This window comes from Panthera pardus, unplaced genomic scaffold (assembly GCF_024362965.1).
Source record: "Panthera pardus isolate Hobbes unplaced genomic scaffold, ASM2436296v1 HiC_scaffold_25, whole genome shotgun sequence".
NCBI lineage: Eukaryota > Metazoa > Chordata > Mammalia > Carnivora > Felidae > Panthera > Panthera pardus.
The window spans coordinates 49,568,278-49,712,456 of NW_026526821.1; the positions used below are offsets into that span (position 1 = coordinate 49,568,278).

At 45.1% G+C, this 144,179-nt stretch overlaps 3 protein-coding genes, 2 long non-coding RNA genes and 1 other non-coding gene across 9 annotated transcripts; 3 read left to right on the forward strand and 3 right to left on the reverse strand.

Annotated features, from left to right (window-relative positions):
* Window positions 1-2,896: 2,896 nt before the first annotated feature.
* APMAP (adipocyte plasma membrane associated protein) lies at window positions 2,897-38,359 on the reverse strand. The gene is made up of 9 exons (XM_019437186.2): window positions 38,189-38,359; window positions 27,320-27,436; window positions 22,508-22,623; window positions 16,239-16,331; window positions 13,520-13,636; window positions 12,129-12,303; window positions 11,395-11,529; window positions 10,745-10,937; window positions 2,897-5,166 (listed from the first exon to the last, which is right to left on the reverse strand). Exons 1-9 carry the CDS (start codon window positions 38,278-38,280, stop codon window positions 4,957-4,959), a joined length of 1,248 nt encoding a protein of 415 aa, XP_019292731.1. The 5' UTR covers window positions 38,281-38,359; the 3' UTR covers window positions 2,897-4,956.
* On the forward strand, window positions 16,768-16,869 carry LOC128773622 (U6 spliceosomal RNA). Its single transcript, XR_008417974.1, has one exon. It is a non-coding gene; the product is annotated as a U6 spliceosomal RNA (small nuclear RNA).
* Window positions 38,360-38,417: 58 nt separating the features above from the next.
* On the forward strand, window positions 38,418-51,687 carry LOC109259572 (uncharacterized). 2 transcript variants are annotated; one of them, XR_002076698.2, is made up of 4 exons: window positions 38,418-38,485; window positions 41,625-43,182; window positions 47,903-50,296; window positions 50,328-51,687. It is a non-coding gene; the product is annotated as an uncharacterized LOC109259572 (long non-coding RNA). The 2 variants fall into 2 exon arrangements; XR_002076697.2 differs by lacking the exons at window positions 47,903-50,296; window positions 50,328-51,687 and adding an exon at window positions 45,405-45,908.
* A 445-nt stretch (window positions 51,688-52,132) lies between these two features.
* Window positions 52,133-113,081, reverse strand: ACSS1 (acyl-CoA synthetase short chain family member 1). 3 transcript variants are annotated; one of them, XM_019437190.2, is made up of 14 exons: window positions 112,914-113,081; window positions 101,799-101,895; window positions 83,183-83,382; window positions 75,991-76,166; window positions 75,443-75,595; window positions 70,797-70,944; window positions 69,387-69,524; window positions 65,301-65,393; window positions 64,032-64,144; window positions 63,521-63,647; window positions 62,646-62,773; window positions 62,467-62,530; window positions 59,992-60,110; window positions 52,133-52,995 (listed from the first exon to the last, which is right to left on the reverse strand). In XM_019437190.2, exons 1-14 carry the CDS (start codon window positions 113,053-113,055, stop codon window positions 52,816-52,818), a joined length of 1,878 nt encoding a protein of 625 aa, XP_019292735.1. In that variant the 5' UTR covers window positions 113,056-113,081; the 3' UTR covers window positions 52,133-52,815. The 3 variants fall into 3 exon arrangements, with proteins under 3 accessions (XP_019292735.1, XP_019292734.2, XP_019292736.2); XM_019437189.2 differs by lacking the exon at window positions 112,914-113,081 and adding an exon at window positions 112,219-112,815; XM_019437191.2 differs by lacking the exons at window positions 64,032-64,144; window positions 69,387-69,524; window positions 70,797-70,944; window positions 112,914-113,081 and adding an exon at window positions 112,219-112,828.
* LOC128773501 (uncharacterized) lies at window positions 52,978-55,146 on the forward strand. The gene is made up of 2 exons (XR_008417803.1): window positions 52,978-54,266; window positions 54,355-55,146. It is a non-coding gene; the product is annotated as an uncharacterized LOC128773501 (long non-coding RNA).
* Window positions 113,082-135,784: 22,703 nt separating the features above from the next.
* On the reverse strand, window positions 135,785-141,790 carry VSX1 (visual system homeobox 1). The gene is made up of 5 exons (XM_019437210.2): window positions 141,192-141,790; window positions 139,304-139,382; window positions 138,739-138,862; window positions 137,501-137,681; window positions 135,785-136,071 (listed from the first exon to the last, which is right to left on the reverse strand). Exons 1-5 carry the CDS (start codon window positions 141,613-141,615, stop codon window positions 135,785-135,787), a joined length of 1,095 nt encoding a protein of 364 aa, XP_019292755.1. The 5' UTR covers window positions 141,616-141,790.
* Window positions 141,791-144,179: the final 2,389 nt, after the last annotated feature.

Genomic DNA, 144,179 nt, shown 5'->3' on the forward strand with positions numbered 1-144,179 from the left:
TTAGGGATGGAGGTGTTGTGTTGAGTTGGGAGAAGGAGGGGACCACTGTGAGGTGGGAGGCACTAGGGTCCTCGTAAAAGACAGGGATTGAGCTGGCATTAGAAAGTGCAAGGCTGGGCCACAGAGACACCCAGGAGTTTGTAGACAGAGGCTTCACTCAGAGAAGACAGCCCCCCCAGCCACCTTGTGTAACCCTGGGTTCAAATGCAGAGCCCCTCATGTTGGACTTCTTCCTCTCCAGGTCTCTTCAAACTACAGGCAAAGTACACTGTTGCCTTTAAAAAAAATACAACTTGATAATTCATAGGAAACAAAATCTACATTAAATATGTATGACAACTTAGTACACAGTTATAAACTCGATCAGTGTGAACACCATAATGAATTATCCTTTGGCTTCCTTCAGTGAGGACAGAACTACTTTAATAATCCAAATCCTCATTCATTTTTGCTGGCTCACCGCCTTCTGGTCATTTAATTCAGGGACAGTAATGGCAACTATGCCACAAGACATTTAATTTATTCGATGACTCTGAAGGCCATCCTTTCATAAAGATAAATGAGTTCACCCGGCCCTGTTGATCCCATACATACATTAACAAGGTGGCAGGAACACCACCTTGGACACAGACAAGGGGACAAGAAGACACAGCAAATGAAGGGATGACCCCCTGCTAGCTCCCAGTCAGTCCTCATTTACATTTAAAAACGGATCAGAGCACAGAAGGCCAGGCCTCTCCTGAAAATTATTACTAAGCCTCCAGTCCCACTGGCCAACGTGGTATCACCTGGCCTCAAGGTCAAAGACGAGAATGCACACATGTCTGGGGTAGAGCAGCCTCACAGTACCACTGCTCCAAGCTGAGCTGCATTTGAACTCCCCCCGCCTAGCCAAGAGCTAGGGCTGACCTTCCCTCTGGGAACAGAGAAGGAAGCCTCACAGTTTAATCTCAAAACTCTCAGGTTTCAACACCAACCTATCCCCACAATTTTCAAAACATCATTTGAAATCTTGTCCTACAGGGATGCCTGGGTGGCTCAGTAGGTTAAGAGTCACTCTGACTTTGGCTCAGGTCATGATCTCACGGTTTTTGGGTTCGAACCCGGCATTGGGCTCTGTGCTGACAACTCAGAGCCTAAAGCCTGCTTCAGATTCTGTGTCTCCCTCTCTTTCTGCCCCTCCCCTGCTTGCACTCTGTCTCTCTCAAAAATGAATAAATATTAAATTTTTTTTTAAATAAAATCTCTTCTTATAAAGTAAACAAAGAGAAGTCTTAGAACTAAGGCAAACCAGCTACCAAAGATGCCAGTTGGCCGTGGGCCCCCAACCTCAGGCGTCTGCAAATCTTCTCTACTTGGGGAGCCTCAGGGACCAAACTCCAGGTGGAAATGGGACATCTGCTGTTTTATTATTTCCAATCTGCTTTATGTACTACACCTCATAGAAAACAATGCTTTAAATAACTCTTACACCAGCCATGGTCACAACAGAAGAGGCTGGGCCAGTGAGCCAGTGTGAGGCTATTCTGATTTTTGGAAGACAAGAGCTGGAATACCTGTGTCCTCCATAGAGATATATCTACCAATCATACTCTTGCAGACGTTTTTTTGTTCTGGCCGCCCCTGAGCAGGCCCTGAGGGCACACTGTTTGTTCCATCAATGCACTTTGGCCCTATCAAAGATTTCTCTCCAGACTGACCTGGGAAGGGATGCCAGAGAGCCATTTGGTAGGATTCAAACAGATGAAACTAAACACCCACACAGAGATGGTGTAACTTACTGCAGGGAGCAGATGTCAGCCAGTGATGCCCTGAAGTCTCATCTTGCCAACCCAATTTTACCTGCTGTTTTCAACTTAGAGCTTTACTCTGACTAGGAGAGAATGACTGATACAGAGGGAAGCTGTGACACCATCTAATGTTATTGTCACTGAGAAATGTAAAGTTAAGTACCTGGGATTCTAAGACATACCAGAAATAGGACTGAAGAGAAGAAATACTAATTGCTCAAGGTCTTGAAACTGAGCAAAACCAGTCAAAATTCTAACAGTCTTGCCCTGAGTGTTCTAGCGCTTTCCCCAGCCATGCCTCCTCACTAACTATACACAGACTCTAAGGGATTCAGCTCTACTGTCCCTTCTCCAGGGGTGCAGACAGGCCCCAGCCATGACGGGTGCCTCCCCAACTGCCATGGGGGCCACCTGTGAAGCTTGAAACTATGATGATGCCAGGCCACTCTAGAAGACCAGGAACCCCAGAGGACTCTGATGTGCAGCCAAGGTCCAACCCTTGGGCTGGGCAGTGACCACCAAAAGGCCAGGTCCTGGGAGCACCACCTTGCCTCCTCATCTCCCAGCTTCCCCAGCACATTTTATAGTCAGAGCACGGTTTCTGGCCCAGCAGTGTACTGGCCCTGTGTTCCCAGTGACTTTGGGAAAATCACTCCCCCTAGCTTCCATTCCCCTATAAAATGAGGCCACATCTCTTTCCATCAGTAAAAGGTCAGTGTATGTGAAAACCCCTTTTTTTTAAATTTATTTAAAAAGTAAATTAACTGAACACTTTCAGAGAGAGAGAAAGCACTCATTGGGGGAGGGACAGAGAGAGAGGGAGAGAGAGAGAATCCCAAGCAGGCACCATACTGTTAGCATAGCACCCAACACAAGGCTCAACTCCAACTCAGGAACCATGAGATGATGACCTGAGCCGAAATCAAGAGTCAGATGCTTAACTGACTAAGCCACCCAGGAGTCCCTGTGAAAACACTTTCTAAACTACAGACCACTCTGCAAATGCATGTTGATGATAAAAACCTCAAAACAGGGCCTCTGTCATATGAAAGGCAATAAGTGAATCCTGACAGAATTTTTGTAATAGATAATAAAGAAGCACACAATGAATGAATCACTTAATTTAATTTTAAAAGCATGTTAGTAATTCACATTAGTGCAAATCTGCTTCATGTTTACAACAAAAGCACACCACATACTTAAACCTAACAAGGCTATATTTTGTACCTCACCATGGCAAATTACCAGATAAAACACAGCAAATGACACTTTGAGACAGAAAATCAAAATCTGAGTTAAAATCAAGACTCCTTTGCTGAAAACTCTGGAAAGCAATTTACCAGCTTCTCTGCACTGCTAAAAAGTAAGCACTAAAACCAAAGCCCTCTGTTCTCAATCAAGAAGTCAACTTATATAGGCTCCTCACATTTAAATTGTTTTTTATGGCATAATGATCAGGCTTTCCCTTTTCCTGTACAGCTGATGTATGGGATGCACCATTATCTACTAAGAAGTATTTAATAATCACTACTCAACTTTCTTTCCTATAAAGTAATATAAATAACATTAAGTCATTCACCTAATACATTCTGCATTGCATCAACTGGACTGAAGCCAATCTCTGACCCTGTGCTACTGCTGCTGCACATAAAGCCATCCCTGAACAGGTAACACCAGATGAGCCAACCACCAGATCCTGCCTGTTTCGCCTAAAATGAGGCCAGCCCAGCACATGGGAGGGGGGTGGCCGCTGTTGGGAAAGGGAACAAAGGGATTAGTGCCAGCCAGTGCAACACCACATAAATGGTTGAGATTTTACCACAGCTATCAATCCTCTTTGAATTTTAATATCATTACCTATTGAAAATATTTCCTTTATTAAGTTACTTAAAACAATTCTAGAGAGACGATCTCCTATGGATTCTCACAAACAGGACAGAAAGGAACAGATATTAGGCCCATTTTGTAGGCTGGAAACAGGAACACAGTATGACATCAACAAGCCCAAGAATAAAGCACTGCCAGGAGGCAATGGCTGGAGGGGCTGCCCTGTGCCCTGAGCCAGCCAGATGGACTGCTTGTCCCTAAACAAGGTCCTGACCAAAATGATCCTCTTATCAGCCCTCAATGGAATCAAATTCCAGTCCCTGTTAACATAATTATATTAGAGAAAAACTCCCAGGCAACACCATCAAAAAAGATTAATCAGCAGAAAAGTCAATTTAATTATCATTATTACATGGGTTCCCCTGACAAAATTAGGACCAATGTACAGGCATACCTGTCAGGAAATACAGCAACTTCAGGCTTGTGACCCTCTAGCAAATGGCACTAGCATGTGCACTATTCATCTGTGGGCCTAGTGGTGAGGAGCAAAGGTATGTAAACAGGACCTGCCTAAATTCTCCCCTGCAGTACCCAGCTGCTGGATCATTCCATCAATGTAGTAAGTTGTTCACAGAGAAGAGCCCAGGGAGTCCTGAGCTGCTGCTTCTATGCATTTACTCGGGTCCTTGCCTTTAAATGGTTATAGGGACTCAGGAGTCTTGAAAAGCCTCTGGTTCAGAGTGGGACAGGCTGGAGGGTGTGAGCTATGGAAGGGAACACCCAGGATCAAGGTCCCAAGTCCCACACAACTCTACATCTAGAGTTAGAATATCGCTCTAAGGTCTTTACTTACATAGCTCTGCCCACCAGCCTCAACACATGTTTGCACTGAGCTCTCCTTGCCCTTCCCATGACCCTCCCCCAAAGACAGGTATTACCCCATTTTACAGTAAAGACACTGAGGCTGGCAGGACAGCCAGTAGCAAAAACAAGATCCTTAGACAGCTCATCTACACTCTATCCACCAAACCTTGAGGCCTGTTATAAGTGTATGAAGTCTCCTAAGTCCTAGAGAATCACTGTACTTAGAAAGGTTTTTTTTTTAACAGAATATAGTTTAACATGGACTTATCCTCCCTATGGCAAATTATGCTTCCCTCTAAATGCAATGTCAAACCCAGGGGAGAGGTATCCCACAGGGGCCCAGACATCCACAGGGTCTCACTGTCCACTTCCAAGGACTGGCAGGTGCAGGTGGAAAGGGCTGTGTGCATGGTACCTCCTGGAATAGGAGTAGTGCCCAGTGTGAGGACTCCTGGCACAGCCACAGTCAGGCTGGCTAAACAGACTGAAGGTTGAGTCTGCAGAGGAAGGGGGCTCTGAAGGAGCCCAGGTATAGATGCCCATCATGCTCGTGCACTTCACTGATGTAGGAGGCCACCTGCCCGTCGGGATCGTGCAAGCTTCTCCGGAACGCCCCGCTGTCGCTGAGTTCTAGAACAAGGCTGTACCGTGGCACAAACTTCATCACAGTCTCCTGACTAAACAGCTGGGAAGGAAACGGCATGAGGAGAGGTTAGCTTCTGACCAAGGGAGTGGTGTGAGCAGATCCAATTTGCTAAAAACAAGACCAAAGGCCCAAAATGGAATCACTTATGCTCAGTCCCACATCACTAAACCAGATCTAACTTACTTACAGTTTGGGCTCTCCCAGAAATAGAATTTTACATGAGTCAATCAGAAATCTCCTGATCAGCACTAGCAAGGTAATGTGCCTGACAGACCCCTTCCATCCCCTAAAGGAAAACAGCCCAGCAATAATCAACCTGGGTTTTTTTGTTTTTGTTTTCCCAGGGTAACCCCCTTGGTTCCCACCTCTTCCTGCCCGGAAGTCTTTCATTTTGTACAGTTCCTCCAAACTCCTATCTGCTCGACTAGATGCTGCCCGAATCAGGAGTCACTGATCAAAGCCAATAAGATCTTTGACATTTACTCAGTTAAATTTTACTTTTAACAGATGCCACAGCCACTCGCCATCTCATAAGGACCCAGCTCTTCCAGTGACAGGGAAGCCACACAGAATAAACCAGCTCCCTGCCCTTGGCACAGGACCTGCCACCCCACAGGCATCCCCCACCTCTGCCCCCATGCAGATCAGGCCAAGGAGCCTCCTGTCATGTGCACTCAGAGGCAAGGCTAGCCCAGCACAAGGATTACAGCTTTCTAACAGCCCTCTGCATGGTACCCGCTAGACCCAATGCAGGCGCTACTCCAGACAACCCAGCTGAACCCAGAGAAGGGTTCAGGGCTCCCCACATCTGACGAAGACACAACACTGAAGCCAATGCCCAGACTGACATGGACACCACCCAGCTTAACCAGAATGAACGCCAAGCTCTCAGACTAAGTTTAACACATTTCTAACATGCAAGGTGCAAATGATGGAGACATGACAGCAGTTTGTGTTGATGAGGAAAGACCTGGACAAGTTAAATGAGCATGTCCCTGCCCCCTGAGCCCTGGCAGCTCTGCTCAAGGCCAGAGTACAGATGGAGGAAAACCCCTCCATGCTAAGCAAGGCACCGTCTAGCAGCCTCCTGACTCAGCCAGGTCAAGGGCCACATGGGGCTACTGAAGGGTTTTAAGAGCAGAGAAACCAGAGGGTGAAATATGAAATTTCTGGCAGAGCAGGACACTAGGGAGGAAATGATGCCAGTACACGACTGCATAAGGCCAATGAGCGCAAATTAATAGGCAGATGTCTACCTCTTTTTAATTTTTTTTTAATGTATTCATTTTTGAGAGAGAGAAAGAGACAGAGTGAATGGGGGAGAGGCAGAGAAAGGGAGAGAGAAAATCCCAAGCAGGCTCCGTACTGTCAGCACAGACATGGGGCTCGAACTCAAAAAACCATGAGATCATGACCTTAGCCACAACCAAAAGTTGGATGCTTAACTGACTGAGCCACCCAGGCGCCCCTATCTACCTCTTAATGTAAGGGGAAACAGCCAAACAACTGTACGTGTCCAGTGGATAATGTCTCCTAGACAAAGGAGAAACCTTGCAAAGGTCCAAACAGACATACAAGTTGACTGAGTTCTAAAAAGTTTTATGGCAACCAAAGTTACATTATAACTTAAAACACTCCATAAGACTTCCCATGGCCTGTGAAATGCCATCTCACTTCAGTGTTAGGTCCTCCCTTTTCTGCTCTATCTTATCCCTAAGACATCTCACCCTCTCTCTTTGGTTTAAGTTGCTTTCCCAGAAAGCCCTCAAATCTTCGCCCCAATTTCTAACCCCCAGTGCTGAAACTTCCCCACCCAGACTTTCTAAAAGCTCTTCAAACTCAACAGACTCCCCAGCAGAGGAGACCAGGCCCCTGACACCAGCTGCTGATGCCAAGAACCCTGCCCTCATGCCTGATCCCTTCTCTCCAAGCCATACAAGCCGGGCTCCATGGGGTCTTATCATGTGTATGCACCTCCCACCCCAGGCTCTGCCTTACCACCCTTCCTGGCTGCCGCAGCCTCCTCCACGCCAAGCTCCTCACAGCCAGTGGAGCTATGCCACAGGCTGCTCTCCACACAGCAGCTTCAGTTGTCACTTTAAAATTTCCTTTGTGCTATATCACTCCCCACCCAAACAATTCAGTCAAGAAGTGACTTGTGAAACCCAGCAGGGTAGGTGTGTGCAGAGGCTGGAACCACAGAGGCCTAGACCAAGAGTCAGTCTTAGCAGGGTGAGGGACAGTCCACGCTGGGGGTAAGGAGAGGGCAGTGGCATGAAGCAGGGCATCAGAACCCAGGCAGGGTGAGACATGTTCCTACAGTGGGGTGATCAGGCACAGGCTGGCAGAGCTCAGGCAGAGTGAGGAGGGTGTTTGCCTGGGGACGACTTGGTGCAGGTACCAGAGTCTCTGAGAGAAAAGGCAAGCCCCTCACATGGCTGGGAGGAGGAGGAAGGCCCAGTGTAGGATGCTAGAGCTCTAGCAGGACCCATGATGGAGGGACAACGGTCAGATTGGTGATGTCTGGGGAATCTGATCAAATAGGTAGGAAAGATAATAGGATCTAGGTTTCTTACTACTAGAAAAGGGAAATACAAATACGGAAGTGGAGAAAACTAGAATAAATCCTGTGGTATGAGACTGGAAGCAGCAATACCAGCATTACTTACCAGCATCAATTTAAATAAACAGATGGCAAATAAACATGTGTGAACATGTGTACATACACTGTATATACAGTTGACCCCTGAACAACACCAGTTTGAACTACAGCAGGTCCACCTATATGCAGATTTGTTTTGATAAATATAGTGCTGTATATGTATTTTCTCTTCCTTACAATTTTAACATTTTTTTCTCTAGTTTACTTTATTGTAAGAATACAGTATATAATACATATAACACATAAATTATATGTTAATCAATTGTTTGTTATCATTGAGGCTTCTGGTCAACAGGCTGTTGGTAGCTAAGTCTTTGGGGAGTCAAAGGTTATAGGCATATTTTCAACTGCACAGGGGCCAGTGTCCCTAACCCCCATGTTGTTCAACAGTCAAATGTATTGATAAATGTATGAATACACATGCATATATTCCCTGGTTTTGTCTATTGAGGGAGCCTGGTGGCAGTGATACACCAAAAGCAATGAGCACAAGCAACACCAGATCCCCTCTAGAAGGAACCAGGGCTCCTTGGAGAAATGGTTGATTACAGAGCTGGAACATGGAAAATACAAGATGAGCCTAAACACTGTATGGTGCCAGAAAGTAAGGAACCACTCCAAAAATGTTAGGAATATGTGCAAAGGTCAGGGAGCCACACTGAAGGGGCTCCCACTGGCCATAGCCAGACAATTTGAGCCTCAAAATAAATAATGATAGTAATAGACTATAATCCATTGAATAAAAAAGACAACCATGAGATCATACCAATGTTTACTTATTTAGAAAGTACTTCTTCACAAAATATGTGTTAATTACTAGTGGAAAAGGAGTGACTTCACAATGGAGAAGCCTGGCATTCACCACAGAATCAAGTGGCCAACACTGCCACCACCAGCATGGGACAAGCTGACATCATGTGCCTCCTCACAGGACACACTGAGAACACAACTTCACTTCATGGTCTTCCTGCCAGAGATGCATAACCTAAATCTAATCATTAGAAATGCCAGATGACCCAAATGGAAGTATACTCTGCAACATAACTGACCTGTAATTCTCAAAAAGATCAAGACTAAGGCACTGTTCCAGACTGAAGGAGAATAAAGAGACGTGACAAGTCAAGGCCACTCCTTGTCCTGAGTTGAATCCTCTGTTACGACATCACCAGGGTAACTCCCAAAACTCAAATGGGGTCTGTGGATTGGATGGCCACCACTATCCATGTGAGTTTCCTGTTTCAGTGGGTGGTCATGGGGAGAATGTCCTTATTACAGGAAAATCACAAAAGTAGCTGAGGATGCAGGGCATCAGGTCAGCAACTTATTGCAATACTTCAAGGACAAAAGTCCTTTGCTGCTCTTCTAAGTCTGATACTGTCTCAAAACTAAAAACACAGAAAAACTAAAAACATACCAAAATCCTCAATGACTTCAATCACATTTAGAATAAAATCTAGCCTCTTTTTCACATCTGCAAGGCCTGTGGTCCTCTCCCATTGCACTCAATCTGCCATCTCTGTGGCCACACAAAGGTGCTGAGCTCTCCCGCACCAGGAACATGTGTCACCACTCTGGCTCCTTCTCATACCTGTGGTCTCAGCTCCCTGAGCACACATCCTTCCACAGTAATTCTGAGAGCCTACCGTGTGCCAGACAGTGTTCTAGGTGCTGCAAACACAGGAGCGAACTAAAGATGCAGCATGTGTTCTGTCATGCGAAGAAACAAACCACCACCCCCGTCACCACATCACATCCTTGCTGTGGGAAGACGGACAGGCACAGAATTGGAGTACTCACTACAGTCAGTACGGGTATTATGTGCATATTCTTATTACATTTTTTCAGTACCTAATGAAATAGAACAATGCTATTATTCTTTCCCCTTGAAAGATGGAGGAATTGAGGCAGAGAGAGATCATATCATCTGCCCAGGGTCCCACAACTGGTCTGGCCTTCTTCAAAACTCCCGTCCTTCCCACCTCACTATTCTGCCTCCTCCTAGGTCCCAGTAGGAACAGATGGTGGCTCTGGAACCAACAAAGTGAAGAGGAAGAATGTGTTATTTCTAAACAGATCAGGATTATCCACAGTGACACACTGAACTTGGAACAAAACCGAAGGCCATGGGCCAGCCCGACAGAGCAGGTACCCACAGCCCCTCAGCAGGGCCCAGACACAGGGCCCAGCAGTACAGAGACTCAGTAATTGCTGCCTAGTACCTTTCAGGGCCTTAAGTTACAATTATTTTAACATCTATTCAATATTCAATATCCAATATCAATTTCAAACATCTATTCGGTCTGTGAAATGGAGCTTGTTAGAAATGAAGGTTTCTGCATGATGGAAGTACCTGTATCAGCAGGTTGCTCATCCAGTATAAAACATATAGAATTACACTGAGTACATTTCATGGAACTCACTGGGGAGAAAGGCTTTTGTAAAGGATCTGTGGCTGGCCATTGGTGGGGGTAGGTGATTTTTTTTTTTTAATGAAAAAGTTTGGTTCCTAAGAGGTCAAAGGTCAAGATCTGGTACAGGGTACAGGAGAGATCGGGATGTGAATGACAGAAAGTTCCAGAAGGTAGGAGGATGCAGGGTGGGATGGGGCCGAGGTAAGTGTGTGCCTGATGACCATTTGAGAAGCAGCAGTATGGTCTGCAGGGGCCCCATATGAAGGCCTAGTTGCAGGGTCTATGGAAAGGGGAGGTATGGAGGGGGCAGGCATGACTGACAGACCATGATGGTGAGGTGACAACAAAACCAGAAGGAAAACATCAAAGGGTTCAAATGTTTCAATTTACATTTCAGGCTGAATAATAAAATATGTTTTAAAGAAGTCACTAACAGTACTAAATATGATCAGAATGAGAATTTTTAAAGCTGCGAAGGTCAAAAAAAGATCGTAATTAGATGCATTTTCATTTTGTTTTTTGGAATTGTAGTTTTCATATTTACCTTAAAAATCATTCTTTTAATATAGGGTCTCTCAGATAAGAAATCCAACATAGAAAACCCAGGATTGGAGCGAATAGTCCCCATGCCGACCCAGTACCCGCCAGAGCTGCTAGGTCGGATGTTGTCTGGAAATCCAGGCAGGTTCTCCACGAACAGATCAGCCCCTCCCTTCATCAGGCCAGACACGTAGAATCTGAAAAATTCACCCAAGCAGGTAGTGAGCAGTAGCCCCCGAATTTATGGAAAAATTTTAGCCAAGCACCAAAATTGTCTTGGTTCCAATCAATTTATGGAAACAACTATAAACCTGTCCATCATGAACAAAAGCACAGCTGATGACAGGGGCCCCTGCCCTGGGCCCAACTAGATGCAGTTGCAGGGAGATGGCCCACCTAATGGATAAAGGGACCCAGGATGCATGCAACCAGCATTAAATTGAGACTCTCCAAAGCTACGACTTTTCAAGCAGGGTGAGATGGGGGAGAAGGAAAATGCATTCCTGAATTTTACTGCTTTCCTTATCACACAAAAGAGAAGGTAACCTGCCGCATCTCAGATCACGTAGGTTGATGTCTCCCAGCCCATCCCAGGCCAGGCCAGGCCACAGTGAGCTCTGGCCATCCCGACAGCTCAGTGGGTACCGCACGTACCTTCTTATCCTTGCCATTGTTGTCTCGGCCACCAGGACAAAGTCCTCTGCAGGAGAAAGCTGCACTCCGTTGGGGAACCGCAACTGGTCCAGTAAAACCTTCACTTCCTGGGTCTTGGTGTCATACTCTAGCAGGCTGCAGGGCGCCAACAGCTAAGACTCACGTGGGAGAGTCCGTGGCCTTGCCCCATTGGAGCCTTGCTCCCCTCTGAGCCTGAGGCAGAGGCCTGCAGAAGGGGATCCTCCTTACGCTGCAGTGACAAGGCCCCTGGTGGTCCTCTGCCCAGACCTGGCTCCAGGCTGCCCCTGGAGGCCTTCCCATCTGAAGCAGACCCAGGCATCCTCTTCCTGAGAACCCCCTAGTCAGTTTTCTCGCTGAGCTGGAATCTGGCTCAGCACCAGGGAGGGCCCCCATGGCTCCAGCCTCACAGGAGTTCCCCTTTGGAGGGATGACCTGAAACCCAGGCCAGCCTGCACGGTCCTGCCTAGAGTGCCAACCGACCACATGCTCAGATGGACTGGCTTGTTTTAATTTCATTTTTCAAAGAGAAAGTGTGAACATCTTGCTCTGTTGTGTTGCATCCATCACCCATTTCCAGAAGCCATTAATGTCCTACCTCAAAAGCTCAATATTATGCTCAGAAACACTCCAATGACTCCCACAAATAAGGTCTGTGAAGTCACCCTGCCTGACTGATGATCTCACTGAGCAGAAGATCTGAAATAAACACTCACCGCCCATCATCTGTTCCCTCCATAACCAGAAGCAGGTAATCTCGTCTCTGCCATTTGCTGCTAGAATCTGTAAAGTAAATCTTCCTCCCATCCTGAGTTACTGTAAGATCATTCACAAAGGACATTTTCCTCCCCTCTATCGGTGTCTCAGAGGAGAGCAGCAGCTTCACCTCACCTGACGTAGGAAGGAAGAAAAGGAGGGAGGGAGAGAAGACCTGTTTTCATTCCAAGAAATTGTATCTCAATGATCTCAAAATATTAATCAGCTTACCTGATTTAAAAGGAAAAACTAAAATGAGCTTCTCTCACATGCCAGTAAATTTATTCCCTTACAGTTAAAAACCAGTGTTTTCCTTTCTTTCATCTGTTAGGTGATAAATTTTTTTAAACTAACTTCATTAAAGGCAGAATCCTCCCTCTAAGGATGAGGACCTCTTCCTTTTATCAAGACAAACTGACTTTTAAAAATCTATTATGAGTCTTAGGGGCGCCTGGGTGGCTCAACTGGTTGAGCATCCGACTTCAGCTCAGGTCATAATCTCATGGTTTGTGAGTTCAAACCCCGTGTATCAGCACAGAGCCTGCTTTGGATCCTCTATTCCTCACTCTCTGTTCTTCCCCCATTCTTTCCCTCCCTCTCTCTCTCTCCCTCCCCCTCTCCCCTCAAAAAGAAAAAAAAAAATAATAATCTATTACAAGTCTTAGACAAAAGGCAACTTTCTTTTCATTTGCTTGAGAGAAATACAAAATGTTCCATTCACCTGGTTTTAAGTAAAGAAAAGAAATAGTGATGGTGGTAAACTTTTAAAAATAGGAAAACAACCATTTATGGAATGATAAGCTCTCTCTATGTATAATCTCATTTAAACCCTCACACGATCCCACAAGGTAGGCACTACCATTAGCCCTGTATCATGGATGGGTAAACTGCACAGAGAGGCTGAGGCAGCTGCATAGTCACACAGCCAGCAAACAGGTCCCAGTTACTACCCACGATAACAAATTCCTCCATCATACAAACTCCCCTGCTGAAGCACATAGAGAAAAACAGGAGGAACAGGTGGACAAAGAACAAATGAAAAGACAGACACAGAAAACAAACAGACGAGATACAGAGAGGCACAGAAAAATAAAGATAGAGGAGTTCTAACTTTTTAAGGATAAGATCCTGCAGCTAAAAAACAAATAGGAAATTAGGATATATGACAAATACCATCATGTAACTGATACATGATACACGTAGGCATTACTTGCAGTACTATTCAATGAATAAGAAAATAATACAAAGTTTCCAGTAGACTTACTGAACAAATATCATTAAATCCACTTATGTACATATTGTTTAAAACATGTGAAGTCACCACAGAAGGAAATAAGACATTGTTACGTACGTTTCCATGGATTTACTTCAAATAGTCCCTTATACGCATCAGCCACAAAAAGGGTTCCATTGGGCCCTGCTCGGATGCCCAGGGGCCTCCCACAAGCAGGCTCATCATCTCGGGTTTCTAGAGAAACAAATGGTAGGAATCAGTGGCTGGTCCCAGGTTCTACCTGTGTCTCCAAGTATTTCATCCATCCCCTACTAAATATACGTCAAGTTGTTCAGAACAAAAAAGACCATGGCTTTAGAGACAGATGTATACCCTAGCGTTCCAGCCCCCTCAGAACTTATGACAACTGTCTGGTGTATCCAGAGAGACCAACTGAGAACATGGATCTGAACATATGAACAACAACTGGTACCCGAGAATCACATTCATATCAGCATCCTGAGACTTGGACAGTTAACTCAGGGACATCATCAGGACCCAGGCCCCAACTCTAGAACCCCCACCCCGGAATCTCAGGAATTGTGAGTTTAATCCCAATAGCCTGACCTGAACACTGTGCCCATCTATGGCACTGCCAGTTGTCCCTCTACCTGGCTTAAAGTTTAATACCTATACCTTTTTAAAACCTGAGGCAATGCATATTTATTGCAGTGGTGTTCACTGCAGGGTTCCTTATGCAGAGGCACTTACTGCAAGGATTCTCACTGCAGGGGTGCTTATGCAACATGCTTACTGCAGGGTGCTTTCTACAGGGTGCTATCTGCAGGGTTGCTTTCGGCAGGGTTGCTTTCTGAAAGGTGCTTTCTGCAGGGTGCTCTCTGCAGGGTTGCTTACTGCGGGGTGCTCACTGCAGGGTTGTTTACTGTGGGGTGCTCATATTGCAGAGTTGTTTACTGCGGGTTGCTTACTGTGGGGTGCTCACTGGGGGGTTGCTTACTGCGGGGTGCTCACTGCAGGGTTGTTTACTGCGGGGTGCTCACTGTGGAGTGCTCACTGCGGGATTGCTTACTGCAGGGTACTCACTGTGGGGTTGTTTACTATGGGGTACTCACTGTGGGGTGTTCACTGCGGGGTTGTTTACTGCAGGGTGCTCTCTGCAGGGTTGCTTAGTGCACGGTGCTCACTGTAGGGTGCTCACTGCAGGATGCTCTCTACAGGGTTGTTTACTGCAGGATGCTTACTGCAGAGTGCTCTCTGAAGGGTTGTTTACTGTGGGGTGCTCACTGTGGGGTTGCTTACTGCAGGGTGCTCACTGCAGGGTTGTTTATTGCAGGGTTGCTTACTGCCAGGTGCTTAGTGCAGGGAGCTCACTACAGGATCACTTACTTCATGGTACTCTCTGCTGGGTCGCTTACTGCAGGGTGCTTAGTGCATGGTTACTTACTGCAGGGTGCTTTCTGCAGGGTTGCTTACTGCAGGGTACTCTCTGCAGGTTGCTTACTGCAAGGTGCTTTCTGCAGGGTTTTTAAGGGTTGCTTACTGCATGGTTGCTTACCGCAGGGTGCTTACTGCAGGGTTGTTTACTGAGGGGTGCTTTCTGCCAGGTTGCTTACTGCAGAGTACTTTCTGCAGTGTACTTAGTACATGGTTGCTTACTGCAAGGTGCTTTCTACAGGGTTTTTAAGGATTGCTTACTGCAGGGTGCTTACTGCATTCAGGATTGCTTACTGCAGGGTTGTTTACTGCAGTAAAGGGGTGAGGGGTGCTTACTGCAGGGTGCTTTCTGCGGGGTGCTTACTGCAGGGTGCTTACTACAAGAATCCTTACTTCAAGACACTGACTGCAGGATCACTTACTGCCAAAATATGGAATGGAAAAGGCAGGTTAAAAAACTGGATATACAGTATGATTCCATCACAAAACCAGAGTATCTGTGAACAGAAAGATATCTGAAAAGCTATTCACTAGAACGTTAACAGTTACATCTGTGAAAACTCTGAGATGATTTTTACTTCCTTCTTTGTACCTTTGTGTTGTTTGCATTTCACAATGAAAATGCATCATTTTTACAAAAACATTCTACCTATTAAAAACAATAACTAGGGGCACCTGGGTGGTTCAGTGGGTTAAGCGTCCAACTTCGGCTCAGGTCATGATCTTGCGGTTTGTGGGTTCAAGCCCTGCGTCAGACTCTGTGCTGACAGCTCAGAGCCTGGAGCCTGCTTCAGATTCTGTCTCTCCCTTTCTCTCTGCCCCTCCCCCACTCACACACTAACTCTCTCTCAAAAATAAACAAACATTAAAAAAAAATGATAACTAATAAAAAAATCTGTGGGTTATCAGTTTTTAATGGTGAGATTCTTCTACTCTCATTTCCCAAAAACTGAGTGACTTCAGGGTGTTTTGACTTTGAATGACACTGCTGAAATTCCTGGGAAGCTAATGTAGGAATGACATTTAAACCTCTAAGTAACAACAGAGCCAACTGTGCTTCCACAGCAGCACTGTGACAATGGCTATAATCTTCTCCAAAGTTAACCTCAAGGATGAACACAGGCCACTATGGAATGGCAGGGGGCGGGGCCCATGTGATAACTGGCAGGTGCTAAGGCCACTGCCTCGAAGAGTAACAATCAGGTACAGTGAGGTCCAGGGACCACAGGGCAAATGAAAAGCTGATGGTAATGCCCAGGTCAGGTTTGATCTGCCAGGTGGTCAGGGGCTCTTTTTTCTTCAAGGGTGAACCTGACTTCTAGGGAGAGTTAGTTCCACACAGTCATTCAGCACTTTTCTCAGTAACAAGAGACATGTATCAGGGGGACGGTCACTGACTTACTGCATGGGCCTGAACCAAAGCGGGCAATGGTCTCTACTTCACCATTTTCAAGTTTTACGATCCGGCCATCTGCCGTACCAGTAAACATCACATCTGTTTAAAAAAATAAAAAGGAATAAGAGAGTTACTAGATTAGCCTAAGAACTGTCATAGCCTTCTACAACAGAGGTGGTTTGTTTGTATTTTTCATCTCTAGAGAGAAAATGGCAGTTCTGAAGATGAAGAAGTTGTCTGAGTCCTTAAAGCAAGCAAGCAGTGATAAAACCACGGGGGCCTGGGGCCCAATGTCCCAGGTATGTGGGCTTGAACCTGACGTTGGAGCAAGGGTGCAGCCAGCAGACACCAATCTGAAAAAACAAGTGAGGATTTTCTACTCTCAAAGGAGCAAGGACTCACAGGCTGACTCTTAGCACTCAGGGGCATATGATCATGTCCGCCTCCAGTGAGTGTCTGCTGCTGCGTGGATTATATCCAACTGAAGAGGAAGAACTGCTAGAAAGTTGCTCGGGATAAAACTAAAGCACACTGAGTGCTCACTTCATCAGCACATATACAATTGGATCAATGCAGAGATTAGCATGGCCCCTGTGCAAGGATGACACGCAAATTCATGAAAACACTCCATAGTTTTTAAATGTATACAGGCAAACTCTAGGACAACCACTAAAACAATTATTTAGAAAAAGTATAATTGATATGCTAAGCAAGAAGATAAAATGGAATCATAAAAATGGTCAATAAAACTATAAAAGTAGCTATACTTGTGGTGAATATAGCATAATGTATAAAATTATCAAATCCCTAAGCCGTACACCTGAAACTAATGTTAACACTTTGTGTCAACTATACTAAGACAAACAAAAAAACATAAAAGGCAGAAAGAGGGTGAAGACAAAAACAGGAACAAACAGAAAACAGTAATGATTATGGTAAATATTAATCCAACTATATAAATTATCACTTTAAACATCAATGGTCTAAATATACCTATCAAAAATACAGAGACTCTCAGAAGAAATCAAAAAACAAGACCCACTACATGCTGTCCACAGGAAACCCACTTAACATATAAAGATACACCAAGAAGAAGATATACCAAGTCAAATGTTGACAGAGCCAACTTCAAAGAAAAGAATATTAGGGATAAAGAAGAACATTACATATAATAAAGGGTCAATCTTCTAAGAAGACATCACAAGCTTTAATGTGTACGTGCCTAATAACAAATCATCAAAATCCATGAGGCAGCACTGATAGAAATGCAACGACAAAGAGATAAAAACACCATAAGAATTGAAGACTTCAGCATCCCTCTATATCAGAAATGGACAAGTCCTGCAGACAGAAAATCAATAAGGACATAGTTGAACACAAGGGCACCATTTACCAATTAGATACAATTGACATCTATCAATTACTCATCCAAATACAGCAGGATACACCTTTTTCTCAAGCTCACATGGAACATTCAGGAAGACAGACCACAATCTGGGCCATAAAAACACCTTAATAAATTTAAAAGAATATAAATCATACTCTCAGACTCTCAAATCTACTCTCAGACCACAATGGAATTAAAATCCAAATCAATACAGAAAGATGGCTGGAAAACCCTAAAATACTTGAAGATTAAACACACTTCTAAATAACACCGAGGTCAAAGAAGATATCTCAAGAGAGATTGAAAAACATTTTGAACTAAATGAAAATGAAAATACAACTTATCACTGCATGCAGTGAAAGCAGTGCTTAGGAAGAAATGTACACCATTGAATGCATATATTAGGAAAGAAGAAAGAACTAAAATCAATTACTTAAGCTTCCATCTTAGGAAACTAAAAAAGAAAAAGAAGAGCCAAGTAAACCCAAGGTAAGCAGAGAAAGAAAGGATAAGAGGAGACTGATATCATTAATATGAAACTGGAAACAGGAAACCAAAAGAGAAATCAGCAAAACCAAACGATGGTTCTTTGAAAAGATCAATAAATGACAATCCTCTAGCCAGGCTAAGAAAAAAGAGAGAAGATACAAATTACCAACATCAGAAATGAAAAAGGGAATATCCCGATAGACCCCATGGACATAAAAGGATAATAAAGGAATATCATAACAACTCTATGCTCACAAATTCGACAACCTAGATGAGATAAACCAATTCCCTGAAAAACACAATCAGCCAAAACACAAGAAAAAATAGACTATTTGAATAGGCCTATATCTATGGAAGCAATGAATCAATAACTATAACTTTCCAAAACAGAAAGCACAAGCCTCTCATTAATGAATTCTTCCAAACATTTATAAGGAAGAAATAACACCAGTTCTCTACAATCTCTTCCAGAAAATAAAAGCAGAGGGAATACTTCCTAACTCGTTCTATGAAGCCAGCATTATCCTAATGACAAAACTAGTCATTATCAAAAACTACAGACCAAGATCTCTCATGAAGACAAATGCAAAAACCCTCAACAAAATATTAACAAGTCAAATCCAATAATATATGAAAAGAATCATACACCCCAATCAAGTGGGATTTATCCCAGGTATGCAAGGCTGGTTCAGCATTTGAAAATCAATTAAGTAATCCACAGTATCAACAGGTTAAAGAAAAATCACATGATCATATTGACACATGCAGAAGAGCATTTGACAAAAATCCAACATCTGTTCATGATAAAAACTTTCAGCAAATTACGAATAGAATGGCACTTCAACTTGATAAAGCACATCTACAAAAAACCTACAGCTAACACATCCTAATTCTTGGCAACAAACTTGTAAGCTTTCCCACTAAGATTAAGGAACAAAGCAAGAATATCCCCACCTCACAACTCCTTCACAATACTGTACCAGAAGTCCTTGCTAATGCAAAAAGAGATGGAAATAAAAGGTACACTGAGAAGAAATAAATCCATCTTTGTTCATAGATGATATGATCGTCCATGTAGAGAATCCCAAAGAATCAACAACAACAACAACAAACTCATAGAATAAGTGATTATAGCAAGGTTTCAGGATTCAAGGGTTATATTTAAAAGTCAATGACTTTCCTATATACCAGAAATGAACAAGTGGAATTTAAAATTAAAAACAGAATAGCATTTACATCAGCACCCAAGAGAATAAAATATTTAGGTCTCAATATAGCAAAATATGCACAAGATCTATATGAGGAAAACTACAAAACTCTGATGAAAGAAATAAAAAAAAAAAACAAATAAATGGAAAGATATTCCATGTTCATGAACAGGAAGATTCAAAATTGTGAAAAGTTCAGTTCTGCCCAACTTGATTTACAGATTCAAAACAATCCCAAGCAAAATCCTAGCAAGTTATTTGTAGATATCCTAAAACTGATTCTAAGGAGAAGGAAAAGATCCAGAATGGCCAACACAATATTGAAGAACAACATCAGACGACTGACCCTACCTGACTTCAAGACTTACTATAATGCTACAATAACCAAGACATTGTGGTAATGGCAAAAAGAATTAGACAAATTGTTTGATGTAACAGAATTCAGAAATAGAGCCACATAAATACAGTCAACTGATCTTTCACAATGCAATCTTATATAATATATTGCAATACAATGGAGCAAAGATCGTATTTCCCACAATGGTGCTGAAACATCTGGACATCCACATGCAAAAAATGAATCTAAACACAGACGTTACACCCTTCACAACAGTAAAGTCAAAATGGATCACAGACCTGAACGTAAAATGTAAAAGTATAAAACTCCTAGAGGATCACATAGGAGAAAATTTAGGTGACTTTGGGTGTGGTAATTATTTTTTTGATACAACAGAAAAGGCACAATCAATGAAAACATAACTAATAAGTTGGACTTCATTAGAACTAAAAATTTCTGCTTTGTGAAAGACACTGTCAAGGGATTTAGAAAACAAGCCATGGACCGGGAAAAAATATTGCAAAATATACATTTGATAAAGGACTGTTACCCAAAATATACAAAGAACTCTTAAAATCAACAATAAGAAAATGAATATACCAATTTTTCAAATGGCCAAAAGCCTTAGATACCTCACCAGAGAAGGTATGCAAATGGAAAATCAGTGTATGAAAAGATGCTCAACATCATATGTCCATTTGGGAACTGCAAATTAAAACAATGAAATACCACTATACACCTATTAGAATGGCCAAAAATCTAAAACACAGACAACACCAAATGTTGGTGAAGATATAGAGCAACAAGGATTCTCATTCAATGCTGGTCAGAATGCAAAATGGTACAGCCATTTTGGAAGACAGTTTCACGGTTTCTTATAAAACTAAACATATTTTTACAATCCAGAAATTGCGCTCCATGGTACCTACCCAAATGAGTTGAAAACATAAGTCCATATAAAAACCTGCACATGGATGTTTACAGCAGCCTTATTCACAATTGACAAAATTTGGAAGCAACCAAGATGTCCTTCAGTAGGTAAATGGATAAACTGGTACACTCACACATGGAGTATTACTCATCAATAAAAAGGAATGAGCTATGAAGCCATGAAAAGACGTGGAGGAAACTTAAACACAAATTACTAAGTGAAAGAAGCCAATTTGAAAAAGCTACATGCTACATGATTCCAATTATATGACATTCTGGAAAAGGCAAAAATATAGAGAGTAAAAAGGTACCCAAGGTTGCAGGGTGGGGAGGGATGAAAAGGTAGAGCACAGAGGAATTCTGAGGATTTATAGAGCAGTGAAACTACTCTGTATGATATTATAATGGTGGATACACTTTATTACACATTTGTCCAAACCTATAGAATGTACAATACCAAGGGTGAACCCTAAGGTAAACTATGGACTCCAGGTCATAATGACGTGTCAGTATAGGTTCATGAACTGTAACACATGAGCCACTCTGGTACAGGGTGTTGATAATGAAGGAGGCTGTCTATATGCGGTGGGGGGGTAGGGGAATATGGTAAATCTCTGTACCATCCCCTCAATTTTGCTATGAATCTAAAATGCTCTAAAAAAACAAATCTATTTAGAAAAATGAAAGCATGTTAATTGGTGATTACTCTTCTCTGGCACCGTCCCGAGGCTAGTGCCTCCTTCTGCTGCCAGCAACATGCCAGCCAATCCCCAGGGACAGCTTCCAAATGAAGCTGGAAGCAGGGGCTCCCTGGGGGCCTCCGTGTGGTTACAGCTGCAGGCAAGTTAACAGGCCCCCACTCTGCCTAACCAGAAATGTCACAAGGAGAATAACCAGGGCCTTTAAGGAAAAAAAGCAAGCCCTGGTGGCAAGGTGCAATGAGGGGTCAGTCTAAGACAAAAGGGAGGGACTAAGAAAAGCATTCTCGTTGAAAGATAACGAAAAAGATCACTGTAACTCCCTGAAGTTCCAGTTGTAAATATCAATATTTGGTTTTTCACCAAAAAACACAAAATCTGAGAAATGTATTAATAAATATCAATGTCTTTTAAAGAGAAACATGAGGTTCTATCATGAAGTGCCTATCCCTCTTACAAGTTTGACTCAGCCAGCCAAACAAACCAATAGTCACAGAATGCATCAGATTTGGGTCCCACATCCAGCAGCACACAGGGCACACAAGTCCACCACCACTTCACGGAAACACACCATCCTTCGGAACGAGGAGTGGCCTGCCGCATTAAGCAGCTAAGAAATCCTCATCCCATTTTAAGTTCTTTAACTTCTCATTAACCGTGTCTTTTGATTCCTGATCTTAATCTTCATCCTAAAAGGCAGAAAGTGCCTTGTGGCTAGAGATTCAAGAATCAGAACCAGAGCCACATCTAATTGTTAGCACACAGTTAAGTTACCCTTAAACATACCCACCAAAGTCAGCCTCAAACAAAAACAAACAAAACAACAGTGGAAATACAGAGAATCATTTGTACTCTTTTCAAAAATGAAATCTGTACAAAGACAAACTGAATGAAGAAGCAATGTCCTATCAAGTAATACCTACCGAACTCTGATAAATGAGCTAACATCAAGGTCATCATCTTTCCTTTTTCTCTTCAATTTGAAGAGACTTTGAGCCCGACACTTTGAGCAAAAAAAACTACTCCACAGACATGAACTCAAAACCACACAGCACTGAAATGGTCTGTAACTCAGAGAGCTGAGGGGTGTCTGCTCAACAAGCACAGCGCCTCTGCAACTGAGGAAGACGTCCAGGATCCCCCCACACACAGGAGCAGATGCATTGCAGCTGCTCTGGCAGAACCCCCCTCATAGAGCCTTGACGTTCCAGGGGTTTACTACTTACCCCCAATATTTGCTATGGACTCTGGCCCAATAAGTTGATTTTCAAATAGCCTTTCCGCCTGTCGTAACTTCATATTTGGTTGCAGAACACCAAGCAAGAGAGGGGGTTCTTTGAAGCTGTAAAATAATGCAATTATAGGGATTTGTCTATAAGAAATACATGAAGAAAGTGTTAACCGGGGACCTTCATGCATTATTCCCCAGTTTTTGACAAAGAGGGCATGTTGCAATAACATCCTCAGTTGCCAGAAACACAAAGGTCAAGGGAAAAAAAACATTCTAGGATATCAGAAAAGGTCACCGTACAGAAAAATTAAAATATGATTATGCCTAATGCAAGAACTTTGCTAATCACTTAAGACAACTTGGGGCCTCCAACTACACAAGCTCCTGTCCCAGACCTTGAGGCAAGTTAGACCTCTTCACACCCTCTGATTCACACACCCTGGCATTTATTTTCCCAGTGGCTGCCCAGTCTGCCCAGTCTGCCCAGTCATTAAAGGCCAACTAAGGCAGAGGAGAGTGGTGCTGACATTTCACAGCTGATAGAGTTGCTTCCTGCTTCAAGGAGAAGACACAAGAAATAAGAGGAGTTTGGCTGTACCAGCCCATCGTTCAGCACAGGTGCACTCTACCTCCTACCTGTCCCTGTCAGGGCTCAGCCTGGCTTTTCTCTGAAGCCAGCTTTTGCTAGGCCCTGGACCCTTCCCCTGACAACAGACTTCAGCTCCAGAGATCTTCCCTCTCCACTAGTCCTTCCCATCTACACACAAATACACCTACTTCTTCCGAGCCATCAAATCATGCTGGTGACACCTACAGAAAACAGACACAGTTTAAAGCCCTTCTCCCCATGTCATCTGCTACCCCCCCTGGTCCAGGCCACCATCTTCTCATTCCCACTTCCTCCCTTGTTCTCTACAGTATATCCTCAACCCAGCAGCACCATGCACTTTGTGAGACACAGTCAGATCACAGCGTTTGGCTCTCACAGCCCTGCAACAGCCCCATCTCACCCAGAGCCTACAGCCTTGCAGGGACGCCCTTCCCAGCACACCCACAGTTACCTCTCTCCACTCCTCTCCCCCTGACCGTAACAGGCACCTCCCACCTTAAATCCTTAAATCTGTGCTCCACCCTCACCTTCTCAGTGAGGCCTGCTGTTAACACCCAATATAACATTCCATACCTAATACTCCCCCAAAAGCCTAGCCCCTACCTACCCTACTCTATTTTTTCCATAGTATTTATCAGCTTCTCACTTCTCTGTTACATTTATTGTCTGTCTATCCCCAGTAGAACACATGGCCCGTGAGATCAGAGATGTGTTTCTATTTTTCACTGCCGAATCTCAAGCACCTGGCATACAGGAGGCTCCTAATGAACACTGTGGGAGGGAGGAGTGGGGAGAGGAAGGGAAGAATGGAGCGGAGAGGGAGAATATCTCCCAATTCCTTCCCTACCTTGCCCTCAAGCAGGGCAGTTTCCCAGCCAGTCCAGCAGAGTGCAAGAACTAAGAGGGAGTGGTGGCTGAGGCTATGGAATGATGGAGAAATTTCCCCACCTTGCCCAATCCCTTCCTTCCCGGCAGAGCACTTCACTTCCTACTGCCTCCTCTGAGTCAGGTGTGTACTCAAGACACTACAATTTCCTCTGAATTAAACTCTACCCCTCCCCCCCATCCCACACCTTCACTATACCCTGCCTCCCAATTATGGCTTTCTACCTGCTTTAAAAAAACACTCTGTGTAACTAGGAGTTTTATTTCCAAAGGAAGAGAGCAGGGCTGCAACCTGCATACTTTGGTGAGAAGAGCCTAGGCTACAGAGATGGACACGGCTGGGTTCAAATTCTGACCTTGGGAAGGTCAGACCTCCTGAGGTGTGCGTGAAGACTGAACAAGCACATACAGCCAGAGATAGAGGACAGCACACCAGATACTCAGCCACCCCCTACCGCCCAGTCCTTGGACTTTGCCTAATTCCTTACACAAAGGAAGTCCTTAAGAAATATATATAGCATCAACCTAATCAGTATATCGTGCACTGTCCCTGCCAACAAGAAGTCTGAGTATTATCTCGATTGGCAGACACAAAGAAACTTAAATGAGAAAATGTAAAGGATGGGTAAGAAAGGGCTCCCACTCCTGTAGCCTGAGCAGAAGCATCAAGGAAGAATGGCCCCAGGAAGCCCAAATCAGTGCTCTATGGCCAGCCAGGCCACATGGAACCTTGTTAAAGCCTGTGAACTTATCAACTCTTATTAACTCCCTGTTAATTCCTACTAAGTCCTGCTAACTCGTATCAAGTCCCATTAAATCCATGTGTTAAATGTATCCTGAAAGAACTGACCAACATCCTCCAGAAATCAGGATGTCATACATGCTGTGTCTACGATGGTCCTCCAATCTGCCAAACAAGGAATGAAAGAAAGTCACCTTGCATGGCAGGTTTTTGACAAAGCCCTGCAATCTTCCTGGTGACTGCTGCTTAGAACTGAAACCAACTTCATATAATCCATTCTGGAGGGATCTGCACCCCTCTTCATTTTTCTCTTTGATTTCTCAGAGATTTCTAAGTGTGGTGTAAGGTCTCACAGGATGTCATGTAAACTAGAGGTAGACTCTCTGAGGCACCTCCATCAGCTGCCCTCCCACCTGGCCAGTTGGCTTGGCCTGACCCCATTCCCTGCCATGTCCCATACTCCTTGGCTCGTGGAGATAACAGAAGCGGAGCAGAAGCTGGTAGCTCTGCTTTTCCATCATCATCAATACTGCAACCACTTACTTGCTCCAGAGAGTGGGTTTCCCCCTTCCTTGCTCTTTTTGCTCTGAATAGAGTTTGAAAGAAGCCTTTTTTGCTGTCGTCGCTAGCATTTTCTCTCAAACCTCAGCTCATTCCTATTCTTACACCTTCGCCAGTCTTCTGCTTTTGTTCTGCATTTTGGGGCCACTCCTCCCAGTTTTTGAGCAAGTCATTCCTGAAGTCTGAGCATGGGAGAGATCCCTGTCAGCCATTCTGGTTTCACTGAGTTTCTCCTCCCTTTCCTCCTCATCAGGCTCATCTACTCCACAGACAGAACTTGCTTTGTACAACTTCAAGTCCTTAGTGGGCCATGTTTCCTTTCAGTTTCTGGTCAGGAGCAAACACCTATCTTTCCTTTGAATTTCTTTACTCTTTCCACGCACAAATTCACCTCTACTGAGATCAAAGGCCTCTAGTTACCGAAGCTCCATCTTTGCCTGCTCTTTCCACTCTCCTGCTCTTCTCTAAGGTTAGCTCCCCAGCCAAGGTTTTGATCCCCGGCTGTGGACACGGTTCACACTCCCACCTTAAACAACTAGATTACCTAGAAAGCCCCAGGTCAGTTTCTATTTGGGGTGGTTTGAGCTACATCCTTCTACATGTTGAGAGGGGTTAGCAAAGAGAGCCTCCTTCCTCCACCATGTGTCCTGGGAGACCCCCTCAGAGAGGACACCCAGTATGCACTTGGGTCCTGCTCAGCCAAAAAGCCGCATGCAAGGGTCCACTGACACACCAGGAATTATAAGCTAGCAATCTCATGAGTCTAGAATGCCCAGGCCTTCACCCAATCTCAATCTTATATTTTAACAGCACTTTGTGCCTTTACTAATTCTAAATCCAACAACAAAAAGTAGACTTTTGTATACAGATGTAAATCTAAGGTCAGAACTGTGTCCTTTTTATATCCTTGAATCTAGCTGGGTACCTACTTAAAGCACTGTAGGTGCCAAATACTTTCTTAGTAAATTGAGTCCAATATAATGCCTTTTTATTTATAAAACATCAACACATAATTCCATTGTATATGTTATATTCACTCTATAATGGGGACATAGTTCTGGTCTGAAGTTTTTAAAGCCTTACATGGACTAACTTACTTAAAATAAACTTCAGAAAGCATCACCTCTGGGCAGTTTCAGAAGAAAAGGGGAATTTACTTACTGAACCAGACTGCACAACCCTCAACATCAACGTCATAAATCATCCCACCAGTAAGAGCCTGGCTCTGCACTATTATAATTACAAGTGTGAATACATTTCATGGGGCCCCTAGGTGTATACTATTTTTTTCAAGTTATAATGGACTACATTACTCATAGATGCCCACCAATGAAAGGTAATTTAGGAAAAATAGAACACTAATCACAAGTTTAAAAAAAAAAAAAATCAGTTACTTATATGGGCACCTGGGTGGCTCAGTTGGTTAAACGTCCGACTTCGGCTCAGGTCATGAACTCACAGTTTGTGGGTTCGAGCCCCGCATCAGATTCTGTGCTGACAGCTTGGAGCCAGGAGCTTTGGATTCTGTGTCTCCCTCTTTCTCTGCCCCTCCCCTGCTCATGCTCTGTCTCTGTCTCTCTCTCTCTCTCTCTCAAAATAATAAACATTAAAAAAAATAAAATAAAAATCAGTTACTTATAAATTTTAAACAAGGTAACAACCTTTGTGTGTGCTTTTGCCACTTCAAATGAATTCAAGTTTTAATTATCTCTAACACATATTCGGGATTCATATTCGGGATTTTTTCTGGGTTTTGCATTTGGTTTGTATAGTTTTGTTTTTGAAAGAGTATCGTGGACAATACCATGCATATATTGTGGTACACCTGAATCCACACAAAGCACAGGCAGTAAAGAAATCACAAGTCTCTCTCTCTCTCTCTCTCTCTCTGTGCCCCCCTCCCCCCAGTAACTTACCTTTCAAACCAAATTGGTTTATTACCCTAGATACTATCCCAGCCTACTTTATCTGCCATGCAAGTCCTCCCAAGAATGGCCAGGGAAGCTCACCTGAGAGGCTGTGGGTCTATGGGAGAATCCAGCAGCAACAAGGCTCCAAGCAGGGGAACTGTGAGGGAGACAGCCAGCATCAAGAAGGTCACTCGGAACACACGGCCACTAAAGGAGCTGACAGAGATGGAATATACAAAGGCAATTAGCAGAGGCTCAGCCAAGACAAGCTAGGCTGGTCTTAAAGCCCATCAAGCAGGAGCAGGCCTCTAGCCTAGATTCACCCCAAGGCTGCCAACCTCTGTGGCTTGCGATGACACTTTAGGACGGCGGTGTGGGAAACTCTTACTTGCCAGTTACTTGCCAGACAGTGTGATAGGTTGCATCTTCAATCCTCTAGTAGAGTCTCAAAGAGGGTAAATCAAAGAACTGATAAACACAAAAATGGGAGAAAAGAGGTACAAGGAGGTAATGGAGACACACTCGTCTATAGAGAAGACACATGCTTCCAAAAGCCACTATTTCCAGGCACATAGATTCAAAGCAGCAACCTTAAGATTCCCAGATTTTGTAGATACAAGAGAAACAAATTCATGAAGCAAAAAGAACACAGGACAACTTCCTGAGTGACCAACTCTCCAATCATTTTTCCAATCACACTTTTAAGAACTCAAAAGCACATCCCAGCTCTCTACCTGGTAGAAGTCTGACAGATACTGACAGTTACTTAAAAAGAATCTATACGATCACAATTCCAAGTCATCTTTACTAAAGCCTTACAAAGATCTAGAAGATGTCTTTGGAATCCTGTGTGACATTTTTGGACAAATGACCAATGGTAACTAGAATAACTCTCAAATGATCTCACATACACCATTGCTCATCTGCTAAACAAGAGAACACATTTAGCCTCTTGCAACTAAATAAACTTTATAGGATCATTATTTGCTGTAAATGAAAATTTATTAAATACATCAAGATTAACTTAAAGTAAATAAAATCATGAGCTCCTAAGGCAGAGAATCTTTTTCTGTCCAAAAAAAAAAAAAGTTGACTTAAAAAAATCCAGATTCACACTTAACAAACACTTCATTTAAGGACAAAGTTTTGTTTGACTTCTGACAAGCTAGGCTTCCACTGTATAAACCTGATCCAGGTAGAGCATAGAAATGTGGGGGCTTCAGGGAAAGTCCTAACTTTCCCAATAGTCAGCAACTCCACTTCAGGCAAGGTTCTTCACCCAAAGTCCTTAAGTTCCCCACTATGAAATGGGGTTTGGGGCAGGATAACCTCAAAGTCTTGCCCAATTTGAACATGCATGATTTTAATAAATGAATATGGAAGAAAATAAAGCATCTGTTTCTATTGGGTAGAAACGAAAGACAAAGGGAAAGAAAGACAAAAGAGGAGAGTGAAAAGCTTTCATAGTGTCACCTTGCAGAACCATGGACAGCATAACTGAAGAGTGTTTCCACCAACAATCTGAATGGGCAAGAGAACAGTCTCCCTAGAGCCTCCGGAAAGGAACACAGCCTTGCTGACACCTTGATTTTAGCACAGTGAGACCTGTCCAGCACTGCTGACATCCAGAACCACAAGTTAATCCATTTGTGTTGTTTAAGCCACTAAGTGTGTGGTCATCCGCCATAACAGCCATAGAAAACTAACACAATTTTCTAATTAAACTACTTTTGTTGCCTGGAAGTGGGGGACTGCTGTAACAAATACCTAAACATGTGGAAATAGCTTTGTAATTGGGCAGTAGATAGAGGGAAACATTTTGAGAAGCAGGACAGGAAAAGTCCGTATTTCCTTGAACAGACATGGTAGAAAAATGGATGTTAAGGACTCTGCTAGCAAGGGCTCAGAAAGCAGCGAGGAGCATGGCAGAGAAAATGTACATCATCACAGGGAATGATTAAATTGTTGGGAACAGACTGTTAGCAGAAACACGGACAGTGAAGGCACTGCTGGTAAGGGCTCAGAAGGATGTCAGGAACAAGTTACCGGAAACTGGAAGAGAGCAAATCCTTATTATACTGTGTCCTGCAGCAATGTAGAAAGTAGAACTTGTAAATGACGAGCCAGGATGCTGAGCTGAGGCCCTTTCCAAGCAGAATGGAAGGTGTGGCCTGATTTCTTCTTGTCCTTTCTCCTCCAGAGGACAGCATAGGGGGCAGCACTAAGCACTTCTTTTGGCCTTTGACATTTCCTCCTTTGCTAATGAGAACTCTAGTCTGTGTTTACCTTCCTTCTAATAACCTTCCAAAAATGAATTTTGTTCCTAACTTCCTTCTCTTCACTCACACAGGACTCAGAGCCCAACCCCCACCCCAGGCCAGGTCATCAGTCATTACCCTTTTTGCTAGCTGGGAAAGAAGGCAGTCCCTCCCACAGAACCCGGCTGGGAGAGGCCAAGGGTGCCCAAGCTCCTAGAAGGGGACAGGTAGCCAGAAAGGGAAAATTCAGGCCAATTTCTCCCTCTCAGCCCTGTCTCCAAACCCTAGGCCACAGAGTCTTCTAATGTGACTGACACCAGTCAAGGGTACAAGAATACAGTGCATGAAAATGCACATATGGCACAGATCAGCTATGACCTGACATGACAGCTGGCTAAGGCAATCTGAGAGATCTGCAGCAAGGGAAGGAATAAGGGCCATAAAAAGAGTAATGATAAAAATAGTGACGATAAGAATGTCCCATACAATGGGCTTCACGTGGGTAGTCAGGTAGAACTATGTACCTCTCTGCTTTCCAAAGAGAAAAGAAAGCAGAGAGAGACAAGTGGGCCCACAGCCCACTGCCAGAACTGGAAGAGCACGATGGAGGGCTAGATCTGAATGTAAGGCTGTAGTCACCATTAACAATGCTGCCTGCCAAGGACAAGTGAACAGGGAGAAGATGCCCAGACCTGGAGCCCTCGGAGCTGGGGTTTGAAAACTCTGCACAACTTAACAGTGTTTTGCCTATTCTAAACGTTTCATATCTATGGAATCATATAAAAATGTGACCTTTCACAAATGGCTTCTTTCACTCAGCATATGTTTTGAGATTCATCCAGGTTGCAGTATGTTATCACTACTTCATTCTTTTTTATGGCTCAACAATATTCGATTGCAAGTATATACAGGTATGTCTCTTTTACTGTGCTTCACAGATATTGCATTTTTTACAAGTTAAAGGTTCAAGACTTCAGTGGGAGATAACTGCAGATGTGGTGGAAACAGCAAGAGAACCATCAGAAGTGGAGCCTGAAATTGTGATTGAATTGCTGCAATCTTGTGATAAAACTTAAATGGATTAGGAGCTGCCTCTTACAGATGAGCAAAGAGTGGTTTCTTGAGATGGCATCTACTCCTGGAGAAGACTTTGTGAAGATTGTTGGAATGACAACAAAGGATTTAGAATATTACATAAACTTAGTTGATAAAGCAGCAGCAGGGTTTGAGGGGATTGATTCCAATTTTGAAAGAAGTTCTACTGTGGGTAAATGCTATTGAACAGCATCACCTGTTACAGAGAAATCATTTGTGAATGGAAGAGTGAATTGACGCATCAAAACTTCATTGCTTTATTTGAAGAAATTGCCACAGCCACCCAGCCTCCAGCAACCACCATCCTGATCATCAGCAGCCATCAACATCGAGGCAAGACCTTCCACCAGCAAAATGATTATGACTCCCTGAAAGCTCAGATGCTGGTTAGCATTTTTAGGCAGTATTTAAAATTATGGTATGTACATTGTTTTTCTATACATAATGCTATTGCACATTTAATAGACTACAGTGTAAACATAATTTTCATATGCACTGGGAGACCAAACAATTCACCTGACCCACTTTATTGAGGTAAAAATGGTCTGGAACAGAACACACATTATCTCAGAGGTATGCCTGTAACACAATTTGTTTATCCACTCATGGACATTTGGGTGAGAGGCGGAAATGAGTGATTACTGAATGGGTACAACATGTTTTTATGGGGTGATGAAAAAGTTTTGAAACTAGAAAGTGTTGCCCAACACTAAGTATCACTGTACACTCTAAAGTGGTTATTTTCATGTTATATTAATTTCACCTCAATTTTTTAAAATGTTAACAGTGATGAAAATGTTCTAAACTTAAGGCTGTGGTGACTGTTGCAAAACTCTGAATATACTAAAAACCTCTGATCTGGACATTTTAAAATGGGTGAATTTCACAGTATGTGAATTATATCTTGTTTTAAAAAAAAGTCAATGACCCAAACTATGCAAAGTGCCACTCTGAGGCCAGGACACTGTAACTCAAAGTGATTTTCTTTAAGTGGCCTAAAGTCTTTCAACACACAGGAAATAACAATGTTTCTGTATGGTAAAGCAGGGCTATTTACAAGTCCAAATAACAGGAATAACTTTGTGTGATTCTTCTAAAAGAATCCCAAGAGAGACAAATGCAAAGGTGTGTGGTGAACGTGTGTGGCTGCACTGCATACAGCATTCAGGTAAGGTCCAACAAGGAGGTCCTGTCCTTACAAGGAGGCCAATGTAATCACCCCTCACCACCCCTGCTAAAGGTGCAGTCAGCCCCACAGCAAGCTGCATTGTGCAATCTTCCACCACAGAGCTGTCATTAACAAAAATGGTGACACTCTGGCCAAACTGCTACTTTACCTTTTCCTTACCTAACATGATTCTACATAAAACACATCCTTCTCATTTGTCTCAGACTCTAAACTCTCCTTTACCACACCATAGCTTACATTTATTTTAATCTTAATTTAGTAATCCAATTCAGAGATCTTGAGTCCCTGCTTGAATATCTGGTTGCCCCTTCACATAATAGTAAAAAGCTCACTGATCTCCAGAACAAAAAGTCCAGCCAGGACTGAAAGCAGGTGCTTACAGCTAAAAAGGCAGCCAGAAATTGGAAGTCCATCCTTGCCAGAGTTCTAGCTACTGTCTTCTTACAATCACAGTCTAAAAAGCTAAAGAAAATTCAGAGGCCACCCAGTCCTGGGCTTCCAAAGCTGGCCGGTCCCTGGAGGGCCTACACCAGATGACTAGGGCAACTTTAAATAAAGCCCAGAAATTCTGATTGGGCAGGACCAACAGGGGCCTGGGAACCCTTTTTCTGTTTTCACACTCCCCAGTTGTTCCCGATGTGCAACTGGATACCACCAACCTTGTCCAACTCCCTACCAGGTGAAAGAAGTCCATCAACATCCCCCTGGCTGATCATGAGACACAGCCTCTGATGGAAAGTTCTATGGTCAAGTTTTAGAAACAACAGCCTAAACTTAAACTCCTTGAGCAGTGCCAGCTAACAGAACTGTCATGATAGAAATACAGCAGCTACTAGCCACATGTGGCAGCTGAGCACCTGAAATGGGGCCAGCATGTTATACAAATGAGCCAAAGATGGCCTCTGTATATTGGCTCTGTGTTGTTTATTTCTTTACTGCAGGCTGAGACCTTTAGTTCAAAAGGTCCACCAGCACCAAACTCTAACTTTTACATACTCAATTATCTTTAAAACAGCCAAACAAGCAAACTTTTAGCCATTTGGAGTCACCTGCCTTCCATACTCTATGAAAGCTCGTGGAGGGCAGTTACCCATTGATAAGACAGGCTTGAAGGCCCTTACCTGCTACTGCTGCCCCTGGGGCTCTCTGACACAGAGACTTACTGAGATACAGGTGGCCCCTCTCCTTCCCCCTTGACTCCCCTCCCCTTCTGGACTGTGGACCCCTCTCCTGCTCCCATATGCGAACCTGTCCAAGTGTCACCCAATAAAGCTCATGTGTGCCATTGCTCCCTCAGTTGTATCTTTTTTCTTGATGAGCCCCCAAATCCCTCACACTCCCTACATAGTGCAAATGAGGAACTGAATTTTTAACATTAGTCCATTTAATTTAAATAGCTACATATGGCAAGCAGCTAGCACATCAGACAGTTCATTTAACATTCCTTCACACATGAGCATTTAATAACAAACCATATACATGTGCCAGGTACTATCCATGGCCCTGAGAGGATAGCAATAAATAAAATAGTTTCCTGCCCTCTGTTTATTTTAGTAAATAAGTAGATGCCAAACAGTGACAAATACAATGAAGAAAAACACAGTATGATGGGGTACAGAGGGGGAAGGTTGGCCACACACAGGGGTCAAAGCAGATGACCTCTGAACAGAGACTTCAGTGAAGCTGGGGAAAAAATCAAATACCTGAGGCAGAGCAATGTAGACAGAGGTAACACAGTAAGATTCAATAAGCACTTGCCATGAATAAAGAATACATGCTTTAAGGGGTTAACTTTAAGCCCCCATTCCCAAACCTTGACCACACAGACAGAATGACCAAGGCAAGCATTGAGGGGAAGCTGCTGGAACAGGTCAGGCCCACAGCCAGGGGCAGATCCCACAGTGCCCTGAAGGTCGGGGAAGTGCCTGCTGGCATGCAGGATGAATGTCCATGAAGGCTACAACATAGAGCACTTCCCTACTTCTTTTACTTGGGGGACATTGGCTGCTCAAGTCACCTCACACAATATGTTCTGCGAAACACACTTCATCTCTGCTTGCACTGACTGGGCCCAGCTGTGTGCCTTCAGGGGCAGCAAACCCTTGACCTCCCAGACACCCAAGATCACACCACCATCCTTGGGCAAAGCATCCCCAGTCCTGCAGGAGTTCCTCAGATGGTAGGGATTGCAGAACTTTCCTGGTTGTTTCAGAGTTTGTCAAAATTCCCCAATAAATTAAATGTGGTGCCCATCTGTGATGGGTATGGAGCCGGATTAAGATTCTTTCTCCCTCTCCCCCTCCCCCACACACCCCACAGGTTCCCACTCTCATGCGCATGTGCTCTCTCACTTGCTCTCTCAAAAAAAAAAAAAAAAAAAAAAAAAAAAAAAAGTGGTGCCAGAACTCAAAGCAAAGCTCTAGTTTAAACCATAAACATCATTCCACAAAATGGCTTTAATTGCCATAACTGAAAAATAAGATGATTTTACATAAAAATCTGGGTTTCCAGCTTCTCTGGAAAAAAGAGATCTATGAAACCTAAGGCTGCAGGACAGGTGCACAGGGCTTTCCACTCTTCAGACAATCACACATTCTTTTCTTCTCCCAGCCCCACACCTGCTACAGACTCTACCACAAACAAAATGACCACTATATGTGCAGTGCTAAGGCCAGGGCCTGGAACATCTAAAGCACTGGGGTGTCTGGCTGGCTCAGTCGGATATGCATCTGACTCTTGATTTTGGCTCAGGTCATGATCCCAGGGTCATGGGATTGAGCCCTGCATTGGGCTCCACACTCATATAGAGCCTGCTTAAGATTTTCTCTCTCTCTCCTTCTGCCCCTCTCCCCCACTCTCTCTCTCTAAAATAAAAAATAAAAATAAAAGCACTCCCTAAATGGTAGGTAGCAGGAATGCTGCTCCCCTGGCAGCAACTGAGTCTGTGACTGTGTGGCAATGGGGCTTCTGTACCCATTTATTTTAGCCCAAGGTTCATTCCTGCAAACTCACATTCACCTATAATTCTGCCTTTCCTCCATGTCTGCCCCCTGCCTCTGCACATCTGCCTTATTAAATAAAGGACACTCCATTTATTTCTATCCATTTTCACTGACAAAAGTGCACATGTTCCCACAATACTCTCTTTCCCAATCTGTGTTGACACATCCAGGAAGGCTGGCAACTTCCATTCCAGGGGCAGTTTGGGAAATCAATTTGTTTGCCCAATCTCTTAGAAAACCCCAGAGTGATGCTCACCTCCTTGAAGACACCTGCACCCTGAAATTTCCAACATTTCTAAGGGAAATAGAACAATCATGGTGATACAACAGGATTTGGCAACTACTATTGGTTCATCCATGATTTGCAAAATCCTCTATAATTTCACCAGGCAAACCTGAAAGATGTTCTCCAACATCAGGGCAAGGCATCATTCATGGACTGATGATTCCATGAGATCAAAAACAACCTGTGATTTTGTGGAAAACCTATTAGCCACAAATCTGTGGGGCATCAGAGGCCCAGGTGTCAGGGTGACCCGTGGAATCTGAGAAAGTCAAATAGCAGCCAGCCTAGTCTTTTAACCGACTGCACCTTGAATTTGTTGGTGTCCACATTACTTTAAACTGGGGCTCCTGGACCATAGATGTCTTCATTTTAGCATTGAAAATAATAAGAAACAAGTTAAAAGAGCCATTTGAAACACACACTCAGGGGGAAGGGCTGAGAAGAAATCGTGGATTCCTGACTCCTCATGTCCATGACTTTATGATGGCCACATCTGTCTCTCCACCCTGCCTCCCTTGTTCCTCAGTCTTAAAAAGAAAAATGAATGTAGTAGAGATTTTTAATTAGCCTAAAATCCTTTAGAAGTTTATTGAAAAAGCAGTTGTTAAATTTCAATGTATTCACTCTTCAGTCCTTAACAGTTACATAAAGACATTAAGCAGCTATTCTCTCTTCCAGACTGAACTATGTTCCAAAAGAGGAGGAATAGTTTCAGTGTTACAATCATTCTGATAGAGTTTCTAAAGCATACGGGGAAACTAATGCCAAATAATTATCAGCTTGCTCCAGTATTGTTCAAGTGCTTAGTTCATCTATATTCCAAACTGAATAAAAGGATTTAATGACCACATTCCCCATTATAGCTTAAGTACAGAAATTCAAGAGCTTTGGTATAAAACCTTATTTCCAAAGCATAATTTTAAAAATATGCTTCTCAATCCTTGTCCAGCTGCCAGTGCTATCCTCATTCATTCATTTCTGCTTCTCTTTTGACTTCATTACTCTAATGTTATATAAATCACTTCACTCACATAGATCTCAATGACCTTAGCAATCAGAGCTAACATCACATTTTATGTCAAGAGTCAGGAGACTAGCTAAGGTATCACTAGGCATCCCTTCCACTAAAATCTACTGTCCTATTTCTGTTAATTGAATAACACATTATTCAAGGTTTGTTTTTTTTTTTTTTCCTGTTTAGCACATCTAAAGTTTATTCTATAGTTGTCAGATTTCTATTTCCTTCGGTTTCCTTTACTTCACCCACAATACACAATGCTTCCCTGTCTTTTGGTGAATCCTAAATTTTTAAGGTAAATCAAGAAGACAATGAGAAAATTTAGAAAAACAACTATAACTCTATAATATACAATACTAAATGTAAGGAAGAAGGTGAGAACTCATTTTGAAAAAAGATCATTACAGATATATGGCAATGGGATCAAATAGATAAGAGAAAGAAGGAAACACAGGAAAATAAGAACAACGTTCATGGACAGGGAAGTCAAGAAAATTTCTTAAATAAACGTAGTTTTGTAAAAGGCACAGTGGAAAAGATGAGCAGCAGATGATGATTCTGGAACACCCAATTTATCCTGCCACTAAGTCAGAAATCCCAGAGAAACTGAAAAACAATTTAATTCTGCCCCTCTGTCCTGAGGTCAGGAGTGTTCAGAGGAGCCCAGGTGAGATGGGCCCATCCCACAAGTGCCTGCAGATGCTACATGCCCTGGTTTTCAACACACTGCACCTCAAAGTAAACTCAGGGCCAGGTGCTCTTTCATTTCTCATATAGCAAGTATGAAGCAAATCTCGTTTTCATGGTTTCTGCTGTAAAGCACTGCCAATCCTTGCATGTTAACTCTAAAAAGCTCCTCTGTCATCAGCAGACCATGACTTCACAATATCCACAATAAGTAGAGTGACCAACTTGTCCTGGTTTGCCCAGGGTTAGCATTGAAAGTCCTGCATCCGTGGAAACCTCTGAGTTTATTCAGCATACTCCTGACCTTTCCACAGGCACCGGGAGTCAAAAATAACCAAAATCTCTTCTCTGCCATTTGCCTTTCTAGAGTCAAAACACTTGTCTCTGCTATAGCTCTCCTTCAAATGTGGTCCTCTTATTATCAGTGAATAAATTCAGTCTTTCCCCACAAAAACTGGCCCTCATTCAGTATGCACCACACCCTTTGACATACTGATATTTCCACTAAATATCTCCATCAACTTAGAATTCAATCAGTTCCACAACTTTGAGGTTGGTCTACATGAAGCCTCTTGCTTCTCCCTAAAAATTCAAAGTTACGAGCCTCAGGAGACAAAATTAAAAAGAGAAGCTTAAGTATTATATATGTAAATAGATGTTTAAGGGCCATGCTTCAGTTTTTAGCTAACAAAATAGTGTGCTTAAATTCTGGAAGGTTGGGAGAAGCAAAGGCCAAAAATCTGAGATTTCTTTATTAGGTAGGCATCAACTAGTTTCCTATGCTTCTTCGTCCCTATCAGGAAAAAATCTGCAAGCTTGAATTCTCACAAAATTTGCTTAACATTAAATGTCACTTCTGTTCTCCACTTTTCCCTGAAAACCACGGTAAAGGCTGGTGACCACGCAGAGAGAGGTGGGCAGGTGCAGAGGCCAGCTCTACGCTGGAACACGAGGCGCGACCTGAGCATTTCGGACCTTCCCTCGGGACAGAGCGAGCCGGGGACAGGGAAGACCTTGGACCCTGGCCAGATGGCTCTCCCCCGGGGATCAGGTAAGCCAGCAAGAAGAATAGGGCGGAGGAGGAGGAGGGGGGCTGAGGGAAAGGCGAGGAAGCAACTGCTCTAGAAGTTAGGGTGAGATTGAGACGAAGAAAGGGGCAGATGGGAAGCAAGGCGGTCTTGAGACCCCGAGAGCCGGGAAACAATGCTGAGATTGGAAGCAGAATGCACCAAAGCCTCAAGAAGGCGGCAGGTGCATTTCCTTGGCCAGGGCCTGTTTCCTGCCCTGTAAAATGAATTTAGCCAGAGGAATTAACTGGAATGGCACCTGCACCCCGCTTGGCAACGCATTTACCCAACTGCTGTTATTGCTGTCCTGTTGGTTAGGAGGGTCGACCCAGCCATTCGCGGCCCACGTCCGGGGTCCCGGCCTACCTGCCGTCCTTGGCCTCGGGGACCTGGCCATCGTCCGTGACGACCTGTGGCCGCAGCGGCCGGCGCTGCCGTAGCCCGTCCGCCTCGCTCATGATGCGACCGCCACGGTTCCCAGCCCCGCTACAACCCGGGAGACAGCAACGAGAGCTCAGCACTTGCCCAATCCCGCCGCACCGCCCTCGGCCACGCCCCTCACCCGACAGCGCGCGGATGTGACGTTACGACCACCGCCCCTTCCGGGAGCTAGCGCGCGGGGCCTCCGGCGCGAAGGTCAGAGGTTCCTCTCCGCCAGGACTAGTGAGTGGGGCAGGTCTGGGGTCACGTACCTGGCGCGGGGTGCGGGGCTCCGAAACGGGTCCCGGCCCAGTGCTGACGCCTTAGAGGCATCGGGACGCGCGTAGCCTAACCCCGGGGTCGCCCAGCTCAGCGTCTGCGCTTCCTGTGTTTTCATTGCAGGCGGTGGGGAGGCAGGAAACGTTATGCTCAGAGTAGTGCACATAGGCGGTGCTGGACTTAGGTGTTGGCCGTTTGTGTCGGTAGAAGTTGGCGCTGCTTGTGAAGTGACAAAGACCCTGGCTCATATAAGCGGGTTAAAAAAATAACAAGTTCGTATTTTGGGAGGGACACGAGTGCAAGTAACGCCCGCCTGAAATTTATATTACCTTTTACAAACACCCACTTGAGGGGAAAATTTGGGACAAATATGCCGCCCTTTGGATTAGGGACATTGAGTATTAAATCTTTTTGTTAACAGAACATTTGATAAAGTTTGTGAAAGAGTTACCCTTAGAAGTAAAAGTGGGGCTGACATAGTCATAAGTAGAATATATGCAACTAGAGACCTTATCCCAGGTCTATACTTAATAGAACCACTGGGTAGAATAGTCCATTGACGGAACGTGCAGGTGTTTTCACTTAATACACTGCAAAAATCACGTTAACTAATACATATTGTTTTGTCCATGCTGTAAGTATATGTATCTGAGGTAGCATACACTAAGTTGTGGATAATGATAGACAGAATGGGAAACCCATTAAGCTGTGTACACCTTGCATTTCTTTGATGAAGAGGGGGAAAGTAATTAAATGATTGGTCAGAGGATTTGCAGAACAGGCCAAGAAAGTGACATTACTGTTTTAAGAGTCCCTCAATATAGCAAGAGTAGAAGCAGAGTGACTTTAGAATGACAAAAGAAGAGGAATTTTGAAAATTATTGTTTTGTAAGTTTAGGCTTTTTCACGTGTGCATTACTCATAATGGGCATTGCTAAGCACAGCTATGCCTGTTTTTATTTTAGTCCCTTTAACATGATTTAATGTGAATAAAATCAGAATTTGTCTAAATAAAAAAGAAGTTAAAGTGGGGTATAAATAGAAGCTATCATTAATTGCAACAAATAAGGTTTAAGAAAGCAGGAAGCAATCTTCAGTTTGTTCGTTAGCAGTATTTTAGTCAACTAGGTATATTTCTAGGTGCTGGGAGGTGACGATGAGCAAACCATAGACAAGTCCCCTCACTGAAGGTAAACTAATGAGAGATGACTTTAATCAGGTCATCATAAAGATAAATGTAAAATGTGAAATGTAATAATTGAACTAGAAAAGAATAATATGATCTTGTGAGAGCATTTGACACATGAAGGAGCTGAGAAAGGATTGGATTTGGGGGAAAAACAGGATTTCCAATCAGAGGAAACCAAGTCCTGTTACTGTGCATCATCTCTAGAAAAGGCATGTTCAGGATGAAGTATTAAAGAATTAATTTCCAGGGTGCCTGGGTGGCTCAATTAAGCATCTCACTTGATTTCAGCTCAGGCCATGATCTTGTGGGTTTGAGCCCCCTGTTGGGCTGTGTGCTGACACCAGGGAGCCTGCTTGGGATTCTCTCTCCCTCTCTCTCTCTGCCTCTCCTCCCCTCATGTGCTCTTGCTCTCTCTTACTCTCTCAAAATAAACTTAAAAAAAAAAAAAAAAGGAATCTCCTTATTGCACTTGAAGGTTTCCCTGATCAAACATGCAATTATCTTTCTTAGGCACTAGAATCCCACATGACTGTTTAATAAGAAACCAAGAGCCAGCATAAGGGAAATGAGTATATATAAATCCAGTTCAGGGATTCCAGGACTGCCAGGGATATAGTTAAGGCCTGGGAAGTATTTTATTTCATTCCCTCTCCAATACAACTGGCATAGCTGTTGTATCAAGGATAATTTAAACAGCACTGCATGACCTGGCCCCTTCCTGCCTGTCTGGACTATCCCTCTGGTTCTGAATCCTGTCTTTCAGATACTCAGCATTGCTTGCTATTTCTAATTCTCTGCTGAAAACCCTTCTCCTAATTTCTCAAGCAGAACATCTTTATGTCTAAGACACTTTGAACATGCCCAATTATAGTACTTAGCTCATTGCATTAGATTTATTTGTATTTCATGCCCAGCGGTAAGGACCACCAACAAAAAACAGCCAGGAACAGAATTGTAAAAAAAAAAAGTAATAATAATAATAAGTTAAGTTTATTGAACTTGCTACAGCAAAGGAATTCACCAGAGGACCTGTGAGGCTTCTTAAAAGGGGGGAGTTATGGAAGCATCCATGTGAGGGTTAGGGCTGGTATTAGTAACAGATAGTCTTGGCAGAGATGGGTCAAAATTTATAAACTAGGAGAGTCATTGGAGGAGTCAGTGGTCTTATCTGGAACACATGAGTCCATGTGGAGTCCATGTGGAGTTATTGGGAGGTCAGCTTGTCTTATCTTGGAGCAAATGGTCTGAATGAGCTAAATTAGTTAAATGGTCTGAATTTAATGCTTGTTTTTGAGTGGGCAGCACAGTTTAGTACCGTTTTTCTGTTTGCAAGTCATGGTGAGGTCCACATTGCTGTTTGTGGCTTCAGTTCTCCCCCCAGGCTCCAGCCTAGCTGCCACCCAGTTATCAGCAGGAAGATGGGACCCCTATAATTGGTTAGACCAAGTTTCTCAACTTCAGCACCACTGACATTTTGGGCCAGATAATTCTTTGTTGGGGGTGGCAGGGAGAAGCTCTCCTGTGCATTGCAGGATGTTTTGCAGCATGCCTGGCCTCCACCCACCAGATGCCAATAGCATCCCACCTAGTGATGCTAATCAGTAATGTCTCCAGACATTTCCAAGTGTCCCCTGGGAGACAAAATAGCCCCTGGTTGAGAACCACTGGGTTAGACCAACCAGAAGCCACCCTCTTTGCACCCTGAGACTGGGGATGAGGCCCACTTCCATTGTAACTTTGGCCCACATGGAGGGCAATTGATTTCAATAAATCAGGGTTCTGCCAGCATGGAAGGAGAGGCAGTGATGCTGGGCAAGCAGCCAATTGTATGCCTCACAGCTTAAACTAGAAATACTCCCTATTTCCAGTCCAGTGCTTTTTCCGAATCCCATACTGTTTCCATTTCTTTCACAGATATCTGTTGAGAGCCTTCCAGGTGCTCAGCCAAGTGCTGTGACAAAACGAAGGTGAAATAAGGTGAGCCAACATGCAGACATGTTATAATCTCAGAGGGGAGATAAGCCTAATAACCAATATAAAACAGTGTCATGGAAGAACTGCATGATGCCTTGGGGGCCACAAGGAACAAGTGCCATCAGGTAGCAATGCCCAGAGAAGGTTTCATGGAGGAGGCGATGTGTGAACCAGGCCTTGGATAAGTAACATTATAATGGGCAGGTTGAGGGGATGGAAGAGGACAAGAAACAGGCCAAAAGTATGGAGTGCCCATGGATTGGTCAATAAGGGGATGACAATCAGGGCAGACTTCAAGGTTATGAGTAATCAAGGAAGACAAACCATCTCAAAGGGGTAAAGAAGAGCAGCAATAGACAGAGCCCTTCTCCCTGCCCTGAATCCAGGGGAGAGAAAGAATGGCCTGCCCTAAACAGGGCTTCAAGCTAACTTGTATTGTGATAGGAAGCTCTGGTGTCAGCTCGGGCAGGAAAGTGTAAAGTGTAAAGTTAGAGAATGTAGAATAACTTGTTCACTGTAGAAAAAGCATCTTAGAGATCATGCAGGTGCCAGGCACAGACATCCACAAAAGCCCACGTAAGATGAGGGAGGGATCTATTGGAAGGATATGGGGATATCTCACAGAATACCATCACAGAAAGTACAGCCAAACCTCACAGGGAATGGAACAAGGGCCTGGAAAAACAGGAACAATGTTCCTCTCATCTTCCCTGGGGCCTCGCCACATTTTGTCTCTTGGTCCCTGCATGTTTCTGGGGCAAGCCCTGTTATTTGACTGCCTCCCTTCTTTTTCCTGCCCTCTACTACAGCTGGATACATTGTTACTTTTCCAGCTCTTAAAGCTAAGGTGGTCCTAGGCTAGATTCTGAACTTGAGATAAAGAAATCTAGGGTTTCTTTTGACCTCTAGGAAAAGTTTTTGCTTTTCTGATAAAAGGGAGAGATAGGCCTTGCCCTTTCTTCTGCTCTGAACCCCAGAGTTGTGCTTAGAGTGACAGTAGTGTCTTGTGACCATGGGAAAACACCTTGAGGTCTAAACGACAGCAGTCTGAGAATAGAAAACCTAGGCTGCTCGCCTCTGCCAGCAACCACCTACACCTGGGCTTTCAGATTACATGAGGAAAACAACCCCTCATGCATGTGAGCAGTTTGTGCTTGCACCTGAATGCGTTCCATCTGACACACATTCTCTGCAAGGACATGTCCATGGCAGAAAACTATTGCCTCAAGCCCAGTTCTCCATGACTTCCCATTTCAGGAATCCCACCAACTAACTACAGTCTCTTTGTCCCAAGTCCAGATTCCTGAATTGAGACTCTAATGTTCCCAACTTTGGTGAGGTGCCCAAGCCTGGTGCTGTGTTAGAGGACAAAATCCCACGTTCCACTGAACGTTCAGGAGGAACGAGAGAGGGAACTAGGCGGCAGGACTGTACGTGAGCAGGACAGGACAGCACATTGAGTGATGTCTGCTCCAATGAGAAGCAGGTAGGGGAAGAGGTAAGGATTATAAATAACTTGACTGGAGAAAACTCCCTTAATTACACTAATTAATCTAATCTAATTACACTAATTAATCTAATCTTCCTCATTAGAGGAAGATTCTTAAGGTCGACCCAGACTTGATAGGAAATGGTGCTCAGTAGGAAAGACATTCACCAGTGTCTGCATGGACATGGACATTCATTGTTATTATTTCTGTTGACAAGTAGCTCATCTGTCCCATTGTTCTTTGGGAATCTTAACACTGACATTTCCTTTTTGGCACAGGTCACTTGTTAATCACGTTTCATTACACCCAGAAATCATTTCTTGAAAGCAACTAATTATTTCCCTTAGGCAATTTTTACTCTGCCTTTTTGAGCAAACATATGCATACTTGTAAGTGTATGGCTCCTGGGTGACTCAGTCGGTTAAGCATCCAACTCTTGGTTTCAGCTCAAGTCATGATCTTAAGACCTGTGTCAAGCTCCACATGAGCCTGCTTGGGGACTCTCTGTCTGAGCCCCTCCCGACTCATGCTTGCTCTTTCTCAAAATAAATAAACTTTAAAAATATTCAAATAAAAGAGTTAAATGTTTCCTTGACTCTCAAGAATAAAGAGATCTATGATTGGCGGAGATGACGTCCTTCTTTGGGAAAGAAATCAGCCCAAAATATGTCTGTGCATCCAGAAGGCTGCTTGGCAGAAGTTTGGGTCTGCAAGAGCAAGGAGACTAGACAGAGTTACCCAGTTGGTGGCTCTTACTAAGAAAATCCCACCCTGCGGGCGCCTGGGTGGCTCAGTCAGTTAAGCGTTCAACTTGGGCGCAGGTCATGATCTTGCGGTTCGTGGGTTCAAGCCCTGTGTTGGGTTCTGTTCTGACTACTAACAGCTCAGAGCCTGGAGCCTGCCTTGGATTCTGTGTCTCCCTCTCTCTCTGCCCCTCTCCCACTCGCACTCTGTCTCTTTCTCTCTCTCAAAAATAAATAAACGTTAGAAAATCCCACCCTATTTGCAAGAGAAGTTGGCAGGCCAACTATTCCAACAGGTTTTCTAAACTCCTTGGTACTTAGCAGTTTGTTAATGTTCTAGGACAGGCAGCCATAGCTTTCTTCCCTTTTCTCTTTCTCAGTTTATTTAGAGTCGGATTTTTGCCTCTGGCTTGTCACCTCTTTGGCCATGGTTGGTACCCTATCGTGCAGATGTCAGGGGCACTAATCAGCTCCTGTGCTATTTGGAATAAAGGCTGGTGCAGGCAGGAATTCAGCTTCACGTTTAGCAAAGGCCATAGTGATGGAACCCTCAAAGTGGTACTCTTGGAGGGTCACAGTTTGCCTCTGGCATGACTGGCTGGGAACAAGTTTGGTGGTGTCCCCTACTTTCCCCATATCCTTATGATAAGGAGAAGAGGAATCCCAGCAACCAAGCAAAAGAGTGTTGAAATAGAGACTTCTTTTTTTTTCTTCCCACTCTTTTCCCTCCAGAGAGCAGGGTGAGAACAAAATGATTCCCATCTCCAATACTTGTAAACCAAGACAGCCGGCAGGAGGGGTTTTTTTGTCCCATAGGCAGCCACAGGGTTTGGTCAAAACGGGCTGTGTTCTTCACAGGCCTGTGCCATTCTTTCACAGTGGCACCTTCCCCTCATTCCACCAGAAAATTCCAGAGTGTGTGTCTTCACTCTGCAAGACAAAGAGCCATTCTTGACACATACCAGCTACCAGCTAGGCAAGTGTGATGTCTATTCATTCAACAGATACTAAGCACTTGCCATGTCATGTGTTAGGCAGTACTCTAGGCACTGGTAATTTACAGGTGGATCCTGCCCTCAGGGAGCTTACCTTCAAGAGAGGAAGGAGACTGTAGATGCACGTACACTGCACAGTGGGTAAGAGGGCAGGGAGTGGGGGTTACTGTTTGTGTGGGGGTGGTAGATGGAAGCAGTTGACACTAAACTGTGAATAAAGTCCACTAACTGAATGTGAGTGGGAGGATCGGGGTCTTGGTGTTTGGGTATTATTTGCATTGTTTATCAGGGTGTGGCTGCAGACATAGGCTGTGAACACGTTTGCTTTCATTCCCGTAAGTGTCACCAAGCTCCTAAAGTCCTTGCAGGGAAGTGAGCCCTGAACACAGGGCATTTACAAATTCACTGAGAAAAAGGATTCCTGAACTTACCCACTGATTTTAAGTAGTTACACTTTCTCAAGGGCATTTTCTTGTTCTACTCTTTGCCCAGGGTCCACACACCAGAGACAACACCAAGCAGATGACTGCTTCTTCTTCCCCTTTCTGCCCCATAGTACTGCTCTCTCAGCTTGCTTCCCCTTAAATCACCTGTGCCAGGAGGACCATCCTAGTAGTCAGATGCCATAATCAGAGTGTGTGGCCTTCACAGTGTCAACAGCTGGACTCAAAGGCATAAAATGAAGGTAAAAATAAAGCTGATTCTAGGCAGCAGTGGCTCAGTGCCTCAGTGGGTCCGCAGTGAATTATTTTGCCCCAGAGTGCTGAGCTTCAAGACAATGGTTCTCAACTTTGGCTGCACATTAGAACCATCTGGGAAGCTTTAAAATATGGTGATGCCTGCATTGGTTGAGCATCCCACTCAACCAATTGATTTTGGCTCAGGTCATGATCCCAGGGTCGTGGGATCGAGGCCTGCATTGGGCTCCACACTGAACATGGAGCCTGCTTAGGATTCTCTCTCTCTCTCTCTCTCTCTCTCTCTCTCTCTCTCTCTCTCTCCTCCCTCCCCCCCCTCCCCCCCCTCCCCCTCTCTCCCCCTCTCTCCCCCTCTCTCCCCCTCTCTCCCTCTCTCTCCCTCTGCCCCTCTCCCACACTTGCACTCGCTCTCTAAAATAAAAAGTTAAAAAAACTCCAATACTTGTGCCCCACCCCAGAAGTTATGATTCAATTGGTCTAGGGTGTGGCTTGGGCATGGGGAGTTTTGAAAGCTCTCTAGGTACTTTTAAAAGTCAAGTTGAGCATCACTGCTTAGAGAGGAAATAAGAAATAGAGAAATATGTATAGTATTCCATTTTAGGGAGGTAGAGGGGACAGGGGTCTGAGTCCAGTGTCCCTATGATTAAGAGACAAAAAGAATCACCCCTTTTACCAATCTGCATTCAGATCCTGAAGAACTGCCTGCCTGCAGGAACATCTGAGAGGCAGCTCTGGGCTGAAAGAGGCTGCAGGGATTTGGCAAAACCCTGACAAAACACCCCTCCTCTTGTCTGGGACCCTGAGGGGCTGTGATTTATTGGTGGGAACACAGACTGTGGTCAGGAATGGGAGGACAGAGGCTCTGACATGCTGGCAGTGTTTCCTATCGTGACCTCAGTGGAAGTTACCTGGGTTTTGTTTCATGTCAGTTTGTTAAGCTGTACATGTTTTATACACCCTTCTATATATGTTATGTTTCATCCAAAAAAATTATTTAAAAAATAAAGCTATTGCCTAGGGGTGCCTGGGTGGCTCACTTGGTTAAGCATCTGACTCTTGATTTCGGCTCAGGTCATGATCTCATGGTTCATGAGATTGAGCCCCCACACTGGGCTGACTATGCAGAGCCTGCTGGGGATTCTCTCCCTGCCCCATCCCCCAACTGTCTCCCTCTCTCTCAACAAGTAAACAAACAAACATGTTTTTTTAAAAAAGCTATTGCCTAGTTTGAAAGCTCTCTTTCTGCAGGTCACTTTCTTAAATGGAAACAGAAATACATTAAGTGTTGGGATTATTCAGTGGTCTCTGAAAGCTGGTCACTAGGGCATAGTTGACTATGCAGAATTATTAAAAGTCCAGATTCCCCAACCCCTGCCTCCTGAGATTCAGGCTTAACAATTCTGAGACAGGAATCTGTGTTGTCATCAAGCAGGCATCCAGGTGAGCCTGGCACCAGTCCCTGGAAACTTTCCCCGGGGACCACCGCATGCTCTACAGCCAGCAGCCCATCATGAACACAGACCCAAGTGGGGACCTGACTTTGAAAGCCCTCTGGACCCAAGAATCCACAACTTGGAGTAGCAATCAGCATGCAGCTGGCTTAGATCCACTTTTGAGAGAAAAGTGAATTTATTTTTATCAGTGTCTTAATTACTTGAACTCAAAAAAGCAAAAATGTCCATCCAACCCAACAGTTTAGAAAAATGTTAACACAAGAAGTTGCTTCCAAAACATATAATGGAAGAGAATTTCATCAAATGTCTTTCTTGTGCCTGGAGTATGAAAGTTATACAAAATATTTTCACATGACCAAATCATAAAAGCTACTTCTGAATCTAAGTCCCATACAGAGACAAATCTTAAAGGTTATATTAAGTAGTAACTGCAACCCTCTAGGGAAATGTTTTAGGAAAAAGGGAATGACTAGAAAAGTCATGGTCTGAAAATTATTGTATGGCATTTTATCACTGGCTACTACCTATCTCTACAGCTGTTGACTGATTGATAACACACCATATGAGTAATTTCCAGCTTTTTAAGCTTTGGGGTGAAGATAACCTTTTGCCAGGTTTTATTTATTTATATTACATTGGTCCTCCTATTTGTGTACATTTCTCACCTACACTACATAAGATTCACCACATAAGATTCTCTGCACACTCTGTATTCGTGGACCATATTCACAAAAAAACCCAAATTTGTAGGTTGGCAGTTATCTGACTCTGTTCAGGCTGCTATAACAAAACACCATAGACTGGAGGGTTATAAACAACAGAAATTTATTTCTCACAGCTCTGGAGGCTGAAGTGAAAGATCGAGGTGCAAACAGATTTGGTGTCTGGCAACTTTCCTCCTGGTTCAGAGGTCACCATCTTGTCATCGCTGTGTCCCCACATGATGGAAGGAGCAAAGGAGCTCTCTGTGTCCTCTTTTAGAAGTGCACTGATTCCATTCATGAAGGCTCTGCTCTTATAACCTCTTATAACCACCTACCAAAGGCCCCACCACCTCCTGTGATACCATCACCTTGGAGATGAGGATTTCAACATATGAATTTGAAGGGACACAAACATTCACACCATTGCGATAGCCAAGCACATCTTTTGATTGATTACATGGTGTAAAGATATACATGGATTCCATTTAAGTCTTGTTTCTAGTGTAGACAACTTGTAATCACCTTACATATCCATTCATAATGGTTAAATAAATGCTCAAATTCAGTGGTTTGCTACATGCACCCATTACAAAGAAGAAGATGGGTCACCGTCTACTGATGGGGAGATAGTCATGTGACACTGGAAGGGAGAAAAGAAGTACAGAGTAATATGGAAAGGCCTCACTAACTTATGTGAAACGTTTGGATGAAATGTATGTTGGAAACCAGAATCTGTCACATTTTAGGGACATTATGCAAGACTTCCTCCTCATGTGAAAACAGATTGAGTAATTGAGACTCACACTCTCCATGGGGATAATGATGAGCAAAACATTTACAACACTTGCATACCAACACCAGAGAGCCTGAGCGTGGTAAGGAATTACTACTGGGCCAGGGAAAACAGAGGCTCAGGGAGGTGAGGCCACTGCTGGGAGCCACTTTTTCCCAACAGCATCTGCAAGTTCTGGAGAAAGTTGGGAGGCCATGCCACGTTTCAGACAGCTGGTTCTCAGTTGGTTCAAAGACACACCAGTAAGAGTCCTACTGAGTCATGTGAGACGGAGCAGTGGTTCACAGCGCTGGCTGGCCCGACGTGAGTCTGCTTGCGTTGGTTTCCCTCCTTCCCTGTTTCACAACCTCATTCCTCACACGTGTCCCTGGAATCACATTCCTAAGCAAATCACCTGCACGCAGGCCCTCATCTCAGTTTCTGCTTCAGGACCATGGAGATGAAGGCAGTAAGAGAACTAGAAAATAGAATGTGAGAGGTCCCAACATATGGGAAGTTAACGATCTTCAAAAACGGAGACCAAATAGGCAAAAACTACATATGAACAGATAATGATTGAAATATTTCTGGAACTGATTAAGATGGACAACAAGCCATTAAGATGGACCAAGAAGCCCTACAGAGCCCAAGCAGGACAAATAAAACAAGTCAACCAAAAAGTAATACTGCAAAAACTAAAGACTTGGTATTCACAGGTGGAGAAATTGTGTATTTACTTGGTTTAATCCTGTTATGCAGCAAAATTCCCAAACAGTGATGAAGGGAAACCTTACATAACTCCAGTTAAAGATCACTAAAACTCAAATTGGCATTACCACCCCTCCAAAAGCACTGTCTCCTGGAAAGCTTCCTCTCGGTCTGGATTTAGGCTTCTCCCCGCTATCAAAGATAGAGCTACTCAGAGGTCAACAGTAAGGTGCCTTAAAAAAGTAATAAAATAATAAAACTAAAATGCCGTTGATATTCTTCAAAGCTCTCGCAAGAAGGGACCACACCACCTTTGGTTTGAACTTGGGGGTCAAGGGTGGAGTTAGACCAGCTCCATCCACACCCCAGCTCTGCCCCGAAGTGAAATGAGAGGAGGAGATGGGGTGACCTGCTTAGGGCCTCCTTGCACACAGTGCCCAACAGTATAAGCATTGCTGCTGTGCTCCTGACATTCGGTATCCTGAGGGCGGCTGGCGCAGTGGGTGCAAGTCAGCTCTGCAAGGATTGATGGCTCAGGTTCATTCCATGGCCAGATCTCTCTCAAGTCAGGCCAGGGAGACTGGGTGAGAATTCACATTCCCCTTGCTTTTCTATGAACTCACTGCTGTGGGTGAACCTGGAATGAGCATGAGCCTGAATCAGCTCAGGACTGATCTTTAGATAACTGCTGTCATGAACATTAGCTGTGATTTTTCTGTTTCTAGACTTAATAGGGACATTTTCCCTTTGGGAATTAATTATGTTGGAAAGCTGAATTTTCCCTTGAAGCACAACTTTTCATTTTGTTTTAGCTACTCTAAATGAGAATTATTCTTCAAAGGTACCGCATACTGCTTTTTTTCTGAATCTGAATAGAATTTCCCTTTGGGTTTATTGTTATTACCAATTTCATGCTGGCCTGGAGACACACGTAATGCCAAGATTAGCTGTCTCTGGATCCCAGTCCAACCCTGTCTCTGTTTCCACACCTACAGATGTCTCCTCTCTGCTTTCACTGTAGCTGCCTTCTCTACTCTCTGCTTCCACTGTAGCTGCCTTCTCTACTCTCTGCTTCTTAGTGGTCCTGACTCGGTTTTTGCTAGGACATCTCAGTTCTGATAGAAAATCCAAAGCAAAAAGTGACATCTGGGGTCAGGGCAGATGTGGTACAGCTTGACCAGCCTCTGCACATCTATCTCCCGGGCTCCATTTTTCCTGTGCCCTTCTGTTCTCAGACAGGCCCTGCCTCAGGGCAGCCAAAATCCTACTGTAGCTCATCTCTGCATCCTGTCTGTGGCCATAGATTATTCCTGCAAAAGAGGGATCCTGCCGTGACTTCCCACTGCAACCTGGGGTGCAAAAATGTGTCTTTCCCCCGTGCATTCAGTGCCTGGCTGAGGCCCCTGGGAATACTCCCAGCCTCCCTGCCCCCCAACCTCCAGAGCACAAGAACAAGCACTGTTCCTAGGAACAGCCATTCCCAGTTCCTGCTTTGGTCCAGCTTTCTTAGGAGACAGTTGGGTCAGGGCCTTTCACCTCCCACCCCCCATGTCCCCAGTTCATAGAAACCTCATCCACCCACATCTAAAGAAAGGACAAACCTGAGTAATGGGACGTCTCTCTCAGGCAAGCCTGTGCTTTTCACAGAGGCAGTCTTTGACAATGAGATTCTTTTTGCTTCCCTGTCCTCATCTGTGCTCCAAATCAGTGCCCACCACCAGAACCTTGTGTGAAGATGGAAATGTTCTTGTCCATGCTGTCCAATCCAGTAGCTATTTGCCACGTGGCTACTGAGCATGTGAACTGTGGCTACTGCCACTGAGGAACTGAATATTTTATTTTATTCTGCTCTATTCTGTATATATTTTTTACTTATGCCTAAATAGCTATGTATAACTAGTGTATTGGATAGCACAGCAATCTAGACACAGATAGGTTTACCAAATAAGAGTGGAAGATAGGTAAGCTCTTAGTGTGTATTTCCTCCCTGTAAAGGATTTCCTCCCCAATGGATTTTTTTTTAAGTGTTCTCTTTTGAATGACTAGGCCCTTTCAGTTTTGTCCTTGGGATTATATTCAGCAATAACAATAGCATTATTTGATCAAAAACATCACAACAGAAGGAAGAGAATGAACAAAATAAACTTTATGAACTATCCTGGTCACTGTCCGAGTTTATACCCAAGCCATTTCATAAATAGCACCATAACTACAGTCTGCCAAGTCTACCACACATGTGACAGGTCCAAGTGCATGGTTCTCTGTTGCTAAGCACCGCTTGTTACTTAGCAACAGAGAACAGACCATCACTCTATTTCTGTGGGCCACAGCCAATGGCCACCCTGTTGGTGTCACAGGCATACTTGCCTAATCAGAGAGAAGCCAGCACAACTATGACCCACAGTAGGTGTTCAGTACCCCAGACACCCCTTGAACACCTACACATAGTGTAGGTCCCTGTTCCCAAGGACCCAGCTCAGCAGGCTGCCTTCACCTGTGTTCCACGCCACTGGCCCTCTTGTGCTTGGCTAATAAACACTTTGCAAACCTAAAGGTTTATGTCATCTTGCTAATGTTCAGATGGCTTAAGGCATTCTTAAGAAAAAGAGAGAGACCTGATTCAGAGTTCTAAGTCTCATCCTTGGACCTCTGTGGTTCTTCCCACACCAACCACAGAATGAAGGATAGGCAGTTTTCAAGGATTCAGTCCTGGCCAAACAAGTCACCTGAGTTTTCATGGGCTTCCCCGAACATCCGTACATATTTGGAGCATGCTGACCTTCTACCAAGAGGCATTTGAGGTGGAAAGGGGAATCTTTCCACATCACAGCTTGGAGAAACAGAATATATGAGTGGGTCTAGAACTAAAATTGGAGCACGTTCATACCATCACTTTTAGAAGTTAGGTTTCATTATACATAAGCCAGGGTAAATAGAAATATACAACAAAACAAGGATGCTACAAGCTTGAAAGTTCTCAAGATAGCTATATTTAGACAGAGGTACAAACATTTCAAATTCAGATTCCCAGCATGCCAACATTAAAAAGGCATCCTCTGACCCTCTCCACATTTCCCCATGAGCAAAGGCACAAAAGGATATTTTCATAACTCTAAATGTTACGAAGAATGTGTATAAGTAAATCTGCACACTACATGTGTATATCTGCTCATTCTTCCAAAATATAAAAGTATAAAAATAAAATTTCTGCCTTTTGTATCTAGTACATCTGGGGGAAAAAATATGATTGCTTCTGGTTCTCTGAGCAGGCACACCTCACCTTCCTGTGCTGTCTGGAGGTGACAGAGAAATGGAGATGACAATGACTTTTCATCCCAGGAAACCAAATTCAGGACAAGGGAAACAAATGCTAAGCATATCTAATAGTATCTCTTCATGGGTCCTCAGCAGAAAGAAGGCAGGCTTAGCACAGACTTCACATTTGGGCAGTGTGGATTACACTCTAGGAGAGGAATGCTTCTGGGACAGTAGGAAATGAGCCAATCTGAGAGCTACATTCTGGAAGGACAGTTAGGAGCATGGGCACTGGGTCTCAGCCAAAGCCCATCACTGAGCAGCAGTTTGTTTGTCTTTGTACTTCTGGTAGACCTTCAGGATTTCCATGATGACATGGGGGTCCTCCAAGGTGGTGGTATCTCCCAGATCCTGAGCTCTTCCTGTAATTATCTTCCTCAGGAGCCTCCGCATGACTTTTCCAGACCGAGTTTTTGGAAGACGCTTCACAACCTGGCAAGGAAAGGGTGTGGAATTCAAGTTCAGGTGGTGCGCATACTCCCAGCAGTGTCCAGCTGCACTGGGGTAACAGCAAGGGATGACACCCTTGCTGGGGGCTCAGGAATGAATGACTGAGATGCCAGGCCTGCCCCAAAGATATGGAGACCTGTGGTCTCTGGTTATATCTTCACACCATCTGGACCTAAAGCTGAAATCAACCTGAAGGGCAGAATCAACCACACATCAGGGGTTTGCTGAAGCCTTCCTCCAGGTCAGGTCTGTCCATACCTGGGTCTGCCTCACTGCTGATACCTCTGTCTCCTGTTCACTACATTAATGAGGGCTCCCAGATAGCAACAGAACCAAGTATATGCCATGGCACCTCGTCTCCACCCACTGGCCTGGCCCAAAGTGGCTTTTTGCTGACATAAGTGGTAAGAGCTACTTCAGACAAAAATGTTGTCTTGCTTAGTATTTGAAAATTCAGCATTTTCAAACAGCCATGGCCCCTTTAATGTCAACAGCAACATGCTAAGAGCTATGTTTGGGGCTTATTTAACAGTGACCTATCTTTTGAAAGGGGAGTTCAGGTCTCCCTAAAACTCTGGTCACCAAACAACTTGACTTCATATGACACCAGGGGAAGCTAGGGCCATTCCCATCTCAGAGGACCTCCTCTGAACCAAGGAAGACTGTGGGGGGAAATGTTAACAAAGGAAGGAGTGGAAACCTAATAAGGCTGGAGAATGGGCCCCCTTCTTCCCCAGACCTGACTCTAACACAGACCCTCTCAGACAGGGTCTGGCAGTGTCTCCTGCACTGACACCAGGAGATATGTTCAGAATCTAACTGGGGCTGGGGAACACTGGTACTTTCCCCATGTTTCTCTATTTAAAATCTCTTATGAATAAGGCAGAGACTTAGACAAAATGCAACAATGGAGGAATTTATCCCAAATGCAAGAATAAGGTAAGTCCATGGCCAGAGATCTAAGTGGAACATATATAAGTAACATGCCTTATAAGATATAAGTAACATGCCTGATGGAGAATGTAAAGCAACAATCCTAAGGATACTCACTGGGCTTGAGAAAGAATAGAAAACATCAGTGAGACCCTGACCACAGAGATAACAGACTTAAAAAGGAATCAACCAGAGATGAAGAACTCAATACTCAAGATTGGAAACAGGCTTAATGCAATGAACAGCAGACTGGAAGAGGCAGAGGAATGAATTGGTGACTTAGAAGACAAAATAATGGAAAATAATGAAGCTGAACAAAGGTGAGAAAGAATTATGAAACATAGCAATAGACTTAGGGAACTAAGTGTGACTCCATCAAATATAATAACATTAACATTTGTATTATAGGAGTCCCAGAAGAAGAGGAGAGAGAAAAGGGGGCAGACATTTTTTTTTTGAAGAAATGAAAGCTGAAAACTTTCCTAATCTAGGGAAGGAAACAGACATCGAGATCAAGGAGGCACAGAGAACTCCCATCAAAATCAACAAAAGCAGGCCAACACCAAGACCTATTATAATTAAATTTGCAAAATATAGTGAGAAAGAAAAATCCTAAAAGCAGCAAGAAAGAAAGTCCTCAACTTTTTTTTTTTTATTTTTTTTAACGTTTATTTATTTTTTGAGACAGAGAGAGAGCATGAATGGGGGAGGGGCAGAGAGAGAGGGAGACACAGAATCAGAAGCACGCTCCAGGCTCTGAGCCATCAGCCCAGAGCCCGATGCGGGGCTCGAACTCACGGACCGCGAGATCGTGACCTGAGCTGAAGTCGGACGCTTAACCGACTGAGCCACCCAGGCACCCCAGAAAGTCCTCAACTTGTAAGGGAAGACCCATAAAGCTAGCTACAGATCTGTCCTCAAAAACTTGGCAGACCATGATATATTCAACATGCTTAATGGGAAAAATCTGTAGCCAACAACACTCCATCCAGCAAGGCTACCATTCAGAGCATAAAGAGAGATAAAGAGTTTCTCAGACAGACAAAAACTAAAGAAGTCTGTGACCACTAAACCAGCCCTGCAAGAAATTTTAAAAGGGGACTCTGAGTGGAAAAGAAGGACCAAAAGTGACAAAGACAAGAAAGGATCAGAGAAAATCTCCAGATACAATGACAAAACAAGTAATAAAATGGCAATAAGTACATATCTATCAAAAATTACTTTGAGGGCGCCTGGGTGGCTCAGTCGGTTGAGCGTCCAACTTCAGCTCAGTTTCATGATCTCACAGTCTGTGAGTTCAAGCCCCGCGTTGGGCTCTGTGCTGATAGTGACAGCTCAGAGCCTGGAGCCTGCTTAGGATTCTGTGTCTCCCTCTCTCTCTGACCCTCCCCCATTCATGCTCTGTCTCTCTCTGTCTCAAAAATAAATAAACATTTTTTAAAAATTAAAAAAATAAAAAAATTACTTTGAATTTAAATAGACTAAACACTCCAATCAAAAGACATAGAGTGACAGAATGGATAAAAAAAAAAAAAAAGACCCATCTATATGCTGCTTACAAGAGACCCATTTTAGATATAAAGCCACCCTGCATATTAAAAGTGAGGGGATGGAGAAATATTTACCATGCAAATGGATGTCAAAAGAAAGCCAGAGTAGCAATTCATATTTTGGACAAAACAGATTTTAAAACAAAGACTATAACAAGAGACAAGGATACTATATAATCATAAAGGGGATAATCCAACAAGAAGATATAATAATTGTAAGTATTTATTCTCCCAATATTGGGAGCACCCCAATATATAAGACAATAACAAAAATAAAGGAACTAATTAATAATAATACAATAATAATAGGGGACTTTAACACCCCACTTACATCAATGGACAGATCACCTAAACAGAAAATCAACAAGGAAACAATAGCTTTGAATGACACACTGGACCAGATGGACTTAACAGATATATTTAGAACATTTCATCCTAAAGCAGCAGAATACACATTTCTTTTTGAGTGCACATTGGACATTCTCCAGAATAGATCACATAATAAGTCATAAAACAGGTCTCAGCAAGTACAAATACACTAAGATCATACCAAGCATGTTTTCTGATCACAACACTATGAAACTAGAGGTCAACCACAAGAAAAAAAATTGGAAAGACAACAAATACATGGAGATTAAACAACATGCTACTTAAAGAATGAATTGGTCAACCAGGAAATCAAAGAAGAAATAAAAAAATATATGGAAGCAAATGAAGATGAAAACACGTTGGTCTAAAACTTTTGTGATGCAGCAAAAGTGGTTCTAAGAGGGAAGTATGTAGCAATACAGGTCTACCTCAAGAAGCGAGAAAAATCTCAAATAAACAACCTAACCTTACACTCAAAGGACCTAGAAAAAGAACAATAAATGAAGCCTAAAGCCAGCATAAGAAGGGAAATAAGATTAGAGAAAAGATAAATGGTATAGAAACTAAAACAAAATAAATAATAAAACAGGTTCATGAAACCAGGAGCTGACTCTTTGAAAGAATTAACAAAATTGATAAACCCCTGGCCAGACTTATCAAAAAGAAAAGAGAAAGGACCCAAATAAATAAAATCACAAATGAGAGAGGAAAGATAACAACCAACACCACAGAAATACAAACAGTACTATAAGAGAACATGAAAAATTATATGTCAAAAATCTGGATAATCTGGAAAAAAATGCACAAATTCTTAGAAACATAAAAACTACCAAAACTGAAACAGGAAGAAATAGAAAACTTGAACAGACCAATAACCATCAAAGAAAATAAATCAGTAATCAAAAACTTCCAACAAACAAAAAGTCCAGTGCCAGATGACTTCACAGATGAATTCTACTAAACATTTAAGGAAGACTTAATACCTATTCTTCTCAAACCATTCCAAAAAATAAAAAAGGAAAGAAAATTTCCAAATTCATTCTATGAGGCCAGCATTATCCTCTTACCAAAACCAGATAAAGATTCCACTAAAAAAGAGAACTACAGGCCAATATCCCTAATGAACATGGATGCAAAAATTCTCAATAAAATCCTAGTAAATTGAATCCAACAATACATTAAAAGAAATACTCACCATGATCAAGTGGGATATATTCCTGGGCTGCAAGGGTGGTTCAATACTTACAAATCAATCAATGTGATACACCATATTAATAAAAGAAAAGATAAAAACCATATGATCATTTCAATAGATCCAGAAAAAACATCTGACAAAATACAGCATCTATTCGTGATAAAAAACCATCAACAAAGTAGGTTGAGAGGGAACATACATCAACATAATAAAGGTCATATATGAAAAGCTAACATCATCCTCAAAGAGGAAAAACTCTCAGTTTTTCCTCTATGGTCAAGAACATGTCCACTCTCACTGCAGTTAATTAACATAGTACTGGAAATCCTAGCCACAGCAAGTAGACACCAAAAAGAAATAAAAGGCATCTAAATCAGCAAGGAAAAAAGTAAAATGTTCACTATTTACAGACAACATGATACTCTATATAGAAAACCTGAAATACTCCACCAAAACATTGCTAGAACTGATACACAAATTCAGTAAAGTCATGGGACACAAAATCAACATACAGAAATCTGTTGCATTTCTTTTTTTTTAAGTCTTTATGTATTTATTTTGAGAGAGAGAGAGAGAAAGAGCACCAGGGAGGGGCAGAAAGGAGGGAGAGAGAATTCCAAGCAGTCTCTGCACTGTCAGCGTGAAGCCCAACATGGGGCTCAAACCCATGAACTGTGAGATCATGATCTGAACTGAAATCAAGAGTTGGATGCTTAAACAACTGAGCCACCCAGATGCCCCTGTTAAATTTCTTTAAACCAATAATGAAGCAGCAGAAAGGGAAACTAAGGAATCAATCCCATTTACAATTGCACCCAAAACCATAAGATACAGAGGAATAATCCTGACCAAAAAGGTGAAAAACCTGTACTCTGAAAACTAAAACAGTGATGAAAGAAACTGAAGATGACATCAAGAAATAGAAAGACATTCCATGCTCATGAGTTGGAAGAACAAATACTGTTGAAATGTCTATACTACCCAAAGCAATCTGCACATTTAATGCATTCCCTATCAAAATACCAACAGCATTTTTTCACAAGAACTAGAACAAACAATCCTAAAATTTGTATGGAACCACAAAAGGCCCTGAAGAGCCAAAGCAACCTTGAAAAAGCAAAGCTAGAGGCATCACAGTTCCAGACTTAAGGAACATTACAAGGCTGTAGTAATCAAAACAGTATGGTACTAACACAAAAATAGACACACAGATCAATGGGACAGAACAGAAAACCCAGAATGAACCCACAACTACATAGTCAATTAACCATCAACAAAGCAGGAAAAAATATCCAATGGGAAAAAGACAGTCTCTTCAACAAATGGTGTTAGGAAAACTGGACAGTTACTTGCAAAGGAATGAAACTAGACCATTTTCTTACACCAAACACAAAAATAAATTCAAAATGTATTAAAGGCCTAAATGTGAGACCTGAAATCATCAAAATCCTAGAGAACACAAACAGTAACCTCTTTGGCATCAGCCATAGCAACTTCTTTCTAGATCTGTCTCCTGAGGCAAGGGAAACAAAAACAAGAATAAACTATTGGGACTTCATCAAAATAAAAAGTTTCTGCACAGCAAGGAAACAATCAACAAAACTAAAAGGCAACCTATGGAATGGGAGAAGATATTTGCAGATGACATATCTGATAAAGAATTAATATCAAATATGTATAAAGAAGTTTTACAACTCAACACCCCAAAAAAAAAATCTAATTAAAAATGGGGAGAAGACATCAATAGACATTTTTGCAAAAAAGACATCCAGATGGCCAACAAACCCATGAAAACATCCTCAACATCACTCATCATCAGGCAAGTACAAATCAAAACTTCAATGAGACATCACCTCACACCTGTCAGAATGGCTAAAATCAACAACACACGAAACAGTATGTCATGGTGATGATGTGGAGAAAGGAGAGCCCTCTTGCACTGTTGGTGGGAATATAAATTGGTGCAGCCACTGCGAAAAACAGTATGGAGGTTCTTCAAAAAGTTAATAATAGAGCTACCCTATGATCCAGCAATTGTACTACTAGGTATTTACCCAAGGAATCCAAAAATACTAATTCAAGGGGATGCATGCACCCTGATATTTATAGCATTATCTACAATAGCCAAATTATGGAAACAGCCCAAGTATCCATCAACTGATGAATAAAGAAGACGTTGTGTGTGTGTGTGTGTGGGTGTGTGTGTGTGTATGTACATATATATATATATATATAGTATATATAGTAGAGTGTGTGTATATATATATATATGTATATATATATAGTAGAGAATATTATCTAAGCAAAATTAAGTCAGAGAAAGACAAATACCATTATGATTTCACTCATGTGTAATTTAAGAAAAAAAAAACAGAGATAAGGGGAAAAAAGAGAGATGGGCAAACCAAGAAACAGACTCTTAACTACAGAGGGGAGGTGGGCAGGGGGATGGGTGAAATATGTGGTGGGGATTAAGGAGTGCACTCATTGTGATGAACACAGAGTAATATATGGAATGGTTGAATCACTATATTGTACATCTAAAACTAATTATCACTCTGTATGTTAATTAACTGGAATTTAAATTAAAACTTTAAAAAAAAATAACTAAAATCTCTAATTTTCTTCACCACTCAGACCTGCTCCTATAAATAGCTTCCAAAGGCCAAAGTAAGAGAATGCCTAATCCTGCCCAGCACTGTACCCTGAACAGGTGAATTGTGTAAAGGTTTGCTGCGAGGTATTCTGACCTTCCCCTCTCTATGAGGATACAGCAACTCACCATCCCCACCTACCTCCCTGGAAACCAAACAGCTAATGTCCACTTTGCTGCTGATGAAAGGGATCACTTGTTGTTGTTAATTGTGGGAAGCAGAGAAGGAGGCTTACAACCAGTAGCACCATCACACCTGAAGGGCAGGTGCCACTCACCAGAATCTGATCAGGCACCGCATACTTGGCAATCTTGTTGGCCACTGCTGACCTGACCTCCTTCACCACCAAATCTGGGTCACCTGCATTGTCCTTCAACACAATAAAGGCAAATGCAGCTGGAAGGAAGCAAAGATTTGGGGTGTATTAGACCACAAACCATCTCCTGAGGCAGAGCATTGTATATAGTCACTATAAATCCTAAAGATCTTAAAATCATACACTGGTGACCTTGTAGCAGCTGCTTTGTTTCATTGTAGCCCTGAAAATGTGTTCCCATTTCATCCAAAGCAGAAGCAATTCTCACAGCTCCTTTGAACATCCCAGTGAAGCCAACATGTAGTTGAGAGCTCTCTGGGGCTCTGGTGTTGATTGGCTGGGGGTGTGACCTTGGAGGCATAACTTAACCCCCTCCCACTGTCCTTGCACCTGTGAAGTAGACCATAATGTGGGCTGACAGGAGAATACCATCCACTCCTGTGAGATGGTACATGGGAACACAGCACATGGCACTAATCTTGTGGGTACATGTATAGCACGGTGGGAACTAGCCACAGTAGCTATTAAAATGTAAATGAAGTTAAGGTTAAGATGTAGTTCCTTGGTCTCATGATCCACTTATAGCTATGGCTACTCTCCTGGACAGCACAGATGAAAAGCAAGCTCCATCTTGGCAGGAAGTTCTGTTGGCCAGTGCTGACTAACCAATATTTTAACATAAACACTAAGTTTTGTCTGTCAGTATCCTGCCAGGTTCCAGGAAGGATTAACAGTGGTTCCCACAGGTCTCTACATTTCTTGTGAATCCACCTGGGATAATCTTGCATATGTGGTACCGAGGGATCCAATACTATTGTTTCTCTATGTGAGCAATCCCACAACCAGTGGGGACAGTCTCTTTCCCCATGGATCTGCAATGCCCTTCATACATGGAGTTCCTATATATGTGTAGCCTGTGTATACCTGCACCATTCCACCCATCTTAATTAATTCTCCCCATGGCACATGCCATGGCACAACCTACTTGTAGCTTCTTCATTGATTGTGTTTATTGCATATTGTCCATCTCTCCCCTCTACTCCCTGACCCTCCAGCATGAAAGCTCAATGAAGCAGGGACTTATGTCCCTTGCCAGCTCTGGGTCCTAATCAGACAAGACCCAGGGCCTCCCCTCAATTAGACCAAGTGCACAGGGAGTAGGGACAAACAGGTACCCAACAGCTTTTGCTGTTGTGTATTACAAATAGATGGCTGCTCAAATTTGTTAGAAATCAGAAAAATGTATATCACCATACCCATGATACACACGTCTTCCCCAGTACTAAAGTCCTGGTGATCCCAAAGTTATTTGTGTGCATCTGCTGATGGGATAATGAGGTGGCCCAAGGCCTCTGAGTGTCACAGGCAAGGACGTGTTCCTATCTCCATCCCCCTCCTATCCCTGCCCCCTCTCCAGTGCTTCCCAGTCTCCTGCTAAGGAAGGGCGGGGGGGGGGGGGGGGGGAGGCAACCTCATGAACACATGCTTCTCACGGCAACTGAAAATGCTTTTTTTAAAGGAACTTCAATAAATGTTAAATTTTACAATGAGTTGATTTAGATAAGGTGTTTGCGTAAATAATGGAATAGTGGCACATAAACATGGCAGGAAGGCAGGTAACAATGGGACATGCTGCGACAGAGGCTGTCCCTGACAGCAATAGGGAGAGTGTCCAATCCCAGGCTGCTTGGCCAGGCAGTGGAGGATGGTTTGCCCAGCAGGGCAGTGTAGGGTCGAAAGTGTCCAGCTAATGCCAACCCAAGTGAGTGTGGCCACTCTGCACCAAGCACTATGATACTCAAGTGATCCTGCCACTTCCCACACCCAACTGCTTAGAATCTGGCAGACTTTGGAACAATGTGTGTCTTCAGTAAGACCACCCTGACCATCATTTAGCACTCCCCTGGCATGTCACTTGCATGGGAACCACTGATCAAATTCCTCCAGAACAAGTCCCAGAGCAGCAGAAGAGTCCACTCCAGGGCACACTCCTGTCTGCCAGCTCCTATGTGGCTGCAGAGCTGGCACCAGGCGCTGTAACCCAGCATGTGCAAGGAGATGCTCTGAGCATGATAGGACATTTCATGTGAACCGTCGGCAACTGGGCCACCACAGGCACACAGACAGAGGATGAAACTCCCAAGCTCAGTAGAGGCCAAATAGACTCCCAAGCTCAGTAGAGGCCAAATAGGTCCTGGCTGCTTGTGGATGTGTGTCCTCAAAGGACGGCAGAGTTAGGACATTTCAGAAATCTGACCCTCACCTAACATGCATGCCATCAAGTCTATTCACCCAAAATCCACGTAAGACTGAAGGAAGCAACAGCTTGACCCATAAAAATCCCCTGCCACCCATCTTCCAGATTCTGCTCCTTTTACAAAGTGCCCACAATGGGCGTAAGACCAGGAATGAGGAGCTCCTTTTGTGGGCACTCACCTTCTCCTTTGATGTCATGGGGGTAGCCAATGACAGCAGTCTCTGCCACAGTGGGGTGGCTAGCCTGTGCAGAACACAACAAGACAAAACATGCAAGAGGTGAACTGCCTGAGTCAGCACGCAAGTAAATCTGAGGCCTCAAAGAGGCATCCTACCCAAGGAGGCTGGGCCATTCTCACCATCGAGTCCTCGATCTCAGCAGTCCCCAGCCTGTGGCCGCTGATGTTGATGACGTCATCCATCCGCCCTGTGATCTGGTAGTAGCCGCCCTCGGTCCGGTAAGCCCCATCTCCAGTGAAGTAGTAGCCTGCACCACAATGGGAGAATTCAGCACCAATACCTCTGAACCAGGACCCAGCAGGGCTCCCGTCCCTCCAGGAAGGATACAGTAGTACCCACACCCCAACTCTCTCTATGGAAGAAAGCCCTGAAGCCCCAGCTCTGCTGACCTCCTGCCTGTTTGTACTCCTGGCAACCCCTTGTGGAGACACTTCTCTAGATAGTGCCATCTGGCTATGTGCTAGAGAGAGGGCAGTGGCTCTGAGTCAGCAGAATTCTGACCATGTCATAACCGCAAACGTTGGGGAGCAGAAGATGTACAAGGAGCCCACCCAAGCATCCCCAAAAGTGAGTCTCTTTCACAAGCTTGAGACTGAAGATGATGGGTTCCCACAGGCACACTGTGTATATAATCTTCCAACCCAACAACACAAAGCAAAGCAGGAAAAAAACAAAAAGTAAACTGGAAGAAAACTCACAGCCATCATGACAGTTTTCCAAAGTTGTTTCTTCATCCTTCTCTCTTAGTAGCCTAAGGCATGCACACCACAGGCCAGGCACTTTGGGCTCTGCATGCAGCCCCACTTAACCCCCAAGAATTCTTACCAGTCCAGAGACCAGGGGGCTTAGGGAGGTGAAGTGGATGGGAGGAGGATTCCAACTCCAAAGTATCACTGCTCTACACTCAGTCATCATTTCCTTAAAAATGTTTTCTGAGCTTATGATTTCCAGTGTGTGCAAAAATGCATGACATGATCCACTTTAGCCAGCTCACCTGGGTAAGGCTTGAAGTAGGCCTCCATGAATCTCTGGTGGTCTCCATAGATGGTCCTGGCCATGCCCGGCCAGGCCTGGGACAGGCATAGAGCCCCAGAGACATCACCGCCCTCCACAACGTTTCCCTACAGACCCAGAGACACACATGTGAGAGAACTGGCAGATTCTGCTTCAGAAGCAAAAAACTAACATTCTTCTGAAAAATGATAGAGGGAAGTGCCAGAAAAATGCATGAAAACAGAAACATGAAAAATGACAAGGAGGCCCCAAGAGGAACTGCCTTTCTCCTCCGTAAGGAAGCAGCATGGAGAGGGCTTCCCAGAAAACCTAGGGCTCACCCCATGTGGCAGTTTCAACTGTGTCCTTGAATGCTTGCCCTCTACCACCTAAAAGAGCCTGGCACACGTGATGTGGGACAGTGAGCAGAGGAGGCCATGAAGGCAGACAGGAGTGTCAGGAGCTTGGCAGGGCACCCGTGAAGGAAGGAGATGCCTCTGCAAGGCCCTTACCTTCTCATCCATGAGAATTGGGACAATGCCATAAAAGGGTCTCATAGCCATGCCAGGGAGGATTTCTGCTCCTTCTTCCGAGGGGCGTGGGGCGATGCAGATGCCACCCGTTTCTGCAGGGAGAATGGGGAAGAAATGCAGGATGGGCCTAGCAGCTAGTGGAATGTTTATCGAGACACTGCCATGAAAGTGTCCATTGCAGACACACAAGTGCTCTCCCAGGGTGGGAGATGGGTGCTTGCCCCTGTCTGCTCAAGGAAATGACACAGTGATCCCAGTGACACAAAGACCTCTTTCTGAGGCAAGCCCAGACTTGGGTTCTGGTCCTCTCATCTGCAGAAACGAGATGGGAACCCAAGGAGGAGAGGTCAGTCCAGCTATGGCTCTCCACAGGGATAGGGGCTTCCTCCCTTCATCCATGGCTCTGTGGGAAGGGGTAGAACCCACCTACTTGCACAGGAAGATGGAGGAAAAGAACTGCTTCTGGGCCAGTGCCCCATCCCCCACACCAAACAATGAAAAGTGATGCTCACAATTCTGTTCTCACATCTCTGGCACTTCCTTCTATCAGCCTGCATGGAAATGCCTCACAAGACTCAGCTGTAGGGAGTCTCTGTCCTGAGCCTTCCCAAATGGAGGAGAACAGAGCTATTTGCAATACCTCACATTCTGGCTTCTTGGAGAATGAGACCACAGTTCGCTACATTTATTACATCAGTGGTGATCTCTTACTCCGAACAATACTCCAGAGCAGAGAGGACAAAGCAAAACAAAATGACACAGAAAAAAATGTGTTTCCCACTAAAATCTAAATTTAAACTCTGGTCCCTTACAGCAGGGTCCATCTGCATCAGATGTATTTGTGTTGGACACATGGACCCTACAGGGAAAATGAACATTTAGCTAAGCACCTACTACCTGTCAGCAGTAGGCAACGTGCAGCACTTCTATCATCTCTTTCCATCCTCACCGGGGCCTGTAGTGGAGTGCCCCCATTTCACCAATGAGGAACCTAAGGCCCAGAGAAGTCATTACACATCTTACAGCTGCAAAAGGGTAGCCACACACTGTCTCTCACTCCAGACATCAGATTTTTCAACCACCTCATATGCTGAGGGGCTGAAGCATTAGTGGTGTTGGATGGCATTCACAGAGCCTCACTCACACTTGACCCTCCAAGACTCAGGCTCAGCCACATGTTCTCATGTGCTGTCACATGCAGTGAGTGAGCCCTGCATCAGGTCCCCTTCTCCTCAGGGGCATTCTCACCTGTTTGCCACCAGGTGTCCACCAGCGTGCATCTGCAGTCCCCCACCACCTTGTGGAGCCACTCCCAGGCCTCACAGTTGATTGGTTCTCCCACTGAAACCACACACAAAAGGAAAAAAATGATATAATACACCTCAACAAAACTGAAAACAAAAAGGATAGGTTTTTATAGGGGAAACTGTTCTATAATTTTTCTGAAGGACATAAAAGAAAATTTGAAAAAGCAGTGAGATTCAGCATATTTACGGCCATCAAAAAAATACAAATTACAACAAGATATTTTAGCCATCATGTAAAAAATTTTTAAGTTGGATAAAATGTGGGGGAACCAATAGCACATACACTATAGGAGTGTAATTTGGTATGGAACTGGGGAACAACTTGGGTGGTTCTCTTAATATTTAAAAGTGGAGGGGCACCTGGGTGGCTCAGTCAGTTAACTGACTGAGTTTGGCTTAGGTCATGGTCTTGTCATTCGTGAGTTCGAGCCCCACATCAGGCTTTCTGCTGTCAGCGCGGAGACTGCTTTGGATCCTCTGTCCCTCTCTGTCTCTGCCCCTCCCCCACTAGCATGAGTGAGTACACTCTCGCACTCTCTCACTCTCTCAAAAATAAATAATAAACATATTTTAAAAAATTGAAAAAAAAAAACATGCATACACCTGATACAACTACTTAGGAAACTGGTAGAATCCACTAAAGCTAAACACGTATATACACACACATGCTACACACACACACACACACACACACACACACACACACACAAATGTGCTTGCATCCTATGACTCTATAGCCTGACTTCTACAGCAATGTCTAGCTGCTAATGACCTCAATGTTTGTGTACCCCCAATATTTCATATGTTGAAATCTTAACCCCTAAAGATGATAGTATTAGGAGGTAAGGCCTTTGGGAGGTAATGAAGCCCTCAGGAATTGGATTAGTGCCCTTGTAAAACAGACCACCCAGCTCCCCCCTCCCTTGGACCATGTGAGGACACAGGGAGAAGGCACCATCTATGAACCAGTAAGAGGGACCTCACCAGAAGACAATCGTGCTGGCACCTTGATTGTGAACTTCCCAGACTCCACAACTGTGAGAAATAAATCCCTGTTGTTTATAGTCATTGGTGTTTTGTTATAGCAGCCCAAATGACTAAGCTACCACCCTAATGAGATGCCCATACAAGGCTGGCACTCAGAACTTGCCAGATTAAACATACCACTGCTAAAATAGTGAAATCCTCTCATGCTGGCTGTCTCTTGCTCAGGACCACTCACGTGCAGCAAGTAACCAAGGCCTGACCTGGCCAGGGCCTCCCATGCTGGTCACACAGGTGCTGGATGTTGTGTGTTTTGCCCCTGCACTCACCCACACCCACAGGGAGGCCAGAGGATACCATGCAGCACTGGCCCATACACTGAGGAACAGCAAGAGACAGAACATGCAAACACTGGGGCGTGACTACTGGACCACACCCACAGTAGCCCCCACAGGAGGGTAAAATCAAGTTCTCAAAACATAGAACAGAGCCATATGGAAAACTGCATGTTGCTGAGTTATAATAAACATAGGATAATAGCAGTTTGATCTTGTTCAGGGAAAGAAGACATTTCAGAACCAAGCTATGTCTTTCACAGTAATATAACTGTGAAGAAGGCATCAGAAGGTGCACAGGCAATTGGGTTGCCTGGAGCAGCGCCATGGAGGACATCAGCTTTCATTACCATGTTCCAATTTTTTTTTTCCCAGCAAGAGTATAACTATGTGTCACTTGTGAAGCTGAAAGTTAAAAAAAAAAATTAATGCAAATCTTGGGGTTAAAGTCCTAAGTAAACTAGATTCTGCTGACCAGTCAGATTAAATGAAGTCAATGCACCCAAAGCCTGAGCTGTGGGGGCTAATCCAGCCACACGGAAGCAGCCTGAACTGTAGAACCACAGTGGAGATCAGCACCGCACTGGCTCTGGTCAAGCCATGAAGCTTCCTGGTCCATGGTGCTACTCTCTTTTGCCGGTGTGAGAAGATGCCAAGTGCTGTTTACCTGCCTGCCAGCACTGCTTATTGATAACCAGGTCCCAGGGAAACCCCTGCAGGGCTCCACTGGTGGTGCTCATTACATGGCAGGAATGTGCCCACGAGACCAGCAAAATACACAGAGCCTGGCCAATCCTCTGTGTGTGCTCCCTGGTACAGAGTTGTTCTGGGCCTGATCCAAGAGAGGAAGTGGAGAGAGGACTACAGAAGCCTGTCTGGCCTAGAGGATCCCTGGCTGAGGCAGCTTTTGGATGGGACATGCACCCCCACTCTAATGCGGCTACTGAGCATCTCCTTCTGAAATGCTCAGAGCAAATGCCTTATCACTGGGGGTCCTAGTGAGTCTTCCTTAGCAGTTGAATCCCATGAGTGCATCTAGAAAATCAAACCTCCCTTCATCACTAACCTAACTCCTGGTCCCACTCAGGTGGCCTACAAATGGCACCTGGAGGATCTGAGTTTCTGTGGCCCTCTGCTTGCCCTCGGTCCCCAAGCACTGCCCAGCCCAAAGTGCAGGGGCACATCATAGCCCTTGTGGTATGGAGGGCAGGTCTTCTGCATCCACACAGCCCCCAGTCAAGACACACAGGACTCACACTCCATAGCCTAAACATGCCAAGAGAGGCATCTCAGACTCACCACCATCTAGAAAGGAGCCCAAAACACTTCTGCTGACCCCACCTGGAAAATTCAAAGTACTTGGTCATCCAGACACCAACTGACCCTAATCACAAGGGAGGCTCTGAATAGAAGGGAGGTAGGCACATGAAAACAGGTCTCCCAGGCAAGGATCCAGGCCATCCTGGGTGGGAAGCAGCATTGCTGGGTAGCAACTGCCCTGGAGATGCCAGCATCTGGGTGTTGAGCCCTCAGCACAAATCTGAGCCTTCTGTTTCTGGCCCTGCAACTCAGCTTCACAAAGAGCAGTCAACCCTCACTGACCTGCTGTGTTTCTCTGTGTGTGGGCATTGGGATGCTGAGGATACTGATGGGTGTGACTTTTGGGAGCTCACTGCCCAGGGAAACAGTCAGCATGAGAATAGATATCCAAGTACAAAATATGGATTTGTCTGAGAAAAGAGAGCCCGAGGTCCAGAGCAGCCAGGTAACTCCACAGGGAGAAGGTGCACAGAGACGGACCTTGAGAGAAGGTTGGAACCCACACAGATGGAGAGGAGCACTATGGCATTTCAGGCAAGGGGAGTAGTATGAACCAGGGCCCTGAGACCTATAACAGCACTACACACCTGTGCCACTGATGAGTGACATGCACATGCTGTCCTGAGCTCCCTTCCCCGTGGACACATTTGGCAGCAAGACACCTCCCTTGTGGTACCTGCTCTACATGCCTCCTCTGTGAAAAACCAAGAAGATCCAAGTATTCACCCAAGGAGCACAGAGGACCTCCCTGCCCTTGTTTTGCCTATGGACAACATGTGTAGGGGCAGAAATGAAATGAATCAGGAACAAGGAGAGAGAACGGGCATGGGTACCTTCCACCCCACTGGTATCATCTGAACTAACCCCACATCACCTTTCCCAGATGTTTCCATGTGACTTGGCAACATATATAAAAATTATAAATGGAGATAACCTTTGATCTCATAACTCCTTGCCTTGGAAATATCTACAGCAAGAACAGCACACAAGCACAGAATGATGTTTATTATAGTCCTTGGGACTATCCGGTACTAAGCAACAGAGGAACACCTTAGTGACCCAGTCAGCTCCTGCACTGCAGTCCCATGTGGCCACTGAAGGAGGGCTTGGGCCACCTTACCAGGTTGGGAATTTTTCATAATAAAGATGAAGCACAGAACTCAGGCACAGAAACATCTAGAATATTGTATTCCAGACTGTTTGTTATCATCTGGGGGCTCCAGGAAGCTGCTTATGGGCAGGGACATCTGCTTTCTATTCAGTATGGCACTGTTTGAATTCGCCACAGCCATAGCCACACAGCTTTCATAATTAAAACCATCCTGAAGCCTGCACTGGCTCTGCCACATGGCACACACACCTCTCCAGTAGCACAGAAGACCACTCACCTGACCCCAGAGTCCGCAAGGAGGAGCGGTCGTACTTCTTCACCCAGGAGTCGCCATATTTCAACAATAGCCGGACAGCCGTCGGGGCCCCATAGAACTGATTGATCTTTAACCTCTGCACTGTCTCCCAATATCGACCTACAAAAAGGCCCAAGTTCACCGTCAGTCTGAGCCCACTAGATAGCATCTATTCTAACTTAGTTAGAAATCAGACAACAGTTACTGTGTGCTGGATACATGCAAACCCCTGTGTTCACAGAAAGGAATCCAACACCCATCATTGGGATAGAAAGGGAGCCCTGTGGCAATCATCACCCAGCACACCCCACATCCAGGGCTGGTGCATTTGGAAACAGCCTTCCCCTGGCTCTGGATGGCTGCATCCATGTGGTATATCCCAAAAGATACAGCAAAGATTGGTTCAAAGGGATATCACTGTGAATTTTAAAAATAACCCATGTAGCACTAACAAAGAACTTATGTTCACACTTAGATGTCTCTGAGGTTGTGACAGGTACTTCCCCTGGAATAGCAGTGGCCACAACTGAGTGAGCCCTGGGGAGCAGGGCAATTGTCCAGCACACACACACACACACACACCTGGTCTCCCACAATCCCCCTCAACTCACCACCATGGCTCTACACATGGAGTGGGCTGAGCTTCGAGGGGTGGAAGTGATGGGCCTGAGATCACACCTAAGGTGTAGCCCTTAATCCCTCACTATGCCCCCTACATAATCTTCCTAGGGTGCATCTAGTCCATCAGGAGGCTGAAGAGGAGCGGGGGAGGTGACAAAGTTCTACACACATCATTATTAGCACTGTGGAATGCTTGGCAGAGCCACCACAATTCAACTGAATTATAACAAATACTTGGGGTTTTGTGCTGCCTGAAAGAGAGATGCCAAGGTGAGCAAGATATGGGTCCTCAAAGCAATCTCAATTCATGTAGGTGGCTCCAGGACACACACAATGCTCTCTGGCAGATGTCCCTGAAGGCACAGGCAGCAGAGCTGGAGAAAATCCCCCGTCTGTGGTAACAGGAGGCTGGCAGCTGGCCTGGGTGTTAAGGGCTGGATCTGGTCAGGTGGCCAGAGAGGGGAGAGGGACAGTGCTAAGGGGATGGCCCAAGGCACCCAGTTTGCTAGCGGGACAAGAACTCTGGAGTGGGTTGTCCTGAGACAGCTTCCAGTGACAAATCACACTCCCATCTACTGCTTATCTGATCTTACTGCAGACATGGCCCCTGGCCCCAGCCCACCTGGCAGAGCAAAAGGCCTGGCAGCTATGCCACGTGACCACAAGGACCACAGCCGGGACAGAGTGAGGGAATCTACTCCACCCTCCTGTGAACTTCTCCTCCTTCCTCAAGCTTCCTCCTGGGGACCCTATTTGGTCCCCAGTCCTCACCAGCATCAGGGTAAACTGGGGTGCTCTCAAAAAGGACAGTGGTCGCTCCATTGCACAGGGGTCCATACACCACATAGCTGTGTCCTGTGATCCAGCCAATGTCGGCCACACAGCCAAAAACGTCGCCTGGCCGGTAGTCAAACACAAGCTGCAGAAACAGGAAAAGAGGCTGTCAGGAGCCTGTCACCCCATGCTCCCATAAGTCACTAACAGTGTTCTATAAATGCAAGACACAGCTGCTCCCAGGCCACCAAGAGCAGGAAGAATAAGTGCACCGCCAGAGCTCCATGAAGCTACAGCAGTAACAAGACAGAGTTACTGCTACACACAACATGCGGATTTTCACAGATGACAGTGAAAGAAGCCAGACCCCAGGTGTACACTGTATGAGCCCCAACCCAGCAAAGCCGATCTGTATACTGGAGGTCATGCTAGTACTAGCCCTGCTGGGGGGCTGCTTGCCAGTGGCATGTCAGCGCCTCTGGGAGCTGGAGACGCCCCAAGTCCTGAGGCAGGTGGTGGCCAAGTGTGTATCCACAGGTCGAAGCTCATCTAGCCATATGTCCAAAATAAGGGCACCTTTCTGCATTAAGTTATACTCTAATTTTTTAAATCTCAAAAACTGCCAAAAAAAACAAAACAAAACAAAAAAAAAAGCCAAAAAGACCAAGAAATGCCTCAAGCATCATCAGTTTCTGAGAGCCTGAGCAGGGAGACATGCGCCTCCTGCATTCTTGCCACAGGGTCCAACCTGAGCCTGACCTACCTCTGGATACAAATGCCCCTTTGCAGGAAACACGGAGATCAGAGGGACAAACCTCTGGGTGTTACAACAAAGTTGAAGGAAACGGAAGAGATGGAAGAGAACCAACAGGTTAAAAAGGCTTAAAAGACATATTAAAAAAAAAAAAAACAGTAAGCCACAGTATCAGGGGATGCATGTTGGGTGACTAAGCTAGAAGAGGGGAAACACGGGGCAGTGACACTATCAAAGTCAGAATATGGGGGAGGGGCTGTGGTTGGACAGGCCAGGAAGGGCTTCTGTGAGGCTGACAGGACATTTCTCCACTCCTTTTTTTTAAATTAATTTATTTAAATTCAAGTTAGTTAACATACAGTGTAGTATTCGTTTCAGGAGGAGAAGCCAGTGATTCTTCACTTATATACAACACCCAGTACCCCAGTGACATTGCACTTCTTTACTGAAGTGGGTTGCCTTATAATAATTCAGTAAGCCACACATAGGATTTGAGCGGTTTTCTGGATTCTATTCTGTATTCTGATCTATTTTGCAATAAAAAGATTTCTTTTAAATCTTTGGGCGAGTGGGTCAGAGTGGCTAAAATGAACAAATCAGGAGACTATAGATGCTGGAGAGGATGTGGAGAAACGGGAACCGTCTTGCACTGTTGATGGGAATGCAAACTGGTGCAGCCGCTCTGGAAAACAGTGTGGAGGTTCCTCAAAAAATTAAAAATAGATCTACCCTATGATGCAGCAATAGCACTGCTAGGAATTTACCCAAGGATACAGGAGTGCTGATGCATAAGGGCAGTTGTACCCCAATGTTTATAGCAGCACTTTCAACAATAGCCAAATTATGGAAAGGGCCTAAATGTCCATCAAGTGATGAATGGATAAAGAAATTGTGGTTTATATACACAATGGAATACTACGTGGCAATGAGAAAGAATGAAATCTGGCCTTTTGTAGCAACATGGATAGAACTGGAGAGTGTTATGCTAAGTGAAATAAGTGATACAGAGAAAGACAGATACCATATGTTTTCACTCTTATGTGGATCTTGAGGAACTTAACAGAAGACCATGGGAGAGGGGAAGAAAAAAAAAAAAAGAAGAGGTTAGAGAGGGAGGGAGCCAAAACATAAGAGACTCTTAAAAACTGAGAACAAACTGAGGGTTGATGGGGGGTGGGAGGGAGGGAAGGGTGGGTGATGGGTATTGAGGAGAGCACCTGTTGGGATGAGCACTGGGTGTTGTATGGAAACCAATTTGACAATAAATTTCATATTAAAAAATAAAAATCAATCAATCAATCAATCTTTGGGCGAGTGGACCAGTTTCTTGCTGCCACAGATCAATGTGGAGAATCCCCAGGAGTCTCCAGACAGTATAGTGGTCTGGAGATGGGCAGGGCCCTGTGCAGCTGTGTCCCAAGGCAGGGGGCTGGGGGGATTATTTCAAGGAAGACTGTGGTTTCACAGCACTAGAGCATCAGGACGCCCACACCCAAAGCCCCACAGCATTTGGGACTGAAAGAATGTTTAATACAACTTGGACCAAATTGCCAAGTCTTTCATGGGGCTGAAGATTTCTCTCCCTGCAGTTCTGGGAAGGGTAGCAAGTGCCTGGGGCCAGCCATGCTCCAAAGGGCCTGACCCTACTGTATACCTCCAAAATCTCTTCACACCCTTCAGAGCCAACTGTCCTTATCCCCTAGAGAACCACATGTGTGCATACTTTCATCTATAGAAGGCTCAAAGTTTCTATTCCCAATTCTTAAAAAAAAATTCTTATTGAAGAGAAATTCAAAAGATGGTCCCATGCCTATACTCCGACTGCTTTTGCTCATGTAGACTGGGTCCTCCAACAATTTTGGTAATTATTATTACTAAAAACTAATCTCTCTCCACGTTTACAGCTTCCCTAATGTTAACTTCACTGTAAACTGGTGGAAAGAATTTGATCTACTCTGTGACTTTCTTGGTATTTGGTTTCATTAGCTATATTTTCCAAAGTATTTTTACTTACATGATGTGTCAATCCTTCAACCTTCCTCCCACCACTGAGAGCTGAAGAGGGGTGGGGTTTTCCAGTTGAGAACACTGAGGTCAAGAAAGGTTCTGTGGCATGCTCAAGGTCACCCAGCAGGCAGAAGACAACTGTTCTAATATGGATTTGAGTTCAGGTACTTGTCTGCTCAACATCTGTCTTTCTGTTTTTCAACATTGTTAGTCCTGGGTGTGAGTAGCCACCAGTGGGACTGGTGCAGCACCACTCAGAGACTGTGTGATGCGCAGTGTGCATGCTTGCTACCTGCCTCCCAGCACCTGCTCCTCCCCATTCATTTCAGGAGATTCACCTCCCACATGACCAAGCCTGACCAATGAGCACATTCCACCCCCACCCCTAGCCACAGTGACTGAGGCAAATGGGGCCCTGACTGCAACCAGGCCAGTGATTTTGCTGGCACTATGAGGCTCTCTCCAGTCCCTGGGAAGGAATGTGGTCAGCACAGAGGAAGGGGGCCAAGGAAGGAGAGATGCCACCACGCGGGACCAAAATCGGAGCCCTTCTTGGATGGGCCTGGGCTTGCTGGTCACCTGGCTACTCAGTTCCCTTTGCAGCTGGCACCAGCAGTGCAGTTTTGCCTTTTGCAACAGAGAGGTCCATAAACACTATCTTGAAACCAAATCCTACCTGGGAAAAGTCAACTACTCCCCAAGTAACCAGGGATGCCACATTAAAACACAACCCCCACAACCCACCAATATTCAAATCAGTACCGATTTTTTTTCTTAAATGTTTATTTATTTATTTTGAGAGGTAGTGAGTGCAAGCAGGGGAGGGGCAGAGAGAGAGGGAGAGAGAAAATCCCAAGCCGGCTCCATACTCAGCATAGAGCCAGATACAGGGCTCAACCCCACAAACCATGAGATTATGATCTGAGCTGAAATCAAGAGTCAACACTTAACCAACTGAGCCACCCAGGTGCCCCCAAATCAGAACTGATTTTTTAAATGCACTTATTGGAATAAAAAAAATGACATACCATCTGCTTTATAGGCCCTAAAGGATGGCCCACTGTAATATAATTGCCATATACTAAATTTAAGTTTCCTTACAAAAGTAAATCTTTTTCTAATTTTACTTTTAAAATGTGGCCCCAGGGGCGCCTGGATGGCTCAGTCGGTTAAGTGTGCAACTCTTGATTTTGGCTCAGGTCATGATCTCACGGTTTGTGAGATGGAACCCCATTAGGCTCTGCGCTGTCAGCATGGATTCTCTCTCTCCCTCTCTCTCTGCCCCTCCTCCCCCCAGTCTCAAAATAAATAATTTTTTTTAATAAAAAAAAAATGTTTTCCTTTCTTTTAACATCACAAGGAAAAAAAGACCTTTTAAGTAGAAGAGAACATTTTAACATGTAATAGTAACATATTCATCTCTATAACAACTCAGTTGTAAAACATGAGTTTTGACATTTTTTTTAGGGAGGGAGGGGCCCAGGATGGCCTCAGCACCTGGGCCCCTGAGCATCAGAACACAGCTGTGCCAGTGAACATGTCAGACCTGGGGAGGGCTCAACTCTTACAGAGCAGGCAGACAGCACAGACACAGGTGCAAAAGGGCTAAAGACCTGCAGTGAGTCTCAAATTTTCGATCCAGACTCTCCCAACAAGGACAGAACTCAGCCCCCATGCCTACCACTCGCTATGCCAGTGCTACAACTCACAACGGCCCTACTCCTGAGCACACAAGAAGAAACATTAGCACCTCATGCATTCAGGCACTATGTTACAGCAGGAGTTCTAGCTCTAAATTCAGCCTCTCCTGGCCCCCTGCTCAGAGCCCTGCCCAGGAGGTGGGACACCCCGCACTCTCAACCTTCCCCACCAAGGCCCGTACCCTGTGCGTCACAGCGGCATACAGCAGGTAGCCCGCCTGCGTGTGGACGAGTCCCTTGGGTGTTCCGGTGCTCCCCGAGGTGTAGAGCAGGAAGAGCATGTCCTCACTGCTCATGCTCTCTGGAGCACAAACAGTGTCCTCCTTGGCCATTTCCTAGAAGGGGGAAGACACAAACAGCCCCATCCAAGGCAGTTACCCTCTGCCCCACATTCACCCATCCTAAGAACACCTCTTGCCCAGCTGCTGCAGGCCTCAGCAGACCAGATTCAGTTCACCTGCTCTACTCTGCCCTAGTTCAACTCCAGATGCAGAGAACACAAAATAAAAGGATGAATCTGATCATTTCTATTCCATTAAGTGTTTCAGTATGTTTGTGGTATTTGAGCTCCATCTTCCCAACCAGGATGTAAGTCCATCAGATACCATCAGGGAACCCTGAATATTGCTGGGGGACCCAGGTTGAGAACCATGATCCGACAAGACTCAGACCCAGTTAACCCAATAGGAGTTAACCTCTCCTTAAACTGTACAATGTGAGACAAACCCACCTGCTCGAGTGGGATGTCCAGACGCCCCATGTGGACCTTGTTGTCCGTCCTGTGAGCCACCAGGACATGTTGGATGGTCGGGCAGTGCTTCACAGCTTCATCTACTATCTTCTTCAGCTCCACCACGCGTCCTCCCCGGAGTCCTTGGTTGAAGGTGATGACCACCTTGCACTTAGCTAATGGAGACAAACAGATATTTCTGGTCAGTTTCCTTCCCACTATGACTCTCACAGCCCAGACTGACAGCCACACAGTCCAGGCCTAAGAGTGTGATACACAAAGTCCATTCTTGAGTAAAAGAGTCAGCAAAATGTGGGGGGAGGGGGTCTGCCTGCTTTGTGATCTTTGTGCTCAATGCAGAAATGCCAGGCCTTTTCCCAGCTCTGAAGGGGAGACTTCCACCATTCCCTCCCACCTGCCCTGGGAGCTTTCCCAGGTGAGAGGCCATCACACTGCCCTCAGCCACAGCCACTATAGTGGCAAAGCAACATTAAGATGCAGAGACCAAGAAAGCTGGGCAGCCAGAGACCAAGCCCCAACATGTCCTGTGTGGCCCCAGCCCTGTCCAGGGTCAAGAGGCTTCACTGCCCAGAAAATAGAGGCCACACACCAGTGGGTGCCAGGAGCTGCCAGTCCCTACCCTTGCCTTTAACTGAAGGAGCTCCAAGATTCACACCTGCTCTTCAACAACCTGGTTAGGCTTGGCCAGGCCCAGGGCAATGCAGGGAAGACCCAAGCTTCCACAGCTGACCTAGGGTGGGCCCTGAGCAAGGTATCAGGTACAGACAAAAACTGGGCATCAGAACCACAGGCAAAGGAATGATCCCCCAACCACCAACATCGTGCCTCAACCTGGGATGACCCAGAGGGATCAAGGCTGCAGTGGGCTATTATATAGCTGGTCCCTAAGGAAGATCCCAGAACAAATACTCAGCTGTAGTACTAACTGCCAGGGTCCCACACACATCCCCAGACCTTTTATCACTGCACCAAGGGCTTCTTCCAAAGCCAAAGGAAGAAGCACTAGGGGATTACACAAACCCAGGAGCCCTCCACCAATGACTCAAGAGCTGGAATATACATACCCCAGGTCCCTCACATGTGGTGTCACATCCTGACACATGTGGTTCCATTGCCTCCCAGGGCTCCCTGAGGGACTGAGCTCTGGGCACCCACTATGGATGCTTGTCTGGTGGATTCCTCTTCCAGCTCCACTCCCCACTGCCCTACAGTGCTTCCCAGGACCACCTCCCAAATGAACTGGCTACCCTGAGCTCTTATCTCAGCATCTGCTTCTGCAGGAGCCCTGACTGAGGCACCAATCTCCTTCAGCTTTTCAGTGTGAAAAGTGCCTTCTAGCAACATACTCATTCTTTCCTCCTCCCAAGGGCGCTAGAGATGACATGACCTTGAGGACCACCTAAGAATTCTCTCAGTCCTTCTCTGGGTCACCCAGGGTCAGATAGATACAGAGTGCTTGCAGTGCCCAGGGCAGTGTCATCCAGCTCTGCACACCAGAGGCCCCCAGCTACACACTCTTTGCTCCTCAGGCCTTGGCCATCGGTCACCCTGGGACAACTAAATCAGTTGGGCAGAGTCTGTCAGAGACCACCCTGGCCTACATCCTGGAAGCTGGAATTGGTCCAGGTAAACACCTAGTGGGGCAGGAAGAGAGAAGATCCAGCAGGTAGAAAGAGACTATCCTCAAGGGGATGATAGACAAAGAAAGCTCAGGATCCCCCAGGAGAAAGTAGTGGCCCCAGCCCATCTCAGGTGTTAGAATCACATTATGTGGGTTATGGCCCCTCCGCAGCCTCCCATGGCACCTGCCTTGTTCCTGGCACTCACTTGTCCAAGGCTTCCTGCCCAAGCAGTTCTCCAGGGCAGGAACTTGCGTGCACATGCCCAGTCCCTAGGAGGTGCTTGGAGAGCACAGCTCACTCTGTGGTTTCCCCCCACCGAGGCTGTGTGATGGGCACAGGGTGTGTGTATAGCATTAGGGCACAGACCAGATCAGCGTGACACTTTATCTAGGAAGCTTCAATTTTACCTCCTTGGTTTTTGAGCAGGTATTGGCATCTATCTTCATTTCTTATTGCTCCCATAGCCAATTACCACAAACTTAGTGGTTTGGAAAACTCATAATTTAGTTCACAGTTCTCTAGTCTAGGTGAGCTTGATAGGGTTCTTTTCTTGGAATCTCATGCCCAAAATCAAGGTGTCAGCAGGCAGAGTTCTTATCTGGAGGCTCTGGAGGAAAGTCTACTTCCAGGTTATTCCAGGTGTTGGCAGAACTCAGCTCCATGTAATTGGAGGACTGAGGTCCCCATTTCCCCATTTTCCTTGCTGTCATCCAGGGATTGTTTTCAGATTTTAGAGCAACCTACATCCCCCGGCTTGTGACTCTCTTTATTTTCAAAGCCAGCAAAGGCAGGTCAAGTCCTTCTTATGCTCTGAACTCCCCTTCTGCTACATGTCCTCTGCCTCCAACAAGAGAAAGTTCTCTGCTTTCCAGGACTTATGTAATTAGATTGGGCCCACCTGGATAATCTCCACATTTTAGGGCCCATCCCATCTCCTAAGCCCTTTTGCTATGTAAGGTAACATATTTCAAAGTTTGGGGGGATTAGAGTGTGGACATCTGTGGTGGCCATTATTTGCCCCTACCTACAACCTCTCAGAATCATCCTCCTGTTGTCCTCTACCCTCCCCACCATACTGTCCTCTCTCTCTATTCCTCACACAGCCTAAAGCAACAGAGAACATAAAGGGAAGAGGAGTGGTCAGAGCCTGGATGCCAGGCCAGGAGAAAGAAACTTTAGACTAGAACACACTGACTGAGGTTGCCATGCCTAACTCATAATGAGACCCTGGTGGCCATGTCACACTCCCACCCTGCCCCTCACACTGATGGATTAAAGGTAGTGGCAAATTCCTTCACCTGGTGTCATAGTACTTCTCAAGTAGAAGTAGAGTCCTGGTCTCCTTCCCTTGAATTTGGAATGTCCAGACCGGTTGAACCAATGGAATATAGCAAAAATGATGCCAAGTGTATTCTGGACCTTGCCTTTAGGGCAACTGGCAGTTTCCACTTCCTTCCTCTTGGAACCATGAGCCATCATATAACATGTCTGACTGCCTGAGGTTGTCTAGGTTAGTCATACAAACAGGCCACATGAAAGAGATGCATGGCAGGCTCCAATCATGTAAACCAACCAGTTTATATACCAGATTACATGGAGCAAAAAAAAAAAAAAAAAAAAAAAGACATTCTCACTAAGCCCATTGCATTCCTGCCCCCACAGAATCATGAAATATAATAATAAAATTTACTGTTTTAAGCACTAAGATTTGGAGTAGTTTGTTACACAACAATAAATGACCAAAAACAAACAAACAAACAAAAAAAAGCCCTCATTGACACAAACAACTGTCCCAGTAGAGTCTTGTCCCTGGAAATGGACACCTGAACAGACGTACATGGAGGCTGTAGGTGTTGGGTAAGAGCCTCTTAATGGTAAAGTTCCAGAAAGAAGTTACAGGAGTTTCCCCTGCTGAGGGCTTCAGATATGACCTGGCCCCTACCCTTCCATGGCCTGTTGTTTAGGATTTCTGAGGTTCTTGGATCTGCTCCAGCACCCAGCTACTGAATCTCCAGGGCCCACTGCTTTTGCTTGTTTTAAAGAATCTTAGGGCACTTGGGTGGCTCAGTCAGTTAAGCATCTGACTTCAGCTCAGGTCCTGATCTCACAGTTCATGAGTTGAAGTCCCACATTGGGTGAACTTGAACCCTGCTTCAGGTGAGCACAAGCCCTGCTTCAGGTGAGCCCTGCTTCTCTCTTTCTCCTTCTCTGTCTGTCTCTCTCTCTGCCCCTCACTCACTTGTGCCCTCTCTCTGTCTTTCAAAAAAATAAAAAAACAGGAGTGCCTGGGTTGCTCAGTTGGTTAAGCATCCAACTTTTGGTTTCACCACAGGTCATGATCTCATGGTTCATGAGTTTGAGCCCCACATTAGACTCCACACTGATGGTGTGGAGCTTGCTTGGGATTCCATCTCCCTCTTTCTCTGTCCCTCCCCTGCTCATGCTCTCTCTCAAAATAAATAAAAACTTAAATAAATAAATAAATAAATAAATAAATAAATAAATAAAACATCTAAAAAAAAAAAAGAATCTTAACAGAAACACTTGACAACCATGACCATGTCAACAAGAGAGAAAAAGAGCAGCCTAGTATAATGCTAAAAGCATGAACTCTGGTGGCCCAATGCCTGGGTTCAAATCCTAGTTCTGTCATTAACTAGCAATGTAACCTTGAGCAAGTCAATTAACCTCTCTGTGCCTCAGTCTCCTCACCTTCAAAAACAGTAGCCTCCCAACAAAGAAAAGCCCAGGACCAGATGGTATTATTGGTGAATTCTACCAAACATTTAAAGACAAATTAACATCAGTCTTCCTCAAACTCTTCCCAAAAACTGCAGAGGAGGAAACACTTTCTAACTAATTCTATGTGGCCAGCATTACCCTGATACCAAAGTCAGATAAACACATCACAAGAAAAAAAAAAAAAAAAACAAACTACAAGCCAATACCCCTTATGAACACTGATGCAGCAATCCTCAACAAAATGACAACAAATTATATCCAGCAGCATATTAGCAGGATTACACATCATGACCAAGGGGGAATTTATTCCTGGAATGCAAGGGTGGTTTGACACATGAAAATCAAGGATGATATACAGATCATTGGAATAGAATAGAGAACTCAGAAATAAGCCCTCACATATAGGACAAATTAGTTTTGACAAAGTGCCAAGGCCATCCAATGAGGGGGAAAAAAACAGTCTCTTCAGTAAATGGTGCTGGTACCACTGGATACCCAGAGGCAAAAGAATGAAATTGGATCTCACACCATACCCCCAAAAAATGAGTTCAAATTGGATCAAAGACCTAAATATAAAAGCTAAGACCATAAAACTTTTAGAAGAAAACATAGGAACAAATCTTCATGACATTGGAGCTGGTAATGGATCTTGAATAATACACCAAAACAACACACAACAGAAGAAAAAATAGGTGATCCAGACTTCATCATGATTAAAAACTTTTGTGCATCAAAAGACACTATGGAGAGAATGAAAACATAACCCACAGAATGGGAGAAAATCATTGCAAATTACAAATCTGATAAAGGTCTGGCATCCAGAATACATACAGAGAACTCTTGCAACTCAACAACAAAAAGCAAATAGCCAATTAAAAAATGGACAAAGGGCTTAAGTAGACATTTCTCCAAAGAAGACATACTAACGGACAAGATGCTCAGTGATATTAGTCATTAGGAATGTAAACCAAACAAGATGCATGAAAAGATGCTCAGTGATAGTAGTCATTAGGAATGTAAACCAAACCCACAATGAAAAACCACTTCATACCCACTAGGATGACTATAATTTTTTTTAAGTAGGCTTCGCACCCAGGACAGAGCCCAATGTGGGGCTTGAACTCATGACCCTGAAATCAAGACCTGAGCTAAGATCAAGAGTCAGATGCTTGACAAACTGAGCCACCCAGGTGCCTCTATAATTTTTTTTTAAAGTAAAATAACAAGTGTTGATGAAGATTCAGAGAAATTAGAACCTTCATACATTGTTAGTGGGAAGGTACAACAGAGCAGCAACTTTGGAAAACAGTTTTGCAGTTCCTCAATAAGTTAAATATAGATTTACCATATGGGCCAGCAATTCTACTCCTAGGTATATACACAAAAAATTGAAAACAGATGTTCTCATGAATGTTCACAGCAACTCTATTCACAATAACCAAGAAGTGTTAACAAGTCAAATGTCCATCAACAGATGAATAAATCAACAAAACATGGTACATCCATACAGTCAAATTTTATTTATGGAAAAAAGAAATGAAGCAATAATACATGCTACAACATGGATGAACCTTGAAAACATTGTGAGTAGTGAAAGAAGTCATAAACAAAAGGCCACATGTTATATGAGTTCATTTATATGAAATACCCAGAATAGGCAAATCATTGACACAGAAAGCAGATTAGTGGTTGCCAGAAGCTGGGTGGAGGGGGAAATGGGGAATTCCTGATTAATGGGTATGAGGTGTCCATTGAGGGTGATGAAAAAGTTCTGGAATAGACCGTGATGGTGTTTGCACAACATTATGAATGTGCTCAATGCCATTGAATTGTATACTCTAGGATGGCAATAACAGTAATAAAAAATGAAGAAAAGGAGAAATAGAGTATTATCTCATACCATATTTACAAATACAAAGTTAGTCAAATTTAAGGAGATGACCTTTGCAAAGTATTTAGAACAGTGCCTGGCACATAGTCGGTGCTACAGAGTTTAAAGAGAGAAAGAGAAATGAATGACAGCACCAACCCTTGAAAGTGGAGGGAGAGACACAGAATGAAAGTAGAAAGGCTTCCCAGCCCTTCCTAAAGGTAGTCAGCAGGGTTCTGAGAATTCTGCCCTTTAGCTCTGTTCACTACCCAAAGGCAAGTCTTCAGTGAGACACAAAGAACTCTCAGTGACCCCCATAATTTGGCAATCTTCTTAGGGAACCAGCTCAGGGGACTCTCTAGGATCTTACTAGAACAGCGGTCAGACTTTGCAGACATGGGGTCACCATCCATACATTCAGCTCTCCCACCAGAAAAAGAAGGGAGACATTATTGTTCTCTTGCACACTGTTCAAAAGACTCTGACCTACCTGTAGACAGAAAGCCTTAAAGATGCAACATAAGCCCCTACCTGACTCCAGGCCTCCAGAAGTGGTCCACCCACCCTCTTTCATGATGAAAGTCTTCTAGTTGTTGACCTGTGAGACCTTCCCCATACATCTCCAGCCTTATCTCACCCTACATGTTTTTTCCCTCCTCCACCACAGCCACGCCAACCTCCTTCAAGCCCTCACAAGCTGTGCTCCTCCAACCAGTCAGCTGGTACCTAGCTGTTCCCTCCACCTGGAATCTTCTTTCCCTTCTTCACCTCATTGCCCTCAGATCTCAGCTCGCAGAACTGAGAACTAAATGCACATTCAGCCATGTCCCTGTCCCTGGTGGTATCTGTCATTTGTGTGACTTTTATTAATATCTGTCTAAGTCCCTGATGGCCAGGCCCCAAGGAACAAAGACCAGGGTCCTTCCCATATGCTCACCATCATTGATCCTCCCAGCCAGGGACTCTGCACTGAAGCCAGCAAAGACAACCGTGTGGACAGCTCCAACCCTGGCACAGGCCAGCATTGCAGCCACAGCCAGTGGTGAAACAGGCATGTAGATTGCCACATGGTCCCCTCGACGGATTCCATGTCTCTTCAGCGTGTTGGCCAAGCGGCACGTGGTCTCCAGCAGTTCCCTGCAGCACAAGGGAGAGAAGGGCATCAGAGATAGGAAAGGGCCAAAACACAGAGTAATTTGGGGTGGAATAATTCTGTAAACAGCAAGTACTGTACACCCAGCAGGCATTCAAGTGCTTATTGCATGGCAAGATCTTTTCCAGAAAATAATGTTTTCAATTTTGTAGGCTGTTACAGAGATTCACACCCATATTACTGTGGTAAAATGGCTGTCCTTGTGTCCATTTACAGTAGGGCTTCTCAACACAGGGTCCAAAGCCTAAAATCATCATATCCCTGAGACTTCTGGAAATGTTCATCCTCAAAAGAGATCTTCTAAGGCCTTTAGTGGGGAAAGTAAGGCCCCAGTTTTCTGAATCAATGCAGGCCATCAAGTAAGGCTCTAGCCAGGAGGGCCCAGGCTCATGCAAAAGACTCCTGTTCTGCGTAGCCACAGCAAATAGGGAGGGAAAGCAGGTCGCAGGACAACCAACCACCCTGTAGTCCCAAGGAATGGTTGTGGGGTAGTGACAGCACCGCCTTTTCCTCTGGGCCAGGCACTAAATGGGCTTGGCGTGATGGAAACAGGCAGAGCATATGCAGAGGCAGCCTGACACCCACCACCTGGCACCTCTCCTATCCATGAGACCCTTCCCTCCACTCCCAGGCTAATCTTGAGGTTCTGCCTGCCAGTCAGAGCACAGCATCTCCCCGGAGAAACGGATTGGTTTAGGGATTGACATGTGACCCAATCCAGCCCAATCAGAGTCAATGAGAGTCAACTCTGGAAACAGGGAGCACACGCAGGCAACCGCCCACTTGACTGTGGGGCAGGAAGTGGAGAAAAGGCAACCCTGAGAACTAGGCACTCCCTTCCATCTTGTTCCACCAGCTGGCCCAGCTGACCCTGGACTTAGCAAATAGCCAGTCATTTTGCCATTTTTGTGTACACAATTTGATTTTGTTATTTAATCACGGAACTAACACGGAAAGACAGAATGAGGGCAACCACCTGAACCACACACCAGCCTCTGCATCACTTCAGCAGGCCCTAGTGGGGCAGCACCGACTTCCGCAGGCTCTGGAAGCCAGAGGCCAGACCCTCCAGGCTTCACAAAGCTCCTTAAAAGTTTGTGTGTCTAGTTCCCCTCTGTTCATCAAGGAGAGGGCTCCAGAGAAAGGCCAAGTTCAACAAGAGGCCGCCTAGAAACACCAAAGGAATGAAAATGAACACTCCCCATTTCAGGCAGAGACTTCATGGGGGCCTTTGTTTCTTCCCAAAGCCATCCTACAAGGAGACCTAATGAGAACAAGATCACAAGCCCAGCCTGCACTTTGCCCCCCAACCAGTGGTTCCTGCCCAGGCTGGCACCAGCCTGCCTCTTCTGCAGGATTTCATCTTTTCTCCTTAAAGCTTTCAGGACAAAGGCTCCATTCACTCGTGCCTCACCCACCCCTTGCCTAAGTTTATGATGAAGGAAAGAGCAGTTCCTGACAGTCCCCAACACCAAACTCCCCAGAATCCAGAGCTCAGAAGCACTCCTACTACTCCAGGGAAGGAGGATGACAGCCTGTGACAGTACTGAGGAGGTAGCTATGGTCAGTGATGCAGAATAATTCAAGTCCAGTGCAGGCACCATTTTCATAGCTAAGGATTTAAGCTTCTGAGCAGCGCTCAGGGAGATGGAGGCTTGAATGTGTGTTAGGCATATGGTGATGAAATTCGGTCCTTATCCTGCAGACCAAAGGGAGCAGTCAGAAGTCAAGGAACAAGTATGAACTGTCTAGACAGAGTGGCCTGGCTTAGCTTTCTATAGTAGCTGTATTAACATGGCAGTTTACCTTTCTCAGCTGCCATGTGATCATCTGAGAAACAACAGGTGACATGCACCTTGTGTAACTGTCACAAGTGTTAATGACAAGCGTCATCCACCCAGGACCCTGCCAAACATTCAGTAAGCATTACCTTTCTCATCAGATGTCTGTGTTTAAAATATTTTCTAAAACCACTAAAATCAACTTACTACTTTGGTTAAATCCTAAGATGTTAAAAATTCCATTCCAAACACCACAGGGTTAGAGAGAAAGTATCCTCCAGGACCACAGCTCTGACTAGAGAAATGCAGACACATGCATGACAGTGTGAAGGGCATTTATCACCTCAACTTCATGCTACAGTCGCTGAGAGCAGCAGGGAGAACTTTCTGGAAAAGTTGTCTGTGGTGAGGAGGAGCAAGGCAGCAAAGAGGAAAGGAATGGTGGATTTTCCCTACAGGGGCAAGAGTCACCTGGCTGTTGTAGGGCAGTTGAGCTATGGCCCTGGAAGATGGTCTGAAGACCAAGCTGAGGCAACCTACATGTTCCCTGGAGGATCAAGGGGTATCAACATGTGCTGGACCCAGAGTTGCATCCAGTGGGTCCCATACTCTTGCTTCTGCATCAGAAGGAGCAGTTTCTAATAAAGAATTTGATCTGGGTAAATCTCCAAGCACACTCCCCTTCCTATGCACTCTGCCAAAGCCATAAACCTCAAAATCAAAGGGCTCCTTGAAGGTCAGATGGTGCAGCCTCCCTGGGGTCCAGAAATCTCGTTGCCATACTTTTGCCCACAGTGGCCCAGCCTCTGTTTCAGCATCACACTGCTGGAGGTCACCATCTCACCAGGCTGCTTCTTGCTTTGTCATTTTAGTAGAGAAAGAGTCTTCCTAAAATTGGACTAAGTTTTGTAGCCATTCAAATTCCAACCATCAGTCTTGGCTCAGCCCTTTAAAGCTACCCAGAATAAATCTAATTTGTCATTCAATAACACCCCTTCAAATTCTTCAATACCCCCACCCCAAGAAGCCTTTCTTCTCCCAGTTCTTTTATTCAGCCATCCATGACCCCACTTACTCTCTGTAGATATACCTCCAGGTTACCAAATGGACCCCTACATTCCCATGGTGTCTGTTCAGTGAAGAATATGGGTACCCAGACCCTTAACCTCAACAACTCTACATTTAATAATACAAATTAAGAGCACATTAATTTCCTCCACACTTGTACCATTGGAAAATATGATCAGCAAACCTGGGTCTTCAAATCATTGAAAAATCAATGTCATTTGAGTGATCATTCTACGTACTCAAAACCTGTTCAAAAGCATGTTCTTGGACATTTGTGACTTCTCAAAGACTCCCACAAACTAAAATGCTACTATTTCTGTACCAAAAAGATAAAGCAGCCACTCAGAGGCTGGTGCTTTGGGATGTCACTGCAGGAAATACTGGCTTCCTTGTGCCTACAGGGTCTTTCCAAGGGAGGGCAACATACAGCTTTCTGAGAAATGATCTCACTGAAGTGAGTTAGTTATATTTTCAAGTGCAAAGGGAAAAAGTAACATTTGTTTGTCAGGTACTGAGCAAGATATCTAAGTTTATCTGCAATGTAGATTCCTCAAGGCCAAACCTTCAATGTGGACATATGGAAATAATGTGCACAAATACATACATTTGGCATGGTTTTCATGGTGCTTACTACCAGCAAAACGCTGACTGACCTTGGGAAATGGGAGGAGACATTCTATAGCCAACTGTTAAACATCAGCAGAGAGTAATGTTTATATAATGCTAAAGACATAATCTGGCCTCAAGTATTTGTAAACAACATGACACTTGTCAGCAGGGATAAAGGCTCCCTGGCCCAACTCAGTCCAAAACAGGACACAGCTGGAAACAGAGTTCAGAAGAAACCAAGGAAGAAATACACTGATATTTATTTATTTATCTATATTCTAATTAAAGCTGTTTTTTCATGGCTACTATTTGAAAGTATCTTTCCCTCCTAGCCATTTCCCAATCCAGGGAAGTAAGAAAAGCTGTGTGTGTGTGTGTGTGTGTCTTGTATTTAAGAAATAAACAAATTAGGAATGCATGATTTGCTCACTTCCTATAATTACTCTGGCTCTTAGTGTTCATGAACTAGATACTTACCCCCTTCATTGTCCATCTGCCCCACTAAGTACAAGCTCTACTTGGGTAAGGATTTAGGGGATATTGCCTTCTTCCCCGTGCCTAGAGCTGAGCCTAGTTCATAGAAGGCGCTCAATAAATATTTGTTGAATCAGTAAGAACAGCAGATAAGTGAGAAATGATGAGAACTCTGGCATATGTAGGACAACTTGGGCCTGTGGTCTTATCATGAGCACCTGTCCACTCTGCAGACGCCTTCTGTCTCTCTGTGCTAGAAAAGGTGAGGCTGGCCATCACATCAGTGTCACACTGGCAGGATGTCCTATCCCTTTGACAGCAAATGGGAAGGACTACTCCCACTGATAAACTACCCACAGCTACTTTTCTCTTCATTTTCTTATGCCAATAAGGGAAATAAACCCAGGCAATTAATGTCAATATTGTGAATGTAAGGCTTGTGACAGACACAAAGTACTTCATAGTCCCTGCTCCCCAGCAAGCCTGGTGCTGACAGAGGAGGGGCCAACTCCAGGGTCTAGATGCAGAACTTGAAAGGACATTCATCTTGCTTCTCTGCAGTTCGATATTCTCTTCAGCAAGCCATTTCAGGAAGATGGGATAGTAAGAGAAGAAAGGGAATGAGAAGAAAGCATGAGGATCCCTTCCTCATACAGGGTTTGCCTGGAGGGCCAGATGGGGCATGGAGATGGCTCATGAATCTCAGAACCAGCTCTAGGAACAAACTCCTTCCTCTGCGCAGACCCCTACTGTAGCCACTAAATCTGATTTACTGGTGATAAAATTTGCTCACTCTGCCACTCACTACCACTGGGAGAATAGACACCCAGGAAATGGGCTAAATACGTTCATAAACCAAGATTGATATTTCTTATACATAATCATTTGTTTTCATGACCATGACCTTTAGCAAAGAAAAACTGAAGTGGAATATAAAACAGTAGCCACACTTAAAGATGAAAAATTTGCCAAGGAAGGCCCCAGACACAGGGTTTTCAAGAAATAATAGCTGAATTGCCACTGGTAACACTAGGTCAACCAGTGAACCTGGGGTCACTACAGCTGCATGTTTTCTACCTTTCTACAGAAACAAGTGTTTGGCAAACAAGTGTATTTTTCTCGAGGCTATGCTGTAGTTTATGGAAAGTACTGGATTTGGGGAGCTAATATCTCAGGACAGTGTCTCATCAGAAGTCAAACTACATCTGATCAGAAACGGGTTCCCATCCCAGCTCCCTATACACTTGGGGCCTTGACTGTCTCATCTAGACAACAGCCTAATAACAGGACTCATTACCAAGGTATCTGTGAGGACTGCTGTGGTCTGATGTGTGTGTCCCCAGATTCATACATGGAAATCCTAACCCCAAAGATGACAGTTTACGAGCTGGGGCATGGGGTCATGAGGTGATTGGATCATGAGGATGCCCTCAGGAGTGGGGTCAATGCTCTCACAGAAGAGATTCCACAGAGCTCCCTTGCCCTTTCCCACAGGAACAATGTGAGAGGACAATGGCTATTACCCAGGAAGAGGGCCCTCTGCAGAATGCAACCATGCTGGTGCCTTGATCTTGGACTTCCAGGCTCCACACTGTGAGAAATAAGTTTCTGTTGTTTATAAGACACCCAAGATGTGGTGTTTTGTTACAGCAGCCCCAAAAGATGAAGAGAAGGACCAAATATGAAGTCCCATGCACATTTAAAGGGATTCTATAAACAGTAGCTATAATTATGGCAGAAAAAGAAACTCAGTGTAAATCAGTGATTCCTTAATAGAAGTGGGTACGCCCCCATGCTTCTTCTCAGGAGAAAGAATAAAAATCCCAGTTTGGTTTTGTGTCAGTCATGGTGTCATTAGCTCAGGATGAAAGAGACTCAAGGATATTTGAATGCCTTGTGTTGAAGCCCTCATCTGCATAGCCCACCTGTTCTGTACCCTCACAGCAGGTGGCAACAGGAAGGCTTCACCTTGAGGGGGGTCAGTGGATTTGAGAAGCATGTGTCATGCACAGTTGGAACTGCCTATGTCCTGCAGGTCACAGGCACTCAGCCCTTGGCCTTGGTTCTGAGAGGTTGGAGGTGCCATGCTCTGAGCACCCCACCTGTCTGTCACCTACTGTGTCTCCACCATCTCCACTAGCTGCCCCACCTTCTCCAGCAACACCTGTCGCCTATTGTGAATACAAGGAACCTCCTCTCCAGGCCAACCATGACTACCTTCTAGTTCCCTCCCCAACCCCCACATGTTGGCATCCAGAATACCTCCCTCCTGCCTATCGATCCCCCCATTCACATTTTCTTCCCATGGAACAACGGTAACAGCTATTCAGTGAATGTCCAGTGCCTAGGACTGCTCTGACTGCACACACCCATTTACCCCTCACAACAGCTCATGGGTATGAGCTGCCATCACCACCACCCCCCTTCCATCTCTTGGATAAAGAAGCTGAAGCAAACAGAACTTAACTGACTTCCTGAAGGGGTCAGGGCTGGATTTGAACCTGGAGTGGTTCCGAGGGTCCTGCTCTTAAGCAGTTTCCCCCCACCCCACCATAGGCTTCAGCATCAGGACAGCTTGTTTTCCATGGCAAAGCTTCCCAAATTTCATAATTTCTGCTATCTGCCAACTCTATTGTTATTTATGTAACATTTGGGGGAGGGTAGTTTATTTTTTAACATAAATTATTTTTAAGAATAAGCTAAAAACTCTAAACTTGAGGCTGACCTTGTTCAAAAGGAAAATTAATAAGAGCAGTGTTCAAAGCCAGCTTACTGTAGTTACATGGAGGCTTTCTTGTAATTAGGATGGAGGAGAACAAGAGAGAGGATGGGGATGGGGGTGGGGTGTACTTTTCCTTCATGAGTCTGTGTTTGGCTCTGCATTCAGGACCACCTGGCCAAGGGTATTCCTTGCTAGGCATATCTAGGTTGAAGCGTTCACCCTAAGTCTTTCTCTCCTGCTCTGACACAACCCGACATGCAGTCGGCCTCTAGACAAACCCCTGTGGAATGGAGGTAACAGTCACACTTGAAAAAAATCTCTGTCCTAATTAACGCCTGATTTCCCCTCAGACCTCAATGCTTGGCCTCCAGACAAGTCTTGTCTCCGGAAAAGGAGTTCTTTCCTTTCCAGACCCAAAGCCTAGTTCACAAAACTGAGAGAGCCAGATGCCAGGCTAGGCTAGCGGCCCCGGTCAAGAGTGCGCTGGTGGACTCCAGTCCTGGCCACCAGCCCAGAAAACAGCTGGTGCCCTGGCAGGACATTCACCCACTGGCCGGCCAGGCGTGTTTACTCCCAGGGAAAGTCACAGAAGTATGTCCTTTCCCTGGTGGAATCTGGAACAGAATGAAGTTTTAACTTTCTAAAAACATTCCCTTTTCCCTGGTTTAAAAAGAACAAAAGCCACAGGATGTTTTTCAGGTCCCACTCCAGGTTCACATGTCCCACATGTGGTGTGGCAGCTCTTTCCACATTGCTGCCTGGACAGCAATGGCAACAGGACACAGGGCAGCAGAGCTCACGCCAACACTTCCAGACCAGACAGGACCCAGGGGTTCCTCTATTTCCAGGCATTCCTGTGAGTCCGCAGAACATTCCAAGTTAGCATGCAGAGTAAAGTACGCAAGAAGACACAGCCGCACCGGTGGCAATCTGGAGGCTACAAGAATTTGGTACGACTGCCTCAGGTCCAGGGTGCCTTCCTGGCCTCTTAGTAGCAGCTTGGAGAAACTGCTAAAAAGAACAGGGGGTCTGGGACACCAACTTCAGCTCAGGTCATGATCTCATGCTCTGTCTCTCTGTCTTTGTCTCTCTCAAAAAATAAATGAACATTAAAAAAAAAAAAGAATAAGGGGTCCATGAAACACACTATTGTGCTGCCAAATGTTTAATAACAAATTATCTCGGTGGGGTGGGGGGAAGCCCTGATTTATAATAGCATTTGCCAATTATTGTGGTGTGAATATTCCCCCCATGAAAGATTTCCAGCTACCAACACGATTTACTGACCAACTGAGCAAGGGGCCAGGAGGGGGAGCCCCTGTGACACCATAACTCACCTCATGAGCCCCCAACACCCCAAAAGCTGCCTGTGACCCCCATGGAGGCTGTCCGTAAAGGTTACTTCAACTGTTTCTTTCATAAAAACAGTAGTTGTTGTTTGCTTATTTAACTCATTAATAATCATGCATTTAATAATAAACAAATAATTGCTAATACAAATTTAAATATTCATTTGGAAGGAAAGGGAGGAGCAAAATGCACACTCTTTCTTCCACTCAAGCCAGCTCCTTTTTCAGGCCATAGTCTCTCTGACCCTGAGTTTAAGGCACTGCATTCTGTGTAAGTTCAGAAATTGGGCTTTCTGAGGCTTTCCCCCTACTGTGCACATATACTCCACAGCAACCCTGTCACCAGGGCCCCTGCAGATGGCTGCTCAGCTCAGCCCTGTTCAAAGGTACCTGCCCCAGGATGCTGGCTGCACACCCCTTCTGAGGGGCATCCTTTTGGAGAACCACAAAAGTGCCCCCATTTGCACCAGCTGGTAATATGCCAAAGACCTCCTCAAGTAGAACACTAGACTGGAAAACTGTCCCACAGTTTAGTCATAAAGCCCAGAAAACTAACAGGTTTATAATGTGAGGATAGAAGACTGCCCTTTTGGAAAATGGCCTATCCTGCAATGAATCCATATCTAGCCGGGCCTACCTTGGTGAAAGGATTAAGTGAGTGACAGGGTTAAGATCAGAACCTATTAGAGCAGACCTTGAACTGCTGTGGCACACACAGGAGTGACTCAGAGGGTTTGTTCACCTGCACCAGGAGGAAGGACCACCAGGCCCCACCTGAGTGGCCTGGGATCTGGGCGGTTATAGGCCCGGTCCTCATACTGTTACATTCAACTGCACAGGAATCGAACAGAATCAGGGTCCAAAAACCCATGCTGGACTAGACCTGCCTGCAGTCACCATGCCTTTCTCTCACTCGGCATCTGTTCCAGCCTCCTCAGGACGCACCTGCCACCTCAGACACCTCTCATCTGGAATTCTGTGTAGGACTCAGGCTGCACCTGGTAGCTGCACATGGGGAGCAATTGCAGTGTGGGCTGCTGTTTTGCTGCAGTTTGGGAGATGCTGGGGTTTTCCTGGAGAGATTCCACTAGCTACAAAGATGTCAAGAGAAAACTGAGCAGCTGAGCCATCAAAATGGTGGTTTCCTGGCCCTGGACCAGAGCCACAGTGGTGTGTTTTGAGGACTCAGCAGTGCCTGCGGGGTCTCCTGAGTCCATTCTGATTGTGCCAGAGGGTGAGGCCTAGAGTCAGCCCAAAGGCTTTGTAAGCACTCTGTGTAAGCTCCCTCTCTGCTTAAAAGAGTGGCACTGACTTCCCTTTTCTACAGCTGAATCCTAACAGATGTGTTCCCTATGATGGGTGCCAGCAGCTGTATAACCAGAGATGTATTTTCAAATAAAGCTCCCAGGCACCCCCAGGAGATCCTGACTCGGCAGGGCCCAAGCAAGTCTGGGTCTTTATTGTTGGAAACCTCCTCAGGGGAGTCAGGCACACCCTGAGCTGGAAATCACTGCTTTAGATGATACCAGAATGACACATCACTGAGGTGTGGAGACCACATGGAATTTCTTTAGTTGTCTGCATCTGATAGGACCCTACATGCCCTCTTCCAAATTCCATGTCCTTGTTGCCACATTAACTCAGTCAAAACTTGTCTTGTCCCCAAGACTTCATCCAAACAAAACCAGCAGGGAGAATGGGGATATGCTAGCCCAAATGAGTCACCTTATCTGCCAAAGGCTCAGAAACCTCACTCCTGCCCTCTCAGAGGAAGTTTACATGGATTTGTTGATGGAAAATTGTCAAGCCTCTCATTCAAACCTGACCCACTGCTGTTACCACATTCAGATGAGGTGCATGACAGGCTTGGGCAGGGCCAGGAGGAAGAATAGGTCCAAGACAGCCACGGGAGGCCCAGGACAAAGAGTGAAGGGTAAGAGAGTGCCAGGCCAGGCAGCCCCTGTTCTGACAGCACCCATCTGTCACTCTGTCATCCCTCCCCCGGCACCCATGGCATCCCCCACCCTTGCCTCTAAGGTGTTCCAAGGCCCAGAGCACCCCTCACACACTTTGCTTCCTGCCCCTCACTGTCCCACAGTCACGGCAGGACTCCACAGCCCTTAGCCCCGCCTTCTTCTGTAGCTGACCCTTGTCCCTCTTCAAGGCCACCCAGAGCATGCTGGCACTGACAAGCCTCCTCCTCTCCAGCTGATGTTAGCACTTAATGAACGTGTGCTTAAGCAGGGGGTGGGGGCAGATGCTGGGAACACAGGGTCCTGGTCAGTAAAAGGCTATTGTCAGCAGAGCTCACCCTCTCTGCACATACCACCAGGAACCACCAGAAACCACCAGGAGTCCAGCCTGTCACCAAGTTAGTATAGCAGAGCAGCCAGAGGCCCCTTTACACTGTCACCTCCTCTCTCAGGATGGAGAAAGAAGACTCAGATTCCTCAGTATGTCAGCTAGAGCCAGACAAAGCTGAACTCAAACCCCATTTCTGACCTTTCCAGGTGGGTAAGCTTGAGGATCCTGGAAGCTCACTGGGACCTCAGGTCCTGGACTTTAAAACCAAGGATGACCATGAATGTGAGCTAAGATCATCAGTGTGAGCTCCTGTCCAATCAGCCAGGGGCTACCCCGAGACATCAGGGTCAGACGTGACTTTTGGAGGATGGAGGCCTGGACACCCCATTCCCAGTCACCAGGAATATTCCCAGGAGTTGTTCTTGGTGCCCTTTGTTCCAGGCAGGCCATGGACAGAAGGATCCAGCCTGGCAGGCACTGGAGACTGGACACTGGGCTGAGCATGGGAAGGGACCCCCCGCCCAGGGCACACCCACGTGCCACCTACCCACTTTGCCCTCTTCTCAGCCCAGCCCCAGACTGGGTGCCCAGAAGCCAGCACTGCAGGGGCCACACTGCTGGGGACTGGGCCAAGTGCAGTGCCATATGTGCCCCCCAGCAGTGAGGGCCATGCTTCGTCACCCTTCCCAGGGGCCCAGCCAGCCAGGGGCCCACTCCCTTCTAGCTGTGCGTCGATTTTCAACTCTACATTGGACAGTATGTCTAACCTCATTGTGACCCCTTCCTTCTGTATCCACCTAGCATGAGAGGAAATGGGCACTGGGAGGGAGAGGGGGCAGAAATGAAGATGCAGCCCCCTCGATGTGCACTTCTGGACAGGTGAGGAGGTTCAACCACTGCCCTCTGTGCCCACAGTGCTGCCCTGATGGAAACCAACATGGGGAAGGGCCATGTGACACCACACGGCCACCCACAGTGAAGCTGTAAGTCAGGCTCATCCCACTGTCTTGAGACTCCAGAAGCAGAAAGGAAAAAAGTCACAAACGACAACACCCAGTCTTAGAAGACGCCTCCCCAAACTGTCCCCACTCCTCAGGAACATGCATCAAGACCCTTCCCCACCCCAGAGCTTGACTCCCACCCACCCTTCAGGTGTGTGCTCCCCCGTCCACTCCCACCCCAGGGCCTGCACCATGCCCTCACCAGGTTGTGCCCCTCCACCTCCCACAACCCAACCATCCCCCAATAGTCCCTGCATGGCAGAAGAGGAATCCAGCTCCAAGGGAGGCATTTGCTTAAGTGTGCTCCCAGAAGTAAACCTCTGCCACTGTTTGCCCCAGAGAATTCTCAGAAGGGTCCCCATCAAGGAGGTTTCCCTAGCCATGAAGATAGACACTCTCAGGGTACAATATTCCTGCTGTAGTCCCAAGATTTGGCATTCTAAAATATGAAATTCCAAGAGACTTAGCTGGTTCAAAAGAAGAAGAAGAACAATAAGTGATCATGTATAGAAAGATTCAAAACCCTTCTCAGTTTCAACATCTGGAGCCAAAGTCTTAAGGAAAGATAAGTACACAATCCAAGTGACCCAGGGTTTCTACCAGATCCTGGAAGTCAGCATGCGGATTCCCGACCAAGTTTTGCAATCAGAGTTACTCAGAGGTCAGCAGGGGAAAGAGTGTGCCCAGGGCACCTCCCTCCTCTTAGTCAGGGAAGCCAGGACACAGCACATGAGCCCAGGGCCTCTGGCCTCTCCTCCCCATATCCAGGGGAGCCCACTGAGCAAACTGACTTTGCTCTGTGTGACAGATGGCCCGTGCCATGGGAAACTTCACTAATCACAGGGCTGTTTTACCCCAAAGCACCTAACCCATCAACCTCATTATGCCCATTAAGGATCCTCCTCTTCAACTGCCCTAATATTTTAACAAAGGAGTCTGCTCATTTAAGTAATTAATTTGGGGGCAAGGAGAAGAGCAAGGAGCAAGGGTTGGGACCACAAGAAGGAGAAGGGGCTGCCTTTTAGCTGACTAGAGATTGTTCTCCCGAGGTGAAGTCCTCACTCTGAAAACGCCACCCCACAGGGCCACTCCATGTCTTTCCATCATCAAATCTGAAATCCTCATCATCCCAGACACTGTTCTGGGCTTTTGTTCCCCATGCCCACACTCAGACACCCAGCAGAGGAGAAGGATGTTTCCATTTTGCAGATGAGGAGACAGAGGGTCAGAATGGTAGAATGACTTGCTCAAGGTCATACACAGCCAGAGGACAGAGCAGGCACGGAGCACAGGGTCCATCCACCTCCACCCTCCCTGGCCACTTCACCCTACAGTGCCCTCACCTGCCATTGTTTCTCTGTCTTCATCATCACACTTCCCCCTCTTGTGCCTCTCAAAACCCAGCCCTCCTCAGAACTTCCCCAAAGCCTTCTCCAACCTGGTGTCCATGCTGGAGTCCTACTTCCTACTGCTGGAATCCAGAGGGACCCTCCTTTCTGTCACAAACAGGGCCAAGGAAACAAAGAAGCCTGTGTAGGAGGTGCCTCCAAACTGCAGACCTGCCCCACAGCTCTATGTGTGTTGGTCTAGCTGCCCCAGAAAGAGTATTCCCTGTGGGCCCCATCTTGTATTCTCTGTGGGCCCTCCACATTAGGCACAAGGCTGTGTAGTCTCAGTAACACCCAGTGTCTGCCCACCATGTCTGGGAAGAAAGCCGTCTCCTCAGTGTCCATCCAGGGGTTCTGAGGCAGGGAGGGTAGAAGGAGGCCTGACATCCCCTTCACTCCTCTGGACAGGGGTTCCTCACTGTGTACACCTGCTACCAGTAAGAAGACGGAACAGCCACAGAAATCACCCCTTCCAGGGCCCTGACCCACAGTGAAAACTATACTCAGTTCATGTTGTGGGCACACCCAAGACAACACCTACCCTTTTTGGTGAAGCCTGTGGACGTCCAGCTCTATTGAACTATGTTGGTCGTGACCACCACACTGAACCACACCTGCCGGTGTTGGAATAGTGCAGGTCTTATCTGGTCCCTCATTTTATAGCTGGGCCCACTGAGGCCCAGAGTGACAGGCTTCAAGGGCACAGAACTGGCCAGGGCTAAAATTCTTAAGCTCTGGGCTCGAGTTCAAGTTCAGACCTCTTTTTGGAGAACTCAGACAAAAGATGAGCTAAGCCTTGGTAAATACTCTACATAAGACACCCACATCCTGCTGTCACTTCTGTTTCAGGGCACCCACGTATACCCCACAGGCTGGGACCAGCCACCAGACCTCAGTTTGCTCTACTCTATGCCCTCGTCCATCCCCAGCTTCAGAAATCCCTAGCCCAGACCTCCAGGCTCCAGGCAGACAGTAATCTTGAAGCCTCATAATCTACCTCACCACCAACTTCCTGAGGAGTTTGTGTTTCTCCACATCCTCACCCCCAGGGACCTCTAGAATCTGTCACTTGAACTACAGGTGAAAGACAATCTTCTAAAAAGGCACTATGCTAGAAAAGGACACATGGACAGTTGAAAGGGGCAGTGCCTAGAGTGCTATTTGGCTACACAGCCTCAAGGAGCCACCCAGCTTATCTGTGTCCCAGCTGGCCTCTGAAGTCCCTGCCCTCGGAGGCCTCAAGCCCACAGGCCCAGCCTCAGGGGATGCAGAAGGGGCCCAGGATCTGAAGTCTGCTGGTTCACTAGGATAGAACAGCTTCTTCCAACTGGCTCTGAACACACCTCTCTGGGCAGAGAGGCAGGCTAGAAGGTGGGCTGGGGCAGCCCTCCGGCTCTGGTTCCAGCCTAAAGTCACAGTCTGCCTTCTTCTCTGGAAGATGTGCACAGACCATCCCAGGCTGATCCCTGCCAAGCAAAGCATTCCTGCTCCCTCGCTTCCCTGAGGGAAAAAAGTGTCACACCTCTAAAGAAGGGAGCTCAACAGAACCATGCTGATTATCTCGCCTCCTCCCAGAGCCCCATTGCCATCCCAGGGCCCACCTGCACTGCTGAGCACATTCCTGCAGCTTTTCCTGGTCAATCTGGCAGGGTACGCCTTGGAACCGGTGCCAGCTGGTGTTGCAGAGGGAAGGAACTGATGGGGCAGGCGAGGACACAGGGCCTCCCCAAGATTCCCAAAGCCAATCCTGCCAGGCCTTCCCTACCCGATGGAGGTGAGATTACAAATATGTGCCAGTATTCAGAATAGCAGAGTCCACACACAGACAACTCTGGGCACAGCTCCCAGAACAGGTGGCAGGACCCTACCTGCCACCCAAGAGAACGTTCCAGGACAGATCCCAAGCACAAAGAGAAAGCAGGTTGTAGAAACGCACCTGGAGAATAAGCACACTCAAAATGTATGTGTGTAAGTGTACCACATGTGTGTCTGCCCAGACATGTGATGAATAGTGGAGATTCTGGTAAGCAGGGTGGAGGTGTCACTTGCACCCATTACAAGCTCTACAATGATTCTCCAGGAACATGCTTCCTCAAAAAACTTTAGCAGTCACAGAAGGGAGAGATTCTGGGCTCCCAAGGAATGAGACAAGTTAGTGACCATTCCCTGTGAGCTAAACCCCAGGCAGAGGCCCCGCATCAGCCCATTTGAGAGACTCCATCATCGGGCCCCAGTGAGACTGCTGATCATGGCTGAGGTAGGTGATGAATGGGACATGGCTTCACCACTCTGACCTTGCTGCCCCAGGACAGATCAACTCCTCTCTCTGAGTCTCCTCCTTATCTGTAAGATAAAGCTTTGACAACCTATTTGGGAAAAAAAATCAGAACAGCGGTTGCTTCTGGAGGGTAGGGATGGTGACTGAGAAAGGCCATGGGACTCCTCTGGGACAGTGCTCATTGTTATGTATCTCATAGGGGTTTGGGTTATACAGGTATATACATTGATCAAAACTCAGCAAATGCACACGTGCATTTTGTTGTATATAAACCTCACAGCAAAAAATAGAAAATAAACACACAATTAACTGTAGTTAATATCATGCCATCAAATTGCTCAGGGGATGTATGTTAATGTCTTCAACTTACTATGAAATGTATCCAAAAAATAAGATGGACTGACCCATGGAGGGATGGATATATAAATCACATGTGATAAAAACAAGGATTGTAAAATGTTAAGGGTAGAATCTAGGTGGTAGGGAGACAGTAGATGCACTACTTGAAAATTTTCAAATTATGGAATTTTCCATAATAAAATGTTGGAAGTAACAATAAGAACAATAATAATTCCTATGTAATCAGGTGGTGGTACTTAAACAAAATAACTTAGCTACAATGCTTAAAACAGTTCTGGAACGCAGGAAGTACTTGATAAATAGTAGCGGCTACCATAATCATCACCATGTTCATTTAATAAGTACTACTTTAACCTCCAACACATTTTGTCACTTCCCCATGCCTACAATCACTTTGGTTATCACAATTAACCCATCCTACAGATGGGAGATTACAGAGCTTCACAAGATCACCCAGCCAGTAGGAGGCAGCTTCAGAATGGCAGATTGCAAATTCCTCCATGTCCAGAGCAAAGGCCACAGTGCTTGTCCCAGGGGTGAGTCCTGGACTCATCAACCTGCTACCTTCTGTGTCTGAGGTCACAGTGGGGGAAGAGTTTGGAGTGGCCACCCACAACTTCCAAACAGACAAGGTGGGTGTGGTCCCCAGCACACAGCCTCTGAGAACCCCAGCCCCACAGAGTTTCTTGAAAGAGCTAGAGCTCCAAGTCTGGAACTTGGTCTTCATGCCGACAAAGTCACCTTGGCTGCCACTGCATGAGACACTGGGCAGGAGAGCACTTTATTTTAGTGGCAGTTTATATGTTGGCAGGACATCCAGCACCAATGTCTAGGTGGCTTTCCTCTGAACAGGGAGAAAGAAAACCTCATGTCAAAAACCTAAAATGACCAGGAGAATAATTAACCCATATCTCTCAAAAACTAGCTGGAATTATAAACAACCTGTACACACACTTACTCAAACACTTACTCAAACACACACTTACTCAAACAGCAACTAGAAACAGTCATCTGGTACTAAGTCCAGATAAGGTTTATAAAACCATTTCAAGCTAAGTCTGCTTATTTTCAGAAAGAGAATAATAAATACTTTGCCTGTACTCATAAGCATGTCCCTTGCCTGGGACTGCTTTGGTGCAACTGAACTGAGATTTAACACACTGGCTGCAGTCCTGAAAATTCCCCCATGGCTTACATTTAACCACACATCTCAGCAGGCCAGACCAAGCCCAGCTCTCGGATCACTTAACACTGCTGACCATTAACTCAGTGTGGATGGGGGGTGTCCAGTTAAGGGGGTATCCTTGGAGTCCAGGCACACCTGAGGTAGTGACAAAGGGAAAATGGTTCATCACTGGGTCAGCTTATCTCCAACAACCAGTTGGTAAGCCCTTCTACCCCCACCCACAGTCTTAATCTTTTACTAAAGAATCACACATTAATCAAGCTGGGCCAATAATAGTAATGAACAGTGAAGCCAGTTTGTTTGTTAGAGCAGTGTTCCTCAAACTCAAGTGTGCATAGGGGCCTGGGGCTCTGCCTCAGTTGTCAGCATGGGGCCCAAGGCTCCCAGGGGGCAATGCTGCTGGCTGGTGGGCTGCATGGAGGCAAGAGGTTTATCTGTACAGGCTCATGGAGAGACAGGTCAGCAAACAATGCAGGCACTGGTAAAGGCTGGGACAGCCGAGGGTTGTTGAGGTTGGGGAATGGTAAGGTGGTGCCCACCAGGAGCTGCAGCAGATTAACAAACATCACTTTGCTGCAACCAAAAGTCAATGAGTACACTCTTACCAGGTTTGATGAATTTGGTCTGTGATAAAACCTGAGTCTGAGAAACAAACAGAAAACTAGGGGTGCCCAGTAGTCCCCAAGTCACCGAAGTGGCAGGGGAGTTATTGCCGCTCTCAGGCCCCCTCCTTCCCTGAACACTCCTTCTACCATGCCCCCCTCGCTCCTACTGCCCCAGCCACAGGTGTTTCCTGGACACCTGTGCTTATTAAGAGTCCCAGGTGGGCCTGAGAATTCTCCCCCCAATCTTGGCTACTCCTTCTTGGCAACAAGACCTCAGCTCCAATGTCACCTTCTCAGACTATTCAGTCTAAAGTGGCCATCCAGCCACATGCTACCATGTATTTGGGGATTGTTTGTTACTACAATATACCCCAGCCTGTCCTGACAGATACAATGACACTCAATGAAACTTGCTGAATTGGACGAGAAAAGCCACAAGCTGCCCACAAGGAGAGTGATCACTAGTTGATGGTGAAGGGTGCGTAGTGATGAAGGACATATGACTTAGATTCACAGTGGGTCTGAGATAGCATTGTAAAGGTAACTTTAGGCTTAAGCAGAGAGGGGCTTACCCCTTGGAAGGGGAAACCAATGTCCTGCAGTGACTGACCACAGAGATCCCTGAGCAAGGCAGTTCCAGAAGGAGGCAGTGCTTTAGGAAGCCAGGTTACTATTCCTGGACACGGGGTTCCTTCAAACCCTCAACATGCATACAACATCCCGAAAGGTGCTTGACACATGGAACGTGTTCCAGGACAGATCCCAAGCACAAAGAGAAAGCAGAATAGAAATAGAAAGATGTCGGGAGGACCCCTCTTGAAATGGCTTGATCTTATTTATGGTGCCACTCTCAGAGCACTGGGAGAAAGATGCTAATTAGACTCATTTGTTAATTCCAGCATGTATTTTATTCAGTTTGCATTCATGTTTACTTTCCTGGGACCAGAGAACATTTCCAAAGCTGAAACATGCCCTTGATACTCAGATGACCTCCTGCTCAGAACCAGACAGAAGCACACAGCACTGTGGCAAAAGCCTCTCCATGCCTTGAACATTTGTCATATTTGTGTCCAAAGACCCAGTTCTTTTTGTGGGAACCTAACAGCACCAAGTATTGCTGAGGTGAACAAGGGCAGCCCTCCCCCAGGCTGGGCAATCTTGCTCCTATAAACAGCCCATCAAAAGTGTTTGGGGCTGGTGTGTACCACAGACACAGATGTAAAGGGCCAGGAGACCCTGCTGGGCACTGAGATGCTGTCAGGGGAAACACAATACCTGTAGGTGATCCTCACTTCAGTTCCAGGCTCGTCCCGCTCCCAGATCAAAGCGACGCTCTCTGGGGACTTCCGAACATGCTGATCCAAGCAGTTGACTGCACAAAAACAGGTTTTACGGATGTTACACTTGGTGCTTTTAAAGTTGGATAAGGGGAGGGTTTGGTTTGCTGTGGCTTGGGCTACTCTCCACTGAGGTGGACCGTACCATCCTCAAAAGCAAGTATTCTACCTCCTTGCAGGAAAGGTGATTTGTCAGAGCCTGCAAAATGAAACTACCAGTACACAAATAGGATTTCACATGTGCAGGGCGATCTCTTGTGAATACTCTGAAGCAGGCACTTCATCTCTGCGGGCCCAACCCTGGCCACACATGGGCGTTACCCAGGTCACCCCCAGGGACCCTGACCCAATTAGCTCCATGGTTTTCAAGGCTCCCTGGGTAGTTCTAACATGCAGTTGGGGCTGAGCACTGTAACCTGAGATGCTGGAAAGAATGCTTAATGCAAACAGGCCGCCCGATTCAGTATACAGTTCATGCAGAAAGCTCTGGAGTCTGCTGGAGGTGCGACCCAAGACAAGGATCCATATCCCTTCTCATGTCCAGCCAGTACCCTACAAACAAGCCTCTACTCCATGTGATGAAATGATGGAGAAATGTCATGCTCATTTTCCGGAAGGTTCTGCTTCCCACCCCCTCTGTTACCCAAGCTCAGATCACATGACTGCCCGCAAAAACAGAAAATCAGTTCTGATGATTTACTGTAAACCTGAAGATTAGTAAGATCAGGTTCATTTGCTAACATCCTGTTCAGTACTCTTGATTTCAAGGTGAGCTTCGATCTGCCTGGTTCATGCAGGCACCCTTTCCTATCAGCTCTCACAGCCAGATTTTCCTTACTCACTTCTCCTTCAGCAGGAAAAACAAAAACCACAAACAGCTTTTGGGGCCAGCAGGCCTCTGCCAACCTGGTCTTCAGGGTCACCCCAGTGTTCAGGTATATATATATATATATATATATATATTTTTTTTTTTTTTTCTTTTGAGTGCAGTTACTTATCTTCTTCAATTCAAAATCATCCCATATAAATGGGATATGCATTATCTACCATGTTTAACTCAACAAGACTATAATTGGGATCAAATACAAAGACTGAATGTTGAAGTGCTATTATATGAATGCAAGGTACTGTTATCAACTGATAATACCATGCAGTGAGCTACAGGGACTTTAATAAATATTTCTTGCTGAAATAACTGTTCTGACAAAAGTTATGGGAGCCGATGCTCATAAAAGATCATGTGATTCCCATAATTCTTGACAGGGTGAACCCACATGAAAATATTTACATACTTTAGCTGCATGTGCATCTGAATTACATTTTATCCTTCTTGGGTTATTTTATCTATCATTTACTCTTATAATAAAAAAAATTTCAGGGCTACCTGGGTGGCTCAGTCAGTTAACTCTTGATTTCAGCTTAGGTCATGATCTCAACAGTTCATGGGTTTGAGCCCCACATGGGGTTCTGCACTGACAGTACAGAGCTTGCTTGGGATTCTCTGTCTCCCTCTCTTTCTGCCCCTCCCTTGCACCCGCATGTGTGCATGCTCTATCTCTCTCCCTCTCTCTTTCAAAAATGAATAAACATTAAACAAATTTTCATTTGAACTTTCTGACTCCTAACAGGTATACAAGTTATACCTCAAAAAATTTAATAAACAAAGATAGAGGTCATCTGGAAAAATTATTAATACTATTAGTACTTACTGATGCAGGAAAGTTCTTTAAATTACTAGAAAAACAAAAGAGAAGAAGTGTCATAAAACTAGCAGATAGAGGGGTGCCTGGGTGGCTCAGTCGGTTAAGTGTCCAACTTCGGCTCAGGTCATGATCTCACAGTTCATCAGTTCGAGTGCCGCGTCAGGCTTTGTGCTGACAGCTCAGAGCCTGGAACCTGCTTCAGATTCTGTGTCTCCCTCTCTCTCTGCCCCTCTCCCTCTCTTCCTCTCTCTCTCTCTCTCTCTCTCTCTCTCTCCCCCTCTCTCTCAAAAATAAATAAACATTAAAAAAAAAAGGGAGAAGAAAAAAACAGCAGATAGAAAATGCAAAAAGAAGTCAAACTGAGGAGATTGGTGGCAAAATCTGGGTTTGCACAAGAAACCTGACGTCAGTGTGTGTATGTGGGTGTGGGGGGGGGGGGGGAGGGGTCAATTAGTCCAAAATTTAGAAATCAAGAGTTTTCACACAAAACCACAGATTTCTGGCTTCTCTTGAACAATCAGCAGATGAGGCCACATCCTCACCTAGGAACTAAAGCAGTGACTGCCCCCTCCCCAGGAGGGACTTACCCTTTCTCACTCATACCCACCACTTCCCCACCCCCCAACACCAGCCCACCACCCCACCCTCCACCCATGCTTCCGGGCCCTGAAGGATTTAAGTGATGAATCAGGAAGAAATGACCCTGGGAAGGTCACAACAAACCTGAAAGTGCCCAGCTGAGAATCCACAAACTGGGTTACAGCTGTGCACTGTGTGGGGATGGGTGGTCCAGCGGGAGGAGGGGGCTGCTCCCATGTGCACATGAGTGCTCACTGGCCCCTGGCTGTTCCAGGCATCACAGGGGAGCTAGTTATAAGAGCAAACTCTAAGCCTCACACCAAACCTGCCCCACAGAAGACCCCCTGAGATGTGTGCACACCGAACCAAGAAGCCTGCTCTAAAATACCTTCTCCCACTCTGAGTTTGACCCTTTGTGTCACCCTGAAAAGTGGGCAGCTCAGGTGTAGCCTAGAAAACAGTTACCAGGTGCTCTGGGTGGTCTAGTGACCTGCCCAAGGCCACAGTGGAAAAGGCCACAAACCACACATGATGCCTCACCCAGGATTCATCTCCCAGCATTGCTTGTTCCCACAGCAGCCAGGGAACCAGGATATACGTCTCATCCCATGAGTGATGGCCCAGCTTCAAGCCAAGACCCTCACAGCCTCAGACCCCAGCAGGGCATCCTGCACCTGGTTTATACCAAGCAAAAAGGAAGAGCTGCAAAAAGTAGAGGAGAAATATGTGCCACAGGATGGACACTGGGAATCCAGGGTGTGGATGAGTGGCCAGTGAGAGCAGCCATGTATCCCCATCTTCCTGGGGCTTATGGATGGCAGGAATCCAGGCAGGTAAGCACTGAACCCCAGGTGCAGTATCCCCTACGTGCCTTCCCTGCACACAGGGAGTGTTCAACAAGCATCCGCCAAGGCTGCGCATGATCTACCTCTCACTGCTGTCCATGTTGAGTCTGGTGAGCTCCTTCCTGCTTCTGGGCCTTTGTGCTGTTTCTCCTTGCCTGGGGGACACTGTCCCATTGTCCCCACGACTTCCTTTCACCTGGTGCCCACACTCGCGCAGGTCTTGGCCTACATGTTCCCACTCTCACTAAGCACTTCACATCCTGTGGACCTCATGCCTCCCTCTAACTTTTCCTGAGATGTTTACACTTGCTGCCCCTCTGTAGGCTGGGACCCAATGTCCTGTCAATATTTGTACCTGTGCAGCCTAACCCATAGCACAGAGCAAAGAAGTACCATAGCTCGGAATGATGGACAGACCATTCAAGTCCTCAGGCTGGAGGGTAACACTGGAGTCTAAAGGACACCAGGTTAGCTCCATGCCTAGGGAAAGAACAGACCTCTTGTCTTTGTGGCCTTATCCCTCAGAGTCTCTTTCTAATCTAAACTAGCACTTCTGAATCCTCCAGAACCCCCAGAGGGCTTGTTAGCACAGAGATGGTAAGGCCTCACCCTGAGTCTCTGAATGAGCAGGTCTGGGTGGGCATGAACATCTTCACCTCTAGGAAGATCCCACTTGCTGCTGCTGCTGCTGCTGTTGCTGCTGCTGCTGGTGGTGGTTCAGGACCCTGCCCCAGCAGATAGATGTGAATGCATACATCTACACACAATCTATTCTAGATTTGGGATGGGTGGGCGGGGGGGCCTTTCTTTTCCCTTTGGGGACAGGAGTAATTAAAGATTCAGGGCACCTGGGTGGCTCATTCGGTTAAGTGTCCAACTTCAGCTCAGGTCATGATGTTACAGTTCATGAGATCAAGCCCCACATCGGGCTCTGTGCTAACAGCACGGAGCCTAGAGCCTGCTTCATATTCTATGTCTCCTGCTCTCTGCCCCTCCCCCACTCACATTCTGTGTCTCTCTCTAAAAAATAAATAAACATTAATTTTTTTTAAAAAAATAAGACTCTCTGTAAGACATCTGGCCAGACCTTTGCTGGATGGCAGCCTGGAGTCATGTGAAAAACCCATGCTCTGGTATCTGGACCCTGTCCAACCACTCACTAACCACAGACGGTGCTTTGCTTATCTAATTTAAATCTTGCTTTCCTAATCCATCATGGGGGTAATGGCTCCTGATTCAGAGAGAAGGTAGGAATTAAAGGCCATTTGAGGGTTTCCTGCATGGGGTCAGATGGTTCTGCTGTGTCCCCAAGAGAAGCACCCTCCACTGCTGCCCTGGATGATGCTCAGATGACACAAACACATACACAAAGCACAGCTCAGGGTCTGAGATGATAGTGGTCCTAAAATGCCATGTATGTGTTGGCTTTTAACACACGTGTATGGTTCCTGCTATTGCCTTCATTGCAGGAAGGAAAAGAAAGAAGGGGGATGGGAGTGAAAGAAAGGAAATTCTTCACATTTAATTTTTTTATCTGAGGCAGGGGAAGGGGCAGAGAAAGAGAGGGAGGGAAGGAGGGAAGGGAGGGAAGGGAGGGAGGGAGGGAGGGAGGGAGGGAGATAGAGAGAGAGAGAGAGAGAGAGAGAGAGAGAGAGAGAGAATCTTAAGCCGACTCCACGCTGAGTGTGAAGTCCAATATGGGGCTTGATCCCACACCCCTACGATCATGACCTGAGCAAAAATCAAGAGTCAAATGCCAACTGAGCCACCCAAGCACTCCCCCCTTCTCCACATTTAAAAACAAAGCTTCTACCAAAAGAACTGGGCAGTGGGACAAGAAAATTCCATCTCCAAGAACAAGTGGGCAAGGACTTAGGTCGATTTAAGGCTCAGCTCAAACACCACCTCCTACTAAAAGCCTTTTCCAATATCCTAGCACACAGTGACCTCTCCCTCCCTGTCACTCCATGGCTGACACCATTTAATGCTTACTTACCTGCCCGGTGGTCTCCACTCTGGGACATAATGCTAACTCTGCAAAATCCTCCCCCATCTGGGTCACAAGTCCCTGAGGACAGGGACCATGTGCCTAAGATTCATTTATCATGGGGTTGGGGTGGAGGGGCGCTATCATAATTCTCTCCTTAGCAGCTAGAAAAATCTTGAGCAAGTTACCCCAGTGTGGATTTTCTCACTTATTGATTTGTGGTTCGTCTCCTGGGCAGAATGTATGCCCTGTGGTATTGGCGTGTTTTCTGTACTGTTCATCACTATGCTTAAGTTGCAGCCTTCATTTCCACATCTGTACAATGGGAAGACCAACCACCTCACACTGGTGTCATGAGGATGAGATGAGAAGAGGTTCCACCATGTTCCTAAGTACAGATCTACAACCCAGGCCTGACACTACTCTGCAAACAGATAAGCAAATGCCTGCTGGTGGTTCATGGGTTTTGAGTTGTGTTTTTTTTTTTATTTTTTTTTAATGTTTATTTATTTTTGAGAGAGAGAGAGAGAGAGAGATGGAGCACGAGCAGGGGAGGGGCAGAGAGAGAGAGACACAGAATTGGAAGCAGGCTCCAGGCTCTGAGCTGTCAGCACAGAGCCCAACTCAGGGCTCGAACCCATGAGCCTTCAAGCTATAAGATCATGACCTGAGCCTAAGCCAGCTGCTTAACTGACTGAGCCACCCAGGCGTCCCTTGAGCTGTGTTTTTTAAAAAAGATTACAATAGGATTATCATTTCCATTATAAAGATGGCACACACTTATGTAGGGATTTTCAAGAACTCTTGTCAGATGTTTAAGTACCTCCCTCCCCCTCCCCAACTTTAAGTGAACCCACATGCGGAAATTCAATTTTTTAATCAAAAGAAATGAGGGAGTTAATATTCACAAAGGGATTCACAATGGGTTTTCTTTAAATAGAAAATCTCCCTGGCATATTTTAAGAGATTACATCAGTCATAAATTATATTTGCCAATTTTCCAGAAGCATCTGCTATTTAAAGTAAGTTGTGCGTCTGACAACTGGGAAGGATTCAGTGTCTTCAGGAGGACATTCCTCCTAAGACCTGGGGTTAGACTTTCATTTAGACTTCCTTGAAAGACGTTAGAAAAGTTACTTTAACCATTGACAGAAAAGTGGACCACAGAAGTGCAGCATCTTCTATTCTCAGTGTGTCTGTCTTCTGAATTAGGGGAGGTGCAATTGTAAGAGGAGAAAAGTATAGCAAAATGGTTTCCACAGCTGCAACTCATGCTCCAAAAAGCATCCAGAAATCTCTGGATTAAAAATAGTTTTTCTACACCCTTGCTTAAAAGTAAGGAAACTCATATTTAAAAAAAAAAAATCTGATTCATTGGGGCACCTGGGTAGCTCAGTCAGTTAAGCGTCCAACTTCGTCTCAGGTCATAATCCCACGGTTCGTGGGTTCGAGTCCCTCATCAGACTCTGTGCTGACAGCTCAGAGCCTGGAGCCTGCTTCCGACTCTGTGTCTCCCTCTCTCTCTCTCTGTCTTTCCCCTGCTCGCACTCGTCTCTCTCTCTTAAAAGTAAATAAACATTTCAAAAAATGTTCAATAAAAAAATTTTTAAAAATCTGATGCAGAATTTGGTGTTCAGAAAACAGAATTTAGTTGTGTGTTTTGCAACCAACACACATCATTACCCTCCAGTTCTGCATTTGCAATTTCCTGACATCCTGACTTTATACGCCACAGAGCAAAAACCTTAATCTGTTGAGCCCTGCAAAAGACAGAGACTGGTAAGAATCCTTTTTAGATACTAACCCTTTATCGGCTATGTCATTTGCAAATATCAGAGGGTAAGTGGGTATGGGGATGGGTGAAATAGGTGATAGGGATTAAAGAGTACACTTATCATGATGAGCACTGAGTAATACATAGAATTGTTGAATCACCATATTGTACACCTGAAACTAATATAACACTGTATGTTAACTATATAGGAACTAAAATAAAAAACTTAATTAAAAAAAGAATCTTTTTTAGAATCAGTTTTAGGTCTTGGCTTTCCACAGAAACTTGAAAAGCAGTTTTATGTAAATGTAATAGAAGCAAATCAGTGAAGGCTGGAGACTCTATCTGCTCTGCTCAGGGGTCCTCTGACACCATGACCCCACCTGACACTCTAGCTATCCCAGAGCCCCAGGATGGACTTTGAGAGCCATGTCGGCCACCAGCATGTCTTCCAAAGCCTGCTTCCCGCTTATCCAAGACTGATCCAATGCAAACTCCTATGGTCTTGTTAACAGAAAACGTCATTCCCAGTAACACTGCTGAAGGCCAAGTTCAAGGTCACAGGCTTCCCCATGATTCATTAATAAATAACAAAAGCCAGTGATTGGGTACAAGGTCTCTCACTTCTAACTTGCTGCTAACCACGGCCCCATGTGTCCCCAGGTTGTTCCCTCCTGGTCAGAAGAAGCCTAGCAGCTTCTGCTTTGGTCTCTGAGACCACTGGTCATCAGCATTCCCCGGGCCCAGCAACATGCTGTGACAAGCCCTGTGTAGGTGCTTTGGGCCACAGTTCCAGCTGAGCCCAGCCTGCAGTCATCCCAGCCTAAGCCCCAGACCTGGGACTGAGAAGCAAGGCAGATGCAACAGCCCAGACAGCCTTCAGGAGCAGAAACAAGTCATCCCCAACAGGCCTTGTCCAAAGCCCTGAGCCACAGAATCTGCAAGAGTAATAAAATGGTTGCTACCTTACGCCAGTAAACGTGGGGTGGTGGATATGCAACAATAGTAATTAGAACAGAGTTTGGTTATACGCTATCTGTACTTTACAGAGGAGGAGATGCATACAAAGAACAGTAAGGGGAAAGTAAGGACTCAAACCTAGGTGTGATTCTAGACACACCCAGGACCACTAAACTGTACTGCATCACTCATATACCATTTTTGTTTGTTCACCAGAGTCATCTCCAGGACACTAATCCCAATCCTGCCCATTTCAAAAGTGCCTTCATCTGCCCTGGTTTGGGGTTGATAGGTCAGTGGTTCTCCACCTTGAATGTGCATGGAGGGCTTGTTATGGCAGGGCCCCACTCACTGGGGTTCTGATTCTGACAGTCTAGCATGGAGTCTGAGAACTTGTGTTTCTAAACAGTTCCCAGGTGATGCTGATACTGCTGGTCTGGGGACCACACTTTGAGAACTGCTAGTACAGTTGCTAGTACCCTGAAGGGGTAATGGCAGTTTTGAGAGCAATGCACCTTTGGAACAAGCCATCATTGTGCTATCACACAGACAGATCAGGCCAAAACACCCCCACCCCTTCCACAACTCTCTAGGTGGTACTCAGGGCAGCTATGGCCTGGCCTGATCCTCTTCCATAGTGTCACCTCTGTGATTTACAGACACTGGCAAAGGACAGAGATATCCCAGGCAGATGAATGGGTGGGCATACACACTGGAGGAAGGAAGCTGCAAAAAGCTGTCTCTCTCCATAACAGTTTCCTGAAGCTCAGCTGCTGGCTAGGCAGCCATAAAGGAGAAATAAGTGAAGGAAAAAGAGGCAGAAGAATTCTTGCTGACCACACCCTGCCGTGACTGACTGAGGTTCACCAGGCCCTAGGTACCTGCCCCACAAGGTCCATCCTCACTCTCTTATCAAAGAGTAAGAGGCTGCAAGTGCGCACAAGCTAACCATGAATGTTCACAGCCACTTCAGGCCTTCCACGTCCAAAAGCAGCCTCAAGGAGCTGCACTTTATGCACCTTCCTTCTGTAAGTCATGTCCTCCCCTTCAAAGGCACATTCCACCAACTCTGCAAACCTAAGGGTTGGTTCCCCCTGCTTAGTTCAAGGACACTTGTTGCTGACTCAATTTTAGAGAAAACACTTAGCTAGTAAGTGACTCATTTTGATTAAACCAGCAAAGTAATGTACAGTATGAAAAAATATATATATGGTCCAAAGTTCCCTTAAGTTTCTTTGCTGGAAAAATAATTGCCAGGCACTACCTATAATTTTAAGACCACTTCAGAATGTAATAAGTTAAAATCATTACTACCTATTGATCACCAATAAATGCTGGACTGGTCCATACTTTCTGGCACTCTGTCCTGACAACCAGAGTAGCAGGTGGGCATTATCACCCCCAGTTTGCACAGGAGGAGACTGAGGCTCTGAGTAGAAAAACTTGGTGGAGCTGTGCCAGACAGCAGATCCAACCTCCAAGTTCAGACCCTGGCATGGCCCTGCGGTGAAGACCTGAAGGCCCTTTTCTTAAACAACTCCCAGAGCCCATCTAACTCCATATTCCCAGACAGGAGGCAGCCCCTCTGACCACCGCACCTGCCTGCAAGTCCCATCCTGCCCCAGCAGACCAACACCAGGCCTACCCTGCCTGGCCACTACTGCCTCCAGTTCCTGGACCTTCTCCCCTTGTGGTATGGGAACACTGTGTTACCAATCCCAAATCTTAATGAAACTATAACGGATTCAATCTCAGCAGATATGAAACTGGTTAATGGGGTCTCAATCACCACCAGGTCTGAAGCAAGTCGTGGGTCTTCCGGGTGCAGCTGAAACTGTCAGTTAGGAGACACCCATTCCATCCTTCCCACCCAAAGTCCCAGGAGCAAGGAAATAACCGATTCCTACTGTTGGCTCAGGATTTGTTCCTACCCGAATGCCTTCCACTCCTATGTTTGTTTACATGGGTAGTTTCTCCCCAGGCAAGTCGCTGGGCCCCGCAACTGGCGATGACAAGTCAGACACTTATCGTTTTTTGCCTCCCCCAGGGATAGGAGCGGGCAAGTCCTGACGGACACCTCTGCGCCCCATACCCTACACCCCAGCCTGGCACATAGTTCGCCCGCAACTCCGCAGGCGCGCGCTCCGCAGTGCGGTGGAACCAAGTAGTTAACTCTGGAGGCAGTGGAGAGAGGAGCCGCGCTGGGACAAGGCCAGCTTTTGGGCGACTCAAGCTCATGCCCGGAGGTCTCCACAGGCGCGTGCGGAAGCCGGGAAGGTGGAGTCGGGGCGCGGAGTTGCAGTGGCAGTTGGAGCCTGCCGGGCTGGGTTGGATGGGGGCGGGGATGGCGAGGCGCCACAGTTGAGAGCTCGACTAGCAGAAGACTGGAAAAAGGGCCTCCCGTGGGGCCTGACCCGCCGGGCCGGGGACGGCTGGGCCCGCCAGTTTCTGTTACGTCCCCTCGAGACGCGTGAGCTGAAGGCGTCCTGGGTCCCCGGCAACCCACTCACCAGACACGTTTAATTGGCCTCCCAGGAACCAGCCGATCTTGCCGCTGCTGAAGTCACAATCCCAGACGGTATGATAGGGGGTGTCCCACACGAGCATGTCCCGCGCCAGCTGCCCCCAGAAAGCGGCGGGCTCTCGGGCCGCCTGTGCGATCTGCGCCTGGTATGAGCCGGGCTGCGCTGCGGCTGCGGCGGGGGCGCTCACCCCGCGAAGCGGCCTCGCGGGCTGACCGGAGCGCCAGCTCAGGCTGCCCAGGAGTCTCCCCAAGCTGCGACCCAACCCGCGCGCAGCCATCTTGCCCGACGCCCGGAGGCACTCTTGAACCAGGATCTGAGGCGGAGAGCCGTAGGCGCCCTTTGGTGTCTCCGCGAGCCCCGCCCCGTCTCCGCCCTCCGGCCACCACCCACATCTCGGGGCCCGGGTCCTGTAGCGACCTGCCTCTCTCCCGGACCTGCCCGGGTCCCACCCTTTCTTCTCCCGCCTTTGAGAAGGGGTCCGCGGAGGAAGAAGCGCTGGGGCATGCATACCAGAGGGAGGGCCGCGGCTCTCGCGGGACTGCGATGCCACAGCCCGCCTCCCGTCTCTTCGCTCCCGTCCAGACTCTGGGCATCAGGCCAGGATGTTTTGGTTTCAGTTTGTGGGTCTTAAGGATCTGAGAGCTGCGCCACGAAAAAACAAAACAGAACAAAACAGCGACCTGTTTGCGTTGGGGGACGCAGGCTCCCAGGCAGTGGCTCCCGGAACCGTCTGCAATAGGAAGGAGCCAGCGCAGAATGTGACTGGTGGAGAGAAGCGCGCAGGTGGGTCCGAGGACCACCAAAGTTAGGTCGTTTCAGCATCTCATAGGTTGAAGTCAAAGTATTAATCCCTTTGTGTACCCTTGAGAGTGAGCCAGTCACCCTGCCAGGCTGGCCCATGCCCCACCCCCCAACACACACACAAGCGGCTCCCGTGGGCCAAATGGGCTGGTTAGTGGTCCTTGGGCCAGGACGTTGGTCCGGAGTCTGATGTTCTTATCAGCCAGCTGCTGGCCTCAGCCCTCGCGGAGGTCACCTGCTAAGGGGAGGTGAGCGAGAGTGTAACAGGGAAGCAAATGGCCTACTAACCTTGGCTGATTTGGAAACATGAAGGTTTCTCCCATTGCTCCAGCGTCTGTGGCCTGGGTTCAAACGTTGACTTTTCGAGCTCTGTGACCCTGAGCAAGTTTCTTAACCTCTCTGCGCCTCATTTTCCTTTTCTTCAAAACAAGAGTAACATCTCTTTCCCCAGGGCCTCAGTCAAGACTAAATGCAGTAGTATCTGAAAAGTCTAGCCTGGAATGGGCACACAGGAAGCCCAGTGGTGGAGGCTGTGTTCTTGTTGTCAAGCTAAGAAGGAAACTCATAGAATCTTGTCTCAACCAGATACTTAAATATTTCAACACCCAAGGAGTAAACACATACTAAAGAAGACAAACAGAGGGGAAAGGGAATTTGGAAAACTGGTTGGTTGAGTTCTTTGGGTTTGGGAAAGATTACTTCCTGTTAGCTGTAAGGTCTGGAAAGGGAAATACGCTGCAGAAGAGGGTCTTTTGGAGGAGCTTCCACTGGAAGTCAACCCCAGGCCGTGTGTGTGTGTGTGGGTGTGTGTGTGTGTGTGTGTGTGTGTGTAATGCCTGTCTTCTGCCAGAGAATAAAGGATTTTAAGGCTGGTAAGCCAGTGACAACAGCTAGCACTAGACATGTGCCTTGCTCTATGCCAGATGCATCTTTTACTTAGCTTAAAAATTAGGGCTATCAATTTCTGTTAATTATCAACCCCCTGGTGGAACAAATGAGGAAACTGAACCCAAAGAAATAAACAGTGGAGGAGCAGCAGTAACATCCAGCACCCCCGCTCCTTCCTTATTATCTGCTTCACCATTTGGCCTGGATCTTCATTTTAATAGAACATATAGAATTGTGAATGAAGATTATAACTGTGGCAGGGGATCCCAAAGATGGCTAACAACATTTCATCCCCTGTAAGTGATGGTGTACACTCCAGCAAGATGAGGAGCCTGTCCCCCACCTCTTGAATGCAGGCTGGTGGACTGCTTTGATGCTGGAACACAGGGAGCACCCCTCTCTGATGGACCTAGGTCTAGGCCCTGTGAGACCCCAGCCACAGCCCTGTCTTTCTTGGAACCCAGCTGTGATGCTGTAAGGGAGCCCATATAGCCTTCCAGAGGAAGAGACCCCACAATGAGAACAATGAGGAAAGTACATAGAATTGACTCAACTTTAAAATAGGAGCACCTGGGTGGCTCAGTCGGTTAAGCAGCCGACTTCGGCTCAGGTCATGATCTCGCAGTCTGTGAGTTCGAGCCCCGCGTTGGGCTCTGTGCTGACAGCTCAGAGCCTAGAGCCTGTTTCAGATTCTGTGTCTCCCTCTCTCTGACCCTCCCCCATTCATGCTCTGTTTCTCTCTGTCTCAAAAATAAATAAACGTTAAAAAAGATTTTAATAAGAGAAAGAAGTACATAGTTCTTGTTTCCTTCAGGTTGCATAAAGAAAAGTGATTATGTGTACATAAAATATTTCAGAATTCAGGTGGTACAGAATTGCACTTCCTGAAGCCCATTACCCAAGAGGTGACTTGGAGGACCTTCCTCCTGAGTGTCACAGCCCTTGCGGCCCCTGAGGCCAAGGCCATCCCTGCTGCCTCCAGGAAGCCTATCTCCCAGAACAAGGTGGAACCACTCTATCCATCTGCCCCTGCCATATCCACAAGACTGCTTCTGTGGAGCCTCAGTGGTGCTGAGAGAGAGCAGCAGGACATCCAGGAAGTACTAGTCACATTTTCTTCCCAAGAGGCCCCTGGGCCAAGCCCTTACAGCTGAAAGATGTACGTTGGCAGGTGCAGAAGTAGGGAGGCCTGAGAGATTTTCCATAGGAACCTGGGGCTTACTTTGTATCTACCCTGTGGGGTTAACCCAACATGCACAGCAACCACAGAGCAAGAGGTTTCATCACCAAAGAACAAAACAGAGAGGAAGTGAAAACCAGGACCACCTCCAGATGGTACTGGGTTGACAGCGAGTGTCCTCCTGGATCTGGGGGCTTCTGAAGGCAGTGCTGCATATACAGCAGCCAGACATTGTGGCGGGTGTGTTCTCTGTCAATTCTAGTAATATGCTAACTCAATTTCATCAACACCAAGCCCTGGAAGTTATCTAGCCCTACATGAGCATGAAAGGCTAGGGTGTCATTTATCCACAAACCCACAGAAACGATTTACACTCTTGGGTTCACCTCCATGAGACCCCCTCCCCCTCACACACAAAAGCCCACATAGTCAAAAGCATCGTCAGTAAAGACAATGGCATCTCTGTGTCTAGTAGTCATTGATAGCTGGAAGAACCAATCTTCTAACTGCTAGGGTCCACAGGGCCAAGGGGAGACAGCAAGGCTCCCTGCACCCATGTATACTCTCCTCAGTCTCAGAGCTGCCTCTCCTGCAGACACCCTTGCTGTGGCAATAGCACTGCCTGCTCTCACCCAATGGCAGGCTGACATTTTTAGTGGTGATCATACAGACACAATGAGGGTCCCTCCAAGCACCAAGTGGTAAGAACTTTGAGCCATTGGCAACCATCACCCATGGGTCAAACCCTTGCTTCCTCATTCAGCAGCCCTTGGGGAAGCTGAGTAGACAGACAGCATTGGACAGGGTGCCAAGAGACTGGATTAGGCCTTTAATCCTTCCCCCAGCCCACCATGTGGCAAGCCCCTTGATGTCTCTAGGCCTCAGGTTTCTTATCTACAAAATGAGCAAATGTAGCAAGTTCTAAATCCTTTAGCTCTAAAATTCCAAGCAGTGTATTCTTCCTCATGAGAAGATGCCAGATTTAATATCCAAAGGGTTTTTTTGTTCTGTTTCAATAAAATCATAGCTTCTGTTAGTATGGGAAACTTAATGATAGATTTAAAGACTGTTGCACTTCAGGTTTATGGATCTCATGCCCTATCCCCTCCCCATTCCTTATCTTTCTTTGGCTTCCAACTCAGTAGACTGCCCCCAGCCCAGCTCGATGGGCACTGTCCCCATCAGATCAGGACAGCCACTGTGCCTCACACTCCTTTAGGGCTGAGTGATGCAGTCAGGAGCACTGTTTGTAGTTTCCTTTAAAGTTGGCACAACTAGAATTGGCTTTATTCTAGACAGAAGTGCAATCAGAGTTTACGTCTAATGGGTTTCTGATCCAGCAGCTTCTAAGAATGGCAGCCAGTTCTGCCTGGGAAGGTTTTTATTTCAACTTGCATAAAACAAAAAATTGAGGGGGTGGACAGCTAGAGAAAGTGCTCTCAGCTCACTCTTAGAGTTTTCTTTGAATTCAAATGGTGACTAGTGGAGAGGTAACAGGAGGAGGAGGAGGTTTATTTATACTCCAGAGGGCAAAGCAGATGAGACAGCCAAGAGCAACACTGCTCAGAAAAGCCAACTCTTAAACCAGGACAGTCATCCTGAACAGTGTGTGGATTTCCCCGTGTGCCAGGAAGGCCCAGTGGCCATTTGTCCTCATGGTTCATCCTATGGGTTCGTCATCTGGCAGAAGTCTGTAGAGTCCACTCACTCCTAATGCCCACCCTGTCCCATTCATGGTTTCAGTCCAACAGATATCTTTGCTCAGAAGCTTGTCTGGCAGTGATCACCCTTGATGCTTGGCTTCTCTAATGCAAGAGTCTATAAGAGAGGAAGGCAAACCAGGAAGAACTCTTTGGGCAGGTCTGAGGAGTTGGGCCCCTTTTCCTGCCCCAAGAGGGCAATGGCAGCTGAAACCGCTCTTGCCATCTCTGTTGTGGCCTTGGGAATGTCTCCAGGGGCTCTCCAGCCTCTTAGCTCAATCAACCCAAGTGTGAGGGTTTACATACACGCACAGCTTTGAGACAAAGACTGTGGCAGGAAAGGGGTCAGCCAGCAAACATGTGCTGACTGCCTGGAATGGACACTGCTTTCTCTGGGGCCAATCCCTGTGGGTCCCAAAGAGAGATTAAACAGTGTCCCAACCCTGAAAGCACCCACTGAGTGTCCAGGAGGATGTGTATTGATTGCTATATTGATTGATTGGATGGAAAAATCAGTGATAGAAAATACAAAACTAGGGGGGTTCCGGAAGATGGCGGCGTAGGAGGACGCGGGGCTCACAGCGCGTCCTGCCGATCACTTAGATTCCACCTACACCTGCCTAAAGAACCCAGAAAACCGCCAGAGGATTAGCAGAAGGGAGTCTCCGGAGTCAAGCGCAGACTAGAGGCCCACGGAAGAGGGTAGGAAGGGCGGCGAGGCGGTGCGTGCTCCACGGACTGGCGGGAGGGAGCCGGGGCGGAGGGGCGGCTCGCCGGCCAAGCAGAGCCCCCAAGTCTGGCTGGCAAAAGCGGAGGGGCCGGACAGACTGTGTTCCGACAGCAAGCGCGACTTAGCGTCTGGGAGGTCATAAGTTAACAGCTCTGCTCGGAAAGCGGGAAGGCTGGAGGACAAAGGGAGGGAGAGCTGCTGAGCCCCCGGACGGCAGAGCTCAGCTTGGCGGGGAACAAAGGCGCCAGCGCCATCTCCCCCGCCCATCCCCCAGCCAAAATCCCAAAGGGAACCAGTTCCTGCCAGGGAACTTGCTCGCTCCGCGCAAACACCCAACTCTGTGCTTCTGCGGAGCCAAACCTCCGGCAGCGGATCTGACTCCCTCCCGCTGCCACAGGGCTCCTCCTGAAGTGGATCACCTAAGGAGAAGCGAGCTAAGCCTGCCCCTCCAGCCCCCATGCACCTTGCCCACCCACCCCAGCTAATACGCCAGATCCCCAGCAACACAAGCCTGGCAGTGTGCAAGTAGCCCAGACGGGACACGCCACCCCACAGTGAATCCCGCCCCTAGGAGAGGGGAAGAGAAGGCACACACCAGTCTGACTGTGGCCCCAGCAGTGGGCTGGGGGCAGACATCGGGTCGGACTGCGGCCCCGCCCACTAACTCCAGTTATACACCACAGCACAGGGGAAGTGCACTGCAGGTCCTCACCACGCCAGGGACTCTCCAAAATGACCAAACGGAAGAATTCCCCTCAGAAGAATCTCCAGGAAATAACAACAGCTAATGAACTGATCAAAAAGGATTTAAATAATATAACAGAAAGTGAATTTAGAATAATAGTCATAAAATTAATTGCTGGGCTTGAAAACAGTATACAGGACAGCAGAGAATCTCTTGCCACAAAGATCGAGGGACTAAGGAACAGTCACGAGGAGTTGAAAAACGCTTTAAACGAAATGCAAAACAAAATGGAATCCACGATGGCTCGGCTTGAAGAGGCAGAGGAGAGAATAGGTGAACTAGAAGATAAAGTTATGGAGAAAGAGGAAGCTGAAAGAAAGAGAGATAAAAAAATCCAGGAGTATGAGGGGAAAATTAGAGAACTAAGTGATACACTAAAAAAAAATAATATACGCATAATTGGTATCCCAGAGGAGGAAGAGAGAGGGAAGGGTGCTGAAGGGGTACTTGAACAAATTATAGCTGAGAACTTCCCTGAACTGGGGAAGGAAAAAGGCATTGAAATCCAAGAGGCACAGAGAACTCCCTTCAGACGTAACTTGAATCGATCTTCTGCACGACATATCATAGTGAAACTGGCAAAATACAAGGATAAAGAGAAAATTCTGAAAGCAGCAAGGGATAAACGTGCCCTCACATATAAAGGGAGACCTATAAGACTCGTGACTGATCTCTCCTTTGAAACTTGGCAGGCCAGAAAGGCTTGGCACGATATCTACAGTGTGCTAAACAGAAAAAATATGCAGCCGAGAATCCTTTATCCAGCAAGTCTGTCATTTAGAATAGAAGGAGAGATAAAGGTCTTCCCAAACAAACAAAAACTGAAGGAATTTGTCACCACGAAACCAGCCCTACAAGAGATCCTAAGGGGGATCCTGTGAGACAAAGTACCAGAGACATCACTACAAGCATAAAACATACAGACATCACAATGACTCTAAACCCATATCTTTCTATAATAACACTGAATGTAAATGGATTAAATGCGCCAACTAAAAGACATAGGGTATCAGAATGGATAAAAAACAAGACCCATCTATTTGCTGTCTACAAGAGACTCATTTTAGATCTGAGGACACCTTTAGATTGAGAGTGAGGGGATGGAGAACTATTTGTCATGCTCCTGGAAGCCAAAAGAAAGCTGGAGTAGCCATACTTATATCAGACAAACTAGACTTTAAATTAAAGGCTGTAACAAGAGATGAAGAAGGGCATTATATAACAATCACAGGGTCTATCCACCAGGAAGAGCTAACTATTATAAATGTCTATGCGCCAAATACCCGAGCCCCCAGATATATAAAACAATTACTCATAAACATAAGCAACCTTATTGATAAGAATGTGGTCATTGCAGGGGACTTTAACACCCCACTTACAGAAATGGATAGATCATCTAGACACACAGTCAATAAAGAAACAAGGGCCCTGAATGATACATTGGATCAGATGGACTTGACAGATATATTTAGAACTCTGCATCCCAAAGCAACAGAATATACTTTCTTCTCGAGTGCACATGGAACATTCTCCAAGATAGATCATATACTGGGTCACAAAACAGCCCTTCATAAGTTTACAAGAATTGAAATTATACCATGCATACTTTCAGACCACAATGCTATGAAGCTTGAAATCAACCACAGGAAAAAGTCTGGAAAACCTCCAAAAGCATGGAAGTTAAAGAACACCCTACTAACGAATGAGTGGGTCAACCAGGCAATTAGAGAAGAAATTAAAACATATATGGAAACAAACGAAAATGAAAATACAACAATCCAAACGCTTTGGGATGCAGCGAAGGCAGTCCTGAGAGGAAAATACATTGCAATCCAGGCCTATCTCAAGAAACAAGAAAAATCCCAAATACAAAATCTAACAGCACACCTAAAGGAAATAGAAGCAGAACAGCAAAGGCAGCCTAAACCCAGCAGAAGAAGAGAAATCATAAAGATCAGAGCAGAAATAAACAATATAGAATCTAAAAAAACGGTAGAGCAGATCAACGAAACCAAGAGTTGGTTTTTTGAAAAAATAAACAAAATTGACAAACCTCTAGCCAGGCTTCTCAAAAAGAAAAGGGAGATGACCCAAATAGATAAAATCATGAATGAAAATGGAATGATTACAACCAATCCCTCAGAGATACAAACAATTATCAGGGAATACTATGAAAAATTATATGCCAGCAAATTGGACAACCTGGAAGAAATGGACAAATTTCTAAACACCCACACTCTTCCAAAACTCAATCAGGAGGAAATAGAAAGCTTGAACAGACCCATAACCAGCGAAGAAATTGAATCGGTTATCAAAAATCTCCCAACAAATAAGAGTCCAGGACCAGATGGCTTCCCAGGGGAGTTCTACCAGACATTTAAAGCAGAGATAATACCTATCCTTCTCAAGCTATTCCAAGAAATAGAAAGGGAAGGAAAACTTCCAGACTCATTCTATGAAGCCAGTATTACTTTGATTCCTAAACCAGACAGAGACCCAGTAAAAAAAGAGAACTACAGGCCAATATCCCTGATGAATATGGATGCAAAAATTCTTAATAAGATACTAGCAAATCGAATTCAACAGCATATAAAAAGAATTATTCACCATGATCAAGTGGGATTCATTCCTGGGATGCAGGGCTGGTTCAACATTCGCAAATCGATCAACGTGATACATCACATTAACAAAAAAAAAGAGAAGAACCATATGATCCTGTCAATCGATGCAGAAAAGGCCTTTGACAAAATCCAGCACCCTTTCTTAATAAAAACCCTTGAGAAAGTCGGGATAGAAGGAACATACTTAAAGATCATAAAGGCCATTTATGAAAAGCCCACAGCTAACATCATCCTCAACGGGGAAAAACTGAGAGCTTTTTCCCTGAGATCAGGAACACGACAGGGATGCCCACTGTCACCGCTGCTGTTTAATATAGTGCTGGAAGTTCTAGCATCAGCAATCAGACAACAAAAGGAAATCAAAGGCATCAAAATTGGCAAAGATGAAGTCAAGCTTTCGCTTTTTGCAGATGACATGATATTATACATGGAAAATCCGATAGACTCCACCAAAAGTCTGCTAGAACTGATACATGAATTCAGCAAAGTTGCAGGATACAAAATCAATGTGCAGAAATCAGTTGCATTCTTATACACTAACAATGAAGCAACAGAAAGACAAATGAAGAAACTGATCCCATTCACAATTGCACCAAGAAGCATAAAATACCTAGGAATAAATCTAACCAAAGATGTAAAAGATCTGTATGCTGAAAACTATAGAAAGCTTATGCAGGTAATTGAAGAAGATATAAAGAAATGGAAAGACATTCCCTGCTCATGGATTGGAAGAATAAATATTGTCAAAATGTCAATACTACCCAAAGCTATCTACACATTCAATGCAATCCCAATCAAAATTGCACCAGCATTCTTCTCGAAACTAGAACAAGCAATCCTAAAATTCATATGGAACCACAAAAGGCCCCGAATAGCCAAAGTAATTTTGAAGAAGAAGACCAAAGCAGGAGGCATCACAATCCCAGACTTTAGCCTCTACTACAAAGCTGTCATCATCAAGACAGCATGGTATTGGCATAAAAACAGACACATAGACCAATGGAATAGAATAGAAACCCCAGAACTAGACCCACAAACGTATGGCCAACTCATCTTTGACAAAGCAGGAAAGAACATCCAATGGAAAAAAGACAGTCTCTTTAACAAATGGTGCTGGGAGAACTGGACAGCAACATGCACAAGGTTGAAACTAGACCACTTTCTCACACCATTCACAAAAATAAACTCAAAATGGATAAAGGACCTGAATGTGAGACAGGAAACCATCAAAACCTTAGAGGAGAAAGCAGGAAAAGACCTCTCTGACCTCAGCCGTAGCAATCTCTTACTCGGCACATCCCCAAAGGCAAGGGAATTAAAAGCAAAAGTGAATTACTGGGACCTTATGAAGATAAAAAGCTTCTGCACAGCAAAGGAAACAACCAACAAAACTAAAAGGCAACCAACGGAATGGGAAAAGATATTTGCAAATGACACATCGGACAAAGGGCTAGTATCCAAAATCTATAAAGAGCTCATCAAACTCCACACCCGAAAAACAAATAACCCAGTGAAGAAATGGGCAGAAAACATGAATAGACACTTCTCTAAAGAAGACATCCGGATGGCCAACAGGCACATGAAAAGATGTTCAACGTCGCTCCTTATCAGGGAAATACAAATCAAAACCACACTCAGATACCACCTCACGCCAGTCAGAGTGGCCAAAATGAAGAAATCAGGAGACTATAGATGCTGGAGAGGATGTGGATAAACAGGAACCCTCTTGCACTGTTGGTGGGAATGCAAATTGGTGCAGCCGCTCTGGAAAGCAGTGTGGAGGTTCCTCAGAAAATTAAAAATAGACCTACCCTATGACCCAGCAATAGCACTGCTAGGAATTTATCCAAGGGATACAGGAGTACTGATGCATAGGGGCACCTGTACCCCAATGTTTATAGCGGCACTCTCAACAATAGCCAAATTATGGAAAGAGCCTAAATGTCCATCAACTGATGAATGGATAAAGAAATTGTGGTTTATATACACAATGGAATACTACGTGGCAATGAGAAAAAATGAAATATGGCCTTTTGTAGCAACATGGATGGAACTGGAGAGTGTGATGCTAAGTGAAATAAGCCATACAGAGAAAGACAGATACCATATGGTTTCACTCTTATGTGGATCCTGAGAAACATAACAGAAACCTATGGGGGAGGGGAAGGAAAAAAAAAAAAAAAAAAAAGAGGTTAGAGTGGGAGAGAGCCAAAGCATTAGAGACTGTTAAAAACTGAGAACAAACTGAGGGTTGATGGGGGGTGGGAGGGAGGGCAGGGTGGGTGATGGGTATTGAGGAGGGCACCTTTTGGGATGAGCACTGGGTGTTGTATGGAAACCAATTTGACAGTAAATTTCATATATTAAAAAATAAAAAATTAAAAAAAAAAATTAAAAAAAAAAAAAAAAAAAAAAGAAAATACAAAACTAGTATCAATCAAATTTCGGACAGCAAGGACTTTGAGAAAGTTCAAGCTGGCCAACACTGCCACCTGGTGATTGATTCTATGTTTAACTTTTTTTCATCATAAGTGTACTCTTTAATCCCTATCACCTATTTCACACAACCTTCAACCTCCCTCCCCCCTGGTAACCATCAGTTTGTTCTCTATAGTTAAGAGTCTGTTTCTTGGTTTGCTTCTCTCTCTCTTTTCCCTTTGCTCATTTGTTTTGTTTCTTAAATTCCGCATATGAGTGAAACCATATGGTATTTGTCTTTCTGACTGACTGATGTTATTCACTTAGTATAATACTCTCTAGATCCATCTATGTTGTTGCAAATGGCAAGATTTCATTCTTTTTTATGGGGAGTCTACATGTAACTTTAAAGTTACTTCCTATCCTGACTGGGAAACCTAATGATTATAATTTACAGGACAGATCAACCAGAAGAACACAACACATTCCTTGAAATCATGTCATCATCAGAGAAAGTCCAGAAATATTTCCTGAATAATGACACCCCTTGAAATAGTCTTTGTCTCTTTAGTGAGTTCATGAACAAAGACTGACTATGTACAAAGCAGTGTGGCAGTCCTGAGCTCAAGGGACAGACACTCTGGTTAAGGAGATGAGACATCTGTTATATATGACCGGGGGAAGGGGGGGGGCGGTGGCGGTGGGGGATATCAAGGTGGTATACAGGGTATATGAAATAAGTGAAATAATTTATTTAAAATTCTGATAAAATAGGAAAAGATAGACTTCATGTCTTAGTCCATTTTAGCTGCTATAACAAGTACCACCAACTGGTTGACTTCAACACAAAAGTAAATTTCTCATTGTTCTGGAGACTGGGAAATCCAAGACAAGGTGCCGGCAGATTCAGTGTCTGGTGGGGAGAACCCTCTTCCTGGTTCATGGACAGCCATCATTTCACTGTGTCCTCACATGGTGGAAGGGGTGAGTGAGCTCTCTGGGGTCTCTTTCACAAGAGCACTAAACCTGATCAGGGGGGCTTCACCTTCATGACCTCAGCATCTCCTAAAGGCCCTGCTTCCTAATGCCATCACCCTGGGGGTAGGATCTCAACACATGAGTTTTGGGGGTACACAAACATTTGGTCCATAACAACTGGTTGAAAAGAAATCCTGAGGGAGGAGCCCTTGGAAGATAGGAGACAAATGGTGGAATTTTGGGAAGAAACTACAGCCCAAAACACACATAGAGTATGTTCTTAGAAATTAGAAACAATTCTAGAAAACTAAAAATAGGCAATGTAGTTACAAACCATTGGTGAAGGAAATGGAACAGAATTTGGTCAATCAAAAAATAAAAAGCAGAAATGGGTAAGATGGGAAAGGAACAAGCAAGAATGATAAATTAGAAAATATAAAACAAGATCAAGGGGTATATGTCCAAACATCATATCAGTAATAGCTATGAATTAATTAATCAAATTTCCCCCCACTAAATAGACATTGTATCACAGAGTCAAAAGGATAAAGAGTTTGGAAAAGAGGATGCAAGACATGGAGTGTGGAAGACACACACACAAACATACCCACCCACACACACACCCTTGGAGTTTTAGAGGAGAGAGTGAGAAGAGGCAATACTCAGTGACTTAAAAGCTTCAAATTTTATAGAATTAATGAAAGACAATACTCAACTTCTAAAGTGCACAAATTCTGAGCCAGTTAAACAAAATGAAATCAACACCTACACACATCATTGTAAAACTGTCAGAAATCAAAGACAAGACAAATAGCAGGTCATAAAAACAGAAAGAAAAGGGTAGTGCCTGGGTGGCTCAGTTGGTTAAACGTCCGACTTGAGCTCAGGTCATGATCTCACAGTTTGTTAGTTCAAGCCCCGTGTTGGGCTCTGTGCTAACAGCTCAGAGCCTGGAACCTGCTTCAGATTCTGTGTCTCCCTCTCTCTGTGCCCCTACCCCGCTTTCACTCGCTGTTTCTCAAAAATAAATAAAACGTTTAAAAAACTTTTTTTAAACATAAAAGAAAGGTGGATCACCTGCACAGGAATGATAATTAGGTTGACAGCTGGCAAAGGAGGAATATCTTTAAAGTATTACAGGATCCATGCTGACAATGTGAAACCAACTTGGGATTATTCTCTGTCTCCCTCTCTCTCTGCCCTTCCCCCACTCATGCTGTTTCTGTCTCTCTCAAAATAAATATTTTTTTAAAAAAAATAAAGTATTACAGGAAAATAATTGTCAACTATAGTGTAGTTAGTGAAATCATTTTTCAACAAAACAAAACAAAACAAAAACTAATAGAGCTCTCCACTCTATTCCTTTACTAATGAATTACTTCAGAAGGAAGAGAATTTAGCCCCAAATAAAGATCTGAAATTCAAAAGGATAAGCAAGGAAATCATTGCACTTGTGGGTAAATCAAAACAAACATTATCTATATGAAATTGTAACAATGTCTACATGGTGGAGTTAATAAATGAGATGGAAACAAAATCCTGAACAACAGGAGTGTTGAAGTTGATGGGAGTAGCATTCTATAATTCTTCCCACGGTTAGGAGAGTTTTAAACTTAAATAAATATGCCTGTTACAATTTCTAGATTAACCATAGATAGAAACAGAATCTATAACTTCTAATCTAGTAGCAGGGAAAATGGAGTAAGAAAGTCTGAGCAATCTGAGAAATGGAAAGAAAGAAACAAATTTAAAAGAAAAAAAAAAGAAAAGGTGGAAAATGTTTTTAAATACACATAAAAATAAATTAGTGAAAATAAATTCAAAAAGGTCAATAATTATATTCTATGCATATGGAATAAATTCTCTTATTAAAAACAAAGATTGTTGGAATGGATAAAAAAATCCCAACTAGATACTTTTTCAAGAAATTTACCTCAATCTAAAATGTAAATATGTGGGAAAAAATAAAATGTAAATATATGGAAATATTGATAATGAAGCATGGAAAATATTTACCAAATGAATATGAATTAAATATCAGACAAAATGGACAGTAATTCAAAATAAGAGGGAAATTACATATGATAAATGGTCATCAGTAATTCTTAACTTGTGTACACTTAAAAATACAACTCCAAGGGGCGCCTGGGTGGCTCAGTCGGTTGGGCGGCCAACTTCGGCTCAGGTCACGATCTCGCGGTCCGTGGGTTCGAGCCCCGCGTCGGGCTCTGTGCTGACAGCTCACAGCCTGGAGCCTGTTTCAGATTCTGTGTCTCCCTCTCTCTGACCCTCCCCCGTTCATGCTCTGTCTCTCTCTGTCTCAAAAATAAATAAACATTAAAAAAAATTTTAAAAAAATACAACTCCAAAAGCATTAAGTAAAAATTGACAGAAATACAAGGAGAAACCAACAAATTAACTCTCATAATTTTCAGGTCATGTATACACAATCCCAAAACCATCTTATAAAAATCGGGACAGTGACTGGATTTAGATTTACAAAAATGGCTGTTTGATTGGATTCAAGCTTTGTTTACAAAATTGAATTCAGTAAAGCCAGTTTGTGTGTGCAGGTGGAATTTCAGATCATAAGAGTTCTTTCAGTTTCCACTACACTCTGTCGTGGTTAGGATGTTGTTCTACCACACCCACCTGAGACCCTTGAGGGCTTGTGACAGGTGGTTTGGCTTGAGAAGACATCCAGGGAGAAAGAGGAGGGGTGATAGAGGAGTGCAAGACAGAACAAGAAAGAGGGAATGCCACAGCAAGAGTCCATTCTCCTGTCTGTCACTCCTGTGGACCATGAGAGATGGATCCACCAAGGCTTTCAAGGTGCTTTGTAGAATGCAGGGTAGAGTTGTCCATCACAGAGGTGGAAAGGAGAGCATTCATCCACAAGGATTCCACCACCTGCTTGTCATGAGTTATGACTTTTTGCACTTCCAGGTCTCACAGGTGGAAGTACCAGGTGGACTCCCAGAAGGATCCATGCTTCAGTGTTCCAGAATCTCAGGCAGAAAGCAGGAGACATTCAATGCAAAGCCAGTGGATACAGCCAAAGTTAAGAGATGTTCGAGAAGGGGCGCCTGGGTGGCGCAGTCGGTTAAGCGTCCGACTTCAGCCAGGTCACGATCTCGCGGTCCGTGAGTTCGAGCCCCGCGTCAGGCTCTGGGCTGATGGCTCGGAGCCTGGAGCCTGTTTCTGATTCTGTGTCTCCCTCTCTCTCTGCCCCTCCCCCGTTCATGCTCTGTCTCTCTCTGTCCCAAAAATAAAAAAAATGTTGAAAAAAAAGAAAAAAAAAAGATGTTCGAGAAGATGTAATGTGGGGCACAACAGTATCTCAATCAGAAATTTCTTGAAGGACTCTTCACTGTATTGCTTGGTAAAAGAAATGGATTTCTGTCCCCCCCCCCCCCACACACACACACATGAACACATACTTCTTTGCAATATTGGACTTACACTGGTTATTTTTATGGAATTCCAGCCCGGCCATGGGCTCCCTACACATGAAATTTAAAGAGATCCCAGAATATCCCCTACCTCCCATCCTCGGCTGCATCCCCATTCCCTTCGCTCAGGATTTAATGCAATTTCAGTCATTGTACAAAACTGACAGTGTGTTGAAGAGAGAAAGAGAAAAGAGATAGTGCAGGTGGCCTTGGGTGGAAGGGAGTGAAAGAGAAATCCTAAGGCTGTGAAGCTGAACCACCAAGGTGGCTAATGAGTTAGAAAGATGAAGGTAGAAAAACATAGAAAGCGCTTCACATAAAAATGTTCAAGCTGTGAATTTAGATGGATATTAAGCTACAAGCAAGGCAAAAGCATATCAGTGTGCTTGCCAACAGGTGGCACCAGTGGGTAAACTTGTGATGCTTATGTGAGTTTTGGGTTTGGGGGTTTTTGCCTGCCTTCCTTCTTTCTCTCCTTCCTTCTTTCCTTCCTTCCTTCCTTCCTTCCTTCCTTCCTTCCTTCCTCCCTTCCTTCCTTCCTTCCCTATCTCCTTTCCTTCCTTTCCTTTTTCACTCCCTCCTTTCTTTCCTTCCTTTTTTCATTCCTTCCTTTGCTCCTTCTTTCCCGCCCTCTTTCTTTTTCTTTCTTTCTTTCTTTCTCTCTTTTTCTCTTTCTTTTTCTCTTTCTCTCTCTCTCTCTCTTTCTCTCTTTCTCTCTTTTTCTCTTTATTTCTTTTATAGAAGAAAGAGAGAAAATAACCAGCCTTGGGTGAACTTTTAACGAAAGGAGGTATCCAAAAAAGTGAGAATAGTGCCATGGGTATCTATAGTTCCTTCCTGACAGATAAGTGCTGTAGAAGTACTTGAGAGGATGAGCAAAGCCCTTTAATATGGAGAGGTGTTTCCAAAAGAACAGATTCCTGCATCTGTATGTTGGACCTAGATGTCACAAATAAGATTTTACTCTCATCAGCCAGGTACCAGATGTGGGAAAGAATACAACCACCTAGGAAATTTTTGCATTTCTAGGAGGCCTGCAAGTGGGGAGTCTGGAAAGGGGATCATAAGTGATGACAAAGGGAAATCGGCATGTTTATTTAGGCAGAACAAAACTTCATAAGAAGTTTCCCAGAGGAGCAAAATTCAACAGCAGTAGAGGGTGTAGCTAAAGGTGATCATGAACCAAAACAAAGTTTGAAGCAGCTTGCTTGCTATCTGATAAAATCCTATAAATAGGGGCCTAGATGAACTGAAGTTAAAATTGTGAGAGTATTTCACAACAGTTCTTGGAGAGGCAGATCTTAGAACTGCTAGGGAAATCACTACACCCATTACAAACCCATGGTCCCATTCCCAGAATTCTTAAAAACTTTTCAGCCCTTACTCAGCATCCAAAGTGAGGCCAAAGAATCTCAAAAGCAATATCTGAACCAATGGCCCAGAGTTCATGAGCTGCCATTATATGCCCAGCATGAGTTCAGCAATATGGAAAGGGAGAGCAGAAAGTCTAGGTCTCTCAACCTTCAAAGCACTTATGATTTGAATTTCTAGGACACCACCTCCAAGAGTTGCGAAATGTCTAAGCAGATGGAAAGTGATTTACTCTCCTCAACAGAAAAGATTCTTCCTTAGATCATGTATTTCCTTGTCCACCTCTTTAACCTCCTCAAAGGATTTGAAAAACAACTACCATGCCCATCTATCTCCAAAATATGTGCCCTCCAATATAAGTTTCCCTTAGTTTGAAAAAATTGTTGGGGTGCTTGGCTGGCTCAGTCAGTAGGGTATGCGACTCTTGATCTCAGGGCTGTGAGTTCAAGCACCATGTTGAGTGTAGAGATTACTTAAAAATACAGTCTTAAAAAAAGTTATCAAATAGTTATATGTTAAGAGCTCAAATAATGCAAGTGGATGTATAGCAGGTAACAGGAGCCCCTGCTCTCCTATCTCCCACCTGCAGCCTTTCTACTCAGCCACCTTTCTAATCCTGTCAGCTGTTCACATCAGGGATAGTCCCACCAAACCTGAAATCTACTCATGAAGATACATTAAACATACCCAAACTGAAGGGGCATCTTATAATTGATCCATGTGCTTAAAAAATATCAATGTCATGAAAGACAACGAAAGGCTGAGGAATGTTCCAGATTGAAGGGACATGACAACTAAATGTAATACATGATTCTCAACTGGATTCTGTATGGAAAAAGGAAATTGTGGTAACATTATGGACATTATGGAACCAATGGACATTATGGAACCAATTGGCAAAATTGAAATGTGACTGTGGGGTTAGATAAGAGGCTTGCATCCACATTTAGAAATCTGTATTTTTTTTCAGATTTAGAATATTGTAATCATACAGAGTTGTATTAAATAAAATGTCATGTTCAGATTAGAATACTGTATTTAATTCAGTATTAGGTATGTATCTAATTGATACTGTATTGTATCAGATAAAAATGTAAGATTCAGATTGAGAAATACTGTATTCTGTTCAATTCTAGAGTATTGTGTTCATATTCAAAATATTGATTCAGATTTTCTGAAGTTTATAACTACTCAGGTTATATAAAAGAATGTCCTGGGGCACCTGGGTGGCTCAGCTGGTTAAGCATCTGACTTCGGCTCAGGTCATAATCTTGCGGTTTGTGAGTTTGAGCCCAACGTTGGGCTCTGTGCTGACAGCTAGGAGTCTGGAGCCTGCTTCAGATTCTGTGTCTTCTTCTCTCTCTGCCCCTCCCCCACTTGTGCCATGTCTGTCTCTATCAAAAATAAGTAAAAAACATTAAAAAAAAAAGTCCTTATTCTTAGGAAATACACACAGTGTTAAGAGATAAAGAGGCACAGCCACAATGGAAAAGAGAATGGAAGTTGTTTTAAAAATTAAAAATAAAACTACCATATGATCCAGCAATCCCACTTCTGGGGATAGATCCAAAGGAGATGAAATCAGTAACTTGAAGAGGTAACTTCACCCTCATGTTCATAGCAGTATTATTTATAATAGCTGACACATGGAAACAACCTAAGTGTCCACTGACAGATGAACAGATAAAGAAAGTGATATATGGGGTACCTGGTGGCTCAGTCTGTTAAGCACCGACTTCAGCTCAGGTCATGATATAGCGGTTTATGAGTTCAAGCCCTGCGTCGGGCTCTATGCTGACAGTACAGCCTGCTTCAGATTCTGTGTCTCTCTCTCTGCCCCTCCCCTGCTCATGCTCTGTTTCTCTCTCTCAAAAATAAAATAAAAACATTTAAAAAAAATTTTAAAGAAAGTGATATATATATAATATATAATATTATAATATATAATAACAATAATGGATTATTATTCAGCCACGAAAAAGAAGGAAATCCTTCCTTTTGCAACAACATGGATGGACCTGGCGGGGGTGGTTATGCTAAGTGAAATAAGTCAGACAGATTTTTGAGGGATGTGACTTGATTGTTGGTTCACCTATGAACTGGACCCTGGCAATCTGGTTCCTCACCCCCTCCCCTGTTCTTAGAATGTGTATTCTACTTGCTTTTCCCCACTCCAGAGGTTTCCCCAAGGACACAACCTTGAGAAAGTGAATGTGGTCCTGAGACCATCTGGGCAGTATATATGACTAAACCCAGTAAAGGCCTCTGTAAAAACTTTTAAGATCTGGCAGGTGGGTGCAGAAATCTATTTGTCTTGCTGCCACCCAAGACAAGTCTCATACGTGAGTTTTCTTTGTTTATTAGAATGCCCACCTACCAACCTTGAGTGGCCGCCTCTTTATTTCTCTCTGCCTTCTGTGTACAGTTGCAGGTTTCAGATTTTACCTAGGATGCTCCCAAGGGGCTTACAAACCAACACAGAGAAAGACAAATACTATATCATCTCATTTATATGTAGAATCTGAAAAAACCAAACCCATAGAAACAGAGAGTAGAATGGTGACTTCCAGGGCAGAGGAGTGAAGGAAATAGATAGATATGGTCAAAAGGTACAAACTTTCAGTTATAAGATAAATAAATTTGGGAGATCTAAGGTACGGCATGGTGACTATATTTATCAGTACTGTATTGCATACTTGAAAGTAGCTATGGGAGTAGTATTTTAATGTTCTCACCATAACAACAACAAATGATAATTCTGTGAGGTGAAGCATGTGTTAACTAACCTATTTCAGCAAACATTTTGCAATATATACATGTATCAAATCATTATATTGTACATCTTACATTTACAAAATGGCCTATGTCAATAATACCTCAATAAAGCCATAAAAAAATAAAGGGGCAGATTTTGTATGCAACTTCCTCTCAAATGGTTCAGATATGTATGTATGTATATACATAGTGTGTGGATAGTTTATTGTATTTATACTGCTAAACCAAAGGAAACAATATTGATTTCTATCTCTTGTTCTTCTGTCATTTCTGAAAATATCTCCTGAAATCATGAATGTTTCTCATGCACTGATATGCTGCCTCCTGATACTCTCAGCCAGCTGGGAGTATGACTCTGGGAGTGTGACATATTAGGAATCTTTCCAAATTGGCCTTGCTAAAATTGTAATTTTTAAAAATCTGCTTTGGGGCTTTTACAGCCACATTTCAGCCAGAAAACAATTTTGAAAGCTGGAAATTATTCAGTCCTGCTGTCAGTCTGTGGTCAGGCTTCAATTTGACCTGCTGCATGATTTTAGTAAGGATTTTAAAACACTTGTATAAAATGCCTGCTTGTTTCCTCATTATCAAATTGGCACTTTCGAGAACCAGACAGGAGACATGGCCAAAGTGCAGATTTCTCATCAAAAAAAGTTTTCACACTGTGTTTTTAAAAAGTTTTGTTTTTGTTTTTTAATTTGAGAGACAAAGAGCATGAGAAAGGGGGTAAGGGGCAGAGGGAGAGAGAATCTCAAGGTGGCTCCACACCCAAGCCATGTGGGTGGGGGTGGAGTGGGGGGTGGAAGAGGGCCCATCACAGGTCTCATTCCCAAGACCCTGGGATCATCACCTGAGCCTAAATCAAGAGTCAGATGATTAACTGACTAAGCCACCCAGGCACCCCTAAAAGAGTTCTTGTCCAGTGTGAACTTAGCCTTAAATTGAAAAAGAGGTATTACTATTTTAATAATATTAATATTAACAACAAATTTATTTTATTTTTACATACCAACTTTACAGAACTTAGAAAACATGAAAAAAGACCAAAAGTCTGTCCTACTTTGTTCCTGGAGCTCTTCCTAAATGTTATTTACACAAAGCATTCCAACAGGTTACTACTACTCCATCCTGTACTTAGTTGTTACCATGTTGTTAAATAATGGTGGCAAGTATTCTCATTTGAGTCTTGATATTAATAGGAATGCCATTAATAGTCATAATGATAGCTAATATTTATTTTGCTTTCTCTGCATGCCAGGAACCAAGCTAAGTACATTACTCATGTTCTCTCATCTAATCTTCCAGGAAAATGAGTGTTCTATTATTATCCCCATTTTATGACTGAAAAAAGTGAGAGATCAAAAAGGTTATGTAATGCATCCACAGTTACAAAGTGAGAAGGTAACAAAGCTACCTCAAAGACTGTGTTTTTATATATATGTATATGTGCATTATAAAATATTGAGATGCTGTTTTTGAAATAAGCATCCTTCTATTCCTATCTTTAAGGTTTTTTTTTTTTAAAGAAATAGGTATTTGTTGAATGAATCTGTTAAGATAGCTTTTTGTTTATCTGGGTTGTTAATAAAATGTTTAAATAATTTTCTTTCACAATATTAAATTCTCTTTGGATTCCTGGGCTAGACCTTCTGTCGTCCAAGATTGTTTCCAGCATACTATTAAATTCCAGACACTGACACTTTATTTAGGAATTTCACATTCCCATTAGTGGTGCTAACTAGAGAGTTTTGAGGAGAGCTACACTATCTTCATTGGGTTTTGGAATCCAGGTTATGTTAGGGTTAGAAACCCTTTCACCTCTTTCTATGCTCAGCAGCAACTTATATACCATGAAAATGATCTCTTCCTTCAAAAATGTCAAGAATTCACACGTAACCCCATCTAGATCTAGAGCCACTTTATAGTACAATTGACTTTCTTGGTTAGTGATTTTTCAAATCCCATGCTTATTCTAGAGTTAATGTTAGTAATACGTATTTTTCCAGAAAATGTGCCCATTTGTGGGGGAGTTTTAAAACATATCAGTATACTTGCCAGTCGTGAATAGTATTTTCTTATGTATTTAAAATTGTCTACATTACTCATTCTGGTTCCTTTCTCTTTTGCCTCTTCCTGTTTGTTCTTTCTTTATAATATTTCATAGAAATTTGTCCACTATTTGTATATTTTTATGTAAAACTAATTGTTTCTTTATTTCATTCTGCTTTACATATTTGTTTACTTCTACTTATATCTTTCTTTCCATTTATTTAGAGTTAGTTTTTAATCACCAATATTTAATTAATGTGAAATATGAAACAATATGCCCGATTGTTACCATTTTTAGAGGTTGCGCAATATTTTATTCTATGAGTGTGATGTGTATTAGTTAAACAGGTTACTAGCTCAAATTCAACCCTGGATAAACTAAGGATGAGAGATGGAAGCAAGAATCTTATGACCAGCTGGAAGGCAGAAGATGGTCCAGAGCAAGTATGGCCACTTGGCTTAGAGCCTGGCATGCTGCCTCTAGACAGGAAAGATAGAACATAACTTCTAGAGTTCTTCACCAACACCTGCTCTTTCGCTGTGCAGTGTCAGGATTCAGCAATAATTTCTATGAGCCAGAATGAATAAAAGAAGGTAGTGCTCATGGTTTTCTGCTTCTGCAGTAAGGATAGGTGATATTTAATTCTCACAGAGTATGGAATTAACAAGGATGAGAAAAATAGGCCAAAGGAAGGGATCCTTTGTGTTCTCATGGAGAGATGAGAGAAGCAGGCCCAGCCTGACTGCACTGATTTCCAGAGGAAACCTCTCAAGCTCCCCACTTTCCTTCCCCATTCTGCCTTCTTCATGAAGCTTCACATTTCCCCCTCAAACCTAAGTCTCTCTGAACTTGAACTCTAAAAGGTGAATTAGACCCAGCCACCACCCTATGGGAGTTTACAAAGCTACACATGACACGTGCTGCAGCCTGAAAAATGAAATCCTTCAATCCTTCAATCCTGAGATTGAAAAGGGCCGATAGGAATGGGGGGTGGGGGGAGAGCTTCATTAGGGGATCAGTGATCTTGGAGATGTACATATGTGTAACAGAAATAGTGCCTTGAGAAGCAAACACACCACACAATGTTTATTCTTAAATAATAAATAAATTGCAAAGGAAATACAGGAAACAAAACATTCATGAAATCCAAGTTGCTAAAGTGCTTTCAAACATAAATTTTAAAAGACCAAGAAGCTTTGTCTGACCTTAAAACACTGTTTATAGATATTAAACACAGTCCCATGCTATTTCAGAAGGGAAGGGAAAGTATGGGTTGCTTTCTTGTTTATGAGTTCTGATATGCACAGCCTATCAAATGACACTCAGGATAATACAAAGTATTGCTTAATGAGAAAATTGAAATGTCCAAAGCCAAGTTCAAGGTAAAGATACTATAATTCATTCATATGTCTGTATGGGGTCTTTGCTATTTATAAAGACATCTGATTCTCTGGAGATTAAATAAATTTATATTTTCAAATTCAGACGGAGGACATCAGACCACCTATTAATTTACACAGTATATTGAACCAAATCTCAAATGAGGCCCAGCAGTGAATACACTTTTTGAACTTTAAATCCTCCCTTCTCAAGTTCTACAAAAAAGAAGTAAAATTTTACATAAAATTAACTGCCTTTAAGGAATGGTTTCCATTCTAGGGTGAAATGGGCTTTCCCTAAGGTATCCATTTGTCTTCTTAAAGCAAGTGGCATTACATTTTATCCTGACACTGGAAGAAGAAAATCCAGCTGAGAGTCCTTGTCTTAGACAACTGTTATCTTGTGGAAAATGCCATAAGGGATGAACTTGCCAGCCTTTGAGGGTAGGGCCTGTGGGCCTCATCAGGCTCCCACCTTCCCTGGCTGGAGCCCCTCCAGCCCTGAGGAGTCTGAGCATCCTCTAGCATTGGTGCCCTGGTGTACTTTCTTGGTCTCCTGCCGGGCAGAGCTGGAGAGATCAATGGCCATATCTTCCAAGCCATTCTCAGGGCTGGCTTCATCTGAGCTTCTCTGGGATCCTGTCTGCCTTGGGCTAGAACCTTCCTGGAGTTGGTCTGAGTCCCAGAGTCCTGTCAGCTTTTCTTCACTTCCTGGTTTCCTTATCATCCCTGTGGATTTTTTATGCATCCCTTGCAAAAAAGAAGAGAAAAAATAAAAATAGGTATCTCCAAATTCAGCAATTTTGTAAATTCTTCCTTGTCTAGCTTCTCTAAATCCCATTAGAAATGTCCTCATCATAAGGGCACCTGGGTGGCTCAGTTGGTTAAGCATCCAACTTCTGCTCAGGTCATGATCTCACAGTTTGTGGGTTGGAGCCCTATGCGGGGGTCTGTGCTGACAGCTCAGAGCCTGGAGCTTGCTTCGGATTCTGTGTGTCCCCCTCTCTCTGCCCCTCCCATGCTGATGCTCTGTCTCTCTCTGTCTCCCAATAATAATTAAACGTTTAAAAAAATGCCTTCATCAGCATCTGTCTCCAGGGCCTCTAGGGGAACCAGCTAGGTATCTACCCCCATTAAGGGTTAAATCTAATATCTGTCTGTGGGGTGCACCCAACAAAGGTGCCTTATTTGGATATCACAGTAATTGTTCAAATTTAATTGTTGCCAATATTTTAAAATCAGGAGATTTTACATCAAAAGCCAGATTTCCAGCTTCTCTGGAAGTAAGAGTGTCTGGCAGCACTGAGCCCACTTTCTTACAAGGCCACAGATATGCAGATGCCAGTGAGCATCACTGCCCCACATCTGACCTGCTTGTGGAAGTTCAGAAGGGTGAACTTGGTTCCCTGCCCCAAATTCTGTCTCTTCAGTCTTTGAGGGCAAAGTCAGGACCATATTTACTATTGGTATCTCTAGTCTCAGCATAGTGTCTGGGGGTAGGGGCTAAAAAAAAAAAATGTTTGCTAAACAAAAAACCTCCTCCCCCTACCAGCCTAGAATTCCTCATACATATACCTAACTCTAATCTCCCACCCTGCCCTAGGTGCTATCTTTTGACTCATTCCTCTAAGGTGTGATCTCTGCCCATTGGTCTCTGGTAACAACAGAAAACACCAGAATGCCTAGCCTCAAAACTTGGACCTTACCAGTGTAGGCTGTTCTAGCACCAAAAGTCTAAGAGACAGAAAAGCAGGTTGTTAGTGGCAGACTGCCAGGACCCAGACCCAGACCTTCTGGCTCTGATTTGTAGGGCGTTAATCACCTGCAGGTTTCACTGCTTAGCACTGCCCTCATTACTATTACCACGAGCTCTAAGTTGTATGATTTCCAAAAATTCTAACATTTTGGAATGTATTTCACATATTACATCATTCCACTCTTAAAACCAAGGCTTAATGTGACCTTTCCACACACTGTGTACACAGTTCCCATGCAAAATAAATCAATTGACCACAGTTCAAGCCTTTGAATTAATTAAAAATTGGATGTGATATTCTGGGCCCAAATCTGAGTAAATTTACATTGATTGGCTTTGCAAATGGCTGCCTTTTGTGGGAACCCCACTCTCTCCCCCAGTATCTCTGGGCCTCTTGCTAGCTGCAGGGCCCTTCTTCCTTACCCAGAAGCCATGGTGCACAGGAACCAACCAGGCCACCCTCGGTGGAGTTGAGGACAGAGTCTGGCAGCGGGATGCAATGTCTCACCATGGCCCCATAGAGACCATACTCCGCCATCACGCTGCTACCACCCCAGCGCTTCTCCCGCTTCCGCCACTTGGCTCTCCGGTTTTGAAACCAGACCTAATATGAGGCAGGACAGGAAGCAGAAGAGCATACAGGAGGAGACACAGTAAAGAGGATGCTTCTAGGTGCCCCTGAGCAGGGAGTTCTAAAAGGGCCAACTATCCACTCAAGTCCCAGACCTTTGAGGAGCTGTACCTACTGCTCACTCAGAACTCAAAAGGACTCATCATTGTGGGGCTAATGTGCAGTTTCCACTGAGGCTTTCCAGAAAATGAGAAACGACAAAAATAAAATCAAAGTGTTCTTTCACAGATTGTGTAAAGAAGTAGACTATTATGTTTCCTGATTTTTTTCATTGATTAGAAAGAGTTCACGCTGGCAATGGTCCTTTCTAATCCCCAGGTTTTGGGTTGTTGGTGATAATTCTCCTGGAAAATATTATCTTAATAAAGGAATAATATGGAATATTGTTTAGCTGTTAAAAAAAAAAGAGTGAGTTAGTGGCAAATCTTCTTTCCTAGAGAAATGTTCAAGGTGCATTGTCAAACAAAAGACTAAGAAGTATAACTCAATACCTTACACACAAAATCCTGTGTGTGTAAGTATAGCTATAGATGATAGAGATAGAGATAGAGATAGAGATAGAGATAGATAGAGAGATAGAGATATATAAACATATTCACAGCCAGATATAAACACAGAGATGGTGTGAAGGAAGATTACAGCAGGATATTTACATTGTTTTCTCTCAAGGAGTGATAGTCAAAGATTAGACAGACAGATAGATAGATAGATAGATAGATAGATAATAGATAGAGTTATAGATATATATAGCTATATATGTAGTTTTTAGTTGCAGCACACATTATTGTGTAATTTTAAAGAATTAATAAATAAAAGGAAAAAAAGACATGCAGATTACAGGAAATATCTTCTTGGAATAAAAATACAGAAAGTCTCTAGCATTGTGGTACCTGCAGCCAGTGAGCCTTAGTTTGTGTGTCAATGGGAATGTGTTAGGCTGTCTAGAGGTGGCTGTGGGTTGACCCACTGTGTGTGAGAAAAACATGTTCTCTGTGATGTCTCTGGGAAAGAGAAAAGGGACCCTAGACACCTGTATTCTGTCTTCAGGGAGCTCAGTTTTCACAGCCAGCATTTCCCGGGCATACACATCAGGGTAGTGGGCCTCGCTGAATGCCTTCTCCAGCTCTTCCAGTTGGTGGGCGGTGAAAACAGTCCTGTAGGGAAGCCCAAAGCACATATGTGGGCACATGTCTGCAGGAGGCTACCAGGCTTCCCAGACTTAGAAGACCCCATGCCTGCCTTTCCACACCCTAAAAGCCCTCCTCATGATAACTGGACATATCACCTCTGAATGATTAGCCTCTGGAAAGTCCAGAAGTTTCGTTCAAAAACAACAACAAAGTTCTTTGACATTTTTTTCTCCTCAATGAATTCTATCAACTCATTCTAAGAATATCTATTTTAAAGGTCCACAAATTTGTCTTTAAAATGCCACAAAGATTGTCCTGTAGCCTCCTATGAATAGCAGAATTATGTTCCCAAATGCCTACTATGTGCCAACCAGGAGGTCACTGGGCCTGCCATAATGCAGCATCATATATTCTCAGATACTGTGTCCTGAGGAAGTAGCCAGGGAGGACAGCCTGGCTGTATACCTGTGTCGCCGTTTCTTTCTCTTGCCAAGGGTGGGGGACACCTTCAGGTCACTCCTATCTTCAGATGGGCTGTCCTCATCTGTTAGCACCGGAGAAAAGAGAGGACTTTAAAGGTGAGCATATTATCTTTTATAAGAAAGAAAGAAAGAAAGAAAGAAAGAAAGAAAGAAAGAAAGAAAGAAGAAAAGAAAAAAGAGAAAGAAAGAAAGAAAGAAAGAAAGAAAGAAAGAAAGAAAGAGGGAGGGAGGGAGGGAGGGAAGGAGGAGGGAGGAAGGAAGGAAGGAAGGAAGGAAGGAAGGAAGGAAAGAAAACTTTTTAAAGGTGAGCACATTTTTCACTTTCTTCTCTGGATTTTAATATGAGGATTGAAGTTATTATTCTGCTGGGGAATGTGAGTATTTAACAATATTCGCTAGCATTTTTAGCACTCACTATATTCCAGTCACTGTGCTTAGCATTGTCCATGCATTATCTTCATAAAAGTTATTCTTCATAAAAGAACTCCAAGATAGCTACTAGTATTATTCTATTTTTACAGATGAGAAAACTGAAGTGCAGAGAGATTAAGTAACTTGCCCAAGATCACACAGGTAGTACATGATGAAGTTGGGAGTCAAACCCCAGACTGCGTGAAGCTACTTGGCCATTAATGACACTCTCTATTCCCACTTAGCTCCCAAATTCATCCACTTCTTTCTGCCTCCAACTCCTCATCTTAACCAATAAACCAACATTTAAGTGGGGCGGCTAAGGTTTGACATCAAAACCCTTGTCAGACGTGCACTCCCTGCCCTCCTGTACCAATTCCAAATCTCTGGAAGCAGATCCAGGAAACTCACTCTTGACAAGATCTAGTGGTATTTTGCCTTTCATTTTCTTACAGAAAGAATTCATCCTATGAAGGTGGTTTTTGCATTTTTAATGAAACCACTAATAGAAGGCGTCATTTTATCTTACACAGAGACTCGTGAAGTGTTTTTTTTTTCAAACTGAGTGAAAACTTGCTTGTCTGCTAAATTGGCATGCTTACTTTTATTATATTATTACTTTTAGTTTCAGTGGAGAGACTCAACGTACTTTTTTGCCTTATCTGCCTACTAGACGCTTAGCTCTAGGTTTTACTACACAGTTTCTCTCAGTCTGCGTTTTCTTGTATAATTCTCCATTTTATTTCCCCCACACCCCAAACCTCTCAATTTCTTGGCCTTTGCTCTTTATAGACATTCATTGCCTTCTCTTTCCCCGTAATGCACCTCAACTTCTTTGAGGAAATAGCTGGGCTTGGAACAAAATGTTGAGCATAGCCGCAATGAAATTGGCAAGGTTGCTTCCTTTCTCACGTGTGCGGGAGGACGGAAGGCAACGCAAGGAAAAAAGCGCGGTACCTAGGCTCTTATTTCAGCACCCCGGGAGGCGGACAGTTCCAGGCCTCCAGGCCCTGCGCTCTTCACTCTTTGAATCCAGCAAACCTTTGAGCCCCCGCGGGGTAGTGGGTTCTGTGCTGGTGATGAACAAGCACGCCCTGGCCTCCCCGACCTATGCCGTTCGCAGAGACCGAGGCTCAGGCGGGGGGCTAGGGAAAAACCCTCAGAGACCGCTGCTTAGTCGCCAAGACCCCCGGGGTAGGTCCGGAACAGAGTGGTGGCAGTATCTGCTGTGCTGCGGGACCAGGTCCCGGACAAGAGGCAGGGACTTAGGGAAAGACAAGGGGCAGGGAGCGAGGCTGCTAGAATACGCCTCCCCCGACGGGGCCGCGCTCAGGGGTCCCGAGTTCCCTTAGATCCGGGATGCTGGTTGTAGGGGCTCAATGAGACGATGGTGAGTTACCCCTGTACGGCCCCAAGGCTGAGGAAACAGGGGCAAGACCCCGATGCGTTGGCCTGATTACCGGACGTCGAGACGCTCTCGCTGCTCTTCTGGCTGCCGAGAGGGGGCGGCGGGCGACCAGGGGCTTGCGGGGCAGCGGGTTCAGGCGCCCCGGGTGGCAGGAACGGCACGTCGGCCATGAGCAGGCAAGGCGCCCGAGGGGCCGCGGGGGGCTGTGCGCCGAAGCCGCATAGAAGGCCGAGCCCCAATGGGAGGGCCCCGCGCGCCATGCAGGAGCCCGCGAGACCCGAACCCGTACAGGGTGCGGCCACGGAGGACTCGCAGCCAGATCCTGGCCCGGGGCCGGCAGGCGCGGGCACCTCAGCTTCCAGGCCCAGAAGATCCGTGATGGCGAACCCGCGGGGGCGCAAGCCGCTGGGGGAGCTGCCTGGCACCAGCACCCTGCTCCTGGAGCGCCCGTCGCAAAGTGCGTCCCGGCATGTCATGGCTTCTCAGTCGGTGAGGCTTGACTTTCTCTAGGTCACGTTTGCGGAGAGGGCACAGCTCGGAGGATGCTTTATACTCCCTGACAGCCTGTCGGGCGCGGAAGGCCAGGAGGGCTCCAATCAGTGGGGCGCGGACGCGTCATCGCCCAGGACCCTGCGAGATGGGGACGCCACCAGTTTCCCTCCCCTCGGTCGCCGCCCTCCCAGCTGCAGTCCCCTCAATTACCTCCTTCTCTCTCCTCTCCAGCTGTCCCCCTGCCCAGTCCCCACCCGACAGCCCCCTCCCCCGTTCTCCGTGAAAGGAAAGTAGGGAGGGCACGACCCTGCTATCTGCTGGTTCCTCTAAAAAGCTGCAGTTTCCAGGCCCCGGAGTGGTCTTCCTTTCCTTCCAGATTCTCTAAGTGGAGGTCCCCCTCACAGCTACCTCGAAGGCTCCCTCCCAAGACACAGTTGCTCATTAAGACCTAGGGCCTCATTCCTAGCCACACTACCACCAGTATGACACTCACCAGCCCTCCAACTCCACCGCCAGAGCCAAGACCTTCCACGAAAATCTCTGAAGGGAGAGGAGTGGAAAACGTTTATTTAATCCACGCCCACTGCACCTCCAGCCAAATTCACCCCCAGAGCCCTAATGGCTGAGCTGCAGCGGGCCGCAAAACTCACAAGAGCTGAGAGAAGGGGGAGTAGGGAGAAACAGATATAGGGTGGACTAAGGAACGGTGCCGGTTTAGCAAACAAAAATACTGCAGATCCAGTGAAATTTGAATTTCAGATATACAATGAACTTTTTTTTTTTTTTAGTATGAGTATGTATCAGTATTTTATCTGACAGTTCTAAATTGGGTGTGTGTGGGGGGGGCGTAAGTTGGAACATAGGACCTGTCTACTGGGACACACCCCTCTTCACGGAGGCAAACAAATTACTGTCAGATTTTACAATTATTCAAAGAAAGATTTTTCTGTGAAACTCCCTGGTTTGTTGAAGTTGGCGCCAAAGCACGTGAGTAAATCACTCCTGGCTCACAAGTGAAATTTGTGAAAATTTGAGTCTACTCAACCCGAATCGCTCGAAACCCTGAGCCCACCCTTCCCAAACATAGAACCATGGACACAGAATCTCCTCAGTCCCACCTCCTAAGGGCCCAGCGGTCTGAGGTCGCCCAGCGAGCAGGCGGCAACTCTCTGAGACCACCCGTACGCGACGTTGTCTCCCTGCGCGCGCCACAGAGGACCCCGAGTCAGGGAAAGTGGGTTTCCCGCTCCCTGCGCCTTCGAGTGGGGCCACTGTTAAACATGCAGATTAAACGAGGGGTTTCAGATAAAGATAATTACAAGAGGCTGCGCATTAGCTTTCCATTATTAAAGGAAGACCCAAATCTCCCCCTCGCAAGCTGTTCCTGGGATTAGCAAAACAATAACTTTCCTCTGAGATAATTGTCATTTGAATCGTTCAGGGGCGGGGGCGGCTTTAGACGCCAGCGTCGTTTTCGGCTCCGCCAGGAATTTTCCCCAAATTTATCTCTGGGTTTAAAGTAGGGTGTTGGTGGTAAAGGACCAAACCAAAGTGCTCTAGCTCTTTGCCCTGCAGGATAGTCGTTTTGTAATTCAGAATTTGGCGCCGCAGTTTAGGAAGACACCTAACGATCCACACATTTTGCAGACCAACTCCTGGGCCAACAGGCTGAACCACTGGCCCTAGGGTGGCCCAACCCGGGTCACTCGTAAGGGGAGGGTCTAAGAGGCGGCTCCCCTGCTAGCCCGGATGCTCTCGCAGCTCTAGCAGCTTGGAGTGCCGACAGCTTCCCCTCGCCTCCACTAGGGTCTTGAAGTCTCCCTCCCCTCCCCTCTGCAGAAGAGGCAGGTGATCACTGAGAGGACAGACCTCAAGTGGATGGCTAGGAATCCAAAAGTACCAAAAGGTAGGGCGGGAGGAGCCCAACTTCGGCCACCCCACACGGTGGGGTGAGCCAAGAGCACACCGGTTAAACCCATTCTGAAGGATCTTACAAAACCTCTTTCGCAGATGAAAACTACTGAGGCTTATTAACCCGGTCACACCGGTCACAGATAGAGAAATCGGGAAAGCGAAGCTGAAAGAGAGAAAGCCGAGAGAAGGAGCCGGAATCAGAGCTCTAAGGGAACCTTGCAATTCCTGTACAGGAGCATCCCTACGGCCTCCTCCTGCTCCACCTGCAGGAAGGGGTCCGCCAGACCAGGTTGGAGAGACCGCTGAACCCCGGGTGTCTTCCTTTTTGAATCGTGGCGGCGACTGGAACGCAGCGCCTGAGGTCACCCTCATGGTCTCCTCCCCAGTGAGAAGTGCCTCCCCTTCTCTCTCGCAGCGCTAATCCAGGTCCACACTCCCATCCCCAGCAGCCTGCGGCGGAAGGTCGCCTACCGCGCAGGACTCTGCGGGATCTGCTCAGAGGCCCGGCGCCCAAGGATGGGAACGCAGCCACCGGAGCAGGACCCAGCGCCTGGCTCCACGACCACCACGGTGCGGGAAGCGCTTCCAGTCGTTTAGGAGACTGGGAAAGGAGAGTGCGAGTTGGTCCCCGAGC

What these genes read in the sequence shown, in the direction of transcription:
- APMAP (XM_019437186.2), bottom strand. Translation starts at nt 38,280, where the DNA reads ATGAGCGAGGCGGACGGGCTACGGCAGCGCCGGCCGCTGCGGCCACAG. An exon ending in CCCGAGGCCAAGGACGGCAG is followed by an intron (nt 27,437 to 38,188) that starts GTAGGCCGGGAC and finishes CATCTCTGTCAG; the next exon opens with CTCCTTTAGTGGCCGTGTGT. An exon ending in ATAGACCCACAGCCTCTCAG is followed by an intron (nt 22,624 to 27,319) that starts GTGAGCTTCCCT and finishes ATTATTTTACAG; the next exon opens with CTTCAAAGAACCCCCTCTCT.
- ACSS1 (XM_019437189.2), bottom strand. Translation starts at nt 112,741, where the DNA reads ATGCATGCCCCAGCGCTTCTTCCTCCGCGGACCCCTTCTCAAAGGCGG. An exon ending in GAAGTGAGGATCACCTACAG is followed by an intron (nt 83,383 to 101,798) that starts GTATTGTGTTTC and finishes CTTGTGCTGCAG; the next exon opens with GGAACTGCTGGAGACCACGT. An exon ending in CCCAGTTTACCCTGATGCTG is followed by an intron (nt 69,525 to 70,796) that starts GTGAGGACTGGG and finishes GCCTTTTTGTAG; the next exon opens with GTCGATATTGGGAGACAGTG.
- VSX1 (XM_019437210.2), bottom strand. Translation starts at nt 141,615, where the DNA reads ATGACATGCCGGGACGCACTTTGCGACGGGCGCTCCAGGAGCAGGGTG. An exon ending in CGAGAGCGTCTCGACGTCCG is followed by an intron (nt 139,383 to 141,191) that starts GTAATCAGGCCA and finishes CGGTGCTAACAG; the next exon opens with ATGAGGACAGCCCATCTGAA. An exon ending in TCCCTGAAGACAGAATACAG is followed by an intron (nt 137,682 to 138,738) that starts GTGTCTAGGGTC and finishes GCCTCATATTAG; the next exon opens with GTCTGGTTTCAAAACCGGAG.